The 143479-nt window shown below is 50.9% G+C and overlaps 2 protein-coding genes across 5 annotated transcripts; one reads left to right on the top strand and one right to left on the bottom strand.

Moving 5' to 3' along the window:
- Positions 1-17576: 17576 nt before the first annotated feature.
- Positions 17577-24562, top strand: ECRG4 (ECRG4 augurin precursor). Its single transcript, XM_030845051.2, has 4 exons — positions 17577-18078; positions 19946-19993; positions 21981-22138; positions 24222-24562. Exons 1-4 carry the CDS (start codon positions 17889-17891, stop codon positions 24378-24380), a joined length of 555 nt encoding a protein of 184 aa, XP_030700911.2. The 5' UTR covers positions 17577-17888; the 3' UTR covers positions 24381-24562.
- A 27194-nt stretch (positions 24563-51756) lies between these two features.
- UXS1 (UDP-glucuronate decarboxylase 1) lies at positions 51757-126166 on the bottom strand. Of its 4 annotated transcripts, none has more exons than XM_030845077.3 (15): positions 125996-126166; positions 109708-109735; positions 108394-108457; positions 107306-107349; positions 96654-96714; positions 84558-84738; positions 73210-73314; positions 70462-70521; positions 67571-67692; positions 61756-61875; positions 61307-61350; positions 57786-57846; positions 55696-55753; positions 53446-53549; positions 51757-52593 (listed from the first exon to the last, which is right to left on the bottom strand). In XM_030845077.3, the coding sequence occupies exons 1-15, from the start codon at positions 126087-126089 to the stop codon at positions 52462-52464; spliced, it is 1278 nt and encodes a 425-aa protein (XP_030700937.1). In that variant the 5' UTR covers positions 126090-126166; the 3' UTR covers positions 51757-52461. The 4 variants fall into 4 exon arrangements, with proteins under 4 accessions (XP_030700937.1, XP_030700939.1, XP_060165050.1 ...); XM_030845079.3 differs by having other exon boundaries at positions 51758-52593; positions 108394-108442; XM_060309067.2 differs by lacking the exons at positions 96654-96714; positions 125996-126166 and having other exon boundaries at positions 51758-52593; positions 108394-108442; positions 109708-109724.
- Between the last annotated feature and the right edge of the window lie 17313 nt (positions 126167-143479).

The following is a 143479-nucleotide window of genomic DNA, read 5'->3' as shown; positions in this document are numbered from 1 at the left end:
GTGCGCCACAACTACTGAGCCTGCTCTCTAGAGCCCGCGAGCTGCAACTACTGAGCCCATGCGCCACAACTACTGAAGCCCTCATGCCTAGAGCCCATGCTCTGCAACGAGAGGCCACTGCAATGAGAAGCCCGCATGCGACAACGAAGAGTAGCTCCCGCTTGCCGCAGCTAGAGAAAGCCTGCGTGCAGCAACGAAGACCCAACGCAGCCAAAATAAATAAAAATTTTTTAAAAATGGCTGGGAAAGGTTTTTAAAGACAGGGTGGGGGGGAGTTGCAGGGGTATGTGGTCAGCTCGTGGACACTCTTCTGATTGGCTGGTGGTGAGGTCATCGGGAGTCGGCATCATCAACCTTCTGGTTCCAACCGGTCTGGGGTCTCCGTGCTTGTGAGCAGCAGACAGTAAACTTCTCCCACCTGGAGGGGGTTTCAGTACCTGCAAAACAGCTCAAAGGACGTGGTTCAGAATAGTCTCTATAGCCCTTGAGGAGGAACTAAAAGTCCTTGACTGTGTTTAATGGCTGAAGTATTATTTTGTCTTGCTTGACTGTTTTCCTTTCTTTTTGCGTTTTCTCACTTCTCTGATTAGATTTATTCTTTGGCTAAAATTTTTCTATAGAGAAAATGCAGGCAGAGGACACGGGGTGCAGGGGTCTGCTCTGGGAAGGCCCCATAAGGTCCTGCTCGGTTACAACATGGTATTTTGAGAATTATCCAGATCATTTTTGGTGAACTTTAAAAACTGGATCATCTAGGAACAGAAAAATATTTTTGTTTTTTAAAATAGATACGTGGTGTAGACCAGAGAACAGGGAGATCGTCTAGGTCAGCAGAGGGTCCAGCGACGTCTCCTCAGGGATCTGCGATCTTGGTGTACGTAGCTGCGGGATGTGATGCCAGTGCGATCCCAGACCTCCAAAGATTCTATCAAGGATCCGAGTGAGGAAAGGAGGCGGGGGGCGAGGAAAGGCTGAAGGAGCGCGGCAGGCCGGCTCGAGGCGGAAGTCTGATCTTCCTTCATTTTCTGGCGTGCAGTGTTCCCTTCGAGACGAAGCACAGTTGCATAAACAGATCTGTGCTGGTTGTGAGACAGAGGCGGCCGGAAAACAGGAAGGTCTTGCCTGAAACAGAAGAGTGCACGCCTCCAGTGGGGGGCTCCTGGAGAGCTCGTCAGGAGTAAGTGAGAGTCAGACCCCGTGCAGAGGAAGGTGTGGCCAGGCTGCATGCCCGTTGCACACCAACTGGTCAGGGGCGCTTCTCCTGGTCCTGCATCCAAACAGTTGTGAGCAGTGGGGACACTGAAAATTCCACTCTCCACCACCACCTCCTAAGGTAAAAAATGTTTGCCTCTTTGTAAATATTTTAATGAGGTATTTAAAGCTGTTCTTTTGCCATGACCAAAGCTGCCTGTGTCCCACCCCACTCTCTGGTAACTTTATTTTCCCCTGCTCTCTATCCAAATCCCCCTTAACCAGGCCGATGCTTCTGTTTACACACTAACGAATTCCACCTGTTCAGGGGCAGCTGAAGAGCTGGGTGCTTCCCATTAAGCCCTTTGGTCTTGATGAAATCATATATTTAAAAACTAAAACACAGAATCCAGGGCCAGGGAAGATTTGTTCCATGCTCCAAACTGGCCATGCTCCAGCGTGGATTGGGGAAAAAAATGAAATGAACAATGAGATACCAGTACACACTTTTTTTAAGATGGCTAAAATTCAGAACACTGACAATAGCAGTTTCTGGTGAGGACATGAAACAGCGGGGACTCTCCCTCCTGGCAGGTGGGAACGCAAAGCGCTGCAGCCTCGTTGGAGGACAGTCTGGCAGTTTCTACGGCTAAACAAGCTCTTAGCCCTTGATCCAGCGATCACACTCCTGGGTGTTCGCCCTGCTGATTTGAAAACTTACGTGCACTCAAAACCTGCACACATGTTTATAGCAGCTTTATTCGTAATTGCCCAAACCTGGAGACAAACAAGATGTTCTTCCGTAGGTGATGGATAAGCAAACTGGTCCATCCAGACAGTGGAATAGTATTCAGAGATTAAAAGGGAGTAGACATTCAAACCACTCCACGTGGACGAACCTTAAATGCGTTATGCTCAGTGAAAGAAGCCAGTCTACAAAGGCTGTGTGCCCCCACGACTCCATCTATATGACGCTCTGGTAAAGGAACAACCACAGAGATGGGAGACATCAGTGATTGCCGGGAGCTTGGCTGGGGGAGGAAGGTTGAACAGGGGGAGTACATAGGGCTAAGAATCGCTTTTGGATGAGACTGTAGTGGTGGAGACGTGACGTTCTGCATTTGCCAAAACCCATGGACTCTTTTTTTTTTTTTTTTAGGCCGCGTTGGGTCTTCATTGCTGCACGTGGGGGCTTCTCATTGCGGTAGCTTCTCTTGCTGCAGAGCACGGGCTTCAGTAGTTGTAGCTCGCGGGCTTAGTTGCTCCGCGGCATGTGGGATCTTCCCGGACCGGGGCTCGAACCCACGTCCCCTGCATTGGCAGGCGGACTCCCAACCACTGCGCCACCAGGGAAGCCCCCAAACCCATGGACTCTTACAGCACAAAGAGTAATGTGTGCAGATTATAAACATCAGTTATGAGGTCAGAGATTGCAGGATGGAATGGAGACTGACAAGGGACTCTAACTGGGTCACAGAGTATGACACAGCCTCACTGAAGGTGGCAGGGCAGTGCTGTCCTGAGTACCTCTGGGCACAAGAGGAGCCTGCAAGGCTGAAGACAAGAGACACTGTCCTTGCACACTGTACTCAGGTGATGAAGTTGTATCTTAGAGGTGTGTGCAGTGGGAGGTCACAGGTGACCAAGGGGAAAGCCTAGGATGAACAGTGTGGAATTCTGAGAGTCCATGAGACATCAGTATAGATTCATGTTTAGCTTAACCTAGACACAGATGGACAAATGCAGAAACAACAGTGAGTAGTACACACACAGGTGAATACACACTCCCGTATTTCCAAGTTCTCTGTGCTGAGAGGGTTTAGGAGCAATGACACCCCAGTGGCAGTGAGCACAGCTGGTGCTCAGATCTTGGTTTCTAATACCGTTCTTCAGTAAAAGGGACCAAGGCTCCTTGGAGACATGGCTGAGTCTAGGGATGAGGGAGGGTCTGTACCTGGAGATGAACCTGGAGCATCTTGTAGCTCCAGAAAGTGAAGAAGAGCTGGAAGACCAAAATGATGGGCTTATGTCAAGGACACAGGAGCCAACTGAAAGAACGGCCAAAGCTAGAACAATCTGAGGAAGAAAACTATGTAACATTGTTTCAATCCAAAGTGTGAATGATATCCATGTGTCTGTACTTGCAAAATACATGAATGTAAATAAATAACTGGGGGCGGGGGGAGCGCTTAGTTCAGAATTCCAGATACCGTCTGTAGCCACTCCCCTCTCAAGGAGCTGGAGTGTAACTCCCACCTCAAGTGTGGGCTGTGCTGCGTGACTCCTTCCAGAGAGGACAGTGTGGACAAAGGTGGGTTTGGGTGGGGAGCGTAACCTTACAGTGGGAAGGCCTGACCAACATGACCTCCACCAGTTGGCCAAGGTCAGTGTCATCAGTGATAACTCACTGGTGACATGATGTGACACGAAGGATACGGCACCTCTGTCATCTTCCCAAATCTCATAAGCCCAGTGTAATCATGAGAAAAACACCAGAGAAACCTAGATTGAAGGACCTCCTACAGAGTACCTCAAAGTGGGAAAGGTCATTAAAAACAGGGCAAGTCTGAGAAACTGTCACTTTGCAGAGGAGCTTGGGGAAACACACTCGACATGATGACCGGATGTGACATGGTGTCCTGGATGGGATCCTGGGACAGGAGAGGACTTTAGGGAAGAACTAAGGACATCTGAACACAGCATGGACATAGTAATAATAATGCGTCACTGTTGGTTCACTGATTGTGAAAACTATACCCCAGTAGCGTACGATGTTAACAGGGGGATCGGGTGTGGGGCATACAGCAATTCACCATGCTGGCGTCCCACTGACTTTACATCTGAAGCGATTCTAAAATGGAAAGTTTATTGCAGACGGAATGGATGAATAGAGCTAATATTCCTGCTAAAGCAGAGAACATTACTGTTCACCAGAATTCCTCAAAATGTGATCAGAAATCTAATGATTTGTTTGAAAGAGATGTTTTGATGACGGCTTTTGTAATCGAGGGCGGGTCTCTCTGCTCCAGAGGACCGCAGCTGAATCCTCAGGTGTGAGAGGGGAAGGGGGATGTGTTTGCACAAGGATGTATTCCGCTCATGAGACGATCAAGGCAAGAGGTGGGAGACAAGGCAGGTGAAGGGGCCCGGGGCAGGGGGCGCGGGGAATTGCGATGAGGCACCAGGCAGCTTCCTTGGCCCCCGAGTCTTCCACAGAAAGTCTTGGTGGGAGTGAATTTTAAAAGGTTTAATGGAACACTGGTGAAAGGGCTAAGTTTCCCGTTGGGATGAAAAAAGAAGAATGAAGGAAGTCAAAGGTTTTCAGCCCTTTTCAGCATCTACAATGACTCAAGTTCCCCAGAGACTAACAAGAATCTTCCGGAGGGGCCTGAACTAGCGAGGCCTGGAACTGAGGGTTTGGGGGTGATGGACTTAGATGTCAGGGGAGCAGGCAGGACCCCCAGATGGTGTCTGGACAGATACCGTCTTACGTTTTTGGCCCCAACTGAAAATTATCCCTTCATAATTAGAAGTCGAGAGCTGTCTCTGAACATCGGAGGATTTATTCACCAAATCAGTGCTCTGGCACTGACACACAAACATACACAGACACACACACACACCGCCGTCAGGTGGTGGCCATTTGAAAAGCCGGTTAGGGATTCTTCCTCCATCCCACCTGTTTTTTTGGGGTTTTTTTTTTTTTTTTTTTTTTTTTGCGGTACGCGGGCCTCTCACTGTTGTGGCCTCTCCCGTTGCGCAGCACAGGCTCTGGACGCGCAGGTTCAGCGGCCATGGCTCACGGGCCCAGCCGCTCTGCGGCATGTGGGATCTTCCCGGACCGGGGCACGAACCCGTGTCCCCTGCATCGGCAGGCGGAATCTCAACCACTGCGCCACCAGGGAAGCCCCCACCTGTTTTTAATGTCCTTCTCCCCTCACTTTCCCCTTAAACTCCATTTCCACCCTATTTTTTTCCCCTTCTTTAAGTCACAAACACCATAATTTTGATAGTTAAGTTCCAGTGCCGTCTGCCCTAAAGTAAAAACAGGGAAAAGTATCTCATAAATTAATTTCTAAGGCTTTTAGGCTCAGTGGTCTTAACTTGGTCTGGGACGTGTTTGGGATGGGCTGCTGGTATTAAAGTTACACATTAGTGCATAGGTTCTCCACGTGAGGTCCTGGGCCAGCACGGTCGACATCACCTGGAAACTCGTCAGAAATGCACCATCTCGGGCCTCACCCAGACCTGCTGACTCCGCTCTCGGGGTGCAGAGGGGCGGGAACCTGAGTCTGAGCAAGGCCTCCGGTGATTCTGACCCCCCTCAAGTTTGAGAAGTGCTGACTTAGGAACCCCGACTTCTCCCCACAAGGCCAGGTTGTGCGGTAGGGCCCCTGCACTGGGCGGGGGGCACTTTAGCGTCACCTGGGAACTTAACCCACTGCCAGGGCCTCCCCCCTCAGGTTCTGATTCGAACGTTAGTTTTTTAAAGCTCTGCATGGTTTTGCTGAGCTGAGCACAGCGCTGAGAAGCTGGCCTCACCCCCCTTCCGGGCCCTGCTCAGACCTGAGCCACCGCGAGCCAGCATCTGAATCCTGGGCAGGACTCTCAGCGCCTCAGAGTTTCTGTCTCGGGGGGTCCGGGGTGCGGTCAAAACTGTGCATTCCCAAGTTCCCGGATGCTAGTGCAGCTGGTCTGGGACCACACTCGGAGAACCGCCGGACCCGGGTTCAGACCTGAGCGTGACTCTCGCCCCCCCTCCATCCTTGCCGACCCCCCATGTAGACACAGCGGGACCTCGACCATCAAGCTGGATTTGCCTTGAGACGTGGCTGGCTCCCTCCCCATCCCAGCACCACGCCTCCTCCCCTGCCTGCATCCCACAGAGCACACGTGGTGCGGTCGGTGAATAATTGGTCCCCAAACGCGTCCTTGTCCTGAGCTCTGGATCCTGTGAATGTTCTCTTATCTGGCAAGAGACTTTGCAGTGTGATTAAGTCAGGGATCTTGAGATGGGAGATTGTCCTGGATCCCTGGGGTGGGCCCGGTGTGATTTCAAGGGTCCTTATAAGAGAGACTCAGAGGGAGGTTTGACACAGAAGAGCATAGATGCTATGTTGCTGGATTGGGTGATGGAAACTTGAGCCGGGAGCCAATGAGTTCAAGGAACGCAGCTCAAGATGCTGTGAAAGGCCAGGAAACGGGTCCTCCCCTGAGCCTCTGGAGGGAGCGCGGCCCTGCCCACACTTTGATTTGAACCAGTGAAATGAATTGCAGACTTCTGGCCTGCAGAACTGTAAAAGAATAAGTGTGTGTTGAATTAAGCCACCAGGTTTGCAGTAATTTGTTACAGCAGCACGAGGACACACACACACACACACACACACACACACACACACACACAGAGCAATGAGAGGATCAGAGATCACGGGTAGAGTTTTCCTATAACCCCCTTTCTCTCCACAGCCCTGGGAGTAAGCAGGCATGTGTTAGGAGGGTTCCCACTTTACAGATGAGCAAGGTTTTGGCCGCTCTCCCATTACGAGTAGGCAGGCGATCCAGCACTCAGACTTGGTCTCTGGGGACCTGTCTGTTTTAGCAATTGAGGTGTTCATGCATTTTCCTCTCAGGACAAAGTTGATACACTACTTTATACTGAAGGGTTAGGAATTTAATAATGTGTCCTTTCCGGGAGTACCTAAATTTTAAAAAACAGCCAAACCCTCCCCACCTCCATCTTATTTCTAGGTGTCTCTTTGGATGTGCCCTTAAATGTCGGTTTCCCTATAGGTTCCATCCTAGGCACTCACCTTTCCACTTTGGCCCATTTTCCTGGGTGAATCTCTCCACTTCTGTGGAATCAGAGACGCCCATACACTGACAGCTCCCAAACCATCTGCAGCCCGGCCTCTCACGTGAGCTCCAGACCTGTCGTGGATGTTCAGTTGCCCGCTGGGCACTCCTGCGGGGCGTGTCATGGGTCTTTCAAATTCAACAGATCTGCCAGGTTGCTGAGTCAGAAATGCAGAGACCCTAGTGCCCCTCTCGCCATCCCATCCTCCACAACCCATCACCCAGTCCTGTCCATTCTCCACCCCGAATGTCTTCTGAATTCTGCACACAGCTCTCTGCCCCTTCCAACACCACCTTCGTCCACCTCCATCATCTCTCACCTGGAACAGCTCAGGGCCTCCCGCCCGGCCTCCTGTGTCCTCGCCAGGTGATTCAAAACACGAAAGCCACAGTGACTCTTAAAATTTACTTTCTATTTCTTTATCCCTTTGTACAGCAACGGATAAGTTGTGATGTGCACAACCAACTCAAAAACTGTGCAAACTGACATCTTTGCATGTGACAATAACTTCAAAGACTTATGGGAAGAGCATCTCTAACAGGCAGCGTCCACTTCCCAGCATGAGTCTGTGGTGTTTATTTTCATCTCGTAAAAAGTGTTCTTGTTAAGGTTGTTGTTGTGGGGTTTTTGGTGTGTGTGTGTGTGTGTGTGTGTGTGTGTAGTGGAGTTTTCACTGTGGCAGGCACTACAGTTCCTACACTAAGTCCCCGTAGTAACAAGAGTCGGGCTGAAGCCCACCCCTACCCCTGACCCTCACCACGTTTGGGCTTTGCCCGCAGCAGTGAAAGTCACCGTGTGTTTTGGTTCACACCCCAACTGGGGTTTTGACGATGTGCATCCTGCCACCCAGTGTTTATTTATCGATTATATTCCTGTCCCCATTTTCCTCCCCTTGAGTCTCTGCTTTGGTTGTTTTTGTGGTTTTTTGTCTCTTGGCTCCAGATACTACCTTGTTGACAAGGTCTGAGTTTGGCTGGATTTATTTATCCACCGATCTTCATCACAGGTCCTCTGCGTCTGTCTTCCCTGAGCTGGTCCTGGACAAGAGTATGTGGGGCCACCCTACGCACGCATCCAAGCTGTCCTCCGCCCATGACACCCTTGCTTCTCGACCCTCCAGATACAGAATCAGCTCCCCAGTCCAGCCTGGGTAGGTTCAGCCCTCCCAGTGCAGCTCCTAACCGGGCCTGGGCAAGGTCCTTTCTGGGCAACCTTCCCCAGCCCCTGGCAGCCAAGGTGAGCTAGTCTCCAGCCGGTTATTCCAAGATCTGATCGCACCTTCGACAACCAGTGGTCTTAAAGGGGGATGACCTACAGTGACGGAGGCTGTGGTCCTCCAGCTACCCTGTCATGTGGGAGAGGAAGGGTCAGTGGGCAAGAAGCCTCAGGAAACGACCTCGGTGGGTGTTTCAACACCGGGAGGGGAAGGGTCATGGGGGGACCGCTGTTCCCTGGACCTTCTCCATCTTCTCCATCTTCTCCTGCATTTTTGCCTCTTTCGTCCTGATAGCGGATTCACAGGACAGTCAGACCCACAGCGTTTACCAAAACACAAGCAACTTCTGGGAATGAGCCTGGTCCCTCTGCCAGTACATTTGAGAGCTTGAGAGAGTCCTGGAAAGTGGCTGTTTTACATTCGAAAGATTCTGCCATTCTTGTTTGATCTGGCGTTGATTCTGTCAATGAACAAACTTTAAATTCTCCTATCCCTACAGGCAGGGAGATGGGTTATCTAAAGCATAGCTGGCATGATTTTACTCATTGATGTTTAAATAATCTCCCAACTCTTTGAACATTAAATGCGCTTGGAGGAGGTGAAAGGCATTGTCTTGTCGGTAGTATAATTGGACCTACAGGTCAGATCATGAACAACTGAATCTTCTTTATCAAGCTTCTCACAGGTTTGCCATCATCAGGAATTTTGATGAAGAAACAGAAGCTGACCGAGAAAAAAAATAAGTGCATCTAAGCTTTGTCAAAATAGTTTCACTTGCATCCATAGTCAGTGGTACTTAATTGAAGTCCTTTTCACCAACATGTGTGACAATTAATCTTGGACCAACTAAATATTCAGTTAATCATGTATTAGACTTCCACGGCGTCGAAGCAGATTCTTTTAAACAGAGATGCCTTTAAATTCCACCAAAGGTATTTATTTGAAGTCTCCCTCCAACACCAGAGGCAGGCATGTCCCCCACCCTGAAGGATCTTCGAAACAGTGAGCTTGAAAAATTGTACCGATATATTCTTTGAGCCGCTTGGGATTGTGAGGAAACTTTTAACCTCTGGAATTTTATTTCCTGGCAGAGTATCTGAATACTTCTGGCCTTTTTTCGTGCTGTGCAAAATATGACTTGATCAACTATTATAAGAAACCACAATGCTTGGTATAATCACCATGGGCTGCGTATACATGGGGCCTTAGAGGAGTTGTAACTGCTAATTACATCCAAGTCCAATCTTGACAACCCGGGGCTGGGTGTACGCGAGGGGCAGGAGGACAGATGCTCGAAAGACGCCCCCCCTCCCATGGGCACAAAGTGCTTTAATGTTAAATCACACGAATGCCCCAGCATTCAGGTGAGAGCCTCGTTGCTGCTGCTTCTTTCTTTTTCTTTTTTTAACATCTTTATTGGAGTGCAATTGCTTTACAATGGTGTGTTAGTTTCTGCTGTCTAACAAAGTGAGTCAGCTCTATGTATACATATATCCCCATATCCCCTCCCTCTCGCGTCTCCCTCCCACCCTCCCTATGCCACCCCTCTGGTGGTCACAGAGCACCGAACTTGTTGCTTCTTGTTAATGCTATGGGCTCCCTTCCCTGCCTGGCAGCTTCCAGCACTCCCTGCGAGTCGGGGCATCCGCACCCCGTCCGCTGCCAGCCTGGTGGGAGTAAGAGGGAAGTGCACAGCCGTTTTGGCGCAAGTGCAATGACATGAACCCTAACAGAGAACTCTCTGTGGGACAGGCACTGTCACTTTCACACCATTTCAGGGTCCATGTTGAGTCAGGAGCCGCCTGTCTCTGGAAATTTCTGTGTATCAGGCGACTTTGGGTCTAAAGTGACAAAGTCCTACTGAGCTCACTAAAGCCAGGACTTGGATTCGTTGGGAAGATTGCGGCGCGTCACAGAGGCCTGGGAAGGTGGTGGACCCGGCGGAGCTCTGGGTGCCCATGTCTCATCCCCGTGCTCTCTCCACGGCTGTGGACACGCTCTGCACGTGGCGAACACGGGCCCAGCTGTTACTCCCCATATCCCCCAGCAGAGCCTGGGCCACACTGAGCCGTGCTGCCCCTGACACACGTCCAAGTGTCCCAGGGAAGAGACTGGAATCCACTGTCCACTCCTGGCGTCACCAACCGACACCTGGAGAGCAGGTCACCTCAGAGGAGGCACACGTGTTTGGAGCGGGGCAGGGAGTTGGTAGAGGCAGGTAGAAAGAGAAGCGTCAGTGTCAGACAGGGCAGCGCTTCCCTGCACGTGGCGAGATGAGGTTTCGTCCTGGTCTGGGCTGCAGAGCCAGTTCTGGTTGGTCCAGGCTTTCTGCGGTCTTTTATCCAATATGCCACTGACATGGTCATCAGTTGAAAACCAAAAACAGCAAGGAATATTCCAACCCACATATATATAAATCTCACAAATGAAAAGGAACACAGTCCTGATACACAAAACAACACGGACAAGTTAAAAACACGATGCTTTGTGAAGGGAGCCCGATGCCGTGTGTACTGCAGGCTTCCATTCGCGTGGATTCTAGAAAAGTCAGATGCACGTGTTTTGTGGTGGAAAGCAGGTCAGTGGTGGCCAGAGGGCAGGGGAGGGGGAGGCTGGGGGCGGCGCGGGGACCCCACTGGGTGAGGGGAACATGCTTTACTGGGACTGCGTGCTGCCTACACAGCTGTATACTTTCCTCAGAACTCTTTGAACTGCACACTTGAACTATGGGCTGTTGCTTCTTCCTCAGCTGCACCCCTGTGCAGTCAGGAGGGAATGCAGGTGTTATTAGCCTCCGTTTGTAGGCTTGGGGTAGCTGGGGAAAGTTATGTGTAAGTAACTGAGCAGATACTTGTCTCTGTCTGAGTTAGTTCACTTAGGATGAGATCATCTCTAGGTCCACGCGCGCTGCTGCAGCAGACACAAACTATAGGCTATGAAATAGATGAACAACAAGGACCCACTGTAGAGCACAGGGAGCTCTACTCAAAATCCTGCAATAAACCATAATGAAAAAGAATATATATATATGTATGTGTGTATAACTGAATCACTTTGCTGTACACCAGAAACTAACACCACGTGGTAAATCAAGTGTACTTCAATACAAAAATTAAAATAAAGGTAACTCAGAGGTTGCATGATAGGGAGCGGGGCTCCGATAAATTCCTTACTTCACTGACTGGTGCCCTGGGGCTACCAGATGGAGGCAAGGTCACTGCGCTCACCCACCGTGGTCTGGGATGGGGGTGGGTGTCGTCGTGCGCCCACACCTTTTGACCACTGTCACCTCTGCCTGGGTCAGAGCTCCCCTGCTCCCAGGACCTTTCAAGTAGAGACAAGACTAGTGGAAAAGGGCCACTGGGGCCCCCCTCTGCGACAAAACCCTCCCCCGGAGTCCTGGAGCCGCTCCAGCGCCCAGGGCCACCCCGCCCCTTTCCTGCACCCGCAGGCAGTCCTCCACGGATGAGGTCCTGAGGAGGCTGTAAACAGTGACTCAGGGGTACACATCCCGAGCTGGAGGCTCTGACCGATGCAACACGAAAAATGACTTAAAACTACCTCCCTCCCCGTGTAACACACACACGCACGTGCACGCACGCACACACACACGTGCGCGCACACACGCGGGAGAAAAAATAGAGCAAAGACTAAATGTCGCAAAGGAAATACCTAAAGGATTTGAAACTAGCATGCCAAGATGATCTAAACAAGCATTATACCCCTCAAAGATAAAAGGAAATTTCCTGCATAAATATCTCAGGTGAGACAAGATCTTGAGCAGAATCTGAAGACGAAGAGACAGGTCTTTGGCAGAAGAGAATGACCTCACCTCTGACCCACGAGTTTGAAATGATGAACTGTATGTGAAGGTGTTTATAAACCATCAATCACTTATATAAAGCTGTATCATTCTTGTTTCTAATGATAGGAATCGTGACTGTTTGGGGCCCTTAAAATGCCAGTTCTGAGACAGCTTTCAAACAGCCCAGAATCGGACTTCACACTTCCCCACAGACGGCACCCAGCACGGCCTCTTGTCTCTGGGCCACCTGAGGATGCCAACAGACCAGAGGAACGGAAGTGCGCCGGGCTGAATCGGCAAACTGCTGACTGCCAAGTCACAACCTCTGACGCCCCAGGTTCCTAATCTGTAAAATGTGGGGGCGGGGGGCGCTCCTGCCCGCCTTGCGGGACCTGGGCAGGACTCGGAAATCTGAAAGCACCATTTAGTTGTAGGCTTTGCCTCCCTGGGCCACCCTTTGTACCTAACAGGTGCCTCCGTCCTTGGAGTGGACAGAATGCGGGCCCGTGATGGTACCGTTGCAGCTCTCCGTCTCCGTGAAGGGAGGATCTTTCACTGTTATTACCCCCTCAAACACATTTGTACTTGAGTGGAGAGTCTTGGAAGTATACTGCCCTAGCAGAAGGAGTGAATCTGGGATGCTCTCGTCGGGGCTGGAAGGAGCTAGTTTGAATCACACTTTCACTCCACCCATACCGCTGTCTTAAAATTCTGCACTCAGTAATTCACAACCTCAATGTATAATGAAACGCAACACCACCAGAAACAAAAGGCAATTACAACAGCCCCAGCGATCTGGGGGAGCTCCGTGGACCAAGTGGGTGCTGATGCTTTAATCGGGCAGCCCCGAAGAGACCCCAGCCGGGCTCCGTCACTGATGACCCATGACTGCAGGAACGAGGCCGCGGCAAGACCCCATCCCACCGCTTTGGGATTCAAGGTATCTGTCAAAGTTGAAAGGACGACTTTGAGTCGATCATTAAGGAAGAATCACGGTGGTGCTTGTGGCCCTGTGGGTGCTGTGGCCCCATCTGTGCCAGGCGACGGCAGGCCTCCTCCGGTTCCTGGCCACCCAGCGTGGAGCCAGGACCTGGCTCTGACAGCAGCCCTCTGGCCTTGGCCTTGGCGCCCGAGGCTGGGACCCCTCACGCCTGGAGCAGCACAGCCCCAACTATCACACCATCCTTTGCGTCCGGGTGGTGGAGCCGCTGCTCTGGGTTTTATGCTGAGAATCCGCGTGCTCCCTGCCCCACAGGGCAAAGGACTTCAGGCAGAGTTCACAGGGGCTTGTTCTGCTGCCGGCAGCTACGCTACCTTCAACCGCGGCAGTCCACGCTGAGTCTCTGGGGTCTCCTCAGCTTTCAGGATAGTTTTGGTTAAAATGCTGGAAATTTTAAGGTATGGAGAGACTGGAAACTGGCCCCATTTAACGTGCGGGTCTGTTTTAGTAGCATCATCTCTTTTCACCAGACGCCCCTTAGGGATCCGAAGACCATTGCTTCGAGACATTGGCTGTCTGTACACCCGGGGCTAGGGGTCTGTGCTCACCTGCGCCGAGGACAGCGTCTGCCTGCAGGACACCATCACCAAGGGCCATGTCTGCCTTCAGGGTCACATCCCTAAGACCTCGTTTGCCTGTGGGTCCCTGGCTCCTTCCAGAGCCCTGCTCACCGAGCCTTCCATGAGCAGAGCTATGCATAATAAGGACTTTGTGCCTCTCGTTATTTTTTTAGGTGGAACGGAAACTCCTGCTTTCCCTGTCTTTGGCTTCAGTTAGTTATTTGAAATGGCAGAAGTTATTAAAATTCCAGCGTGGGACTTTGCTTAATAAACAGGAGAGGAGTTTTGAGAACCCACCGCTGAGCGTGAAGATTAACCCTGCAGTTGCCAGTCCTGCAATGTCAGCAGTTTCTACGCTGGCCTTCGGGGAGGGTCTGTACTCAGGGGTCCTTCCTTATCACTATTCTTGGGCTGCTGTGAGTTTTCGTTAGCTAAAACATGTACTTTTCTAATATCAAACTTAAAGACGTATGAAATGATCTCATTTGTACAAGATCTGTGTAACCACAGATTCACTTTTAGATGGCAACATTTATTCATGCAATATTTATTGGGTGTCAGTTTTATGGGGTCGTAAAAAAGGGAACAAACAATTTGAGGAGCTCAAAGAAAAATAAGGTAGAATGGGGAAACCTTCATGGGGAACATAGGCTTGGAGGAATTCAGAGGAAAATATGCTCCTGGCCCAAAGGGGGAAGCAAGAAAGACTTCCTGGAGTAGGCAGCATCTAAGCTTGACCTTGTAAGGTGGCTGAGTGTAGTGGATTAAAGACAGCCACACAACCTTTGACGTCCCCCCCACTGAGAAATGGGACCTTTGGCGTCGCCCTGAAGGCCCCCTGGATGGTGGCCTCTGTGACTGCTTCCATCAAGCGAATATGGTGGCATTAACTCAGGTCAGCTTCCAGGCCAAGACCTTAAGGTGCTGGCAGCTTCGTCTTCTTGTCTGTTGGAACAGCTGATCTTGGGATACTCTTCTGGGAGCCCTGAGCCTCCCTGCAGGACCTACCCCGGGCCCCTCCTGCCAGACAGGCCACATGTAGGCGTGTCAGTGGACAACCTCGGCGGAGTGGAAGCCGAGGGCAGCAGGACGCAGAGCCCCGAGCTTCCCTCAAGATCAAGTGGGTCACAGTTCCAGGGAGTGTGGCCCAGGAACCTGCCTGAACAAGCGCCTTGGGATTTTGAGACCAAGTGTGAGAAACGGTGGAATAAGGAATAAGGACTAGACCAGCATTAGTAGAGGGAGAAAGGGAATGGCGAATTTAAGTAAATAGGAAGAAAAGGACTTTTCATGGTGCCTCATTTTATAAGTAAATACAGGTGAACAAGTAAACAAGTGGAAAGGAAGCTGGACGTGGGAACCCGCACAGCATCTCCAGCCACGCACCTGAGCTCGGCAGCCCCCGGGAAGGCACGGGGCTGCTCCTGCTACTGGCCCCTGTTTTCCTGTGAATAAACATGGGGGGTTTCATCACACCTCGAACCTCTCACCGAAGTGGCAGTAATGGCCCTGGGCCCCACCACAGTCACCTTTCTCCCACGCCCTCCCTGCAAGTGAACCCTCCCATGTTTGTGCAGGAGAGAGAGAGACAGAGAGAAACCCCAGTGAGTAGGACCCAAGCAACCAGAGACCTGGCATGGATGGAAGCGGACAAAAGACTGGGACAGGCGGACACGCTGCTCTGTGTGCCTTTTCCGCGGCAATAAATGTTACTGACACTGTGTAAGGCACACGAACACGGGAGCCAAAGACATTTCACTCTGGAAGATTGTCTACAGGGATGTCCGCTGAGCATTTGAGAAACAGATATTGATACTGAATTAAATTGGATTCAACTGGTAGTCATGAATCTGACCCCTTTAATCCTTTTTATCGTTAGTATCTTCCTACCGGTAATCGAAAGTCTTTGTATTTTGAGTTTTGTTCGTTTTAAGGAAATGAAAATAAAATACCAGTGAAGTGTTTTTAAAAGAGGATTGCCTCAAACTAAACTTATATGTGGGGTGAGGGGCGACTGGAAGGGACACAGGGGCTCCCGGAGGGCTGGTAACATGGTCTCTCCATCATTATGTTGTATATTTGATCTCCACACTTTTTTATATTATGTTACATTTCAATAAAAACTTGACACAAAGGGACTGTCTCTATTAATGGCAGAGATGGCGAATTCAGCCATTATTTAGGGTGTGTAATGTTCCCCTTCCCCGGGAACTGTGATATCTCCTGGAAACCATTCTTGTTTTGTAAAGAGTGTAAACAGACAAGTGGACACCAAAGCCTTATGTGATTACCAGATCGGTCCTTTACCTCAGATGGTCACCAGTTTTGTCTCCTTGGCTGGAGGTGTAAGCTTAGCTCAGGAAGAAGAGTCATCATGGGTCTCCACTTCCGGCAACGTCACCACTGCCCTGCTGGGGCCCAGGCTGCTTCTGCCCGGCCCCAAGGACGTCATTCGCACAGTTCCGGGGGTGCTGCTGAATGACGTCACCTCCACCCCTCCCTGTGGAGCGGAAGCAGGGCCTAGTTCTCAGGATGTGTTCTTCTCACCTTACTGACAATTCTTGTAAAATAATTTTCTGTGGGATCCTTGATTTTTCTAACCAATTCTACATTAAAACAGCAATTGAGGGTTTTTTTTAATATAGGCTAATAAAAAATTAGGATTCAATATTTACTTTACCTTCAAATCCTACAACTGGAGTCTTGGAATTAACAAAAAATAAAATTGCCACGTGCCTTTTAACTGTCAGTGGAAGGGTGTGAAATGAAGGCCTGTTTCCACCAGAGGGAAAAAGAAAACTCAAGGAGATGGGCTGCTGTCCTTACGGGCAACGCTACTGGGTTCAGATCAGACCCTGGTTAAGAGGAGAATTTCAGTGTTACAGGAGAAGCAAATGCTGTTGGAGATTGGATTGCACCGGGAGACCCCCGCAAGATAAGGGAGAGATTACGGTTAATATCTTCCACGCCTGTTCGAAGCCAGTCCTCTGCTTGGGTCTCCCTCCTCGCTGTAAACGTTCTTGTCCTTGGGCAGAGGGACAGGTACTGCTTTGCTTCTTCTCATCCTATCTCAGGTCCCCGGGGTTTATAAGCACTTCCCTGCCAGCACTGCAAGTATGAGGTTACCTTCCGGGTTCTCTCTGGCGCCTCTTGAAGCCCGTGCGCCCAAGGCTGGGGGTTCTCTCAGAGCCCCTCGCCTTCCCTTTGGTCTGCTGGCTCAGCGTAAAGGCGCTTCTTTCTGCAGAGCGCCAACCGCATCACGCGGAGAGCTGGGCCAGGGTGCAAAGGTTTAAAAAGGGAAGCGGCCGCGGTGCAGACAGGCCTAGAGAGGTTAGTTCTCAGCAGCCGCCCTGCCTGCGAGGAGTCCTCGTGTGCGAACAGGCCCGGGGCCCGGGAAGGCACTCTCGGTTCTCGTGGGGCCTAACGGCGGTACCACTTAAGTGTGCGTGGATCCGGGGCGCACGAGGGCGAAATACGCCCTGAGAATACCAAATGGGCTCACCGGCTCCTGGTTACTAAAAGCCTCGTCTGGGCTTCTCTGGTGGCGCAGTGGCTGAGAGTTCGCCTGCCGATGCAGGGTACTCGGGTTCGTGCCCCGGTCCGGGAAGATCCCACGTGCCGCGGAGCGGCTGGGCCCGTGAGCCATGGCCGCTGAGCCTGCGCGTCCGGAGCCTGTGCTCCGCAACGGAAGAGGCCGCAGCAGTGAGAGGCCCGTATACCACAAAAAAAATAAAAATAACAATAAAAGCCTCGTCTATCGGGGTCGTCTGGAGTGAGATATTTTCCTGGAACGCAGCTCTGAGCCCAGAGTGTGGAGACGTTCAAAACAGCACGAAGCACAGAACTGCCAAAGGCATCTGTAATCCAGGACATTCCAAAGCCTGCGCGGGAGGGAGCGGGCTGGGGAGGCCGGGGCGCACGGTGCGGAGGGGCGTGGGACTGCTAACTCGAGGGGGCAGGTAGGCGCGAGACCCGGCGGCCTGAGCGGGGATCCGGCACAGCATCCTTAGCCCTTCCCGGGCGGAGGCCTCCCCTCTCTGGATGCCGCGGCCCCTCCCGGAGCGGCTGGACCTCGCTTGCCCCTCGCCCGCGGTCCTTGGCGGCCCCCGCACCCGGACCTCCCGTGGGCTTGGAGGAGCCGCGGCCAGAGAGAGGGGCGCGGTGTTTTGGCACGGACGCTTGGCCCGGGAGCTCAAGGCACAGCGCCCGCCCGGCGGGTCCCGCCCCGGCAGGGACGCAGGGACCGCCCGCCCAGTACCCCTATGCGCGGTCCTCCCGTGCGCAGTCCCCCACGCCTGGTGCCTCCGCGCCTGACCCTCCCCGCGCAGCGGCAGCCGAGGCGTCCGCATCTCCCTCCAGCGCACTCTGCAGCCATGGCCGCCTCCTCCGCGCGGCCCGCCGCCCTGGTCATGCCAGCGCTGGCTCTGCTCCTGCTGCTGTGCGTGGGCCCAGGTAAGGGGGCGATGCCAGGGCGCCGGGGAGAGGCTCGGTGAGGGCGTGGGGGCTAGGCGCCCATTCTGAGCCCGGGCAAGGGCCGAGGTTTGACAGGGGGTCCTGGGTTCTGCCCTTGCGCGGTGGGAAGTGGCGTGCTTGGGTCAAGGGCAGGGGCTCGGATGTGCGCGGCAAGCTTGGAAAAGGAGGCGGAGAAGCCTCGGGCTGAACGCGAATAGCCGGGCGCGGTGGGCGCTGTAGGCGGATGGTGCGCCCAGGGCTGAGCGGAGCCGAAGGGCCATCCCCAGAGTGCCCACCAGGCGTTCCCTTCCCGGCGCTTTGGCTCGGTCAAGTTCCAGGTCTGCAGAGCAGCGAGCGGGCCTCACCTCCCAGCTGGGGAAAAGTTCTCAAGCGAGAAAGGCTTAACTTTCTCGGCTTCTTGGAGCCCTCCGTGAATGGGTTGAAAATCCCGGTTCCCTACAGAATGCGCGCATTCACACACACGCCGTAAATGCGGCGGGTTCGGGGTGTGGACTTTTGAACCCTGGGGAGCCCACATCCCCACCGCAGAAGGGCGACCTGAAATCAGAGGTTTTGCCCTGACAGTGCACCTCCCCTCCTACCGTCCTTCCCGGCTCATGCCGGCAAGGGACGCCGCTGAGGCTCGGGGCTCTGAGAGGCAGGGGTCATGACCCCAGGTCTACGGCGAAGTTGCTGAGGCTGGAGGGCGGGAGGTGACTTGCCCAGCACCCTGAGGCTGGTGCATCTTCCACCGCAAAGCAGCCGCACGGTGGGGTGGAAAGGCAGGACCCCCTTGGTGCTCAGCTTCGGCGTTTTGGATGTTCAGCGCAGGCTGGGGGGGGGGGGCAGCAGGAGCCCTGGGAGGGGGGTGGGGGGAGGATGACGGCTGTTCTAATCTAGGACCACTGGGGGGCCAGTCCATCACTCCCCATCGCGTGCTTTATCACCTCCCTCTTTGTTCCTCCCATTTTAAGAAGCACATCTGAATACAGCAAGTGGGCATCGGCTATAAGCTAGTCCTTTTCAGAACTTGTATTTTATTTCGTTTATACCGAGAATGCAGCGATAGGAATCAGTTAAAATATTATCATCATTGAGCTGGAATGTGAAAGTTCTTAGGACACCAAATGAAAATCGTTTTGTAGAGTGTAGAAACGCTTTTAGATCTGAATCAAAACAACAATAAATGGTACAAATAATGCCTGATTTTAAGACAATCAGGGCAAGTTACAAAACGGGGCCGAGCTTTTAGAGCACTAAGCCCCATGCCTTGACTTGTGGTGGAGAAGCTCCACTTCTGCCTCCGTCTTCCCACGACTGCCTTCCCTGTGGCCTCACCTCCTCTTATAAGGACACCACCGGTCACTGGATTTAGAGCCCACCCTAAACCCGGCATCATATCACCTCGAGGTCCTTAACTCATTACGTCTGCAAAGATGCTGTTTCCAGATAAGTTCACATTCGGAAGTTCTGGGTGGGTATGAATTTGGAGGGACACTAGTTGATCGACTGTACCATGAAAAGTTAAGTCTGCAGGCAGGTGCATATGACAGGTGGCTGCCCGAATATTATGACAGAAGTGCTCAAAGGACAACGTCACTTTTCCTAGAGAACAGCTCAGATGGTCTCCAGTAGCTCAAAGTGCCCTGCTCGGCCATGGTCCTTGTCACCAGTTTGAGCCACAGGCAGCCTGAATTGCTTTTTCTACACAACAGGAAATGCAACAAGCATTAAATAATATAATGCTACCAAGTTGCTAAAGCAACATAGGGGTATGAAGTGATTTTTTTCCAATGTGGATTTTTGCATGTGAGAAATTTAAGGGCGCAGTGCAACCCTGAAATGATTTCCATTTTCATTCCTTTAGGTGGCGTAAGTGGAAACAAACTCAAGCTGATGCTTCAGAAAGGGGAAGGTAAGTATAGCCCACACAGATAAGGGTTGCGTTCTTAACCAGGCTGCAATGAAACAGCGATGTCGATGTCCTCACCTGAGGCTTGTGTTTGGAAAATCAAAAGTGTTTACTCCGTAGAAGGTTAGCAGATCTGAAGGGCTCGTCCTGTGGGGATGTGGTGCGGTATTTCATCAGGTAAATATTATTGCCAGTTAATGCTTTTCTGACAGCTGTCAGAGTGGACTCAGAAATAAAAGGAACAGAGCTGTAGTGTTAATTGAAGGCTGTTTATTTTAGAATCGTGATACCCCTTAGAGCACATACCTGAATCGAGAGCACACACAGCCTCCGTTCTGAGGCAGCACAGAGTGGTATCATGGGCGTCCTCCGTATCCAACTAGCTCTTGGGGGAGGGTCAAACAGAAAGACCGTTTTGTTACTGACACCTGTTGTGAAGAACCGGCCTCCGATAGATATGGTAACGCAGCAAAATGTCGTAGAAACAGAACTGTCTGGGAGCCACGCAGGTGAGTTCGGGCCCGCTGTAATCAGTTCGATCATTGTGTGGGCTTGTGAAAGCCATTCTCCCGCAGAACTCGTCTTCACCTGGAAATTAGCAAGTTATCTATCTATTAGAATGAAGACTACATTTTTTTCACATCTTTATTGGAATATAATTTCTCTACAATGAGGTGTTAGTTTCTGCTGTATAACAAAGTGAATCAGCTCTGCATATGCCTACATCCCCATATCTCCTCCCAAGACTACCTTTCTGAGGTGAATTTTTAACTACTTATTCTTTCCCCTGGATTAACGGGGGCTCCAGGACGCTGAAGTCTGCTCCCCAATGGGGGGCGCCAGCGCTTATGCACCTGCTTCCCAGGTGGCCCCGCGGGGACACCCCCACACACACACCTGTTGAGCACACACGGCCCCTCTCGGGGGAGGGGCTCCTGGGGGAGCTGCCAGCATCTTCCCCGGCTCTTCCAGCTGCTCCCAAGGCCCAGGTCCACCCCCGACCTCCCAGGCCCCTCAGATGGCCCCTCCCCTCCCTGTGCTGGACAGCCATCTCCCGGGGACACCAGGGCTGACGGGGGCCCTGGAGAGCAACGGCCGAGGTGGTCACGACTCCTCCGTGCGCATCCTCAGCTTTTGTTCAGCTCAAGCCAAGAAACACACATTGAGCACCTGCTGTGTACAGAACAGTGTAACAGGCCCTGAGGGACATGCACAGGTGAACAGGAGGTGAAAACACGAATGTGCTGCCTGATCTTTATCCACGGGACCAAGGGACACAGGGCATTTGCCTGCCTTTTCCTGCGCAGCCTCCATAACGGGAAGCGGGCCCATCAGTCCCGTGTTGCAGATGAGGGCCCAGAGGCTCGGAGCCGGGCAGCACTTCCCCGAGCACGCCTGCCGAAGCGGGGCCTTTTCTGCAGCTGAGTCCGCGATGGAAAGGCGTCCGGGGAAGCCGTGGGAAAGCGAGGGTCACCCCCATCGAGAGGCGGTCGAAGCGTTCATGGTCACCCTGCAGCCTGACTTGAGGACTCGCTGCTCCGCTGGGCTCGCTGGCCGGCCTGCTCAGACCCTTGCTCCAGCTCTTTCTCCCCTGGCCCCCTAAGCAGTCCCAGCTCGTGTTAGTGCAGACAAGGCACACGCAGCCAGCGGAACTGGACACCGGGCGGTTTCCCCGCGGCAGAGCCCAGGGGGAGCACCAGGGCCTGGGGCCCGGGGTCTGGGCCTGGGGAGGGGCTGCAGAGGCGGAGCTGAGTTCGGTTTCCGCCCTGGGCCTGTTACGTGGCTGTGCCTGGACAGGAGGGCTCGCTACCCCGGAGGCCGGGACAGACGGCGGGAGCCCGCACAGTACCCGCGCCCTGCAGGGAGGATGCGCCAGTTAAGGCCGCCTCCTGCCAGGTGGGGGCGGGGAGGGCGATGGAGAAGAGCGATTCACCCCGAGGAGGAAAGGACTCATTCTCTGTACTTGCGGGTGGGGAACCCCTCGTTTCAGCTCCTGCTCCCCCTACGACCCCGGTGGCCGTCCAGGAGAGCAGAGCCAAGGAGTTCCTGAGCAGCCCGGGGCGGCTCAAGCGGCAGCTGTGGGACCGCACGCGGCCCGAGGTGCAGCAGTGGTACCAGCACTTCCTGTACTTGGGCTTCGACGAAGCGGTGGGTGTTCTGGCTGGAGCCTGGCTTCCCGCCGGGCAGGATGGGGGTGGGAAGGCCTGCTTTGGGGAAACGGGCACAGAGAGTTAAGTTCTGTTATCTGCCCTGAAGTCAGAGCCCCCATTCTGTGTCAAGAGCTGCCAGGTATGGGACCACATGATCGTCAGGCACAAGGGTATTAGCTGGAATTTTCCATCCCACTATGCCCAAATGGGAACCTCTCCCATCAGGTTTTGGAAGCAGAGTTCCAGAGACATCCCCGCCCAAAGCAGCTGGGACTTAAATTCATCAAGAATCTGGTTTTCTTAGGGACTCTTTTAATGTATCTGGTCAGTTTTGCCTGGGTGTCCTTAATAATAACTCACCACCTCCTGAAACATTTTCAACTTTGCCTCAAATAAACGTCAGAAACAGCAAGATCGATGCAAAGACCCATGAGGATAATGGAAAGAGATGCAAAGCGACTTTTAAAGAGAGACGGGTCTTTGCAGATGTTTTTGGGAAAATTTGTCAATGCATTTGCAGGAAGTACGGTTCAGTTCATGTGTCCAGGTAGCACGAGTGGAGATATTCACCAGATTAAGGAAAAAGACTGCTTATCATCACCGACTCCCATCCGGGGACCAGGCACAGATCAGCCAGCGGCGGAGTTAAGGTGTGAGATTCTGCTGCCCCGGAGCGAGTCTGCAGGGTGATGGACAGCGCTGTGCCGAGTGAGTCCTGATGTGGAGACCACAGCTCACCGCCCCAGCCAGGGAGTGGATGGAGGGTGGCATCTCCCACGGAGGCAGCTGGAAGGGTTTTTCCAAACGGGCTCGTGGCTCATATTGTGAATGGAGGTGTATACAAAATACTGCAAGAGGCGAACAAAATTGAACTCTTCAGAAACATCATTTTTTTTTTTTTTTTTTTTGCGGTACGCGGGCCTCTCACTGTCGCGGCCTCTCCCGTTGCGGAGCACAGGCTCCGGACGCGCAGGCTCAGCGGCCATGGCTCACGGGCCCAGCCGCTCCGCGGCACGTGGGATCTTCCCGGACCGGGGCGTGAACCCGTGTCCCCTGAATCGGCAGGCGGACTCTCAACCAGTGCGCCACCAGGGAAGCCCTGCATTATTTCTGTTTTCATAAAATATTTTTAAAATTTTTTGGAAAAAAAATATGTTAAGCCGAAACTTCAAACAAGATTAAAAAATGAGAGAAACCAAGGAATGAGCCTGTTCGCTAGGGGAAAAGCTGCAGTATTGTGAGACAACCCAGCTGTTTCCTTTTCAGGGCAGGGCCTGGGGGAGGGTCAGAGGAGGCTGCAGCCCCAGGCCCAGTGAGTAGACGGGGATGAGGGTTGAATCGTGGCCACGTGGTAAGCGTTTGTGGCCTGAATCACTGCATCCAGGCCTGTCTGAGCAACACAACAGGGGTGAGAGTGTCACCACCAGACGTGTCCAAATTCCCTGCCCCGAGGCTGCAATGTGGTTTCATGCACCACGTTTACGAAGCCCCGTAGCCTGCGCAGCAGCCCAGGTGGGACGCGGAGGGGGTCAGCGTCTGCCACATCAGATGCACAGTGCCTGGGGACAGGCCCGGCTGTTACTGTATTGGGCAGATGTCCATTTTCTTTACTGAAACAGAGAAAAATGTTGAAGTCGGGGGTGTATTTAGAACTCGCAGACAGACGTGTTCAAGGGTAGGGGTTGTACTCCTTTGGGGGAAAAAGTTTTCAGCGGTGTTTTCCATCTGGTTAGTATCGACCTCTGGCCCAGGGATGCTGTAGCCAGAAGTTATTTTTTTTTAAAAAATGATTATTTATTGTTTTCTATTGAAGTAGAGTTGATTTACAATGTTGTGTTAGTTTCAGGTGTACAGCAAAGTGATTCAGTTATATTCTTTTCCAGATTCTTTTCCATTATAAGTTATTACAAGATATGGAATATAATTCCTCCCTGGGCTGTACAGTAGGTCCTTGTGGCAGGAGTTACTCTTAGGAGGGGTTGTTCATCGTTGAAGAAAAATCCCAGAGAAACAGCGTCCGTAAGATGTGCTCTGGGAAACGGTGTCCTTGAGTTCATCCCCTCTCATCCTCTTTCCTCCAGAAATTTGAGGATGACATCACCTATTGGCTAAACAGAGGTCGGAATGGGCACGACTACTACGATTACCACCAGCGCCACTACGATGAGGACGCTGCGATCGGTCCCCGGAGCCCCCATGGCTTCAGGCACGGAGCCAGCGTCAACTACGACGACTACTGACCGTCCCTCAGGCGGGCTCGGGGCCGCGGGCTCCGCACCACGCCCGGCCTGTGTCTGCTGCGCCTGGTCCCGGCTCATCTTTCCTACCCGCTTTCTGTGGCCACAAAGGAAGAGTTAAAGCAAAGAACGTAAATGCCTTCCGAGATTTCATGCAAATACCTAACAATGCATTTCATTAAAAAATAGAAATAAAAGCATTCTGTTAAAAGGTCTCAGAGTTCATTTGGATGAAACTTGAGCTGGCGAGAGTTTTCCTTCCCTGCACGTTTCTGAGGTTGAAGCAACTTCTCAGAGGCACCTCCCCTCCAAGAATCCCCACCACCCCAGGCCATGGGACCGAGCAGGTGTATTCAATGTACTAGAATTCAGTCCACACTAAATGCCAAATTAAAAATAAAAATACAGCAAGAAAATTTAGCTGCAAATTATTTAAGGTCACAGAACACAGTTTGGAGGATTGAGGATCCACATGGGTTTGCAAATTTGCTGTGCACATCCCGAGCCGGAGGCGGACCTGTTTAATATTGTCAGGCAGGGAAAAGAGGGTAACAGAAAAAACACTGAAGTTTGGTTGACTTCAGAGCCTCCCTTGTCTTAAAAAAATTAAACCTTGTCTAATGAGCTCAAGAAAGATTTAAGAATATACATTGCATCATGTTTAAACAATCTGAGTGAATGAAAGAGAAAAGTGTCCTGGGGGTGGGTAGGGGGAGGGGGGAAAGTGGGGAGGTGACACATGCAGAGGGGAGGGGCCCGCAGAATGGCTCTTGAACTCGTGTGGGTCACAGACCCTCTGACAGCCTGATGGAAGTTTTCTCAGAAAAATGATACGTGATTTTGCATATAGTCTCTGAAACACATCCTCATTCACAAGCTGCAGATGACAAACCCTTGGGTTTGGTGAGGAGTACCTACCAGCGTCAGGGGACCCGTGTTTGTGGACAATCCTTTGGAATCCTTACAGCTTTTAAAACTTTGTGGTAAAATATACACAACATAAAATCCATCATTTTAAGCATTTTTAGACGCATAGTTCAGTGGGTCTGTAAACATCTCTTCATGTCCCCACGTTCAATTCTTTTGGGGATACACCCAGAAGTGGAATTATTACATCATACGGTAACTCTTTAAGTTTTTGAGAAATCACCACACGTTTTCCACATCAGTTGTACTACTTTACATTTTAATGTAACATAGAGTTGTAATAGGGAAGAACACTTTGCATTCTCTTACAAGTTAATCACTAAAGGGACGTTGCCTATAAACTTAAATTGCACACAATGACCCATCTCGGACCCTTGCCTGCAAGAGATTAAGGTAATGAGCATTCAGCGAAAACACCTGTGTTTAGCTCCCAGGAAACCTCCTGAGCAGGCCCACCTGTGAATGACTGCTTGAGGGAGAAATTAACACCTCCCCTCCGGAGGCTGCCGGGAACCAGGAAGTGCTTGGCTTTAGTCCCGCCCCTTTTAGTATAAAAGGAGCCTGAATGCTGACTCAGCTAGATGCTTCTTTGGGCGTCCGGCCCGCCATCTTGCTCTGCTGGCTTCCCAGGTAAACTCGCTCTTCTTTGCCCCAGCAGCTCGGCTCAGTTTATTAGCCTGTCGCGTGGCGAGCAGTACAAGCTTGGACTTGGTAACGAATTTTGATGAAGGCACCCAGGAGCCTTGCTGCTCGTGGCCTGCCAGCCCTGGCTGGGGAATTCTGGGGTAAGACCCTAGCAGCTGCCGGGACCCCTTGTCCTGGGGATCTGCCTTCAGAGTTCTGTGAAGCAGCACCGGCCGCCCCAGCGCTTGGCAGTGGAAGGAAGGAATCGATGTTTGGGAGCCGACGGGCTGCGTACGGCAGGGTAAGTGGCTCCGGTGTGTACAGCCGGGAACTTGATTCCTCTCCGTTTGGGGCGTTTTGTTTTGGTTTTGCGGCGTTTGGGGCTTTTTCTCTGGAACAAGCCAGTTTGTTTCGTATTGGAGTGGGGTGTACCCTGTTGGAGAGAGGAGAGAGTTGTTGGACTTTGACCCGATTTGTGAACTGGTTCGTTTGCTTCTCTGAAGGCTAGCACTTGTATGTGCTGTTTGTGTTTTATCTTGAATTTCTGTCTCGAAAAATGGGGAATGTTTACTACCAACTAAAGATTCTAAAGAACATCCATCGCCCCCGTTCAGTGGGAAATAGCCCGGGCAGCCTTTGTGCCTCTTCCCACAACTGTGGACTGGACGTTGACAGTGGGTAACGGTAATCGGGAAGAACCTCTGTATCCTGTTACCAGTTAATCTCTAAGGCGAGGCTGCCTATAAGCTTAAATTCTCCATAACGGCCCATCTCTGGGACCCCTGCCTCCCAGGTGTAATGGGCTTTCAGCTAAAATACCTGTGTTTAGCGCCCAGGAAACCTCCTGAGCAGGCCCACCTGTGAATGACTGCGGGAGGGAGAAATTAACACCTCCCCTCCGGAGGCTGCCGGGAACCAGGAAGTGCTTGGCTTTAGTCCCACCCCTTTTAGTATAAAAGGAGCCTGAGTCTAACTCAGCAAGAGGGTTCTTTGGGGCATGAGCCTGCCGTCTTCTGGGTTTGGGGTCTCCCTGAAGGAAGTCGTTATTCATTGTCCAACAACTCGTCTCTCGATTATTGGCCTGTCCCGTGGCGAGCAGTATGAGCTTGAGTAACAGAGTTACATTAAAACTTTTGTTTTGGGCCTCCCTGGTGGCGCAGTGGTTGAGAGTCCGCCTGCCGATGCAGGGGACGCGGGTTCGTGCCCCGGTCCGGGAGGATCCCACATGTCGCGGAGCTGCTGGGCCCGTGAGCCATGGCCGTTGAGCCTGCGCGTCCGGAGCCTGTGCTCCGCAACGGGAGAGGCCGCAGCAGTGGGAGGCCCGCGTACCGGGGGAAAAAAAAAAAAGAAAGAAAACCCTTTTGTTTCTTTTCCTTAACTACTCTGGGGCTGGCGCAAAGCCCAGTGCAGTGTTGAGGGGGAGACGGGGCGGGCGAGCTGGGAAGGACGTCTTCACTCTGTTCCTCATCTTAAATGTTGCCCTGCTTCTCCATAAAGTATGTTTGCTAGATGTTCTTGGTCGATGTCTTTTGTCAAGTTAAGGAAATTACTATTCTTTTAAAAATATGCTAAGAAAACTTTAAATGTCATATATGGATACTGAATTCTAGTTTCTTTGAGATAACACATCCTTTTAAATCTGGTAATTAACAGTTCTAGTAATACATTTAATATTAATCGGTCTCATTCCTGGAATAAAAACTAACTTGATCATGATTTTTTTTTCATTGTTGGATCTGGTTGGATAATATTTGTTCAGAATTTTTGCATCTGTTTTCGTGAGGAAGATTGGGCTGTAGTTTTCTTTCCCATTCCGTTTTGGGCAGTTTGGGTGTCCAGTTTATACTGTCTTCTTAAAATGAATTGTTTACCATTTCTTCATGTAAGAGTGGAATTATCTGTTTCCCGAATGTTTGGGAGCATTCTGATAAAGCCACTTGCATGTGGTGTTTTCTTCATGGTAAAATCTTTGACCGTTGAATGCATTTCTTTTTCTGGTAAATGATGATTCTGGCTTCGTTTCTCTCCTTGAATCTGTTTCGCTAAATTCTATCTTTCTCAATAGTCATCGATTATATGAAAATTTGAAGTGTGTTGAGAGTTGGTCTTAGTATCTTCTTTTCTCTGTAACATCTGTAGTTATTTTTTCACTCCATTTCATTTGTGCCTTTAAAAAAAAATGAACCTTGTCTTTTCAAACATGTAGTTTTTGCCTTGTTGATGTGCTTCTCTATTTCATAAATTTCTGTTCTCTTAATTTCCTTCCTTCTGCATCTGTGGGTCTTTGATTTAGGTTAGATCTTAGCTCAGTTTTGAGCCTTAGTTTTTTCAAAGGCAAATTCTTACCATTCTAAGTTTCCTTTCAAGAATTGTATCCCATGAGTTTGATGTGAAAAGTTAGATGCTGAATTTGTCTAATTTCAATGACAATTTCTCCTTTGACCCATGAGTCGATTACAAGTGTTATTAAATTTCCAAGTGAATGAATTTTTCTAATTATCTTATTGGCTTTGTTTTCTAACTTAATTGCATTGCGGTTTTTAAACAATGTAGTCCGATCGTAATTCTTTGAAGTATACTGAGGCCAGCTTTACATCTGAGCATGTGCCAAACCAGCACGTGTTCAGGTGTGCCTGAAAGAAATGTGTCTTTTCCAGACATCAGATGCATTAGCTCAAGCCCAATTGTGACAGTGTTCATATTCTATTTTCTTACTAATTTTCTTGGTTCATTTGATCTACCTATTACTGATAAGTGTGTTAAAATCCACTATGACAATGGATTTGACAAGTTTTTCCTTTAATGCTGTCAGTCTGGCTTCACTCGAGGCTATACACAAATTCACATGGGACACACATCTAGAATCGATACACTTTCCCAGTGAATGGAATCACTTATTGTTATGCAGCAAATTTCCTTATTTCTAATGATGCTTTTGCCTGATCCTCCTTTGCTATTAATACGACTATATTTCGCCTCCTGTTGGTTACTAATTGCCTGCTCTGTCTTTTCCATAGTTGGGCCTTTTATCTTTCTGCGTGCTTTAGGTGTGTTTTTTGCAAAGAGTACATAGCTGAAATTTGTTTTGTTTTTAAAATAGGGTATAATTCTTAAGGTCTGAACAGGAGAATTTAGTCCACTTACATGTATTGTGATTTATGATTTCGTTTCTTTTTTAAAGATTTTGTTGCTGTTGTGGACCATTTTTAAAGTGTTTTTTGAATTTTCTACAATATTGCTTTTGTTTTATGTTTTGGTTTTTTGGCCATGCGGCATGCGGGAATCTTAGTATCCTGGCCAGGGATTGAACCTGCACCCCCTGCATTGGAAGGCGAAGTCTCAACCACTGGACCTCTAGGGAAGTCCCTTGTGATTTGGTTTTATCTCTAACATTGCATTTTGAATTTTGACTTGTCCCGTTTTACGTATTCCTCTCCCCCTTTTCCTCTTCTCTTGCCTTCATTTGGACCGTTTTCCTTCACTTATTCTTCTCCTTTCACCTCCTTTGAAGGTTACACTGGGTCTGTTCTAGTAGTGTTTGCCCATTTAATCCATATTTAACAAGTTACCAGTCATCAGTAGCCACAGTCTTCTCCTGGACAGTACAAGGACCCCAAAATAGTTGATTCTGCAACCTCCCCTCCCAATTTATAACCTCCAATAACTTGGCATTTAAAATCTAGTCTGCTTTATTTCCCCATAAGTTACCGTTGTTTCATTTATAGTTGCTGGTTTGATTAGATGTCACACATCCACTTGGTTCACTATTTCTCCTTCAGACTCAGACCACACTCTGAGCTCATTTTCCTTTGGCCTTAATTCCATCCTCCAGAATCCGTTTAGTGAGGGTCCTTTGATGGTAAACTCCCAAGTTTCACTTTGCCTTGTTTTACTCGGTATAGAATTCTTGGTTGAGCTAATCAGCACTTTGAAGATACTGTCATATAGCCTTGTGGTTTCCACTGTTGATGTGAAGGCTTTCACTATCACCTGTCTTTCTTGTGGGGAGGGGACACTGTCCTCTCCAGCTGTCTTTTATAACAGACCCACCTTTGTAACTTACATCTGTGTCTATATATTTATACTGCTTGGGGCTTGCTGGGCTTTTCTGAGGGTTGGTGTCTTTCAACAAATTTGGAAAATTCTATTTCTTTGAGTGTTACCTCTTCCCCATCCTGTTATTTCTTGAACTTTATTCAGGTGTATAAATTTCACTCTTTTCCCTTTTTCAAATGTGCTTAGTTATGTCTTGTTATCTGTTCAGATGTTCAAGTTTCCCTTTCATTTCCTTAAAGGTATTAAACTTTATTTCCACCATCTGAAGTCTTTGCGGCTCTATTTCTAGCTGCCACCCACTGCTCTCACTCATGGTGTCTCGCCTGCTTGATGTCGTGTAATTTCTAACCATGATGTACTCATTTTCTTTGGAGCTGTTTTTTGGGTTTTTTAAATTTATTTATTTATATTTTTGGCTGTGTTGGGTCTTCGTTGCTGCACGCAACGCTAAGCCTGAGTTAAGTTGGATTCTTCCAGCCAGCACTTGGATCTCTTGTTGCTAGTGGCCTAAGGTTCAGGGCCCAGGGCTGGGGGGTGGGCGTCTACCCAACAGGGACCCCTCGTGGTCCCTGTTCTCCTGGTGCCCCCACCCAAAGCATCCTAACTGCCCTTTTCACTGTGATGGGTTAGTTTGTCACTTACCCTCATCAAGGTGCAGCCTTCTGGGGGCTCAGTCTGATAGGGGGCATCTGACCCGGGCGTTGTCTCTTTTTCCGAGTGCCGGGCAGCCTTCAGAGAAGCACAGGCTCTACGGGATTCTGCAGACTCCTCCAGGCCATTTTTGCTTCATTCTGGGATTCTGCAGATTCCTTGCTTCTGTATCATCTAAGGGATGCATTTTAAAAAGATTTTTAAAACTCATACTCAGCAGCTCATCTGCTCCCACCGGAGCATTGATGACTCAGGTTATCTATCTAATCTGCCGCCACTACTAGAGGCTCCCATTTGATCATTGATTTAAAATCATACGGTCTTCACCATTTTAGTGTGTTTAGGAAATCTCTTCTAAGAATAATGCTTTTTAATACATAAAATCCACAAGATTACAAATGAAAGCAGCTATATTGAAAAAGGTATCAACACTTTAAAAGACAAATTTGTGACATGGTAATAAATGTTCTTCGTCATGGTACAAATAACGAGATCTGTGACAGGTATACTTGGTGACAAAGTCCCAGGTGAGCCCTGACACTACTGCGGTTTCTTGTCGACATTTATAATTGAAGAAAAGGGTAAATTTGAGTTAAGGGTTATTAGAAACAAATAATGCAATATTTTCCCCCATTCATGAAACTCCCTGTGTGAAGGGCTTCCCAGTGCAATTCCTGTAATATATCCAGGGTGAAAACTTCCAGTTATTCTGAGGTTAAGGTGAAAATGCACGAGTCCTAGGAGGTCTGGCCTCTGCCTCCCTGGCCAGCTTCCTCCCTCCCCCACTCCCCTGGCTCAGACTCCACATGCCCCAGCCTCCCAACCCCTTCAGCCTGCCGTTGCCCTCCCTCCTTCTGGAAAGTTCTGTCTCTTAATTCCCAGACCTCCTTCACAGCTTAGTGTTGTCATTGTCACTTTTCCGCCCCAGCTCTTCCAGGGCACCTCCCTGTCAGGGTGCCTCTTCCAAGGCTCCTCTTTTGGGAAAATTATCAATCGCACAGGGGATTGTGGGACAGATGTTTCTCCAGGTGGACAGTGAACCCAGGATGATGATCGCCACTGTCTGAGCCAGAAAGTCTTCAGAGCCTCGCACAGAGCCTGTCGGGGCAATCGCTCTAGAAAGTGTGCTGGGGAAGCCTGACTGCACCCAGAAAGAAACAGGTGACCTACTCTCAGGTTTACACGTGACGACAATGGACAGAGGGTTACAATGTCACCTCCAAGACGCAACGTGAGTTACGAACAGAACACGAACTAGAGCTCAGATTAGGCGGTGCATCCCACACCCCTTTATCTGTCCTCCCGTCCATGACAGGGTCCACTTCCTCCCATCGCACCTAACCACCTCTATGACAGGGTCCACCTCTTCGCTGCCCCCCTGACCCCCTCTATGATAGGGTCCACCTCCTCCCTGCCCCCCTGACCCCCTCTATGACACGGTCCACATAATCCCTGCCCCCCTGAACTCCTATATGACAAGGTCCACCTCCTACCTGCCCCCCTGAACCCCTCTATGACACGGTCCACCTAATCACTGCCCCCCTGAACCCCTCTATGACAGGGTGGACCTCCTCCCTGACCCCCACTATGACAGGGTCCACTTCCTCCCTGACCCCCTCTATGAGAGGGTCCAGCTCCTCCCTGCCCCCCTGAACCCCTCTATGACAGGGTCCACCTCTTCCCTGCCTCCCCGTCCCTGACAATGACAGGGTCCACCTAATACCTGCACCCCGATCCCCTCTATGACAGGGTCCACCTCCTCCCTGCTCCCCTGAACCCGTCTATGACAGGGTCTACCTCCCCCCTGACCCCTCTATGACAGGGTCCACCTCCTCCCTGCCCCCTGTCGCCCTCTATGACAGAGTCTACCACCTGCCTTCTCCCCAACCCCTCTATGACAGGGTCCACCTGATCTCTGCCTCCCTGAACCCCTCTATGTCAGGGTCCACCTCATCCCTGCTCCCCTGACCCCCTCTATGACACGGTCCACATACTCCCTGCCCTCTGACACACTCTATGAAAGGGTCCACCTCCTCCCTGCCCCCATGAACCCCTGTATGACAGGTTCAACCTCCTCACTGCCCCCTGATCCCCTCCATGACAGCGTCCACCTAATCCCTGCCCCCCTGGCCCCCTCTATGACAGGGTTCACCTCCTCCCTGCCCCCCTGACCCCTTCTGTGACAGAGTCCACCTCCTACCTGGCCCCCTGAACCCCTCTATGACAGGGTCCACCTAATCCATGCCCCCCGACCCCCTCTATGACAGGGTCCACCTCATTCCTGCTCCCCTGACCCCCTCTGTGACAGTGTCCCCTTCCTCCCTGATCACCTGACCCCCTCTATGACAGGGTCCACCTCCTCCCTGCACCCCAGATCCTCTCTATGACAGAATGCACCCAATCCCTGCACCCCGGTCCCCTCTATTACAGGGTCCACCTGTCCCAGCTCCCATAACCCCCTCTATGACAGTGTCCCCTTCCTCCCTGACCACTTGACCCCGTCTATGACAGGGTCCACCTCCTCCCTGCCCTCCTTAGCCCCTCTATAACACGGGCCACATAATCCCTGCCCCCCGAACCCGTCTATGACAGGGTCCACCTCCTCCCTACGCCCTGAACCCCACTTTGACAGAGTACACCTCCTCCCTTCCCCCCTGAACACCTCTATTACCCAAATAATCACTGCCCTGCTGATCCCCTCTGTGACAGGGTCCACCACCTCCCTGCCCCCCTGACCCTTTCTATGACATGGTCGACCTCCTCCCTGCCCCTCTGTGACCCTCTATGACAGGGTCCACCTCCTCCCTGCCACCCTGACCCCCTTATGACAGGATCCACCTCCTCCCTGCCACCCTGACCCCCTTATGACAGGATCCACCTCCTCCCTGCCACCCTGACCCCCTCTATGACAGGGTCCACCTCCTCCCTGCCCCCCTCATTCCCTCTCTGATAGGGTCCACTTAATCCATGCCGCTGTGACCCCTTCTATGACAGGGTCCAACTCCTCCCTGCCACCCTGACCCCCTCTGTGACAGGATCCACCTCCTCCCTGCTCCCCTGAACCCCATTATAACAGGGTCCACCTCCTCCCTGCCCCCTGAACCCCTCTATGACACGGTCCACATAATCCCTGAACCCCTCTATGACTGGGTCCACCTCCTCCCTGCCCCCCTGAACTCCTCTATGACAGGGTACACCTCCTGTCTGCCCCCTGACTCCCTCTATGACAGGGTACACCACCTGTCTGCCCCCCTGACGCCCTCTATGACAGGGTCCACCTCCTACCTGCCCCCCTGAAGCCCTCTATGACAGAGTCCACCTAATCTCTGCCTCCCTGACCCCCTGTATAACAGGGTCCACCTCCTCCCTGCCCCCCTGACACCCGCTATGACAGGGTCCACCTCCTCCGTGCCCCCCGGACGCCCCCTATGACAGCATCCACCTCCTCTCTGCCACCCTGATTCCCTCTATTAGAGGGTCCACCTAATCCATGCCCCCCGACCCCCTCTATTATACGGTCCACCTGCTCCCTGCCCCCCTGAACCCCTCTGTGACAGGGTCCGCCTCCTCCCTGCTCCCCGACCCCGTCTCTGACATGGTCCACTTCCTCCCTGCCCCCCTGACCCCCTGATTGACAGGGTCCACGTCCTCCCTGACCACCTGAACCCCTCTATGACGCAGTCCACCTCCTCCCTGCCCCCCTGAATCCCTCTATGACAGGGTACTCCACCTCCCTGCCCCCGTGACCCCCTCTAAGACAGGGTCCACCTCCTCCCTGCCCCCCTGACGCCCTCTATGACAGGGTACTCCACCTCCCTTCCCCCCTAACCCCCTCTGACAGGGTCAACCTTATCTTGCCTCCGTGACCCCCTCGATGACCGGGTCCACCTCCTCCCTGCCACCCTGACCCTCTTTGTGACAGGGTCCTCCTCTCCCTGCCACTCTGACCCACTTTGTGAAAGGGTCCACGTCTTCCCTGCCCCCCTGACTCCCTCTATGATAGGGTCAGCCTCCTCCCTTCCACCCCTGACCCCCTCTATGACAAAGTCCAACTAATCCCTGCCCCCCTGATCTCTTCTATGACAGGGTCCAACTCCTCCCTCTCCCCTGACCCCGTCCATGACACGGTCCACGTCCTCCCTGCTCCCCTGACCCTCTCTATGACAGGGTCCACGTAATCTCTGCACCCCGATCCCCTCTATGACAGGGTCCACCTCCTTCCCCCCGATTCCCTCTATTAGAGGGTCCACCTAATCCATGCCCCCTTGACCCCCTCTATGACAGGGTCCACTACCTCCCTGCCACCCTGACCCCCAGTATGACAGGGTCCACCTCCTCCCTGGCCGCCTAACCCCCTCTATGACAGGGTACACCTCCTCCCTGCACCCTGAACCCCTCTATGACAGGGTTCACCTCCTCCCTGCCCCCTGACCCCCCCATTAAACGATCCACATATTCCCTGCCCCTCTGAACCCCTCTATGACAGAGTCCACCTCCTCCCTGCCCCCATGAACCCCTGTATAACATGGTCCACCTCCTCCCTGTCCCCCAGACTCCCTTTATGAAAGGGTCCACCTCCTCCCTGCCCCCCGAACCCCTCTATGACAGGGTCCACCTCCTACCTGCCCCCCTGAAGCCCTCTATGACAGAGTCCACCACCTCCCTGCCCCGCTAATCCCCTCTATGACAGGGTCCACCTAATCACTGCCTCCCTGACCCCCTGTATAACAGGGTCCACCTCCTCCCTGCCCCCCTGACACCCGCTATGACAGGGTCCACCTCCTCCGTGCCCCCCGGACGCCATCTATGACAGCATCCACCTCCAACTCCTCTCTGCCACCCTGATTCCTTCTATTAGAAGGTCCACCTAATCTCTGCCTCTCTGACCCCCTCTATGATAGGGTCCACCTCCTCCCAGTCCCCCTGAACCCCTCCATGAAACGGTCCACATAATCTCTGCCCCCCCGACCCCCTCTACGACAGGGTCCACCACCTCCCTGCCCCAATGACACCCTCTATGATGGGGTTCACCTCCTCCCTGCCCACCTGATTCCCCCTATGACAGGGTCCACCTCCTGCCTGCCCCCCTGACCGCCTCTATGACAGGGTCCACCTTATCTCTGCCTACCTGACTCCCTCTATGACAGGGTCCACCTCCTCCCTGCCACCCTGACCCCCTGTATGACAGGGTCCATCTCCTCCCTGCCCCTCTGAACCCCTCTATGACAGGGTCCACCTCCTCCCTACCCCCTGAACTCCTATATGACATGGTCCACCTCCTCCCTGCCCTCAAGAACGCCTCTGTGACAGGGTCCAGCTACCCCCGGCTCCCATGAACCCCTCCATGACAGGGTCCACCTTATCTCTGCCTCCCTGCCCCCGTCTATGACAGGGTCCACCTCCTCCCTGCTCCCAAAAACGCGTCTATGACAGGGTCCACCTCCTCCCTGCCCCCCTGAAACCCTCTATTACGGGGTCTACCTCCTCTCTGCCACCCTGACCCTCTCTGTGACAGGGTCCACCTTATCTCTGCCTACCTGACTCCCTCTATGACGGGGTTCACCTCCTCCCTGCCCACCTGATTCCCCCTATGACAGGGTCTACCTCCTCCCTGCCTCCCTGAACCCGATTATCATAGGGTGTACCTCCTCCCTGCACCCCTGACCCCTCTATGACAGGGTCCACCTCCTCCTTGCCCCCCTGCACCCCTCTGACAGGGTCGACCTCCTCCCTGCCCCCCTGAACCTCTCTATGACAGGGTCGACCTCCTCCCTACCCCCCTGAACCCCTCTATGACAGGGTCCACTTCCTCTCTGCCCCCCGAACCCCTCTATGACAGGGTACACTTCCTCCCTTACCCCATCTATGACAGGGTTCACCTCCTGCATGCCCCCTGACCCCCTCTATGATACGATCCACATACTCCCTGCCCCTCTGAACCCCTCTATGACTGGGTCCACCTCCTCCCTGCCCCCCTGACGCCCTCTATGACAGGGTACACCACCTGTCTGCCCCCCTGAGCCCCTCTGACAGGGTCCACCTCCTCCCTGCCACCCTGACACCTTCTGTGACAGGGTCAGCCTCCTCCCTTCCCCCCCTGATCCCCTCTATGACAGAGTCCACCTAATCCCTGCACCCCTGAACCCCTCTATGACATGGTACACCACCAGACTGCCCCCTTGACGCCCTCTATGACAGGGTCCACCTCCTCCCTGCCCCCCTGAACCGCCCTATGACAGGGTACACCACCTGTCTGCCCCCCTGACGCCCTCTATGACAGGGTCCACCTCCTCCCTGCCCCCCTGAAGCCCTCTATGAGAGTCCACCACCTCCCTGCCCCGCTAACCCCCTCTATGACAGGGTCCACCTAATCTTTGCCTCCCTGACTCCCTCTATTTCAGGGTCCACCTCCCCCCCTGCCCCCTGACACCCGCTATGACAGGGACAACCTCCTCCCTGCCCCCCTGAACCCCTCTATGACAGGGTCCACCTCCTCCCTGCCCCCCTGATCCCCTCTATGACAGGGTACACCTCCTCCGTGCCCCCCGGACGCCCTCTATGACACGGTCCACCTCCTCCCTGCCACCCTGACACCTTCTGTGACAGGGTCAGCCTCCTCCCTTCCCCCCCTGATCCCCTCTATGACAGAGTCCACCTAATCCCTGCCCCCCTGATCCCCTCTATGACAGGGTACACCTCCTCCGTGCCCCCCGGACGCCCTCTATGACACGGTCCACCTCCTCCCTGCCCCCGTTTCCCTCTATTAGTGGGTCCCCCTAATCGATGCCCCCCTGACCCCCTCTATGACAGGGTCCACCTCCACCAAGCCCCCCTAAGACCCCCCGTGACAGGGTCCGCCTCCTCCCTGCCCCCCCGATCCCCTCTATGACAGGGTCCACCTCCTCCGTGCCCCCCGGACGCCATCTATGACAGCATCCACCTCCTCCCTGCCCCCCTGATCCCCTCTATGACAGGGTCCACCTCCGCCAAGTCCCCCTAAGACCCCCCGTGACAGGGTCCACCTCCTCCGTGCCCCCCGGATGCCATCTATGACAGCATCCACCTCCTCTCTGCCACCTGATTCCTTCTATGAGAGGGTCCACCTGTTCCCTGCCACCCGGAACCCCTCTAGGACAGGGTCCACCTCATTCCTGCTCCCCTGACCCCTCTCTGACATGGTCCACTTCCTCTCTGCCCCGCTGAGCCCCTCTATGACAGGGTCCACCTCCTCCCTGCCCCCTGACCTCCTCTATTATACGGTCCACCTGCTCCCTGCCCCCCTGAATCCCTCTATGACACGGTCCACATAATCCCTGAACCCCTCTATGACTGGGTCCACCTCCTCCTTGCCCCCCTGAACCCCTCTATGACAGGGTACACCACCTGTCTGTCCCCCTGACGCCCTCTATGAGAGGGTCCACCTCCTCCCTGCCCCCCTGAACCGCCCTATGACAGGGTACACCACCTGTCTGCCCCCCTGATGCCCTCTATGACTGTGTCCACCTCCTCGCCCCCCTGAACCCCTCTATGACAAGGTACACCACCAGACTGCCCCCTTGACGCCCTCTATGACAGGGTCCACCTCCTCCCTGCCCCCCTGAACCCCTCTATGACAGGGTACACCACCTGTCTGCCCCCCTGACGCCCTCTATGACAGGGTCCACCTCCTCCCTGCCCCCCTGAAGCCCTCTATGACAGAGTCCACCACCTCCCTGCCCCGCTAACCCCCTCTATGACAGGGTCCACCTAATCTCTGCCTCCCTGACCCCCTCTATTTCAGGGTCCACCTCCTCCCTGCTCCCTTGACACCCGCTATGACAGGGACAACCTCCTCCCTGCCCCCCTGAACCCCTCTATGACAGGGTCCACCTCCTCCCTGCCCCCCTGATCCCCTCTATGACAGGGTCCACCTCCGCCAAGTCCCCCTAAGACCCCCCGTGACAGGGTCCACCTCCTCCGTGCCCCCCGGATGCCATCTATGACAGCATCCACCTCCTCTCTGCCACCTGATTCCTTCTATGAGAGGGTCCACCTGTTCCCTGCCACCCGGAACCCCTCTAGGACAGGGTCCACCTCATTCCTGCTCCCCTGACCCCTCTCTGACATGGTCCACTTCCTCTCTGCCCCGCTGAGCCCCTCTATGACAGGGTCCACCTCCTCCCTGCCCCCTGACCTCCTCTATTATACGGTCCACCTGCTCCCTGCCCCCCTGAATCCCTCTATGACACGGTCCACATAATCCCTGAACCCCTCTATGACTGGGTCCACCTCCTCCTTGCCCCCCTGAACCCCTCTATGACAGGGTACACCACCTGTCTGTCCCCCTGATGCCCTCTATGACAGGGTCCACCTCCTCCCTGCCCCCCTGAACCCCTCTATGACAGGGTACACCTCCTGTCTGCCCCCTGACTCCCTCTATGACAGGGTACACCTCCTGTCTGCCCCCCTGACGCCCTCTATGACAGGGTCCACCTCCTACCTGCCCCCCTGAAGCCCTCTATGACAGAGTCCACCTAATCTCTGCCTCCCTACCCCCTGTATAACAGGGTCCACCTCCTCCCTGCCCCCCTGACACCCGCTATGATAGGGTCCACCTCCTCCGTGCCCCCCGGACGCCCCCTATGACAGCATCCACCTCCTCTCTGCCACCCTGATTCCCTCTATTAGAGGGTCCACCTAATCCATGCCGCCCGACACCCTCTATTATCCGGTCCACCTGCTCCCTGCTCCCCTGAACCCCTCTATGGCAGGGTCCGTCTCCTCCCTCCTCCCCGACCCCGTCTCTGACATGGTCCACTTCCTCCCTGCCCCCCTGACCCCCTGATTGACAGGGTCCACGTCCTCCCTGACCACCTGAACCCCTCTATGACACAGTCCACCACCTCCTCCCTGCCCCCCTGACGCCCTCTATGACAGGGTACTCCACCTCCCTTCCCCCCTAACCCCCTCTGACAGGGTCAACCTTATCTTACCTCCGTGACCTCCTCGATGACCGGGTCCACCTCCTCCCTGCCACCCTGACCCTCTTTGTGACAGGGTCCTCCTCCTCCCTGCCACCCTGACCCACTTTGTGAAAGGGTCCACGTCTTCCCTGCCCCCCTGACTCCCTCTATGATAGGGTCAGTCTCCTCCCTTCCACCCCTGACCCCCTCTATGACAAAGTCTAACTAATCCCTGCCCCCCTGATCTCTTCTATGACAGGGTCCAACTCCTCCCTCTCCCCTGACCCCGTCCATGACACGGTCCACGTCCTCCCTGCTCCCCTGACCCTCTCTATGATAGGGTCCACGTAATCTCTGCACCCCGGTCCCCTCTGTGACAGGGTCCAGCTCCTCCCTGCTCCCCTGAGCCCTTCTATGACAGGGTCCACCTCCTTCCCCCCGATTCCCTCTATTAGAGGGTCCACCTAATCCATGCCCCCTTGACCCCCTCTATGACAGGGTCCACTACCTCCCTGCCACCCTGACCCCCAGTATGACAGGGTCCACCTCCTCCCTGGCCGCCTAACCCCCTCTATGACAGGGTACACCTCCTCCCTGCACCCTGAACCCCTCTATGACAGGGTTCACCTCCTCCCTGCCCCCTCACCCCCTCTATTAAACGATCCACATATTCCCTGCCCCTCTGAACCCCTCTATGACAGAGTCCACCTCCTCCCTGCCCCCATGAACCCCTATATAATAACATGGTCCACCTCCTCCCTGTCCCCCAGACTCCCTTTATGAAATGGTCCACCTCCTCCCTGCCCCCCTGAACCCCTCTATGACAGGGTCCACCTCCTGTATGCCCCCCTGACGCCCTCTATGACAGGGTCCACCTCCTCCCTGCCCCCCTGACACCCGCTATGACAGGGTCCACCTCCTCCGTGCCCCCCGGACGCCATCTATGACAGCATCCACCTCCTCTCTGCCATCCTGATTCCTTCTATTAGAGGGTCCACCTAATCTCTGCCTCTCTGACCCCCTCTATGATAGGGTCCACCTCCTCCCTGTCCCCGTTTCCCTCTATTAGTGGGTCCCCCTAATCGATCGAAACGGTCCACATAATCTCTGACCCCCTCTACGACAGGGTCCACCACCTCCCTGCCCCAATGACACCCTCTATGATGGGGTTCACCTCCTCCCTGCCCACCTGATTCCCCCTATGACAGGGTCCACCTCCTCCCTGCCACCCTGACCCCCTGTATGACAGGGTCCACCTCCTCCCTGCCCCTCTGAACCCCTATATGACATGGTCCACCTCCTCCCTGCCCCCTAACTCCCTCTATGACAGGGTCCACCTCCTCGCTGCCCCCAAGAATGCCTCTGTGACAAGGTCCAGCTACTCCCGGCTCCCCTGAACCCCTCCATGACAGGGTCCACCTTATCTCTGCCTCCCTGCCCCCGTCTATGACAGGGTCCACCTCCTCCCTGCACCCAAAAACACGTCTATGACAGGGTCCAACTCCTCCCTGCCCCCTTGACCCACTCTAAGACAGGGTCCACCTCCTCCCTGCCCCTCTGAGGCCCTCTAAGATAGGGTCCAAATAATCCCTGCCCCGCTGAACCCCTCTATAACAGGGTCCACCTTATCTCTTTCTCCCTGACCACTTCTATGAGAGGTTCCACCACCTCACTGCCACCCTGACCCTCTGTGACAGGGTCAGCCTCCTCCCTTCCACCCCGACCCCCTCTATGACAGGGTCCACCTCCTCCCTGCCCCCCTGAAACCCTCTATGACACGGTTCACATAATCCCTGCCCCCCTGGACCCCTCTATGACAGGGTCCACCTAATCCCTGCCCACCTGAACCCCTCCATGACAGGGTCCACCTAATCTCTGCCACCTTGACCCCCTCTATGACAGGGTCCACCTCCTCTGTGCCCCCAGGACGCCCTCTATGACAGCATCCACCTCCTCCCTGCCACCCTGATTCCCTCTATTAGAGGGTCCACCTAATCCATGCCCCCCTGACCCCCTCTATGATAGGGTCCACCTCCTCCCTGTCCCCCTGAACCCCTCTATGAAACGGTCCACATAATCTCTGCCCCCCTGACCCCCTCTACGACAGGGTCCACCACCTGTCTGCCCCCCTGATGCCCTCTATGACTGTGTCCACCTCCTCCCTGTACCCCTGACCCCTCTATGACATGGTACACCACCAGACTGCCCCCTTGACGCCCTCTATGACAGGGTCCACCTCCTCCCTGCCCCCCTGAACCCCTCTATGACAGGGTACACCACCTGTCTGCCCCCCCCGATGCCCTCTATGACAGGGTCCACCTCCTCCCTGCCCCCCTGAAGCCCTCTATGAGAGTCCACCACCTCCCTGCCCCGCTAACCCCCTCTATGACAGGGTCCACCTAATCTTTGCCTCCCTGACCCCCTCTATTTCAGGGTCCACCTCCCCCCCTGCCCCCTGACACCCGCTATGACAGGGACAACCTCCTCCCTGCCCCCCTGAACCCCTCTATGACAGGGTCCACCTCCTCCCTGCCCCCCTGATCCCCTCTATGACAGGGTACACCTCCTCCGTGCCCCCCGGACGCCCTCTATGACACGGTCCACCTCCTCCCTGCCCCCGTTTCCCTCTATTAGTGGGTCCCCCTAATCGATGCCCCCCTGACCCCCTCTATGACAGGGTCCACCTCCACCAAGCCCCCCTAAGACCCCCCGTGACAGGGTCCGCCTCCTCCCTGCCCCCCCGATCCCCTCTATGACAGGGTCCACCTCCTCCGTGCCCCCCGGACGCCATCTATGACAGCATCCACCTCCTCTCTGCCACCCTGATTTCTTGTATGAGAGGGTCCACCTGTTCCCTGCCACCCGGAACCCCTCTAGGACAGGGTCCACCTCATTCCTGTTCCCCTGACCCCCTCTCTGACATGGTCCACTTCCTCCCTGCCCCGCTGAGCCCCTCTATGACAGGGTCCACCTCCTCCCTGCCCCCCCGACCCCCTCTATTATACAGTCCACCTGCTCCCTGCCCCCCTGAACCCCCCTGTGACAGGGTTCGCCTCCTCCCTGCTCCCGGACCCCGTCTCTGACATGGTCCCCTTCATCCCTGCCCCCCTGATCCCCTGTTTGACAGGGTCCACCTCCTCCCTGCCTCCGTTTCCCTCTATTAGTGGGTCCCCCTAGTCGATGCCCCCCTGACCTCCTCTATGACATGGTCCACCTCCTCCCTGCCCCCCTGAGCCCCTCTAAGACAGGGTCCACTTTCTCCTTCCCACCTGCCCCCCTCTGTGACAGGGTCCATCTCCTCCCTGCCACCCTGAATCCCTCTATCACAGAGTCCACCTAATCCATGTCCCCCTGACCCCCTGTGTGACAGGGCCCCCCTCCTCCCCCCCTGCCCCCCTGTCAGGACTTACTTCTCCAGTGTTTGCCTCATGGGCCTGCAGTTTCAGGAACCTGTAGTGCGCCTGGAAATAGCAAACTAGTGTTTTCTCCTGACACTGCATTGACGGCCAGGTGCCTTCTGTTAGGAGCTCCCCATGGCCAGGTGAATACATGTGCTCCCATTAGGTGGAATATTCTCCTAGCTTGGTCAGAGGCCCTGAGCCAAGTGCTTTCCCAATCACACCACCTGGTCCTCCAACCATCCCCTTTAAGTCGAGAAATACTGTCTTCCTCGACGGATCAGAATTACTTTCCAGGATTTGAAAGCAACCATTTTCATATAAAGCTTCAATATGGGAATGAAATTCCCATTGGAAGAAAATGCTGACCAAGAGCTCCATTAATTTTTGTTGGAGTGTATTTGCTGTGCAGTATTGTTTTCTGATGTACAGCAGTGAGCCAGCTATACATACACACGTATCTCCTCTTTTTTGGATTTCCTTCCTATTTTGGTCACCACAGAGCACTGAGTTCCCTCAAGAGCTTTAACTCTTAAATTGGGCATGGGTGGGTGGCATGGTCCAGACACTGCTCTCCTTCCTTCTCCTCCTCTTTTTTTAAAAATTGAAGTCTAGGGGCTTCCCTGGTGGCACAGTGGTTGAGAGTCCACCTGCCGATGCAGGTGACACGGGTTCGTGCCCCGGTCCGGGAAGATCCCACATGCCGCAGAGCGGCTGGGCCCGTGACCCATGGCCGCTGAGCCTGCGCGTCCGGAGCCTGTGCTCTGCAGCGGGAGATGCCACAGCAGTGAGAGGCCTGCGTAGCGCAAAAAAGAAAAAAAAAAAAAAAATTGAAGTCTAGTTGAGTTATAATGTGTTACTTTCAGGTGTACAGCAAAGTGATTCAGTTATACACATATATCTCTATCCTTTTTCAGATTCTTTTCCCTTATAGTTTATTGCAGAATGTTGAGTATAGCTCCCTGGGCTATACAGTAGGTCCTTGTTAGTTATGTATTTTAATATAGTAGTGTGTACCTGTTACCACTAACTTATCGCTCCCCATCCTTTCAGCTTTTCATAACCATGAATGTGTTTTCTGTGAGTCTGTTTCTGTTTGTAAATAAGTTCCTTTGTATCATTTTTTCAGATTGCACATGTAAGTGATATCATGGTATTTGTCTTTCTCTGTCTGACTTCACTTAGTATGATAATCTCTAGGTCCATCCATGTTGCTGCAAATGGCATTATTTCATTCTTTTTTATGGATGAGTAGTATTCCATTGTATATATGTACCACATCCTCTTTATTCATTCATCTGATAGACGTTTAGGTTGTTTCCACGTCTTGGCTGTTGTAAACAGAGCTGCAGTGGACACTGAGGTGCGTGTATCTTTATGAATTAGAGTTTTTATCTTTTCCAGATTTATTTTATGACCAGGAGTGGGATTGCTGGGTCACATGGTAGTTCTATTTTTAGTTTTCTGAGGAACCTCCATACTGTTCTCCATAGTGGCTGCACCAATTTACATTCCCACCAACAGTGCAAGAGGGTTCCCTTTTCTCCACACCCTCTCCAGCATTTATTGTCTGTAGACTTTTTTTTTGTGATATGCGGGCCTCTCACTGTTGTGGCCTCTCCTGTTGCGGAGCACAAGCTCCGGACGAGCAGGCCCAGCGGCCATGGCTCACGGGCCCAGCCGCTCCGCGGCACGTGGGATCCTCCCGGACCGGGGCACGAACCCTTGTCCCCTGCATCGGCAGGCGGACTCTCAACCACTGCGCCACCAGGGAAGCCCCCTGTCTGTAGACTTTTTGATGATGGCCATTCTGACTGGTGTGAGGTGATACCTCATTGCAGTTTTGATTTGCGTTTCTCTAATGATGAGTGATGTTGAGCATTTTTTCATGTGCCTGTTGGATATCCTTTGGCTTCTTTGGAGAAATGTCTATTTAGAACTTCTGCCCATTTTTTAATTGGGTTGTTTATTATTATTTTTGCAATTGAGCTGTATGAGCTCTTGATTTATCAATATTTTGGAAATTAATCCGTTGTTGGTTACATCATTTGCAAATGATGATATTTGCAAATATTTCTCACATTCTGTAGGTTGTTTTTTTTTTGTTCATGGCTTCCTTTGCTGTGCAAAAGCTTTTAAGTTTAATTAGGTCCCATTTGTTTGTTTTTGTTTTCATTACTCTAGCAGGTGGATCCAAAAAGATACTCTGCTCTTTATGTCCTCTATAAAGTATTCAGTCTTACATTTAGGTCTTTAATCTATTTTGAGTTTATTTTTGTATATGGTGTTAGAGAATGTTGTAATTTCATTCGTTTACATGTAGCTGTCCAGTTTTCCCAGCACCATTTATTGAAGCAGCTGTCTTTTCTCCATTGTATGCTCTTGCCTCCTTTGTCATAGATTAGGTGACCATATGTGTGTGGGTTTATCTCTGGGCTTTCTATCCTGTTCCATTGATCTGTATTTCTGTTTTTGTGCCAGTACCATACTGTCTTGATTACTGTAGCTTGGTAGTATAGTCTGAAGTCAGGGAGCCTGATTCCTCCAGCTCCGTTTTTCTTAAGATTGCTTTGGCTCTTCAGGGTCTTTTGTGTCTCCATACAAGCTAAACATTTTTTGTTCTAGTTCTGTGAAAAATGCCATTGGTAATTTGATAGAGACTGCACTGAATCTGTAGATTTCCTTGGACAGTATAGTCATTTTGACAATACTGACAATGTTGACTCTTCCAATCCAAGAACATAGTATATCTTTCCATCTGTTTATGTCGTCTTTGATTTCTTTCATCAGCATCTCACAGTTTTCGGAGTACAGGTCTATTTCCTCCTTAGGTAGGTTTATTCCTAGGTATTTCATTCACTTGGATGCCATGGTAAGTGGGATTGTTTCCTTAATTTCTCCTTCTGATCTTCTGTTTTAAGTGTATAGAAATGCAACAGATTTCTGTGTATTAATTTTGTATCTGCAACTTTACTGAATTCATTGATGAACTCTAGTAGTTTTCTGGTTGCATCTTTAGGATTTTCTATGTGTAGTATCATGTCATCTGCAAACAGTGACAGATTTACTTCTTTTCCAATTTGGATTCCCTTTCTTTCTTTTTCTTCTCTGATTGCCGTGGCTAGGACTTCCAAAACTATGTTGAGAAAAAGTGGTGAGAGTGGACGTCCTTGTCTTGTTCCTGATCTTAGAGGAAATGCTTTCAGCTTTTCACTGTTGACTGTGATGTTTGCTGTGGGTTTGTCATATATGGCCTTTATGATGTTGAGGTAGGTTCCCTCTAAGCCCACTTTCTGGAGAGTTGTTATCATCAATGGGTGTTGAAACTTGTCAAAAGCTTTTTCTGCATCTATTGAAATGATCATATGGTTTTTATTCTTCAGTTTGTTGTGGTGTATCATCCTGAGTTGTGGATAGTGAAAAATCCTGCAGCCTTGGGATAAATCCCACTTGATCATGGTGTATGATCCTTTTAATGTGTTGTTGGATTCCGTTTGCTAGTATTTTGTTGAGTATTTCTGCATCTATGTTCATCAGTGATATTCACCTGTAATTTTCTCTTTTTGTGGTATCTTTGTCTGGTTTTGGTATCAGGGTGATGGTGGCATCATAGAATGAGTTTGAGAGTGTTCCTTCATCTGCAATTTTTGGAAGAGTTTCTGAAGGATACATGTTAGCTCTTCTCTAAATGTCCGATAGAATTTGGCTGTGAAGCCATCTGGGCATGGACTTTTGTTTGGAGTTTTTTAATCAGTTTCAATTTCAGTACTTGTGATTGGTCTGTTCATATTTTCTATTTCTTCCTGATTCAGTCTTCAGAGATTGTACCTAAGAATTTGTCCATTTCTTCTAGGTTGTCCATTTTATTGGCACATAGTTGCCTGTAGTAGTCTCTTATGATCCTTTGTATTTCTGTGGTGTCCATTGTAACTTCTCCCTTTTCATGTCTAATTTTATTGATTTGAGCCCTCTCCCTCTTTTTCTTGATGAGCCTGGCTAAAGGTTTATCAATTTTATCTTCTCAAAGAACCAGCTTTTTAGTTTCATTCATCTTTTCTGTTGTTTTCTTAGTCTCTGTCATTTATTTCTAGTCCGATCTTTATGATTTCTTTCCTTCTACTAACGTTAGGTTTTGTTTGTTCTTCTTTCTCTAGGTGCTTTAGGTGTAAGGTTAGGTTGTTTACGATTTTCCTCTTTCCTGAGGTAAGGCTGTATTGCTGTAAACTTCCCTCTTAGAACCGCGTTTGCTGTGTCTCAGGTTTTGGATCACGGTGTTTTCATTGTCATTTGTCTCCAGGTATTTCTTGATTTTCTCTTTGATTTCTGCAGTGATCCATTGGTAGTTTAGTAATATATTGTTTAGCCTCCATGTGTTTGTGTTCTTTAGTTTTTTTCTTGTAGTAGATTTCTAATGTCATAGTGTTGTGGTCGGAAAAGATGCTTGATATGATTTCAATTTTCTTAAATTTACTGAGGCTCGCTTTGTGGCCCAGCATGTGATCAGTCCTGGAGAATGTTCTGTGCGCACTTGAGAAGAAAGTGTGTTCTGCTTTCAGATGGAAGTTCTGTAAACATCAGTTAAGTACATCTGGTCTAATGTGTCATTTAAGGCCTATGTTTCCTTATTTTCTGTCTGGATGATCTGCCCATTGATGAAAGGGGGTGTTAAAGTCCCCCACTGTCATTGTGTTACTGTCAATTTCTCCTTTTATGGCTGTTAGCATTTGCCTTATATATTAAGGTGCTCCTGTGCTGTGTGCATATGTATTTACAGTTGTTATGTCGTCTTCTTGGATTGATCCCTTGATCATTATGTAGTGTCCTTCCTTGTCTCTGGTAACATTCTTTGTTTTAAAGTCTATTTTATCTGATATGAGTATTGTTCCTCCACCTTTCTTTTGATTTCCATTTGCATGGAATGCCTTTTTCCATCCCCTCACTCTGTCTGTATGTGTCCCTAGATCTGAAGTGGGTCTCTTGTAGGCAGCATATATACGGTCTTGTTTTTGTATCCATTTAGCCAATCTATTTCTTTTGGTTGAAGCATTTACTCTGTTTACTTTTAAGGTGATAATCAATATATATGTTCTTAGTGCCATTTTGTTAATTGTTGTGGCTTTGTTTTTGGAGGTGTTTTTTCTTCCCTTCCTCTTTTGTTCTCTCGTGATTTGATGACAAACTTTAGTGCTGTGTTTGGATTTCTTTTTCTTTTTTTGAGTGTATCTATTATAGATTTTAGGTTTGCAGTTACCATGAGGTTTTGATATAGCGGTCTGTAGATAAACAGGGTTATTTTAAGTTGCTGGTCTTTCAATTTCAGATGCATTTCCAGTATCCTGTATTTGTGGTCTCCTCTTGTCACGACTGCTAGTTTTGATATATTTGTGTGTGGATGATTTCCTACCTGTACTGTATGTTTGCCTTTACCAGTGAACTTTTCCATTCATAGTTTTCTTGTTTCTAGCTGTGTCCTTTTCTTTTATGCCTAGAGAACTTCCTTCAGCATTTGTTGCAAAGCTGGTCTGGTGGTCCTGAATTCTCTTAGCTTTGGCTTGTCTGTAAATCTTTCGATTTCTCTGTTTAATCTGAATGAGAGCCTTGCTGGTAGAGTATTCTTGGTTTAGGTTCTTCCCTTTCATCACTTTAAATGTATCATGCCACTCCTTTCTGGTATGCAGCGTTTCTGCTGAGAAATCAGCTGATAACTGATAATCTTATAGGAATTCCCTTGTATGTTACTTGTTGCTTTTACCTTGTTGCTTTTAATATTTTTACTTTTGTCTTTAATTTTTGTCAATTTGATGACTATGTGTCTCAACGTGTTTTCCTCCTTGGGCTTATCCTGCCTGGGACTCTCTGCGCTTCCTGGACTTGGATGACTGTTTCCTTTCCCATGTTAGAGAATTTTTCAGCTATTATCACTTCAAATATTTTCTCAGGTCCTCTCTCTCTTCTCCTGGGACCCCTAAATGCAAATGTTGGTACATTTAATGTTGTCCCAGAGGTGTCTTAAACTGTCCTCTTTTTCATTCTTTTCTTTATTCTGTTCTGCAGCACTGATTTCCACCATTCTGTCTTCCAGCTCACTTATCCATTCTTCTGCCTCAGTTATTTGCTATTGATTCCTTCTAGTGTATTTTTCGTTTCAGTTATTGTGCTGTTCGTCTGTTTTTTAGTTCTTCTAGGTCTTTGCCATACATTTCTTGTATCTTCTCCATCTGTGCCTCCATTCTTTTTCCGAGATCTTGCATCATCTTTACTGTCATTTCTTTGACTTCTTTTTCAGGTAGATGGCCTGCTTCATCTAGTTGTTCTTCTGGGGTTTTAGCTTGTTCCTTCAGCTGGGACATATTTCTCTGCCATCTCATTTTGTCTAATTTTCTGTGATGGTGGTTTCTGTTCTGCAGGCTGTAGGGTTGTAGTTCTTGCTTCTGCTGTCTGCCCCATGGTGGAGGAGTTTGTCTAAGGCTTCTGCAGGCTTCCTGGTACCTCCATTTGTATTTAATGTATTATGTTAAGGTTTAAATGTGCCATTTTACTTTTTGTTTTCCGCTTGTCTTTTGTTCTATTTTTTCCTCCCTTCACGCAGTTTAAATTAGAGTTCTTTTGTTAGAGTTCTATTTGGGCATCTGTACAGACTTTTAGTGGATGCTCCAGGCACTGCAGTCTGCACACACGTAACTTCTCAAAATCTACTGGTGACAAGTTTTACCAGTTTGGAAACGTTACTTTCTTTTACCCTCCCATATCTATAATATAGTTATTTTATTTCACTTATATGCATTGGAAACCATAAAACTTATATAATTTTTGCTTCAACCATCAAATATAATTTAGAAAACTTTGAGAGGAGAAAGAAAACCCATTATATTTACCCATATTTTTGCTCTTTCCTTGTTCGTTCTTCCTTTCTGATGTCCCAAGTTTCCATATTTTAGTGTTTCCTTTTTGTTTAGAGAATTTTACTTTAGCCATACTTCTAAGGTAGGTCTCCTGGTGAAAACTTTTCAATTTTACTTCATATGAGAATGTCTTAATTTCCCCCCCCCCTTTTTTTTTTTTGCGGTATGTGGGCCTCTCGCTGTTGTGGCCTCTCCCGTTGCGGAGCACAGGCTCTGGACGCGCAGGCTCAGCGGCCATGGCTCACGGGCCCAGCTGCTCTGCAGCATGTGGGATCTTCCTGGACCGGGGCACGAACCCGTGTCCCCTGCATCAGCAGGCGGACCCTCAATCACTGTGCCACCAGGGAAGCCCTCCCCTCCATTTCTGAAGGGTATTCATGGGATATAGAATTCTGGATTGACAGTTCTTTCAGCCCATGAAAAATGTGCCACGTACTTCTGGGGCCCTGTTTCTGAGGAACTTGCTGCCATTCTGATTGTTTTGAACCTGGAGGTAATGTGTCATTTCCCTCTGGCTACTTTTGAGATTCTTTGCTTACGGCTTTAGTTTTGACTATTACGACTTGGTGTGGATTTCTTTGGTTTTATCTCATTTGGGGTTCACTCAGCATTTTGAATCGGAACCTTTATGCTGCTTTGCCAAATTCAGGAAACTGTCAGCCCTTTTCCTAGGAATATTTTTTTCAGCTCCCCCCTCTCGTTCCATGAGTATATTTTATGAAAACCGTGGGGAAGAAAGTCAAAGGAATGAATTTCAGAGGAACTCTAGATACTCCTATATTCTAGATATAGCAAGTAACGAGGTAGGAGAATTCTGGAGCCTGGGGCTTTGGGGCTCTCCCTACCCACACTGCACAGCTGAGCTCCACCAAACTCCCTCCATGCCTCGCTCTTTCCTCAGTGCCTGGATGTCACCGTTAGTGGTTCCCAAACAAGTTTCCGTTCACCCCCTCTCAGTAAATGGTGTCACTTAGTTCAGGCCCAAATAATGACAACTAAATATAAGAAGGCATCCTGAGTCCTCTCCTTCTCACACCATGCCCACTCTAGCATTGACCTTCAGTTCCAGAATCTTAGCACAACAAATAAAATAAAACCACAGCTTCCTTGGTCTGACCCCAGAAATTCTGATTGGAAAAACATGTCCAATTAAAAAAATAGATATCCCTAGGAGATTTGGAAGGACAGACAGGCAAGCCTAGTTTACCCTGGTTCGTATGGAAACGAGCACAGCGCCCCTGCTTGATGCTTTCATCCCCTTGGTGTCCTTGCAGCATTTGTCACTACGCCCTGGGGCCAACTGACTCGAAAGTGTGTAGCCTTAACTTCCTACGTGTCCTTCCGTTTGTTATAAAAGCAATTTAAAAACCCCACCGGGGGCTTCCCTGGTGGCGCAGCGGTTGAGAGTCCGCCTGCCGATGGCAGGGGACACGGGTTCGTGCCCCGGTCCGGGCCTGTGAGCCGTGGTTGCTGAGCCTGCACGTCCGGAGCCTGTGCTCCGTAACGGAAGAGGCCCGCGTACCGCAAAAAAACCCCCAAAACCCTACCAGTAAGCCCTACCACTAAACCTTGAAAGAATTCTTAGTGAAAATGGAAGCTCTCAGTTTCTACTCCACAGGTCACTAATGACACTTCCTTTTCTCCATCTGCTCCGTGCTTCCAGGGAAGGACACACAATGATTCTAACCCTGGGTGAGACCTGAAAATCTCTCCCCACTGCAGTGAACAGCGTTTGCACAGCTTCAGCCCCAGCAGCACAGAAGTGTTTCCACTATCCACTCAAGTTACATACACACCAGCCTCGACAGCTGACAGACTTTCTTTAAAATTCTCTAATATTTTTCTTAGCCATCCGAGGATGCGCCATGCAAAGCAGAAAGCCAACCTTTAAAACTGAGAGTTTCAGTATTTTATTAAAATAGCATATTTAACCACTGTTAACCAAGAATATGTTAGCTTCCCACCCCCACCAGGTGCAGCACAACACAGTAGTGACTGATTTCAAATATCCTGCATTGTGATAACCAACAGAAACATTTCAAAGTCAAGTCTGCAACTAAAAACTAGACCTTGGAAAAATCCTGAATTAGAAGAAACATAAAGCCCTCAAACAGAATTTTATCTGCCCGAGAATGAATGCGGTGCGCCCCCCACCTACCTGACAACACTGCTGGGCTGCTGCTTCTTCTCTGTGCATAGTATAACGTCTCGTTTATTAGTACCCACTTTATAAATAAATCGGCATTTAATCACCCCATTTAATGTTCCTTTTCAGCTTCACAAAGAAACCAGTAAATAAAACTGTCGATGACAGTCACGACATAGGCTCTCACGGCAAGGTAAAAAATTTGAAAATACGCAGAGATGCATCAATGCTATTTTACATAAAAAGATTTAAAAAGTGCAAGGCAAAATCTGCAGTTTTTTAGGGGAGTTTTTAGGCACATCCATTTCTTAAAGCAAGCTTCAGAATGAATTCCAGTTTGTTCTTCATGATACCTGTTTAAGTCTTTCTTTAAAAAAAAGAAAAATACATCTCCTCAAGTGTGAAACAGGGCATCTCCCGTCCCGAAAGGCGAGGTTTTCAGGTATGGCGCGTCCGTCCTTTTTTTATTCTTGCGGGCTTTGGTTTGGGGATGTACTGATTATTCGCCTGGTACTCGAGTTCTTTCCGGAAGTAGTGAATTGCTTTGTTTAACCCTTCCTCCAGCGGGACCTATTTAAAGACAGAGCGAGAATGAGGGGCGCGGCCGGGTCCCCCGAAGCTGTCTGCGCCTGTGCTGTGCACCCTGACAGGCTGCACTTGAAGGAGCTGCAGCCCCAGAGACCCACACTTCCTCCTGCAGGTTGGGAGTCTGTTCCAGTTTGAATCAGTCACAAAAGGCACCCTTAAAATAATGCCCCCACGCACCCTTCCTCTCAGAGGAGGAAGATGCGTGGAAGCATCCGTATCCAATCCACATGCCTGATTCTCTGGGTGACACTTACTCTCTGTACTTTCACCCCTGGGGACCCTCACCCCTGGGGACCCTCATAATTTAGAGCTGCCCTGCAGCAAACAGGAAACGGAAACCGAATCAGCTGCCCATGTCCTCTCTGCGGACATGACCTCTAGACTGAGACCTGTAGGAAAGGATGCACCAGCCACGCCCAGCCTCGGGGCGGGGGGAGGAGGAACTGTCTGCCTGGGGGACAGGCAGCCCAAGCTTGGCGAGGCCACACCACCTAGCCTGATGGACTCCAAGGGCAACAGAAAGGACGGGAGGCCCACCGTTACCCTTCAGCCTCTCACACTCCCACCCTGCTCCACCTGCATAGGAACTGGGGTGGATGGGCTCGCCCACATCATGGGCATCGTGGCCGGCCCTGCACAGCCATGACGCCCTGCCTGAGTGAACAGAGGCAAGGCAGGGCTACCTGGGGCCAAGCCATTCCCTGTTAACAGAGAACAAGGGACACAGGCTACAAGCACCATGTGGCCCCGGAGAGAACACTGCTGGGGCCACCCCACGTGGCAGCACCCCCAGGGAACACAGTGCAGGGGTGGAGCCACCCCCCCCCCACTTACCACTGGCTCCCACCCCAGCATCAGCTTTGCTTTCTTGATGTCTGGTTTCCTTTTCTGGGGGTCATCCTGGGCTTCAGAGAGAAACTGAATTTCACTCCCGCTGCCTGTGTTGTTGAAAAAAGGTGAGAATCAGGAACCACTGGGATGCGACTCTCCACGTACATCGAAGGCAAGGCCCACCATCGCAGGTATACAGGTGCAGATGGAGTGCTGTGTCCTAAGTCACCTCACCCCCCCCAGGAATGTGCTGCTGGCCCACCAGCGCAGGTACACACGGAGGGCTTTGTCCCAAGTCATCTCGCCCCCTCCTACCCCCAGGACAGTGCTGCTGGCCCACCAGTGCAGGTACACAAGTGCAGATGGAGTGTTGTGTCCCAAGTCACGTCGCCCCCACCCCCGCCCGGGGAATGTGCTGCTGGCCCACCCGCACAGGGATACAGGTGCAGATGGAGTGCTGGGTCCCAAGTCACCTTGCCCCCCCCCCCCCGGGGACAGCTGGCCCACCAGCGGAGGTACACAGGTGCAGATAAAGTGCTGTGTCCCAAGTCACGTTGCGCCCCCCCCCCCCCCACGGGACTGTGCTGCTGGCCTACCCGCACAGGGATACAAGTGCAGATAGAGTACTGAGTCCCAAGTCACCTTGCCCCCTCCTACCCCCGGGGACCGTGCTGCTGGCCCACCAGCGCAGGTACACAGGTGCAGATGGAGTGCTGTGTCCCAAGTTACTTGGCCCCCCCGCCCCCCCCCCCGGGGAATGTGCTGCTGGCCCACCCGCACCGGGATACAGGTGCAGATGGAGGGCTGTGTCCCAAGTCAGCTCCCCACCCCCGGGGAATGTGCTGCTGGCCACACAGCACTTGGCAAGGGCAGGACACCAGCCTGCGCCACCCCAAGGGGAAGGAGAGGGCAGGCCCAACGCATACCATCCCCCTCAGCAGCACAGCCGCGTGCCCACTGCCACCGGGGGGGGGGCTGTGACCCTGATGCCCCGACGAGCCCCCCTCAGGTGTTCATGCCCTGCAGCCAGGCTCCCTTCAGCCCGTCTAACGGGCAGAGTGCCAGGGAGTGACCGTCGGCCAGCCCAGGCTGACACCTTACGAGGCCCTGCCACCTACGCCCTGCCAGAGCCACCCTGCTGGACAAACCTCAAGCAGAAGGACAGAAGCCCGGCTGCTCCAGCTTCCTAGGACCAACAGATCGAAGCCAGCCCAGTAACCACTGGCCAGGCCTGCAGAAGAAGTCCCCAGCCCTGGTCCCAGAATCTGGAGCGAATAAAACAGCTGCCGCCTGAAGCCAGGGACCTGGGTCGATGTGTTACACAGCCATCCACCCAGGCTCCGGACAAGCTTCCCAACCTCAACGTGAGCACGAGCGCCTGAGGAGTCGCCAAACGCGGATTCTGACCCGGGAGACGCGGGCAGGGTGTGTGACTCTGCATTTCTAACAAGTGCCTGATGGGGATGAAGATGCTGTGGTTTTCATCTCAGCAGGACCATCCCCTGTCCTGGCCGACTGTCCGGGAAGGACAACTGCAGAGAATCCAGCCTGCTAGGTGCAGGGTCTAGACAGGCCCCCATCACGCTCGCCTGGCCTAGCCAACCCCACTCCAGTCTGGTTGTGTCTGCACACTGATTTCTTGATCAAACCTGGGAAGCAGACACCCCCCCAACCCGAGCCCCAGGAACCTGACCGTGTGACCAAGGGCACAGCCCGTGGACACCGGCAGCCCACAGCTGGCTGAAGACGCAGACTTCTCATGGCTTAAGAGCACACCCTCTCGGGGGGCCACGCCCAGTGTCCACACTGCCTGCAACACCCCGTGGCCAGGTTGGCCAGAACTGCACATGGGACCTAAAACTCGCCACCGGATTCCACCAGAATCACACAAGCCCCAGTGTCGCTCTCCCACTCCCTGAAATCCTGTGCTCGGCCCAGCTGGCATCCGGAACCAGACAGTGGTCACCTGGGCAGAACTGCCGGCCCCAATCACGTCTCGAGCACAGAGGTCAGATGTACCATTTCTGCTCCATACAGACCTTGTTACGAGGGTGAACAAAGCTGGGCCCCTCCCCGCACCCCTTCACCTTTCCGTCACTTAGAATCACAAAACGGTGAGGCCCTCCTGATCAAGTTCTGCTTTTCATCCAATTCGATTAGCGTGTCTTAATTACCCACCGTCCAGGCGGGGCGTTATTAACCGACAGGGTAAGCGCGGTCGGTCACACGTAGGAAGGCCTCTGTCCTACTTACCAACGAGGTTTTTAATTAGCTCAGCGAATTCCAGGATCGTATGTTCTTCCGGGTTCCCCTAAGGAAGAAAGGTCTCTGGTTAGAGGTGTAAACACAACGGCGACTCCACGCCCTCCCGCACCACATGCGCGCCGTCCCCGACGCCGGGGGGCGGGGGCAGGGTCAGCAGACGCCCGCCTGTGTAGCGGCGCATCAGGGCGCTGCGTCCCCTGGCCCAGGCACGGGACGGTTTCCAGACGCAAGGGTACTGTAGGCTCGGTGTCGCTCTACAGGAAAGCCTGGTTCTGCGAGCTCAGCTCTCCCAGGACACTCTTGCCCCTGGGGGCGCCGTGCTCACCCCCTCGGTGATGAAGACGCGTGAGCCTGGACAGGAGTCCCAACAGACGCGAAACGCGCTCGCAGGGGGGCCCTGGGCAGCCGGTGCGAGAGACAGGATGTGGCTCTATGGCGGGCTTACTTTGGGCGCCCCTCCTCCTCTTCCTGCCATGGTACCTTCCAGCAGCCACAGCCCCTCCCCTCCCCGAGCCTGCTCGTCCCGTCCCGTGAGAGCGCACCATGAAGTCTGGCAACCGTACGTCCCACCACTCTTCATCCCCAATCTCCTGGTTTCGTCTGAGACCAAAGGTAAAAGAGGCAGGAAGGGACCCTAGGCCTAATTATGAGCACCCCGGGGCTACCGGCAGACACGCCCCTGAAACAAGACAGGTTTCTACAGGAGTCAGACACTCCAGCACGGCCCTGTGCAAAGAGGCGAGAACGACGCGGCACTAAAGCGGGGAGTGGCTGCTTGGGGCGACCACTAAGACGCACACTTGGAAGGGCGAGAAGTGAAAACACAGGGTAAGGGCGGTGAAGGCTCAAGATGAAGTGAGGATTCACGAGACACGGCTTATGCTGTTTAACTCCCTGTTCCTTTGAAAATGCATGAAAACAGCGCTGGCTGGGTGCTTGCGGCCGCCGGGACCCATAAATTGGTCAAAGGTCCCACAGGGAGTGACCTCTCCTTTGCTGTTGGTAGGAACTCCCGCCCAACCCAGGAGAAATGAACGTTCCAGAGCGTGCTTCAGACTGCCGGTCATGAAGAAAAGTACAAGGAACGGTTTGCAAGTGAAGTGCTTTCAAGAAATTAGCAGGCACGCCCACACCTGTGAGCTTAGCCCCTCCTAGGGAGGGGAGGTGGCCGAGGAGACCGAGGTGGTGAGAGGGGAGGGGCTCCCCCACTGAGCGGGGCGGGGGGTGGGCTCGGGTCAGCTGCCATCGGCAGAAGTGGGCCGTCTAGAATGACGGGCAGTCTACACTGGACACCTCGCATTTTAAACGGGGTGGAATGAAACCATTCAGGAGACAGTGACCAAAAGGGTCCGAGGGCTCTAGCCCAACCTGATCCCTGGAAGAGCTGGAGAGGAGACTGGGGAAGTCCTGGGGAAGCTGTCACATCACAGGGGAATAGACCAGCTCTGGCGGGGGGGGGGGGGGGGGGGGGGGCGGGTGCCCATGGAGAAGGCAGGACAGTGGGCGGGCACACACAGGATGAGGTTTTACCTCTAAACAGAAGGAAAAACGTTCTGCCAGGGAGAACCGGCCGAAGACAGGACAAACTGCTCTGCAGAGAAACACCTCCTCCAGCGCCAAGAGTGAGCGAGGCCGGATCAGAGATCAGGCCGGTTCTGCTCCCTCCCGGGAGTGTCTGCGCTGCAGGAAGTGCGGGAGGAAGCGGCACGAAGGGGGTCTGGGCGCTCGCAGACGTGACAGTGAGGGAAACTGGCTTAGCCACTCCATCTTCTACAGCCCCGGAAAGCAAGCCTTATCGAGCCCAACTGCACATTCAGTGATGGACAAAGGACACCCAGAACGTCACCTCCAGCCACTGAAGGCTTCACGCATTTCTAGACCTGGCCCTTCCGGTGGGTGGAGCGGGGTTAGTTTATCACGTGGCTCAGCCACGTGTCCCAGATCTTCTTTGTGGACTCGTTTTGTTCTATTCCGTGGATCTTCCTCTAGTGTTGGGCAAGCGACACACAGGAACGTGCCCTAAGCGTGCTGCCGGCGAATGAGCCAGGCAGGAAGCCGCCTGCTGGGGAGGGACTCACCAGGTTGACGGGGCTGCTGACGTTGCTGTTCATGAGTGCCACGAGGCCGTTCACCAGGTCGCTGGAAGAGAGGGGAGGCTGCTCAGGTGCCCGCCGAGGCCCGCAGGTGCCGAGCATCGGACACAAGCCGGCCACCTCCCGGAAGGAAACCAAAACCCCCACGGGAGACTGGACGTCAAAATAAAACCCTGCACCTAGAGGGCGCAGAGGATGCTCCAGTGTTTGCAGATGGGATGATGTGGCGTCTGGGATCTGCCTTCTGTGGGAGGGTGGAGGCAGATGGCTGAGCAGGAGATAGGGCTGAGTTCCCTACTTTGTATATTTCTGAAGTCCTTCGGCAATTAAAAAATGAAAATAAAGTAGGCACACACCCCAAAAAAAGATGGCGTTTATGCAAGTTTCTGAGGAAAGTCCATGTTTAACGGGAACCCAGGTAGTCGGCCCATATGGAAAAGCAGATGGTTTTTTTAAAAATAAGGTCTCCTGCAATGGAAGAACTCCAGTATGTAAGTCTCCTACTGGCAAATCACAGAGAAAGCCAGACAGCCCTGAGTGTTGAAACCAGCTCCCTGGACCTCCGGCCCCTCACCTCCCCCCAGGAACCCCCGCACCCGGATGGGACGGGCGGGGGCGTCTGGGTGTTGCAGACGGATGGTGAGCGAGTGGGCCGTGAGGGTGACGGTCAAGAGGCAAATTTTCCGCTTACCAAGGTTTGGTTCTTATTTTCAGAAGCGTTAAAGGGTGGTTCTGTCAAAAAAAAGTGACTTCATAAAAATGACACCTGGCTGCTACGCGAGCGTTTTACTAAAAGTCATAAGTCACTTTCACCAGCTGTGTCTCACGAGGCTGTGAGGGTTCTTTCTGCTCCGGGGATGCAAATGCGGCCGCCTGGAACCCTCTTCCCTCCTCCACCATAACCAGCAAGGAGCAGGTTACTGTGCCAAACTTCCAAAAGAAAACCTCAGGTTTTCCTTTCCTTTTCACTGAGAAACAATCTGGGGGTGGGGGTGGGGTTATTTAGCAAACAAATGATTTTCTGGGTTTTTGCTTACAACCAATGGGCATTTTATAGGAACACGCCTAAAGTCCGCTCTGTCCGCTCTGCTCTCACGGATCAAGCACAGATGCAAAGAACCGCTGACTTGAGATGATTCCTCGCTTCTAGAAACTGGCAAAAATCCCTTCATCACTATAGCCGTTAACGACCACATCCCAACACATCCTCTGACAGCACACGTCTCTGCATATTTGGAAAAGACGTTAAAATGTGCCATTCAGTAGCATCCACAAACATTTTTAATGGGGGGGGTCCATATTAAGCTGGAAGGTGACGGACACTTATGTAATCATCCTGGGGGGGAGGGGCATGCATCTTTCATGCAAAAAAACTGGCAACTTTTAAGGCCAAAAGTGCACAGATCACATCCATTTAACCTGAAGCTCTTTAGAAGTGTCATTCTGACAAAGTGACTTTTTAAGACAACACAGCATGCCTCCGTGATGGGGTGAGGACGTAACCTGGCCACGAGAGCACCAAGCACGGTTATGCCAGGATGTCAGCACACACGCCACCCAGAGACCGCAACGGTCACCCAGAAATGGTGCAACGCTACCGCAGGGCAACCGTGGATTTTGGAAATGGGTAATTTAGTTCAGTAAGTACAGATCCGAACATTGTGCATTTTTAACTGTGAAGTAAAAGAGCCTCAGTTTCTACAAAATAGCTTGTTTAAAACAGCCCAGCGTTGGCAAGTTAACTCTCTGGGCCAAGCCTCGAACAATGGAGCGCGAAAGCCGGGAAAGCGCCTTCCCTGAGTCTGGTGACGTCGGGGAGCCTCAGCACGTCAGAGCCCACTACCTCGAGATGTGAGACCAGACGGCGCAGCCTCACGGAGAAAGGGTTTGCCCGAAGGGCCCCCAACACCACTTCTAGTGACTCCACTGAGGTCCCTTCCAGGCTGCACCCTGGCATCTGGGTGGGTGACGGGGCGCGTGGACCGTGCAGGCCGGCCAGCGAGGCATGTCCTGTCGGGGATGGAATGCAGCCCGCGCATCACTCGATGCTTAAAGGATTTTAATCACCAGCAAAAAGCAAGCACCTGAGAGGCTACTTTAAATGAATTCTGTATCTGATGCCTTTGAAATAGTAAGAACGGGTTGAAACTGATGCCCCTTTCACTGCACGGTCTCTGGAATACTCCACGAGGTGGTAAGGCTGGAGGAGGCTGGGGGCCTTGATGAGGCCATTGGAGGAGATTCAACGCGACTAAGACGTCAAGACCCCCCCCACACCTCGAGAAAGGGCGCACACGGGGGCCGGGTGAGGGCAGGCGGGGTGGACACGTGTCACGATGAGAAGATGGTACCCGAGCGCAGGATCCCAGGAGCACGGTCCCCACACAGACATGGGCCGCAATTGCTTCCTTGCAGCGCACGGCTCCCGAGTGAAGTGCTCTGACATGAGAACAGGCCGGCTAGCTCCTGGCTGAATCCCTTCTTAGACTATTTGGGCAACAAAGTGGGCCAGTGACGTGACGGTCCCAGGCTTTTGCCCTGCTGGGCAAGATACTAACCGATGGGGGGAGAAAAACCACTGTTCATTTTAAGACACTTACTCAGCTTTCTTTTGGGCTAAATGTGAAAATCCACAAACACTTGCAGGAAAAAAAAAATCTACAGTGGTTGTGTTTAATTTTTTTTTTTCTTTTAAACCAGGAAAAAATTGGTGTGTTGCTCGGGCCGAGGTGGGGTGGGAGCCCCCCAAGACCTGCCACCACTTCGCCCGACAGCATCCCTGGGGTGGCCGCAGGCCCCAGGGACAGCATTTTCTGATGGACAGGCACTCCAGGGTATTTGTACTGAAAAGTGCAAATATACAGTCCCAAAACACACAACTAGATTTTCCAATGATTCAGGACACCACAGACCTATGCAGAATTCACCACTGTGCCACGTGGGACGTATTTTGGTAGATGTAACTGCTCATGTAATAACTCTTCTCTCAGAACCAAACCGCACTTTAAAACTTGCCACCAACCGAACTGGCCGACGACAGACTAGACTGAGGAGGGCTACCAAGAAATCAGTGAATGTGACCCTGTGAGACCGTTCAACCAAGATCTTAAAATACCTTTATCTACATTTAGTTCGGGCACAAAATTTGTCAGCATTAGGCCACCTGACCTTCTTAATGATGACAACCTTGTCCACCCCAGAAGGCACATCTGAAGGGTCTGATTTCGGCATCTGCAGGTGTGCTGCAAGCCTGAGGCCGTCACCTCACTGGCCTGAACTGGAGGCCCTGGGTGACCCTCGGGGCCGGCAGCTTGGCCGACAAGACACTAGGTGGCAGCAGGAGACCAGCACATCCGACCTCTATTGGCAGAGAACCGGGATAGGGGGGCGCCCACGGGATGAGCAGAACTAACCGTCAACCCAGCTGCTTCACCGGAATGAAAACAGCAAAACGAACAAGTGACCCAGATGGGACTGGACGGCCCTCGCCCGCCTGGGGGTCTTACCTGACGTACTGGAAGGCCCTTGTCTGCGACCCGGATCCGTACACCTGCGGGGAGACCACACGGAGGGTCCCGGAACCGCGGACTGCACGGGAGCCTTCAACCACCAGGGGCGTAGCCTGACCTCAGCCCTGACAACCCCAGGGTCCAGCTGCGCCAGGCCCTCCACCAGGCCCGGGGCCTCACCCAGGGGCACCCTGAGGCGCCCTGTGGACAGAGACGCCCCCGGGCACAGTCATGGGCCAAGAGCACGGCGGGAGAGGCCTCTGCAGGCAGGCCCTGAGCCCGAGGCACCAGAGTGTCTGCAGCTCAGGGAGCAGGGTGACCTGGGCCCCGTGCAGGGTCACGGCTCCCATGTGTTCCCTCCACGCACCGCCCCCTCCCTCCCTCCAAGGGCAGCGGGGACTTCTGACTTCAGGGCAGCCCCCCCACCACGCCCACCCGCCACCCACCGTGAGCGGCTCCCCCTGCAGCGCCTGCAGGATGAAGTTGCTGACCACCCGGCCGTCGTTCATGTGCATTCGGGGTCCGAAAGTGTTGAAGATCCTGGCCACGCGCACCTCCACGCCTTCCTGCAACACAGAAGAGGGTGAGCCCGGCGCCCCACAGGTACCTCTGCTCTTCCTTCCAGACACAGGTGCTTTTCCGTCCTGATGAGATGCTCTGTTCTCTGTAATCAAATCTGGAGGCTGCAAGTTACACCAAACTCACGTGAGCCCCGATTCCCACCACCTTGAGGCCCACAGCGTGAAACGTGCTGCAGAAACCTGAGAGACAGTTAAACAGTGCAAGGGGTTAATGATGGGTGTACATTTTCCCCCAGGAAATAAATTCTACTTTCTTAACTAGGACCGTGCTATGCGTCTCTTTCACATAATATTTTGTATAAATTTATCACTCAACAGAGATGTAAATGTTAGTGAATGTTTAATAGCTGATTTGAAGAAAAACAAGAGAGCACTTTGTCCTGGGAAAGGAGGGGCAGGTGAGGGTTCCGAAAAGGCTACACTGTACCTACTACATTCCCCAGTCTGTTCTGCTGGAAAACTCATCCGTTCAGTGAAAAACCAAAGGCAATCTGGCACCTGACACAGGCTACGTACAGCTAAACAGCCCGGGAAGACGCCAACGTACATTGTTCACAAAAAGGGGCGTTCCAGACCTTCCCAGACTTGCCCTCTTGTACTTTTAATGTTTCTATTGTTATTACAATAAACATCTCTTACTTTTGTAATTGGGGAAAGCATATTTTCAAACATGTAGTCAAGGAAAGTATATTTTATTAAACCCCAAAAGCCTTCTGCAAACTATCTTGCTTAATTATCAATTTCACAGACTGCTTTGTCAGTGATAAAAAGTTAAATGTTTCCATCACACTCTGAATCAGCGGACTCTTACAGCAATCCATCACCCATCAGGCAACAGACGCGCATCTCCGGGTGTCAGAGGGCTGGTGGGGTGGGCTGTGAGCCCCAGGGCTCAGTGGCCAGGCCATGCCGTGGGTCTCTCCTCACCAGGAGAGCGGGAGCGGGCGGGGCTCACGTACAAGTCAGCCTCAGCACAGGCCCGGTGATGACAGCTTAGCTGCTGCCGGGGTCCTGCTAGTCGGTACGGTTCTTTCCTGACTCTACGTACCGGAGCCGGGGCAGGCTGGGAACCTGAGGGACCCGTAGCTGATGGGGCTGATTTAGCACAGAATTTCTCCACTGTAAGTACGGCGAGTGGACGGCCATGGGCTGCGGCATCCCTAGGGCCCCAGCAGGCCTCCCAGTGGCTGGAGCTGCCAGCCGCCTCCGCCCCCAGCGGCCTCATCTAGGCCTCCACGTGTGCCAGCGTGCAGTGGCTGGCAGGTGTGGACCCAGCGCAGTTAGCTTTCAGAAACCGGAGCTGCCACATTTCTGCCAAGCCCCAGCAATGCACCATCGAGCCTTCCCAAGGGCATTCAGACTCCTAGGCCTACGATGTGAGCTGTAATTCCAGGTCCGGGCATAAACCAACCCTGCTCTCTACTGAACTGACCAGGGAGCATTTCAGCGACGGGGGGTGGGGCAGGGACGAGCAGAGATGCTGCTCTCACTAGAAAACAGCTCCCAAGTGTCCGCCTGCATTTACTTGTCAAGATGAGAAAATCCAAAGTGGGTGAAGGTGGCTTTATTCCAAGAGAGGAAAAGCTCAGCACATTCACAGCGGTCAGGCCACGTGCCGGCAGGGCGCTTGGGGGGCTGTGCTTTGCTCCCTCCCCCGCCCCCAGGAACGCTGGGCTCTGCACACGTGAACTGCAGCACAGAGGGACCTGGCTATGTGACCTGTCCGCCTGGGTCCGGGGCCTCAGGGGACGGGCAGCTCCTCCCGACTATCAGGTGCGCTGACGCGTGCTTCCCAGGAGCCCCAGCTCTCAAACTCATTCACACCCTCTCCGCTGTGCCAGGCCTGCCCTGAGGGAGGCGCCCAGGACACGTTCGCCTGCAGGGAGCAGGACACACAGGGCGGGAAGCCCCCAGAGACGGCAGGCCCCCAGGAGAAGGACATGCCATCCCTAAAGGAAGGGGGTCACGCAGCCCCGAAGGCTGAACCACACGATTCCCCCCGGCCTCTCATAAACATACCTTCGTGGGGTCCGCTCCCCGCCTGGGGATGAGACCGAGGCCATTACAACAGGCAGAGCTCAGCTGCTGAGTAAGATGCCCGAAGGTGCGGGAAGTGTCCGTTCACGATGGGTGGCGGCAGAGGGAGGCCACACAGGTTTGGGGACGGGGGATGCCTGCCTGGTAACTGCCCTCAACAGTCCCGCCAGACCCTTAACATTCAGACCAGAGTGGTCACTAGGCCCAGGCCACGCCCAGGCTCAGCGCACGGCCAGCGGGGAGGGGGCACCAGAAACAGGCCTGCACTGGGGGTTCCAGGCCATGGGCTTGATCAGCCCCTTGGGGTGAACCCCGCTCACTGGACATTTGACGTCCTTCAGCCGGTTGCTGAACACTTTGTTAACTAAGGTATAATACGCATCCCAGGCATTTAATTTTAAGCATTCTGATGCCAGAAAATAAAACAAAACCACACCCTCAAGGCCCTGGACTAGACGGTTTCTGAGTTTCCTGTCTTTCTGCTCTGCGGTCTGTGTTTTTAGGAACGGCGGCCTGGTTCGCAGACCCAGCCCCGTGGGGGAGGCTCAGACGCAGGCGGGGCCGTGAGCTCCGAAGCGCACAAGCGCCGCCCGCAGCCTTCTGGACAAGTCTGCACGTTTACAAAACCACCACGTCCAAGGGCACGGACCAGCCCAATGTAACTTCTTCTCTGACAAGTTCAAAGTGTTCCTGAAAGATGCGATGCCCTTTGATCCCGACTGCCAGCTCAATCCACCCCCTGGAAGAAGAGTCCAGGGAGCCCCTCTTTATGTAAGAAACGTGCCCTGCAATGTACCTGCGATAGATTTTCCTGGGAAATCAAATTCTATTTTGAATACATTTTAGGATATTTAATTCACTACAACAAACCCAGAAGAGAATCCTTTAAAATCTTTTATAAAATGTGTCTTCATCCCTGGATTTATCTTGTTTATATTCTCTATCCTTATATATTAGATTTATTCAGAGAAAGATATATCCACATACCATCTACGGTCTTTTCAATAAAATGATGATTTATACTTAAGAGGGGACATGCCTTTATGTATTAAAAAAAATTAAATTAACTAAAAATACACCAAAGGCATTCTATTCCACCTGGTTCATCATTTTACTGGCCATTATTTTTTCATTTGCCTCCAGATAGCAAAAACTAACACCCAAAGTTTTGAAGCAGGAGAGCTGGAATACTGAACATCAGTTGCTTTGCTGTTTGAACTCCAAAGATGGTCTGATCTGCCCCAGACCGGGCTGTGCCCACAGGGGCCAGCCCAGCGTGGCAGGAGGGGCTCTGACTCACCCCTGCCGCAGCTAATATAAAATCCCAAGTGAAAGAACTGCTCTATTTTTCCCTTCCGTTTATCTCTGAATGGGACCGTGGGTGGTAATATTTTTTCCTTCTTGCTTATCTGTGTTTTCTTATTTTCTATCCTGGCAAAGCAACCTGCAGTACGAGAATCCCGACACCCCTCAACTGTGTGGTGTCTGCCCTGTGGACAGAGAGAGAAGATGCCCATGGCTCCCTCCCCTCAGCACAGCTCGGACAGCAAGCACAGGTACACTGTGTAGACCCAGCCGCGGTCACAGTCTCGGACCACAGCTCTCCCTGGAAGGGAGCACAGCACGTGTAACATGAATAACAAGGCATGCGAGCTTTGAAGCTCACGCTGGGCCTTCTTCAAGGCCACTCAGAACCAGGCGAGACCACAGGGACCTCCACCCAGGCCCAGGCGCCCAGCCCTGCTGTCCTGCATCAGCCCACTGGCCTTGCAGCCACCAGAACCAGAGAGGACGCCGCCAGCCACAGGGCCAGAGGCACGGTCACTCCTGGACCTAAGGGCCAGCCAGCAGGAGTGCATGAGGGACTGTGGGGAGAACAGGACCCACACCTGCCTCCAAGGCCACAGGGGCAGGCCTTCCACGGTGCATTTCCAGATGCCCGACGGCACTGCTCACCTGGGCAGACGGGATTCGTGGGGCAGGTGTGCTGAGCAGAACCCACAGGTTACACAGTGCTGCTGGCCTAGACCCGAGCTTCTCAAAAGGTGCTGAGCCTGTATCCGAAAGCAACCCTCGGACGTGACACTGTGACAGGGAGCAGTCTGTGCACTGTCCCCCGTGAGAAGCCCACTGTCACCCTAACCACCAGGTGACTTTTGCACACAGGTGACATCATCTGCTGGGGTCCCTGGTGGGAAGCCCAGGCAGACGGCCCCCGCAGCAGAGGCATTCTGCAGCAGGCGACACCCTCCCGACGGCCACAGCCGGCCAGCCGCACACAGGGCTCCTAGAGGATACATTATGGGGAGCACCATCCATGCGTGCCTCTCCCAGACCTGTGTGAGCAGAAATGCCAACGCTGACATCCCCCAGGTGTGGAGGGAGCTGTGATCCTGCGCTCACGAGCTGGACGGCACTTACGGATCCCGGGTCAGCACATGCGCAGTGGAACCCACACCCTGGGTCCTGGCATCCAGTCAGCGCTCAATAAATGTTGGCCACACTGTTACTAAACACCATAGTTATCATGAGCTCATACCTTAGGTAATATGAATACTCACAACATTATTAAGTTATACTGCTCATCACTTAGTAAGAACTAGAAGTTCAATAAAAAACGTCCTACTTGCCCGCCAGCTTTAACTACACAAAAACTCACTAAGAAATACACCCAGAGACTGAGAGCAGACAGCCGAGAACCCTACTGATTTCTGTCCCCTCACACACTCGAGTTAGTTTTCTTAGGCACCAACATACACAGAGGCTGTTCTGTGTACCTGGGAGACCATCTCATTCAACTTTTAGGTCAAGATATTCCCGGCTCCAAAATGATATAGTTTGTCTTTTCTAGAACTGATTAAAATAAATGGATACTACAAGCCAACTGCCCAAAGTGGCTTAGAAAACAACCAGTTCTGCTCCTGGCCGAGAGCTAAGGCAGAGAAACCTAAACACCAATACCTACCTCAGCACAGGGTTATTCTGTGGTCGTCATACTGGTATTTCATTAAAAATATAAGAGAAAAAAGTCTCTGCCGGCTGCCCTCCAAAAAACAAACAAGGCGCTCAGTGCCCCCAGCCCAGCCGTGAGCTCTCAGCACTGGGTGCCCAGGCAGGGTTCCCCATCACACAGAGCCCGTGGCCAGCTGACCTCTGAGCTGGCCGGCAGGAGGAACCCTCGGCCTGAGAGGGCTGCTCCAGGATATGGACGCTTGCTCGTCTCTGAGTCCCAGAGTGTGGCCACCACGCCTCTGTCAGCAGCCTGTCGTGGAACCACCCCCGTCCACGGTTATTCACTTACACATCCCTCCAAGGGCGTGTCTGTGAGGGTCTCAGAGCCGGTCAAGCACAGTGGATGGCCTGGCTGGGCCCCATCTGGACGTCTGACTGGCCCCTGCACAGCCCTCAGGCAGGCAGGACAGGGCCCTGTGACCGATGGGTCACGTCTCCGGAGTAGACAGTGGGGAGCTCTCGGCTGTCGGCTCCACCTGCCCCAGCGTGGGGGTGAGCCAATCTGTAACCTGGAGAGATCCACAGGCAGGCGCCAAACGGGGGCAACGCCCACCCCCGGGCAGGGCCGGTCACGGCGCTTCATTCCAGCGCAGGCCTGTCTACACCGCCAGCCCCGCAGCGGGTTGCATACCTGCTTCATGTAGGCATAGCACATGGTCTCGGCGACGCGCTTGCCTTCGTCGTAGCAGGCTCGGGGTCCTATGGGATTCACGTGGCCCCAGTAATCCTCGGTTTGAGGGTGGACTTCAGGGTCTGCGGGGGGGGGGGAACAAGAAGGAAGTGCTGTCAGAGTCTCCCTTTGTTCACGTTCATACACTTTACGAACAGTGGATACTGATGGTGCAAAAGGGAGCTTGGGAAAGACCAAGGTGAACATCTCACCTGGAGAGATACCTATCAGAGGAGCACCTTCAGCGCCCCTCGGTCCACCTCTAGTCTAGCAGGACACGCTATTCTGACCACTCGTATCAGTGATGACAGTTTTTACAGGAAAAAAAATTAATTAAAAGAGCAAAGTCTCTCGATTTTAAGTCTCCCCCCTCCTGTAAACTGTTCTTAACTTTTAGATTACTATACAGACTAAATTAAACATCTATGTGAAAAGACATAGGGTCCAATTTCACGTTTATAAAATATAGAATTTTATAAAGCATGGATTTATTGAAAACATTTTAAGAGCCTCTCTCTGGAACAGAATGGCTTTCACCTGTGCTGTCACCAGAACCACCTGACAGCCTCAGTGACACACCTGAGGGCCTGGTCGGCCCTGGTCCTCTAAGCAGGAGAATGCAATGCAAAGAGCCCTTTCCCCAGCACACACTGTATGCGTCCCAACGCCTGCTTTTTTGGTGTGTAAATCAGTCACACTTTAAGATGTACCAGAGGAATGGACTATCTAAAGACACCTAGTCACAGATTATTATTTTTAAAAATATTATCTTGACTTTTTTTTTGGCTGCGTTGGGTCTTCGTTGCTGTGCACGGGCTTTCTCTAGTTGCGGCGAGCGGGGGCTACTCTTCCTTGTGGTGCACAGGCTTCTCATTGCAGTGGCTTCTCTTGTTGCAGAGCACGGGCTCTAGGCACACGGGCTTCAGTAGTTGTGGCACGTGAGCTCAGTAGTTGTGGCTCATGGGCTCTAGAGCACAGGCTCAGTAGTTGTGGCTCACGGGCTTAGTTGCTCTGCAGAGTGTGGGATCTTCCCGGACCAGGGCTGGAACCCCCGTCCCCTGCACTGGCAGGCAGATTCCTAACCACTGCACCACCAGGGAAGTTCCTAGTTACAAATTCTTTTTTTTTTTTTTTTTTTTAACACAAGTGCATTTTTGGAATCAATTAATACCTGATTTATCCGGTACAGCAGGAATTTTACACAACTATGCTATAAAATGCATAAATCTTTGCCAAGAAACCTGGATAAGGTTCACCAGCCCCAAGTTACAATTCCTTTCTGCTTATGTCAGAGCTGAAGCTCGTGGGCATGACGGGACGTGAGCCGGGACAGGACAGGACCCAGACTTCTGCAGCTGCCGCTGTGCTTAAAGTTCCCTGAGAAGCAGAACAGCTCAGAGACAAATAGGCCCCGAGAGAAGAAAACCAGTGACGGGACTTCATGTGGATGTGCTGGTGACGCGAGACCTCTTCAGGGATTTCTGCCAAGGGCTGGGCAAGCTGGACTCCCAGAGGGAGACCCTGAACGTGGCAAAGGACCAGAAAGAGAAGGGTGGGCACAGGCACCACCCCTCGACTGGTACTGTCCGGGCGGACAAGCGCGAGGTTCACGACACACAAAACCACCTTGCTACGACAGAAGCGAGGGTGCAGAGGGACACCTCGTCTGGACCCTGTGTCCCCTGTTCAGCATCGGGGAGGCCGGCAGACCAGGCACGGAACCCACAGGAGGTGGGTGCCTGCAGACCGGGGCTGGCGGGGCCTCCGTGAGTTACCCCGACGTCACAAGCCCTGAAGACCGCGAGCTGCCGTCAGAGATGCAATGCTGAGTCGGGGGGGGGGGGGCGGGGGAAAGACGTCAGGGGCCTGGATGGGTGCCGCCAGCGCTCTGAGGCGGCGACAAGGACGCAGCCCCGACAGCGTCGGCACCGATGCTGCTGGGACATGTGACAATGGGCCGCCCAGTGCCGCTCGGGGACCCGCTGGGCCTCTGCAGAGGCTGGAAGCAGGGAGCAGGGGGACGGGGAATAAAGGTCCCCCTGCGTGCCCCACTCCCAGAGCCGAGGGGGAGCAGGTGGGAGGGGGTGGTGGGTGCTCTGCCTTCCCACGGGGGTGGCAAAGAGCAGAACTGCCGCCTCTATAGGTTTTTTCCAGCTGGTTCCCTTATTATTTTTTATTTTTATTTTTTAAAAGGCATCTCTTCCCACACTGCCTTCTCACTTCCTTTCCGCGACAGTAACGCAAGGAGAAAATCGCATCGCAGTAGCATCTGGCTTCTGCCGCGTCAACTAAGCATTTCTCCAGAACCCTGCGCCCAGCAGGCGGGGCTGAGCTGGAAGCCCCATGAGTGGACACGTGGTCCTCAGCCCTCTCCGGACGCTCACTTCCTCAAGGCCTGCGTTTTCTGGCTCCACCTACTTAAGACTCTTCCAGAACCCATCCTCCTACAGGTGAGGCAACCGGCACACGTCTCCCCAGCGAGCAGGCTCTGAAGCCGACCCCTGAGCTCCCAGCGGGGTTGGGGGACCCTGCTCTCACTGGAGCAAATGCTCCAGCTAAACTGGCAGAGTCCCCAAGGATCTGACTTCTGGGGCACCTGTGGAGCAGACACTTTTGTGGATTGGTAAGTGGCGGGTGCTCTTGGGCAAAGTGACACGACACCGTCCTCAGGGGGTGGTCCTTCAGCAGGAGAGAAAGGCTCGCCCCAGCCGGAGGAGGGAGCCCCTTGCTGCCATCTGCTGGAGAGCAAGAGCCAGCCGGGCCTTCCTGGAAATGGAGTCCAGACTCACTGGTCCCTTCTGCGCCCGAGATGGGATGCAACCGTCCAGGGCGCCGGAGCGACACCCACTCACCTCCGTACACCTCCGAGGTGGAGGCCAGGAGCAGACGGGCTCCGACTCGCTTTGCCAGCCCTGCAGAGAGACAGGACACCGTCACCTTCGGGGAACAGGGAAAACACGTGTGCACACGCTCATTTCTGTAGCCACTTTAAGCATTTTTTAGCGTTAACTGCATCTGATCACCCGTGCACCTTCAGTTACCCACTCTTACTGCATCTACTTTGGAACCAAAATGAAAATAGTAAGGAAAGCACGAACGGGCCTCCAGAAGCACAGCATTTAGCTGGACACTTGTAACTATAAGCAGGGCCAGATGCAGAGTCTGGGTTTATTCTAAGTCATGACTTGAGGAGTTTCATAAAGATCCCTCCGCCCGAACGTACCACCCAGCATTTGGTCAGGTAACTCCGCCCCACCCCCGCAGGGAGAAGGCAAGGCCCCTCGGACCTTAGCGCCCCCCTCACTGTCCCCCTCAATGGCCGGCCTCCTGCCCCCACTCCCCACACGCCCCAGGCATCTCCAACTGCCCCCGAGCCCATCTCCTGTCCGGGCACCTCCGCCCCGCACCCTCCCTCCCTCCTTTGAAGTCCAGCTTCCAGAGCATCTTTTCCAGAGCAACTGGCCACATCCTCGTCCTGCTCTGAACCGTTCCCGGGTTCACACCCCTCCATGCAGAGCAGACTAGAGCATCGTCACCTGCAGTGCTCAGGTAAGTCCTCCAGATGCTCTCACAGTCCCGACACAGCAGGCCCTGCCCCAGGGAAACCCACTGCCTGCACTCAACCCCCTGCTTCCCAAACAACTCCCCCACGGAGCCTCTGTGCACAGACGCCACAGGGCCGGCCGTGCCACTCGCCGGGCACTGCTCAGGGCAGAGGGCCAACTCGGGCTGTCAGGTGCACCGGAGGGAGAGCTCAGGGCGCACGCCAGCTGTGGGCATCCCGGGGGTGTCGGGGGGCGAGACAGAAGGGTCCCAGCGTGAGTGCATAGGAGCATCTGGCGGGGAGCCCTGAGGATGCACAGCAAGAACAGAGAAGAGTGCTGGTGAAGGTGCAGACGCCACGACGAGCTCGAGGACAACGGCAAAGGGGCTGCAGCTGAAGTGGAATCTGCAGGCTCACGGCACTGCAGGCCCATCTCCCGTGTTCCCACCCCACAGGCGCCGGCCAGACGGACCCCGCCAGACCCACTGCTGCACAGAGACAGTGGGAGTCCCGAAGGATCCGGAGATCTTTTTTTTTTTTTTTAATTAAACTTCCAATGTGAGAAAAGCGTAGATTCAAATGCAGTTGTTACAAGTAATCCAGACAGATGCCCTTCGCCCGGTTTCCCAACGGTAACAATGCGTAAGAGCAGCACATCATCACAGCCAGGATACTGACAGGGATACAGTCACAGAACACCCCTCACCACGAGGCCCCCTCCTGCGGCGAGGCCGGTGTTTGCACTGAAACTGGACAAGGTTTCACCAAGACGCAGCCACGCTCAGGGCCGGCAGGGGGTGACGCCGCAGAGGGAGGGCCCCCCAGGCTCAGAGGACCCGCTCCAAGTGCGGAAGAGCTAGTGACACTGCACAGAAAACCGAGTCCCACTGGGTCTCCTTCCAGCCTGGCCATTGTCCCCCTGCAGCCTTTGTCCACGTCGCCCCTGGAAGACCCCTTCAGTCCTCCAGGCCGCCTTCACTCGTGCTTCCAGCCCCAGCCCGAGCCTCCGCCCTGGAGCTCTAAGGGCACTTCAGGGCGCCTGCTCTGGGAACCTGTCCGTCCTCCATGGTCGCCAAGCCCCTGAGTGTAATCCTCATCTGAGCGCCCCCAGTGGACGGGACGGGTGGGAGGCAAGTCGTCTTTCTAAAGAACTCCGTGCACACGAGGCTGTTCCCGCACTGCGGCTGGCTCTGTGGAGGAGGGGCTGGGCGGCTGGAGGGGGGGGCAGGCGCTTGCAGTGCCAAGAACGGGGCATCTCCACCAGGCGCACCTGTGAGCACAATCGGGCTCTGTCCGTCCGCAGGCCGCCGCCGCCTCTGGATCAGAGGAATCACCCTTCCCTTCCTGCACAGCCCGCTGCCCCGAGGGCTTAGTGTAAGAGACAGAGCTCGCATCCCACCGCCCTTCACGTCTGTCTCCCAGCTTCGCTCCAACTAAAACGCAGCGGAACCTGTCGTAAATGTTCCTTATTAAATCCACTTTTTACTTGATATTTAAACAAGTGGTTCCTCTCTTCCACTTTGCACTTAACCCAAACCCCTGGTTTTCTAAACCTGTGGGAACTGAAGCCCACGTGTACACGGCCCAGACTCTGGGCCTCAGGCCAGCTGTCTGTGGACTTGCACGTGCGGCACCTGGGACGGTGCTCACGCCCTCACCTCCCACTTCCAGGGCGAGTCCTGCGGTCAGTCCAGAGCCAAGAGCTCAGTCTCCACCACCCCATGAGGGGCGCTCTCCCCATCCCCCCGGGGGCAGCACCCGAACTGCGTGGGCTCAGTCCACCCGCCCCGTCTCGGATCAGAGCCGCCGAGGCTCACATGCCACGAGTCCCGGGAAGCGCAGGAGGGGAGGGCGGCCGCTCGGGGCCAGGGGATGTCACTACCGCCCCCATGACAAGTTCCGATGGCAAAGCAAGTCACACCGAGGGCCCGGACGGAGACGGGGGGTGGGGGGCGCCGGCCGAAGACCAAGCTCAAACTGGAACACAACAGTCAGTGACCGACGCTGGACCGAGACACCCCGACAGCAGATGCAAGATGAGGGGGCCACAACTCACCCAGCATGTTGAGCGTCCCGATGGTGTTGGTCTTCAGCGTCTTGATGGGGTTGTACATGTAGCTGGGCGGCGAGGCTGGAGACGCCAGGTGGTAGATCTGGTCCACTGTGGGGGCAAAACCACACCTGTTACGTCCACGGAAAACACTGACCGACTGAACTCCTAAGAATCAGACCATGTAACACAGGTGTTCGTGTCTTCCGCTGAAATTCTAGTTGTCACGTTTCCTTCTTCTTACAAACTAGTTTATGTGTACGATGGGAAGAACTTTAAACAAAAATAGAAAGTCTCATTAATCTGGAACAGAAACGTGCCGGCCCCTGACGTGGCCTGTTCTCCTCTAATCAGAAACGGTCTGATTACCAAGCTGATTGCTTTCTGAGACGATCTGTCCCAGATAAAGCACTCAAATCAGAAGGCAGACTGATTCTTCAGACAGAGTTAAGCATGAATATTTAATAAACAACATTTAAAATTTATAAAACAAAGCTAACACGAAGTGCACAAAAGTCTGGGAGAAGAGGGCCTTTTGCTCTGTTTTTATTTGTCCTGCTATTATAAACAACAGACCCAGAGGTGACAGTCAGAGGGTGGTTTTTAAGGCCACGAATGGTGAAATGTTTGGATTCTGCACGACTCCCCTGGTGCACACGTAACCGCTCTAATGTCATCGCCTGCGACCCTCACTCCCCAGGGTCAGGCGACCCCTGCCCCACAGCAGAGGCCGGCACAGCCGTGTCCCCTGGGGGAGCCGTCCCTGCAGACACAGTGTCTGTGATGCCACCCACTGCGCTACAGTCAAGGAAAACCACCCCCGCTGAGGCCAGCCGGGGGACGGGGTCCGAGACACCACTGCCAGTGGGACCCTCCCTCCCACATGGCTCGGCCCCGATATGAGCGCCTGCAGGGACCCTGCCCCTCCACCCTTTGTCCCCTTGCCCCCGCATCCTCTTCCCAGCCAGGACCACTGCTGTCCTTTGAGGTCAGGGCACCTCAGGAGCCAGGTTTCAGAGATGATGGGTGGAACAGGCAAACTTGGAAAAAAAAAAAAAAAAGTCCCCATGATGAATTCTGCAGAGACCAGCCCCCGACCAAACACTGCCCAACCTCCCCACATCACACACCCTTGGCCCCCTGAAAGTCTTCTGTCACCCCCGGGGTGGCGTGGGCATCACTGCAGTACCATCCAGGACCCGGGGCTGTTTCCCGACACATCCACCCCAGGGTGAGCAGCGGACGATGCTTTCTCATCCTCAGACTAGGAGAGGCTAGTATTCCAGGCAGGGGGCTTGGTCTCCACTCAACTCACCCCAACGATCACGGTCTTTCAAGCCTTAGGGTGTCTGGGGGACAGAGGACACGTGAGCCACCAGGACCTGGATGGTTCTGTGCACACGGCATCTTTGGGAAGGGGTTCTAGGTGAAGACAGACTCATGGTATAACCTGGTAACTACAGTTTTTCCTACACCAGGACCATACACCACAGGAGGCAAGAATACATGTGCAAGGCTGCAGGTCCCGTCTTCTGGGTGTTTACTGACGTGGCTTCTTGCTTTGCTAAGAGCTTTCCAGCAAACTCCTGATGGGATTTTTATTTTTTTAAGTCTTCTTATTTTAAAAACAATACTCTGCAACATCATCTCCAACAAAATCTCAACAGCCTTTTTTTTGCAGGAACAGAAAAAAATTCATCCTAAAATTCATATGGAATCTCAAGAGTCTAAATAATCAAAACAATTTTGAAAAAAAAAGTTGGACTCCCATTTCCTGATTTCAAAACATAGTACAAAGCTACAGTAACAAAACAGTGTGTTACTGGCATCAAGACATAAAGACCAATGGAACAGAATAGACAGCCCACAAACAAACCCTTCTGTGTATGATCACACAATCTCTGACAAGGGTGCTGAACCCACTCAATGGAGAAAGGACAGTCTCTAGCAAATGATGTTAGGAAAACTAGATATCCACATGCAAAAGAATAAGACTGGACCCTTATCTTACACCACACACAAAAATCAACTCAAAATGGATTAAGTACCTAAGTATAAGACCTAAAGTAATAAAACTCCTAGAAGAAAACATAGTGGGAAAGCTGCATGACACTGAATTTGGCAAAGATTTCTTGGATGTGACACCAAAAGCAAAGGCAACAAACGCAAAAACAGACAAATGAGACTACATCAAACTTAACTTTTCTGCCAAGATCAAAGGGCACAATCAACAAAGCAAAAAGGCAACCTATAGAATGGGAGAAAATACTTGCAAATCACACATGTGATAAGCTAATATCCAGAATATATGAAGAACTCCTACAAATGAACAAAAAATAAATAACAAATTTAAAAATGGCAAAGCACTAAACATACAGTTCTCCAAAGATGATATACAAATGGCCAACAAGCGTATGAAAAAATGCTCAATGTCACTTATCAGAAACATGCAAATCAAAACCACAATGGGTATTACCTCACACCCATCAGATGACTACTTCAAAAAAACAAAACAGGAACAGAACGTAACAAACGTTGTTGTCAAGGATGTGGAGAAGTTGGAACCCTTGTACGCTGCCGGTGGGAATGTAAGTGCTGCAGCCACTGTGGAAGACAGTATGACATTTCCTCAAAATGTTAAAAATAGAATTAACATATGATAAGACATTTCGCTTCTGGGTATACAGCCAAAGGAATTAAAAAGCAGAGTCTCAAAGAGATATTTGCACACCCATGTTCACGACAGCATCATTCACGACAGCCAAGACATGGAAGCCGCCCAAGTGTTCACAGGCAGATGGACCAATAAACAACATGAGGTAAATCCAAACAGTGGAATACTATCGTCTTAAAGTGGAAGAAAATTCTGACACGTTACAAGACAGATGAACTTTAAGGACATTACTCCAAGGGAAATAAGCCGGTCACGTGACAAATGCTCTACGACTCTATTAGGCACACGAGGTCCCTAGAGCCGTCAGGTTCACAGACAGCGAGTACCGACAGTTCGCCGGGGCTGGGGGACGGGCTTACTGTTTGGTGGGTACAGGGTTTCAGTTCTGCAGGATGAAAAAGTTCTGGGGCTCTAGTTCACAACAACGTACTTCACACTGCTGGTTAGTGCACTTAAACATGGTGACGAAGGTAAAAACAGAAAAAGAGGCTTAGGAGCGGTGAAAGCAAGCGCAGAAAGGGGATCAGTGCCTCTACCAAAGCGGAGGTGGAGATGAGTAGTTCTGGTGTGTGCATTTGTTCCCCCACTTTCTACCCCCGACCCTGCCAGCCGGTAGAGGATTCTCCTCAGTCCTCACTCTGCAATCAGAGCCCCCCAGGGAAGCTTCTGAATGAAAGGTGCCCAGACCCCTGGCATCCTGCCGCAGACGCTCCAGGCGGGGAGACCCTGGACCTTTACTTACATGTGTATTATTTATGTATTTTGTAAAACCACGTTTTAAAACTACTGGGTTGATTTAAAAACGGAACCCATGCTGTTCAAAGAATAATCCTTTTTCAAGAAACTAAAAAAACACAAAACCTTTTAAAATGGTTTACAGTCTGTCCATATGGGAATTTATTGAAGGGGTTGATCTAATTAAGAGGAAAATCCTGTGACTGCTTTCTGACCCCCAGAAGTTTTTCGGAGCTGACACACAGATTTAAAAAAAACCAAACAAACAGAAGTTCTATGCAAATTGTAAATTAACAAGATAGTTCTCACAGAATCCCGTCAACCTCAGCTGACAGCTATCTTTTCCAGCTGACAGCTCTGTAGGTAAGGGGCTGGATCAGTTCCCGCCCACCTGCTAAAAGGCCCAGGGGCTGCAGGGCGTCCCAGCAGCCAGGGACACCTCGTCACTCCCCACCACTGCCGAGCAAGTGGGGCTGCGCTGGGCTCCAGATGGGCCTGCAGAGCGAGGGCCACGGCGTGGAGCCTGCCCAGCACCCCTCCCGGTTCACAGACCCCCGGCAGGGCTGCAGACGGCGTCAGTCAAGGCGTGTGGGCTGTGACCTCCTGGCACAAAGGATTCACCACTGGTTTCACACTTGAGGCGACAACACATACAGTGGGGAAAAAAAGGAAACGGCATCAAAGACAGAGGAAGAAGGGCAACTTCAGAGAGCGCAGTTCAAACACGAGCAACCTCGCGTGCACCCTCACCCCCGCCAGTGCGATCCGGGTCAGGACCTCACGCGGTCGCCGCTCGCGGCCCGGACCTCGGGGTCCCAATCCCTCCTCCTGACTCAGCGAGGGCTCCACACGCGTCCTTCCTCACGCTTTATCCGCACACGGCCCCGCTCTCTGCAGGACGGCAGCCTAGAGCACGTGCAAATGTAGACTCCCGGGCAGACCCAGGAAACCTGCAACTGGAAACAGCCCCTGCACGGCAAGGCTGACGTGAGAGCAGTGCTCAGTGGGGTCAGCCGGTGTCGAGGGGGGCTGCACACTGGGGGCTTATTTCAGCCGAAGGCCGTTCCATCTGGTGTGTCGTGTTTTCCATCATTTGACAGCTTAGCCCAGCGGCTGTCCCCACCCACCGCAGCTGGAAGGACCAAGACACTCCCTGTAAGACCATTCCTTACATTGATTTAAGCAGCGCCTCTTTCCTATGAGGCTGTCCTGCCTACAACAGTAAGGACAGCAGCTCCAGTGCCCGTCCCAGGAGGACACAGCGCCAGTCCCTGACAGAGTCTTCTGGAAGGAATTACGACGAGGAGAGAGGGGCAACTTCAGAACAAGCGTAGACGATCAGCCACAAGAGGTGCTCGGAAACTACGAAGAAACTTAACAGAGCAGCAGGTGAGCCCTCCAGCCCAGGAGAAGAGCCCTCAGAGCCTGCCAGCTGCAAGCACGAACTGCACCAAAAATGAGCAGGACGTTCAAGCATCCCAGCTGCGGGACGAAGGACGGCACGGCCGTTCGTGCTGGCCGTCGGCCGCCAAGTGACCCTCCGGAGGCCCTGTCCCAGTTACAAGGCTGAGTGCAGGAGCCACAGCTGGGAAGAGAGGAACCTCGAGAAATGAGCCTGAAAAGAGCGCAAATTAATGAGACTAACCAGTAAAGCAAACACGTGTTCTCCGTTTTCACATAATTTCCTTAAATAGGTTCAAAGCAGCATCCTGGCAGGTCTCGGCGTGTAATTTTTATGTTGGGGAGAGGATGGGCCCAGGGTGGGGTGGCCGCAGCACGCTGGCCCCCGTGAATTCTGATACAGAAGGATCACCGGGATACAGAAAGCAGAAAATCAAGATTCAGAGCAATATAGAAAATGCTACTTTCTCTACCCACAGGGGAGAATTATGAGTACCTAGATGTGTTAACTGGGTCACATAAAGAGACTGCAGATGGGGCTTCCCTGGTGGCGCAGTGGCTGAGAGTCCGCCTGCCGATGCAGGGGACGTGGGTTCGTGCCCCGGTCCGGGAAGATCCCACATGCCGCGGAGCGGCTGGGAACATGAGCCATGGCCGCTGAGCCTGCGCGTCCGGAGCCTGTGCTCCGCAACGGGAGAGGCCGCAACAGTGAGAGGCCCGCGTACCACAAAGAAAAAAAAAAACTGCAGATGAACAAAGAAATGCTAAGAGCAGTTTCCTGAAGGTGAGTTGGGACCTGGGAAGACTGGAGACGGAGGCAAGAGAAAGACCTTTTACGGAATATCTTTTTAATTAAAAAAAAATTGAACCATATAATTATACTGCCTATTAAGCATATGTTTAATCTAAAAAAGATCACATTTAAAGAAATGATTGGATGTTAGTGAGAACAGAGTATTTCTGGGTATTCCTCCTCTAAAATTCTCTTCTTTTTTTTGTTTTCCAAATTTTCTGTAGCATGCATGTATTACTTTTATCATCAGGAAACAATTGTCTTTTGAAATGAGAGAAAAAAATTAAGATTCTCTTCCATGTTATTCTTTTTCAAATACATAAACACGAAACCCAGTTCTTTCATTTAGTTCACAATATTTTTAAATTTCTGAGATTTCTTCTTTGACTTGTGTTATTTAGAAGTATGTTGTTTAACCTCCAAATACTTTGTGGTTTTCCATCTATCTTTCTGTTATTGATTTCTAGTTTAATTCCACTGTGATCTGAAAGTACATTTATATAATTTCTACTCAATTGTTTTCCACTCTAGTAACAAACGTAAAAGGCTGTCAAGGTGTCCTTTCTGGGCCAGAATGTGGTCAGTCTTGGTAGGTGCTCCGTGTAGCTTGAGAAGAATGTGTTCTCTGTTGTTGGACGAACTAGTCTGTACACGTCCATCACATGCCGCTGATCAACGGTGTCGCGAGCATGTCCTCACTGATCTTCTGCCTGCGGGACCCGTCCATTCTGGCGGGCGCGTCGAAGTCCCCAGCTATGACGGTGGTTCATCCCCTCCTCCGTTCATTCCATCAGTTCTGAGCTCTGTGAAGCGCACACACAGGCAGGACCGTGACGTCCTCCTGGAGAACTGACCCTAGTCAGGATGCGCTGGCTTTACCGTGGTAGCTTGCCTCGCTCTGTGCTCTAGTTGGTCTGAAGTGAAGACGCGACCCCAGCTTTCTTCTGATGCGTGTCAGCACGCTTCACCTCTCTCCATCCCTTCCATCTATCTGTATCTTTATATACAGTGTAGGTTTCCTGCAGAAAACAGTTGGGTCCTGTTGCTTTTTAACCTCTATGACGATCTGTTTTTCAACTGGCGTATTTAGAGCATTCATATTTAAAGTGATTATCAATAGACTCGGATTAATATCTACTATATTTCTAGCTATTTTCTACTCATTTCCTTGTTCTTGTCTTCCACTCTTCTGCCCTCTCTCATTTTATCTGAGCATTGCAGATGATCGCGTTTTCTCTCATCTTTTGGCATATCAATTATACCTTTTAAAAAATCCCTTTAGTGGTTGTCCTATAATTTACCATATACGACTGACCTACAGGCAATGAGGTGCCTCATATAACAGAGTATTCCCAACTCCTCCTCTATCTCTGGTGACACTGCTGTCATTCTTTCATTTATCATGAGCAGTAATCACCCAAGAGCTGCTACTATTATTCTGAACTGTTACCTGTTAGATTAAGTGGACATTTTAATTTTGCCATCACTTACTGCTCCCTCTAAAATTCCTTCTTTCTTTACGCAGATCCGAGTTTCAGACCTGCATCACCTACCTTCTCTAAAGGACTTCTTGGAACGCTTCCTGCAAAGCAGGTCTACAGGGGACAGATTCCTCAAAGTCTTTATTTCTCCTTCACACTCGAAGGATAAGTTCACAGGATGGTGAATTCTAGGTTGGCGGGTTTTTTCCTTCAATTACTTAAATATCTCCCTCCACTCTTCTCTGCACGGCTCCTGAAGGTAAGTCTGTGTGATCACCATCCTTGTTCTTCTGTGGGTGAGGCGTGACCCGTAGCCGTCTCAGCTTCCTTCAAGGTTTTCTGTTCATCAGTAATTCTCTACAAGTTGAATGCATAGATTTTGGGGGCATATCCTGCCTAGTGTTCTCCAAGCTCCCTCGGCCTCTGGTGTAGTCCGTGTCACTAACTTTGGAAGATTCTCAGCCATCCTTACGTCACACGTTTCTCCCGTTCCCGCCTTTCTTCTCCTTTGGGAATCTCCCTGTGTGTGCGTTACACCTTCTGTAATCTGCCCCCACTTCTTGGATATTCTGCTCTAGATTTTTTTTTTTTTTCGGTACACGGGCCTCTCGCTGTTGTGGCCTCTCCCGTTGCAGAGCACAGGCTCCGGACGCGCAGGCTCAGCGGCCATGGCTCACGGGCCCAGCCGCTCCGCAGCACGTGGGATCTTCCCAGACCGGGGCACGAACCCGTGTCCCCTGCATCGGCAGGCGGACTCTCAACCACTGCGCCACCAGGGAAGCCCCCGGCTCTGGATTTTTATGTTTTCTCTTTGTTCTCGACTTTGGGAAGTTTTCACTGACACACCTTCAAGCTCCCTGTCCTTCTCCTCGGCTGAGACAAGCCCATCGAAGGCCCTCTTCGTTTCTCGCACAATGCTTTCTATTTTGGGCATTTCCCTTTGATTCTGAGAGTTTCCACCTCTCAGCTTCCATTACCCACCTATCCCTGCAGTCTGCTTTTCCCACCAGCATTCTTTGCACGTTGACCATATGACCATAGTTACTGAAACGGCCCTCGTGGTAACTCCAAGTCTCTGCCACGTCCGACCGGGTCTGGTGTTTGCTCCGCCTCTGCAGACTGTGTTCGTGCCCTGGAACACGCCTGCAGTGCTTCGCTGAAAGGCACACATGCTGCACCAGGGGTGGGAGATAACGGGCCTCCGGCACGAGGTTCGAGCTCACTGGCTGGACGCAGGCTGCCCTGAAGCCCTCGGGGCAGAGGCTGTACCTCCACCCCGTGCCCCTGCTTGGTGTCCCCAGCTGTCCCCGAGTTTCCCTAGAGACCCCTCCTTACCGGGGCCTGGGCCCATGCTTCCTCTGCTTCTTGTCACCCTCGGGGTCTCCACTGAAGGCCGGGGAGCCCCCCGGTCCCAGGCCCGCGTCTCCTCTTTGTCGGTCAGGCCCTGGGGGAAGTCCCCCTGACAGGCCTTTGGGGGAAAACAGGGTGCTCTGGGCAGATTTCAGGAAGGCTCGTTTCCCCTCCCCCTGCTGGAAAGCTGATCGTCACTGAGAACCTCGTGGGGCTCCTGGAGGTGAAGCTCACTACAGGGCCCCCAACCCCCAGAACCAGGGCCCGGACTCAAGGCCCATCCACGCTGTCCCTGCCCGCGGGCAGCTCCCACCCGCCCGCAGCTGCTTCCACCCCAGTCAGGGTTCTGTGTCCACCACCATCTCCAGCTCCCAGGTGGCCGTTTGCCCCGCGACCTCCGCCCCCTGCTGGGGCCGAGAAGGGCCGCGGGTCATCCGCTTGCTCATCCTCCCCGTTGTGAGGACGGGAGGGACTGTTCCGGGGTCCCGACAGGTCAGAACAGAGACCTGAAGTCCATCCAGCCCCCCGTGAAAACGAAGACGGCTCCTCCCCACTACGCGGTGCTCCGTGCTCCCTTCTGCTCTGAGAGCCCAGTCACTGCCCTCTCTCCTGTGCTTCCCCGGGGCCCCCTCCCCAGACTGACGCCCGCCCGTGTCCACGGAGCCGTCCTGGGCCGCAGCTCAGCGATCACCACCGTCCCTATGGCCTGGCGTCTACCCCACAGACTACACACACCCTCTACCCGACCCCGGCTTCTCAGAAACCTCCCAGTGTCCTGAATGGGTGGGTGGGAAGAATAGGTAAATTTACCCCTTCCAGAGCCAGTTCGCAGGATGGGTTCAACATCTGAAACTTAAACGCTGTGGTGGGCAAAATCCAGAGTTCTTTTAAAGCAACATGAAATCCGATTAACTTATCTCAATAATTACTTATGATTCCTTCCAAAGCAACGATTTTCTCCCCCAAACATCTAACCCAGACAACACAGAGGCCTCCGTCGTAAGCCCCGTGACAACAATGCTTCCTGTCTGATCGTTTCATAATTAATTACACGAGGGGGCCCCTGGGGTCACAGTGCCATCTCAGCCCCGACGTGAGTTACCGCGCCCACAGCTAATCTTCCACATCGACCACCACGTCCTGAGCCCAGACAACGGTCACTTTCCCATTGGAAATACGGAAAGAGAATAAACCATGATGGCTACACTTTGAAAATAACAAGAGGAGGAAGCGTGTGCTTAGTGAAACTCTGCTGGGATGCTGCCAGGTCAGGTGACACCTCTGCTGCCATGTTAAAACCCACACCTGTCAGCCCGGGAAACAAACAGATCAACACAATCCCGCAAAACACTTGCCAAAGCAGAAAGACATTCCTGCTGTGCTGTAAATATCAGATCCACTAAGGCTGCTTCTATTAGGAAAAGGCACCCAGAGAGTAAACACCGGGTGTTTGTACTTTGTTACACGCTCTCACCACGCAAAGCAGGGGGGCGGGGAGTGAGTAATTCACGCCATCGAGCTAAGTTCAGCTGTGACTGGGACCTCAGTGGGTAGGACGGATCACCACCTTTGAAAAGCACAACTGTCCCCGAACCATGGCCCTTCCACGCGAGGGGCTCAGAGTCCGGCGGGCATTGTGGGACAGAGCGAGGAGGCCGGGACAGGCAGGAGCAATCTGGCACTTGGAAGAAGCCCGCGCACTACAGGGGGCGGGGGAGTGAGGGGCAGGGAGAGTGGTGTGTGCGTGTGCGCGCGCGCCCTCTACGTGGAGTCCAGCGCCAGAAGCGGCAGAAGCGGCCTAGAACAGCTGTGGCGTCAGAGCTCAAAGCACACAGCTGAGCTGCCTCTGCGGCTCAGTTTGGTCGTCTACCTAAAAGGCAAAAGCCAGGAGGGGCCGGCGGTTTACTAAACAGGCACCAGAGGAGTTAACATCCTTACGATGAAGAACTGCTTGGATTTCCTCTGGGAATTAGCATGTTAGAAAATATGTACACCAAACCATGGGTTTTCTACCAAATTAACAAACTATTTTTGTTAGTAGTTTTTTAAGGTAGCGCTCAAGGCTACTAACGTATTAGTGAAACAGACACCACCAAACAACGAAGGAGACGTCTCAGTGTTTAGCACAATTCACGTCTGGGCTCTCTACCAAGGACGTAAAGCTCGAAGATATTTATAATGAAGCACTGGAGCCTGTAAATACGGGGAAATTTACATAAGCTGCGGCGTAGGCACCAGAGCACGGCTCAGTCAGTACACGAGCTCTGCAAGGCTCCTTTCATGCGTAGGGAGGAGGCCCATGATGCGGGGCCGTGGGAAAAGCAGCGCCAGCCACCCCTGCAGTGTGTGTGCGGCCCCACCAGCCCCACCGCTGGGCAGCCGCCTGGCTCCAGGCTGCACGCGCCACGTGCAGGCGGGTGTAGCCTCCCACCTCAGGGCTGCAGCCAGAGCCAGTGAGGATGCACGTCTTTTGGGGACCACCATGCAACCCACCACCGCCCCCCAAACCTGATTCCTTTAGGGTGGCAGAGTTACCGGAGGGCTCTGAACTCTGACACGGAGCGTTTCGGTATGAGCCCAGCATCCTCCATCAGCCAGCTGCCTGGAGGCTAGAAGTGACTCCCCCCAGCCGGCAGGCATCAGACTGTGAGGCCACCGGGACCGGGGGGCCCTGATCGAGCCCCCCCAACAGCCCTAGAGGCTCGAATGCGGGGCTGCCACGTGACAGCGAATCCAGACTCCCCCGTCCTGGCTGTTCTCCATCACAGGGGCCAGGGCGCCTGGGACGCGGTGAGACCATTTCCAAAACAAGACAGGGCCTCCGCATGGCCGAGGCAGCCGGCGTCCCGGGGCCGCCGCCCCGTCGAGCCTGCCCACCTGCCCACCTGGCACCAACCGGCACGGGGCGGCCCTCACTCACCTTCGATGTACAGAGGCTCCACCACGTCGTGGTTGATGAGCTCGAAGTTCTCGTGGCCGATCCAGTGCTCCACGTTCCTCTTCCTGCCCGTGAAGAAGTTGTCCACCACGGTCACCTCGTGCCCGTCCATCATGAGCTTGTCTGTGAGGTGGGAACCCACGAAGCCCGCGCCTCCGGTGACCTGTGTGCGGACAGCAGGGGAGGGTGCGGTGAGCACCCGTGCGAGCGAGGGGTCCCGGTGCGGCCTCCACTGAACACAGGAGGGGGCGGGAAGGGGGACCGGGAAGGTTTCAAAGCGCATCTCTTCTCACTCCAGAGCAGGGAGTCGAACCTTCCGGAACTTCTAAGCAGCCTGCAAATCTAAACTGCCGCCACTAGACAACACAGGAGAATAGTAGTCACGAGTTTCAAAATCTGACGTTATTAAAAGGTCCCTGTTTCACAGTGCATCATGGGATACTGAGCATCACCTACGTGGCTCTAATACTTTTAGAATCACTTTCTAAACAAATGATCAGCAACATGCATCTATCAGTGAACTACCAAAAACAAAGGATGTGATACTGAAGCTGGACTCAAAAACCTCATGAAGGCGAGGGAGGGAGACGCAAGAGGGAAGAGATAGAGGGATATATGTATAGCTGATTCACTTTGTTATAAAGCAGAAACTAACACACCATTGGAAAGCAATTATACTCCAATAAAGATGTTAAAAACTAAAAAGAAATTTTTTAAAAACTAAAATAAAATGGGGAAATGATGAGTAAAACAGAAAAAAAAACCTCCTGAAGAACTAGTATCTTCCAAATTGTTTATAAGAACAAATTAAGCCATAGACACTGTGTGCAGACCAAGGCCCTGAATGATTAAGTTCCACTCTTTGGTTTCCTAGTGTCGGCAACCCAGCCAAACAGAAGTAAGGCAGCTCGGGGGCGGCGGGGGGGCCCACGAGGGGAAGATCACCACTCACGTGCTTCTAAAACTTAAACCCACCAAATGTGTAAAGGCAGTTATGACTGGAAAAAATTTAAACTAATAAAAAGACTTTATTCAAATTAAATAGTGTCAGTGGAGGGGTCTAGATAAAGCGTATTTTGTTTTTGGAGGATAGGAGCGAAAAGAAGAAACCCAGAAGACAGACGTGGGATGGGAAACCACATTCTCTGCCTTTCCTGCTCTCCCCTCCCCTCTGCCTTCTGCTCCTTCAAAATTCACATTCACGTCACCCTCCTGTTCCAAACAGAAAGAATTAACAGTAGAGAAAACACCCACTCCTTTTAACCTAAACAAAAAGCACCTTAACATCTAGGTCTATGGTTTTAAAACATTTAATCTGCCATAAAGTCCTCTGTTCACATAAAATCTGACATGTAATTCCCATGTTTATTGCAGGCAGGAGCAGAGCAGCCTGAGGGAGAAAAGGCAGATTGGGGGAGGGGGTGGGTAAGACCAGCCCAAGAAGAGTCATCCATCCACCACCGCCGAGAGATGTGTGAGCTCGGATGGAAACACAAATACAAACACTTAGAACATGCATGGCTGAGAAGCCCTGATGCCCGACGGTTTCCTATCAGCTGCGTCCATTCTTTATCGGGGCCTCATTTGCTAAACCCCTCTGCTTTAGGGATGCGAACTGACATCTGGGGGGGTGGAGTTTGGGGCCAAGATCCCCAGATCACCAGAATGACGCAATCAGCCCAGTCGTCCTAATTTCATATTCTCTCCGCCACCTGTCGACTCGTCTGGTGTGTGTTTTATCTTAGCGCTCTTACGCTTTACCTGTACACCTGAAGGATGATTTGAAAAAATAATTTTCTGGAAAAATAACTGGATTTCCAATCTGGCTCACCACTGGTGATTACCTCACGGGGCAAGATTGCATTTTATCTCACCTTTGTTTTATTGCGTTTTCCCAGTTTTTAAATCAGAAAAATTACATCTTTTTTTTCCTTACAAATTTTATTTTGTATGTCTCAAATTGTGGAAGTTATATGAATATTTCTGCAAAAAAAATACATCTTTTCAGAAGAAATTTAACCCCTCTTAATGTAGCTCTATTATCTATATGCAAACGTTTCCTAAAATAAGATGTTCTGTAGCTTGCTAACTTTATCTCTGCACCTAAAATAACTGGTGAGGCCTGGAGCCAGCAGAAACGCAGGGCATTAAATCATACACGATGGCTGCCAACACTTCACTAGTCTCTGGTGACAAAATTGCTGGAAGCACCTTAGCCTTTCTTAAAATAGATTAAAAAAATTTTTTTTCTTGAATAATTCCTTTCTATCTAAAATACTTAAGATTTATGTAACCTAGCTGGGTGGTTATAAAATGTTTCTCGGGCTTCCCTGGTGGCGCAGTGGTTAAGAACCTGCCTGCCTATGCAGGGGACACGGGTTCGAGCCCTGGTCTGGGAAGATCCCACATGCCGCAGAGCAACTGAGCCCGTGCACCACAACTACTGAGCCTGCGCTCTAGAGCCCGCGAGCCACAACTACTGAGCCCACGTGCCACAACTACTGAAGCCTGCGCGCCTAGAGCCCAAGCTCCGCAACAAGAGAAGCCACCGCAATGAGAAGCCCGCGCACCGCAATGAACAGTTGCCCCCGCTCGCCGCAACTAGACAAAGCCTGCACACAGCAATGAAGACCCAACGCAGCCAAAAATGAAAAGATAAGCAAATAAATTTTAAAAAAATAAAACCAAAATAAAATAAAATGTTTCTCCTAATCAATTTCACCCCTTTAGGAAAGCATTTCAAAAAGAAACAAAACGGGCAGAAGCTTAGCACTCAGGCAGCCTCCTCAGGAAAATAACCGCTGAACGCAGGCCTTTGAGTAACAGGGAGCGGACGGTGGGAAGAGAACAGACCAGGCCGCGCACAGCTTTGCTTGGCTCTGCAGTTCGTGACCTCTGCCCCGTGTGCTGCTTGTTCTTGTCGGGGCCAACAGGCAGCTGGCGGGTCCAGCTCAGGGCAGCACACAATCTCATGCCGCCCCGTCCATCAGCAAAAAAAAAAAGAAAAAAGGATGTCTTTCAGAACAAAACTCTTCTCTGTGCGAAGGCGTCAACAATTACTGAAGAGGCTTTAAGTTGCAGCAACCATATGCCAGCCTTGGGCCCCAAATGACTCGGGATGTGACTTAACCTATGAGGCGGCAGATGAGTCAGACACTGGGCTCGTGGACTGTGGTTATGCGTGAAGCTAAAAGAATTCGACAGTGCCCAGCATCACAGGAAAACCATCTCACGTGGAAATGACAAGAACTCTAGCAAGGCCGTGCAGGGTTTGTACATCTGCGCACAGCTTCAGATTTTCTGATCACTCTGACGTGTGGCCGCAGGGAGATTAGGAAAATCAGCTTTTCTTTTCACTGATGTATTTCTCAATTCATGCCTAAATACTTACACATTTTTGATGTGATGGAAATCACCCAAAAGATGGGTGTACAACTGGCTTTAGCGTCTACTCAGGGTGAGGTTTAGTAGCCACCCCAAAAGGCAAGAGACTTCCTGTAACTTCTGGAAGAAAAGGGAGATTTTGGGGGGGAAACAGTTTAACAGATTCACAAGTGTTATTCTGGTGTTTGGGACGCACGATCCTACACTGGACATGATGGCCAAGAACAGACACCTCTGGGTCCTAACCACTGATACGCCAAGGTCACAGATATACCAGGAGCGCCACAGACCTGGTGAAACGGGACAACCACAACAGGAGAAAATTAATTCAAAAGCCAATATTTAAGTGTCTGGATTTTGTCCTAAGGGCATACAGCAGATACGGAAACATGTATCCATGAAAATCTGCCAAAATTTAATAAGAACCGTGAGAGTCTGGACACGGGAGCCCCGGCTCACTCTGTCCTTCCACCCTCCACCCAGTGCAGAGCCGGTGAGTGTCAGGTGTGGCCAAAAATAGGGGCTCCCAGTGAAAGACGTAGCATCTCCCTAGGAAGGGCAGGGCCCCCGCATTCCACATTTCTCGTCCCCTTCGGCCTGGACTCCTGACCCCCGAGCCTGCTGGTCGAGCGCTCCCTTCCCCCAACCAGCTCCCACCCCCGACTCGGAGCAGAAGCTCCGCCCCAGGCATGGAAGTCTGTAACTGATGAGGCGCTACTGATCTCCCTAAAGGAACTGACTTTACTTGAAAGAGACAGTGGGGAAATTCAAGCATAAGGGAGATCAGGGTGGCAAGCAGTCAGGAGGAGGCTGGCAGCTCTATGATAACAGCTGGTTTAGAAGACGGAACCGGGGAGAGACCCAAGAGCCTTCCCGGGTCAGAACAAACCTCCAAGACTGAGCTCAAATCTCCCTCTGCAAAGGGGCCAGAATTTAATTAGGTAAAAGGGAGGAGCAATTTATAATGCAAAGCCCTGACGAAGGACAGATCACCCCACCGGCCAGTTATCAGAGCCTACCACACAAGGCCGACAGCTCAACAGAGCGATCGGGGAAGGAGACCGTGACAAGGGCCCTGCTGGAGCCACCGCCCTCCAGGTGACCGTGTCCACTCCCGAGGCTGCAGCCTCTGAGCAGCGGCCACCAGGCCTTCGCACTCCAGGGGAAACAGACGTCACCAAAGTAGACCAGCCAGGCCACCGAACAAATAAATAAGCAAACCAAAATAAAACAGGCCTCGGGGAAGGGGGCAGTCAGGATCCAGAGCTGCTGCAATGAACTACCCAGAATGTCTAGTTTTCTACCAAAAATGTCGAGACGTGCAAAGCAACAGTTGCATGTGACTCACGCACAGGAAAGCAACCCGGCAACAAAACTGCCTGCGGGACCCAGGTGATGGATTCGACAGTCTCCGAAGCAGCCACCACAAATACACTCAAAGAGCTGGAGGAAACCAGACTAAGGAAGGAAGAGACAAAAAGAGAAGTTAGAAGACAGACAGATGGGAATTCTACGCTGACAAGCACAGAAACCAAAAAGAAACGTGGGCCAGAGAGATTCGACAATCTTCTGGATCTGGAGAAGCACAAATCGGCCAACTTGACGCTGGACCAAAGGGGCTCATGCTCCGTGAAGAACAGAGAGAAAGGGCTTCCCTGGTGGCACAGTGGTTGAGAGTCCGCCTGCCAATGCAGGGGACACGGGTTTGAGCCCTGGTCCGGGAAGATCCCACATGCTGTGGAGCAACTAAGCCCGTGAGCCATAACTACTGAGCCTGTGCGCCTAGAGCCTGCGAGCCACAACGAAGAGAAGCCACCACAGTGAGAAGCCCACACACTGCAATGAAGAGCAGCCCCCGCTCGCCACAGCTAGAGAAAGCCCACATGCAGCAACGAAGACCCAACGCAGCCAAAACTAAATAAATTATTAAAAAAAAAAAAAAAACAGAAAATGAGGAGAGTGAATAGAGCCTCTGGCAAACATGAGACGCCAATAACCACCCCAACATGTAACGGGAAAAAGGAAGAAAGAGGAACAGAGAAATGCTCAAGGAAATAATGGCTGAAACTCCCCAAGCTGACGAAACACAGTAACCTACACTTCAAGAAGCTCCACTAACTCCACGTAGGAAAATGTAAACACAGGTAGACGCACGCAGACACGTCACACTAAAAATGATGAAAACCAGAGACAAAGATGAAATCTGAAAGCAGGTGCACTGGGTTGAACACTGTCCTGCAAAATGTATGTCCTTCTGGGAACCTCAGAACGTGACCTTATTTGGAAGCGGGGCTACTGCAGGTGTAATTAGTTCAGGTGAGGTCAGAGTGGATCAGGGTGGACCGTGAGTCCAGCGTGAGACATGGGGAGAGGAGCGCTTGGTGATGGAGGCAAAGGCTGGGGTGATGCCCCACAAGGCAGGGCTTCAGGGACTACTGGCCGCAACAGAGTGCAGAGAAAGGCTGGGAACGACTCCAGACAGAGCACAGCCCTGCCGACAACTTGGATTTACACTTCCAGCGTCCAGAGCTGGGAGCTCCTGTTGTTCTGAGCTACGGGGTTGGTGGAATTATTACAGCAGCCGCAGGAAACTGAACAACAGGAAAAGAGAATGACCCCTGAAGCGCAGGGAACCCCAGTGTGACTCACAGCTGACGTTTCATAACAAATGATGGAGAAGGCAGTAGAGAGACACTACAGCCGAGAATCTTACAGACACCAAAGGTAACTTAGAGAGATAAAAAACAGAGAGGTAAGAAGTGAGAGAATTCATTGCTATCAGACCTGCCATACAAGAAATACTGAAGTCTTCAGGCACAAGGCAGACGATACTGGGGGGTGGGGGGAGAATAAAGTAATTGAGTAACTATAAAAGGCAATATCATTGCATTTTTCCCCTTTTCCTCTTAACTGCTTTAAATTTAAAGACCAAACTACTTAGCACAACAATGTGGACACATTTAAAGCCAAAGAACTATACACTTAACAATGATTAATAAATTTTATGTTATATACATTTTACCACAACAAAAAAGAAAAAGCCACTTGAACAAAATAATATATATAATTATATTATTTATCCTTTTAAAATACAGAAATATATTTGGCAACAATAGTGCAAAGAAGGTAGGTGAGAGCTAAGTTGTTTGCAGTAAGGAAATGACACCAAAGTTAACTCAAACCCACAGGAACAAATGAAGGTTGATAAAAACGTTATAAAAAGGTTAATGTAACAAATTCCATAAATATATCCTTTCTCTGCTTTATTCACTCAGCTTATTTAAAAGATAAACTTGTATAAAGTAATAATCGTAACAGTGTGTTGGGTTTGTAACATGGATAGAAGTAATACACAGAACTAATGTGGGGGGCATTTCTACACCTCACTGGACCACAGTATAAACCTGGAGCAGAGTCATGAGTTAGGGCGTATGTGGTGAGCACTAGAGCAACCAGGAACAAAACAAATTTTTGGAATACAGTTTAAAAAAAACTAAAGGAATTCGAATGTTATACAAGAGAAGATTTACTTAATGCAAAAGAAAACAGTAATGGAGAACAGAGGAACAAAGATGTGAGGCAAACAGAAAACAAAATGAAGTGGCAGAAATAAAAATTAACTATGTCGAAAATAACATTAAATGTGAATGGATTAAACAATTACTCAAAAGGCAGAACACTAGAAAAAATAAGATCCAACCACACACTGTCTAACGAGGACACTGTCGACTCGAAGATATAACGCGCTGAATGTGAAAATATAAAACACAGCATAGAAACAACAATAAGAAAGACGGAGTGGCTACAATGCTATCAGACAAAATAAACTTTAAAACAAAAAATGTTCACAGATAAAGAGGGGGCATTTTATAAGGATAAAAGGGTCGATCCATCAGGTGGATATAACAGTTACAAACATTTACGCACCTACAACAGAGACCCAAAATACATGAGGTGAAGTTGAAAGAATCAGAGGGGGAAACAGAATTCAACAACAAAAACGGCAAACATCAATACCTCATCCTCGATACTGGACAGAGCTATGCAGCAGATTAACAAGGGAATAAAACACTTGGAAAGCACGATAAGCCACCTGGACCGAACAGATACCTATGGAGCACTCCACTCAGCAGCAGCATGGGACACAGTCCTTTTAGGAGCACATGAAGTATTCTCCAGGAGAGACGATACCCTAGGCCATAAAACAAGCCTCAACCAATTTAAAAGGATCCAGATCGCACAAGGTATGTTCTCTGATACAAGGGAATGAAGTTAGGTATCAGTAACAGAGACAGCTGAGAAATTCACAAGTATGTGGGAATTAAATGACACACTCCCAAGTAACTAATGGATCAAAGAATAAATTATAAAGGAAATTAGAAAAGACTTTGAAATGAATGACAATGAAGAAACAGCATTCCCAAAACTTAGGACATGCAGCTAAAGCAGTGAAATTCCTAGAAAGATACAAACTACCAAAAGTAACTCAAGAAGAAACAGAAAACTGCATAGGTTTGTAACAAGACATTGAATTAAGCCTAAGTGCAGATGGCTTCTCTGGTGAACTTCACCAAACATTTAAAGAAGACTTACAGTTGACCTTCAAACAACTCAGGGGTCAGGGGTGCCAAACAACCACATGGTGGGAAATCCAAGATAACTTTACAGTCAGTCCTCCACATCTGTGGTTCCACATCTGCAGATTCAACCAACCACAGATCGTGTAGTATGGACTGCAGTGTGTCTTTTTTAAATAAATTTATGTATTTATTTATTTATTTTTCTTGGTTGCACTGGGTCTTCGTCACTGTGTGTTGGCTTTCTCTAGTTGTGGCGAGCAGGGGCTACTCTTCATTGCGGTGCACAGGCTTCTCATTGGGTGGCTTCTCTTGTTGTGGAGCACAGGCTCCAGGTGTGTGGGCTTCAGCAGCTGTGGCACGCGGGCTCAGCAGTTGTGTCTTGTGGCCTCTAGAGTGCAGGCTCAGTAGTTGTGGTGCACGGGCTTAGTTGCTCCATGGCATGTGGGATCTTCCCAGACCAGGGCTCGAACCCGTGTCCCCTGCATTGGCAGGTGGACTCTTAACCACTGCACCACAAGGGAAGTCCCTGTAGTGTATCTTTACTGAAAAAAATCCACATATAAGTGCACTGGCACTGTTCAAACCCAGTTGTTCAAGGGTCAACTGTAATGCCAGATCTTCAAAGTCTTCCCAAAGAGTAGAAGAGGAAAAAACACTGCCCCACTTATCTTACGAGGCCATTATTACTCTGATACAAAAACCAGAAGAAGACCTCATAAGAAAGGTAAATTCTAGACCAATATCTCTTATAAACATAGGCATAAAAATCCTCAACAAAATATTAGCAAATCAAATCCAGCAATATACAAAAAAGGATTATACACGGTAATCAGCTAGGACTTATCACAGGTATGCAAGGTTGGTTGCAAAATGAACAAACTAGGAAGAGAAGGGAACTTCCTCAACCTGATGAAAGGCATCTCTGAAAACCCACAGCTAACACGGCCCTTGATGGTGAAAGGCTGAAACCTTTCCCCTGAGATCAGGAACAAGACAAGGACGTCTGCTCCTCCCACTTTTCTTCAACACTGTATCAGAGGTTCCAGCCAAGACAATTAGGCAAGAAGGCGAAATACAAAGCATCCACATTGCAAAGGCAAAGCCTAAACCACCTATAATTACAGATAACATGACCTGCATGAAAATCCTACGGAATCCACTTAAAACTATTAGAACTGACCAACAAGTTGAGCAAGGTTGCAGGACATTAAGACAAAAATCAATTGTGTTTCTAATTACCAAGAGAATATGCAATATAAAAATGAAACTGGCAAAACTCGATTTATACTAGCATCAAAAAGGATAAGACACTTTAGAATAAATTTAACAAAGAAAGTACAAAATTTGCATTCTGAAAACCACACACAAAAAAAGTTAAAAAACTACTGAAGACCTAAATAAATGGAAAGACACTCCATGTTCAAGAACCAGAAGACAATACTGTTAAGATGGCAATACTGCCCAAACTGACCTCAGATTCCATGTGTCTCTGTAAGAACCTCAGCTGGCTTCTTTGGAGAAACTGACGGGCTGGTCTTAACATTCACAAGGAACTGTAATGGGTCCAGAACAGTCAAAATGATCTTGAAGAACCAAGGTGGAGGACCCACAATTCCCAGTTTCAAAACTTACTGCAAAGCTACAGTAATCAAGGCAGTGTGGTCCTGGCACAAGGATAGGCATATAGATCGACAGACAGAACTGAGAGTCCAGAAATAAACATTCACACTTATGGTCAGTTCATTTTTGACAAGGGTGGCAAGACAATTCAACAGGCCACGATTAGTCTTGTCAGCCAACAGTGCTGGACCACTAGGCAGCCACATGCAAAAGGACGGGAGACCCTTATCCAAATCCACGTATAAAAATGAACACAAAATGGATCAGAGACCTAAATGTAAGATACTAGAGCTGTAAAAGTCTTAGAAAAGAACATGGCAAATCTTTGTGACCTTGGATTAGGCTATGACTTCTTCCTCTTTTTTTTTAAATAAGTTTATTTATTTTGGGCTGTTTTGGGTCTTCATTGCTGCCTGCGGGCTTTCTCTAGTTGTGGCGAGTGGGGGCTACTCTTTGTTGCGGTGCATGGGCTTCTCGTTGCGGTGGCTTCTCTTGTTGCAGAGCACGGGCTCTAGGTGCGTGGGCTTCAGGAGCGGTGGCACGCGGGCTCAGTAGTTATGGCTCACGGCCTCTAGAGCACAGGCTCAGTAGTTGTGGTGCACGGGCTTCTCACTGCGGTGGCTTATCTTGTTGCGGAGCACGGGCCCTAGGTGCGCGGGCTTCAGTAGCTGTGGCGCACAGGCTTAGTTGCTCCGTGGCATGTGGGTTCTTCCCAGACCAGGGCTCGAATCCATGTCCCCTGCATCGGCAAGTGGATTCTTAACCACTGCACCACCAGGGAAGACCCTAGGCTATGACTTCTTAAATGTGACACCAAAGCGCTTCATTGATATTTAAATCTTCAAAGAATACCATCAAGAAAGCAAAAAGACAACCCACAGAACGGGGAAAAAATACTTGCAAATCAAGTATCTGATAAGAAACTTAGATCTGGGATAAAGAACTCGATAATGAAAAGAAAAAGAACCCAATTTTAAAACGGGCTAAGTGTCTGAGTAGACATTTCTCTATGGAAGATACAGAAATGGCCAATAAACCCATGAAAAGATCCTCAACGTCGTCAGCCATCAGGAAACTCAAATCAGAACCACAACTAGAGCGCACTTCACACCTACGAGCAGGGCTACGCACAAAGACCTATCGTGACAAGTGTTGACAAGGACGTAGAGAAATCGGACTCCTCATACACTGCTGCGTCACGGGATGTGAAACGGTGCAGCCGATGTGGGAAACAGTCTGGCAGTCCCTCCGAAGTTTAAAGAGCTGCCACATGGCTCAGAGGATAAATGGATAAATAAAGTGTGTCCTATCCATACAACGGAATATTATCGGTAATGAAAAGATGTGAAGTACAGATAAGTGCTGCAACAGGAATAAATCTTACAAACATGCTAGCTGGTCACAAAAGGCCAAACAGTGCATTACTGCACCTGTATGAACACCCAGAATTGGCTCACGTCCACAGACAGTCAATTCCTGGTTGCCGAGGGGTGGAGGGGCTGCGGAAATGGGGAGTGACTGCTCACAGGCTCAGGGCTTCTTTGGGGACGAAACGTTCTGAAATCGATGAAGGTTGCACAACCCTGTGAACGTACTAAAAACGACTGAGTTGTGCACTTTAGGGGGTGAGTTGCACAGTACATGAACTATATCTCAACAAAGCTGGCACTCCTACAAATGCAAAGGTGCCGATCTCTTTGGACACACTCTGCTGCACAGCCCGCACGTGGGGTTCTTTCACCGGTGAATTTGTATTCGCATTTAACAAGCAGACACTAGCCGAGGAAGCCCCCAGTGTATTTATATTTATCAAGGTGGTGTGTGAACCAGCAAAGGGTTTAAAAACCACTGCTCCGGGAAGTCTCACATTTCCTCAGAAAGTTACACACAGGGTCACCATACGACCTGGTAATTCCTCTCCTAGGTGTACACATACCCAAAAGGAGAGGAAACCTATGTCCACAGAACCTTGTACCCACCGGTTATGTTCACAACAGCATTATTCACAATAACCTCAAAGGAGAAACAACCAACCCCAAACGCCCAGCAACTGATAACTGGATAACCGAAGTGTGGTACCACCACGCAATGGAATATTATTCAGCTCTAAAAAGGAATGAGGTCCAGATTTGTCTACAGCACAGACGAACCTTGGAAACGTTGAAGTTTAAGAGAAAGAGCACACATTGTATCATTTGAAATGCCCCAAACAGGCAAATCCAGAGACGGAAAGTCGTTCTCGTGGTTGCCAGGAGCTGGGGGGCAGGGGGGTGGGATGGGAAATGACTGCTGATGGCTATGGGGTTTCTTTGGGTGATAAAATGTTCTGGCATTAGGATGTGGAGCTGGTGCAGGACTTTGTGAACAAACCATAAACCACTGTATACGCTGAGCTGTATACACTGTACCGGTGACTTTTATGCGCTGTGAATCACACTTCCATTTAAAAAGCAAATTCCTCGATTACAAATATGAATCAGATGTGTAAACTTACCAAAATTCTTTTACGGTCCTTTTCTGATAAAAATTTTACAGGCGGGTATTTCTGGGTGAAGCTGTATAACATAAAGAGATTATAAAAGAAAGAGTCAAACATCTCATGTGAGTATTTTCTCTACTTGCCACCAAAACAAATGCCGGATTTGAGAACTGTTACTATCTGCTCCCCTCTCTTCTCCGAAAGGGGGCTGCGGCAACCAAGCAAGCACTGGTTAACCCTGAGCTCACGATCAACCTGCTCCTTGTTGACAATCACACAGGCGTGACATGCGATGCTACCCCTGGACAGGGAAAACGTCAGGGAGTACCAGCCACCGGCAGCCAGGGCTGAACACAAAACACGGGAGGGGTGGCGTTCTCGAGATGCCGTGCCCCGGCCTGGGAGGAAGAAATCGGCTGTGTGGGGTCACAGACCCAGCCCTGCCGGCTGTACCCCCAGGAGGAAGAGAAGGTGTTAGGTGAGACTCTTCCCCTCTTTGAGCGGTTTCACAATTCCAGCCTCCCCTACCCAGCTGGGGGTCCTGGACAAAGCGACTGGGCATCAGCCCTTTCTGCCCACCATGGTCCGTCTGAACCCGTCTGGGGTCTCACCTTATCTTTCAATGCCTCTTGCCCCCATCAAGGTGCCACCAGTCCCCAACCCACACGGATGTTCCAGGACTGGGGCAACATAAAAGACATATAAAGTTTCAAAAGAGAGTTGATAAATATAGACTTGAAATATCCACTCTTAAAGTGATTCGGTCAGAAACAAAAGGGCTTTTTAAAAACTGTGGAGAAAGCAGCTCTGGAGTTATTATTTTAACTGCAGATGTGCTGGGCGGGGGCCCTGTCTCCATCCGCTCCACACCCGCAGCCAGGACGTGGAACGCATCTCCTCAGGGGCTGAGCTGAACGGCGCAGGACAGGTGCTCAGACACAAGACCTTGAAGCAGGTGCTTCTCGTCTCCTGAAGGAGTGAAGCTCGCTGACAACAGAGCTGGGCGGGTTGGCAGTGCACGTGATCCCCCTGTAGGAGCTTCCAGACTCTCAAAAGGTCAAGTTCGCCATGCAGACGCCAAACACAGGCAGGCAGCTGGGAGACGCCCAGGGGATGGTGAGAATGCCAGCCTTCCCATGTCAGTTCTGTGACCCCGTCCACACCCCTGGGCAAGACCCCCAGGAGCTCTGGGCACCTCGGGTTTCCTGCTCCCTCGAGCCAGAGGGCTGCCCGCAAGCTGTCCTGGGACCCAGCCACCACAGCAAGCGCTTGATGAAGCGGGGCCGGGGAGGATGACAAAGCAAGCCCCAGCACTGGCCGGGGCAGCCCTCCCACCTGCCCGGTACCCCGTTCTCCGAGGGCCCGACACCCCTGCTCCAGCCTCAGTCTGAGCTCCCAGCAACCACGGGCCCAGCTGACTCAGCTCCATCCCACCCTCCCCGCGCTGCCCACCAGCCCGCTTCTCCTCCAGGCCGTCCTGACGCCTCCCTTCCCTCACCCACCCACGGAGGGTTCATCCCCTCCAGGCTGAAGGCTTTTAGAGAGAGTCACGGAGAGGGGGGGGCCAGGGCTGCACCCTGGGAATGAAGTGGGCGGAGGGAACACAGGACAAGACTTGTGCATCCAGGAAGAGGTGGCCAATTTGTCCACTGAAACCGATTTTCATCCAAGTGGTGAGCTTGGAACAGTGCCTGCATGAAAGCTTAACATGAAACCAGATATGCTATTTACACTAGGCAGGAAGAGCAAACTGTTTTCTTATAGGAAATATCCTTAAAAGAAATAAAACTGAAGCAGACAGAGCCGCCTGACACAGTCACTGGTGCAGGATGACTAAGAAAACCGCTCTAAACAGTGTGTGCTAAGAAGCCCTTGATCTAAGAAACGCAACGCTGGCTGCTTTCGTGCCCCGTTTTTCTCCGACGTGTAACAACCAAGTTTCAGATTCCACGTGGGTGATCATGTTACTGAACGTTTAAAAAACAATCCCACGGCCCTCGTTCCTCGCTTTGAGGACTCAGGGCACAAAGCTCTAGGCGGGAGCCAGGGTCCTCCTGGGTGTGCACCGCCCCAGGTGGTGACAGCCGGGTGACCGAGCTGGCCGTGCGAAGGGGTGGTGGCTCAGCCCCGAGCCCCAAGCTGGGTGAACAGGGCAAGGGCGAGGTGTGGGCTTCTCTAAGGCCAGGGCCCCTTTAAAATCCTACCCAGGTGTCGCTCACCCACGTATTCGTGTGTTAGGCACCTTTTCTGGAGCACCTGTTCCAGGCCACGCCCTGCGCTGGGGACACAGCAGCCATGGGGCAGGGTCAGGAGGCCGCCCACCTGAAGCCTGCATTTCTGAGTGAGAAGCAGCAGGAAGGCAGAACGAAGCGTGAATTCAGTAACGGACCTTTCCTTACCCCCCAGATGGAGCCTACAGTCACTAGTTATCCCATTCCACACTCTAACCTTCCTCTTTGTTAGGAGAGCCTAGGTACTTTTACTTAGAATTTTAATTAGCATTATTACCTGCTATCTATTCAAAGAATGTTTAAAGATGTGGAGATGGAATGAAACAGCATGCAATCCAACTATTAGGAACTGGAGCGTGAGGTCAGGAGGACCAAAAGACCAGAGAGTCACAACACTGTCAATCCACTGTACGTCAATTAAAAAGAAAGAAAGAAAGAAAGAAAAGAAATCAAACTTGCCTGTACATCAGAATGACTTGGGGAGATGTGCCAACTCCCAAAGCCCAGTCTGCATGCTAGGCCAATGAGAGCATCATTGCAGGGAGTGGGGCCCACGTGTCAGTACTCTCTAAAAACAAAACAAAACACGGCAGAGTCCACGACCCAGGCTGCTCGCACGGCACTGACCCCTGTGCCTCCCTGTGTAAATTGGTGCTGACCTGTCAACTGTGTCCTTATTTCTTGGCGCCCCTCTGCCCCCAAGTGACGATCATGTATTTCCTCCCAGTGACATTCTTATGCTGCCGGGGTCAGGATGGCTGTGTGAACATTCCTATCACACACAGTCAGGAGGAACGAAACTAGACCGAGCTCCTCCAACTTCCACAAGGTCACGTCCGCACCCGACCTTCTGACTCGCCCAGTAACCAGGGCCCAGCTGTCACCTGACTGGCTCGCCCACTGGAGGGACAGAACCCTTTCAGGCTGAGTCACGGCAAAGCAGCCCCGCGGGGCGGGCACTCACCCTCGGTGCCCAGCTTACTGGGAACTCTCACGGTTTCACAGGAATGAGTTACCGGAAAACTATTTCAGATTACAGTCATACGTGTGCGTCTCTTCCCGAGTTAAAAGGAACAACAACATCACAGAAGTATCAAAGGGAGTTTGTATAATTCTCATAATTCAAGAGATCCTGCGTGTAAAGCCACTGCCTTAGAAGAGTTACCTAAATGATTCACGTTCTTTTCGTAAGAAAGTTAATGCTATTCTCTAAAGAAAATAATCACTGGTGGGCAGATTTTTTCTTTCTTTTTCAGCCAAGGTAAAACTTGTGGTGGGTTACTTCTTACTGTAAACTATTTATTTTTTAAACAGCTTCAATTAACAGTCCTCAAATTACAGCAGTCCTATCGAAGGCAGGATTTCTGGTTCCCATCCAATGAAATGTTACAGGCAGTGTCATTTCAGCTCCGGACAGTGGCAAGAAAGATAAAAGCACAAATAACAGCCTTCTATTAGTGATGGAATCAGTTAAAAAAACAAGTAACAACGTTTGCTCCAGGTAAGAGTTAAAATTGATAGCTTGGTGACTGCATATAACCATCAGCTGAGGGCAAGAAGAGAGTGAACGAACACATTCAGTCTGATGAATTTTCTCCATCCTCCTTTCTCCTTGATCATTTAATGAAAACACCGAGATCAAAAAATATTGCTCTCCATTTCTACCTTCTTATTCTAGACTTGATAACAGGCTCACATAAGGCTAAGCACATCGTCCAAACACATCCCAGGGGGAAAAAATATATACAAACTTTAATGAATGAATGTCTTCCTTTTTCTTTTTTAAAGCTCTTAAGACCCAACTGTTACTCCAGACACTTGGGAGTTTTCTCCACTCTCTCAAGGGAGAGGTCCCCGTGTCCGAGGCCAAGACACAGATGGAGCCCAGACAGAGCATGAGCAGGACCCAGGACCTTCCTCTGGAAACCGATTCACGTAAGAGTGTCCACGACCTAATACCATTCTTCCCTGCCAGCCACTTCGCCTGGACTCAGTTTTGGAAGCTTCCCGATGTATTGGCAGTATGGGGACAAAAGCAAACAAATGACTGAATGGGACGAATTACAGGCTCCCCGTCCCTAACGTCCCATGGTGCTTCCAAGTGGCCCTGGGTTCCAGGCCCAACAAATGGCATTCCTACTTCGGAATCCTCTGAGATGGTCAGCAGGTGCTAGAAACCATCTGACCGCCTGCTGGAGCCAAAAGAGGGCAGGCGCGGCCTCAAACTGTGTGCCGCGAGTTTGCAGGAACTGAGAAATCTGCAGGGCTTGGGAAAGGAAGGTTTCAACACCCCTAGATCCTTCCTTCTACCAACATTCAGACTATTTGGGAATTTTACTGGCGGGGGGACCAATGACACTGATGCGGACATGTGTCTGCATCGTCACAGGTTGCAGAAATCAAACTGACAGAGGGCCTTAGAGGAAAGGCTTTCCCACAGGATCTGGGGTCGGGCTTCAGGAAGACTCCTGAAAAAAATCAATTAACTTTGTGTCTCCACACAACTAGGGCACCTACCAGGCACCGCTGGGGGACCACGGACACCTAAGGGGCGGGAGGAATCCCCAGCGACTGGCTTGCGGGATCTCAGTTCCCAGGCCAGAAGCTGGGCCCAAGCTCCTGGGGTGGGAGCTCCGAGTCCAAACCACTGGACTAACACAGAACCTCAGACCCCAGGGAACATCAATCAGAGCAAGGCCTGCCAGAGGATCTCATCTCAGCACCAAGACCCAGCTCTATCCAACTGCCTGCAAACTCCAGTGCTGGACACCTCAGGCCAAACAACCAGTAAGACAGGAATACAGTCCCACCCATCAAAAAAAAAAAAAAGAAAAAATGAAATGACAAAAAAATACGTCACAGACGAAGGAGCAAGGTAAAAACCTACAAGACCAAATGAATGAAGACAAAATAGGCAACCTACCTGAAAAAGAATTCAGAGTAATGATAGTAAAGATGATCCAAAATCTCAAACAGAATGAGGAAAATACAAGAAACATTTTACAAGGATCTAGAAGAACTAAAGAGCAAACAAACAGTGATGAACAACACAATAACTGAAATTAAAAATACTCTAGGGCTTCCCTGGTGGCGCAGTGGTTGAGAGTCTGCCTGCCGATGCAGGGGACGGGGGTTCACACCCCAATCTGGGAGGATCCCACATGCCATGGAGCAGCTGGGCCCGTGAGCCATGGCCACTGAGCCTACACGTCCAGAGCCTGTGCTCCACAGCGGGAGGGGCCACAACAGTGAGAGGCCCGTGTACCGGGAGAAAAAAAAATACTCTAGAAGAAATCAATAGCAGAATAACTGAGGCAGAAGAACGGATAAGTGAGCTGGAAGATAAAATAGTGGAAATAACTACCGTAGAGCACTATAAAGACAAAAGAATGAAAAGAATTCAGGACAGTCTCAGAGACCTCTAGGACAATGTTAAACGCACCAACATCCGAATTACAGGGGTCCCAGAAGAAGAAGAGAAAAGGAAAGGGTCTGAGAAAATATCTGAAGAGATTATAGTTGAAAACTTCCCTAACATGGGAAAGGAAATAGTCAATCAAGTACAGGAAGCACAGAGAGTCCCACACAGGATAAACCCAAAGAGAAACACGCCAAGACACATATTAATCAAACTATCAACAGTTAAACACAAAGAAAAAATATTAAAAGCAGCAAGGGAAAAGCAACAAATAACATACAAGGGAATCTCCATAAGGTTAATAGCTGATCTTTCAGCAGAAACTCTGCAAGCCAAAAGGGAGTGGCAGGACATATTTAAAGTGATGAAAGGGAAAAACCTACAACCAAGATCACTCTACCCAGCAAGGATGCCATTCAGATTTTCAAGAGAAACTAAAACCTTTACAGACAAGGAAAAGTTAAGAGACTTCAGCACCACCAAACAAGCTTTACAACAAATGCTAAAGGAACTTCTCTACACAGGAAACAAAAGAGAAGTAAAAGACCTACAAAACCAAAACAATTAAGAAAATGGTAATAGGAACATACATATCAATAATTACCTTTAATGTAAATGGATTAAATGCTCCAACCAAAAGACACAGACTGGCTAAATGGATACAAAAATAAGACCCGTATATATGCTGTTTACAAGAGACCCACTTCAGACCTAGGGACACATACAGACTGAAAGTGAGGGGATGGAAAAAGATATTCCATGCAAATAGAAATTAAAAGAAAGCTGGAGTAGCAATACTCATATCAGACAAAATAGACTTTAAAATAAAGACTATTACAAGAGACAAAGAAGGACACTACATAATGTTCAAGGAATCAATCCAAGAAGATATAACAATTGTAAATATTTATGCACCCAACACAGGAGCACCTCAATACATAAGGCAAATGTTAACAGCCATAAAAGGGGAAATCAACACTAACACAATCATAGTAGGGGACTTTAACACCCCACTTTCACCAATGGACAGATCATCCAAAATGAAAATAAATAAGGAAACATAAGCTTCAATTAATTGATATTTATAGGACATTCCATTCAAAAACAACACAATACACTTTCTTCTCAAGTGCTCATGAAACATTCCCCAGGACAGACCATATCTTGGGTCACAAATCAAGCCTTGGTAAATTTAAGAAAACTGAAATCATATCAAGTATCTTTTCTGACCACAATGCTATGAGACTAGATATCAATTACAGGAAAAAGAACTGTAAAAAATACAAACACATGGAGGCTAAACACTACGCTACTAAATAACCAAGCAATCACTGAGGAGGAAATCAAAAAAATACCTGGAGACAAATGACAATGAAAACATGATGATGCAAAACCTATGGGATGCAGCAAAAGCAGTTCTAAGAGGGAAGTTTATAGCAAACAATCCTACCGCAATAAGAAAAATCTCAAATAAACAACCTAACCTTACACCTAAAGCAATTAAAAGAAAAACAAAAAAAAAAACCCAAAAAAGTTAGCAGAAGGAAAGAAATCATAAAGATCAGATCAGAAATAAAAAGAAATGAGGGAAACAATAGCAAAGATCAATAAAAACTAAAAGCTGGTTCTCTAAGATAAACAAAATTGATAAACTATTAGCCAGACTCATCAAGAAAAAAAGGGAGAAAACTCAAATCAATAGAATTAGAAATGAAAAAGGAGAAGTAACAACTGACACTGCAGAAATACCAAGAATCATGAGAGATTACTACAAGCAACTATATGCTGATAAAATGGACAACCTGGAAGAAATGGACAAATTCTTAGAAAAACACAACCTCCTGAGACAGAACCAGGAAGAAATACAAAATATAAACAGACCAATCACAGCACTGAAACAGAAACTGTGATTAAAAATCTGCCAACAAACAAAAGCCCAGGACCAGATGGCTTCACAGGCGAATTCTATCAAACATTTAGAGAAAAGCTAACGCCTATCCTTCTCAAACTCTTCCAAAATATAGCAGAGGGAGGAACACTCCCAAACTCATTCTATGAGGCCACCATCACCCTGATACCAAAACCAGACAAAGATGTCAGAAAGAAAACTACAGGCCAATATCACTGATGAACATAGATGCAAAAATCCTCAACAAAATACTAGCAAACAGAATTTAACAGCACATTAAAAGGATCATACACCATGATCAAGTGGGGTTTATCCCAGGAATGCAAGGATTCTTTAATATACGCAAAACAATGTGTTACACCATATTAACAAATTGAAGGATAAAAACCATATGATCATCTCAACAGATGCAGAAAAAGCTTGACAAAATTCAACACTCATTTATGATAAAAACCCTCCAGAAAGTGGGCATAGAGGGAACTTACTTCAACATAATAAAGGCCATATACGACAAACCCACAGCCAACATCATCCTCAATGGTGAAAAACTGAAACCATTTCCTCTAAGATCAGGAACAATGCAAGGCTGTCCACTCTCACCACTCTTATTCAACATAGTTTTGGAAGTTTTAGCCACAGCAATCAAAGAAAAGGAAATAAAAGGAATACAAATCGGAAAAGAAGTAAAACTGTCACTGTTTGCAGATGACATCATACTATACACAGAGAATCCTAAAGATGCTACCAGAAAAGTACTAGAGCTAATCAATGAATTTGGTAAAGTAGCAGGATACAAAATTAATGCACAGAAATCTCTTGCATTCCTATACACTAATGATGAAAAATCTGAAAGAGAAATTAAGGAAACACTCCCATTTACCACTGCAACAAAAAGAATAAAATATCTAGGAATAAACCTACCTAAGGAGACAAAAGATCTGTATGCAGAAAAGTATAAGACACTGATGAAAGAAATGAAAGATGATACCAACAGGTAGAGAGGTATACCATGTTCTTGGATTGGAAGAATCAACATTGTGAAAATGACTCTACTACCCAAAGCAATCTACAGATTCAATGCAATCCCTATCAAACTACCACTGGCATTTTTCACAGAACTAGAACAAAAAATTTCGCAATTTGTATGGAAACACAAAAGACCCCGAATAGCCAAAGCAATCCTGAGAAAGAAAAATGGAGCTGGAGGAATCAGTCTCCCAGAATTCAGACTATACTACAAAGCTACAGTAATCAAGACAGTATGGTACTGGCACAAAAACATAAATACAGCTCAATGGAACAGGACAGAAAGGCCAGAGATAAACTCATGCACATATGGTCACCTTATCTTTGATAAAGGAGGCAAGACTATATAACAGAGAAAAGACAGACACTTCAACAAATGGTGCTGGGAAAACTGGACAGCTACATGCAAAAGAATGAAATTAGAACAATTCCTAACACCATACACAAAAATAAACTCAAAATGGATTAAAGACCTAAATGTAAGGGGAGACACTATAAAACTCTTAGAGGAAAACATAGGCAGAACACTCTATGACATAAATAACAGCAAGATCTTTTTTGATCCACCTCCTAGGATAATGTAAATAAAAACAACAATAAACAAATGGGACCTAATGAAACTTAAAAGCTTTTGCACAGGGGCTTCCCTGGTGGCGCAGTGATTGAGAGTCCGCCTGCCGATGCAGGGGACACAGGTTCGTGCCCCGGTCCGGGAAGATCCCACATGCCGCGGAGCGGCTAGGCCCGTGAGCCATGGCTGCTGAGCCTGCATGTCTGGAGCCTGTGCTCTGCAACGGTAGAGGCCACGACAGGAGAGGCCCGTGTACTACCAAAAAAAAAAAAACAACCCAATCCAAAAATGGGCAGAAGACCTAAATAGACATTTCTCCAAAGAAGACATACAGATGGCCAACAAACACATGAAAGGATGCTCAACATCACTAATCATTAGAGAAATGCAAATCAAAAGTACAGTGTGGTATCACCTCACACCTGTCAGAATGGCCATCATCAAAAAATCTACAAATAATAAATGCAGGAGAGAGCGTGGAGAAAAGGGAACCCTCCTGCACTGTTGATGAGAATGTAAATTGATACAGCCACTATAGAGAACAGTATGGAGGTTCCTTAAAAAACTAAAAATAGAACTACCATGTGACCCAGCAATCCCAAAACTGAGCACATAGCCTGAGAAAACCATCAAAGAGTCACATACCACAATGTTCACTGCAGCACTATTAACAGTAGCCAAGACATGCAAGCAACCTAACTGTCCATCAACAGATGAATGGATAAAGAAGATGTGGCACGTATATACAATGGAATATTACTCAGCCATAAAAAGAAACGAAATTGAGTTATTTGTAGTGAGGAGGATGGACCTAGAGTCTGTCATACAGAGTGAAGTAATTCAGAAAGAGAAAAACAAATACCGAACACTAACACATATATATGGAATCTAAAAAAAAAAAAATGGTTCTGATGAACCTAGGGGCAGGACAGGAATAAAGGACAAAGGCAAGGGGAAGGGTAAGCTGGGACGAAGTGAGAGAGTGGCATGGACATATATATACTACCAAATGTGAAATAGATAGCTAGTGGGAAGCAGCCGCATAGCACAGGGAGGTCAGCTCAGTGCTTTGCGACCACCTAGAAGGGATAGGGATAGGGATAGGGATAGGGAGGGTGGCAGGGAGACACAAGAGGGAGGAGATATGGGGATATACGTATGCATGTAGCTAATTCACTCTGTTATACAGCAAAAACACAACATTGTAAAGCAATTATACTCCAATAAAGATGTTAAAAAAATCATTTAAATATTTTTTTTCTTGAGAGAGCCCATAGCTTTCATCAGAAATACTTTTTAATGAGCAAAGGAAAAAAAGATTTAAAAACACTGCATTCGAATTTTAGAGTAAAAATTGACGTTCTCGTGGAAAAGTCCCTGTCTTGAAAGTGCCTTGTATCTTTGAAATTACAGAGTTAATTACTCAGCTAAGATGAACTGACATTAGATATTGACCTTCTAAGGTCAGTAAGATATAAGTATTTTCTTAGACAAAAGAAAAAGTACACATACCTTTTTTCCAAATCTCTGATTTTCTCTCTTAGTGGTTCAACAATCTAAAACGAAAATAACCAGTATCAGTTTTCAAGCAGAAACCCAGTCCTCCGCCACGTTCACCCACTCTGATGTTCCAGAGGGACAGGACGTGATGTGAAACAGATTTTAATTCCTTCTACGATTCACCTCCAACTTGAGGTTAAGTAAGACCCCGTGACTCACAATCCTAGAATCGAGATACTGAACTGCGTGTTGGAATCTCTCGCTCCAGAGATGCCTAAGCCCTCAGGAAATTCACCTTTTTCCTTCCCGACCTCACGGGCAAAGTCAGAGGTGGTTCAGGCTCGTGAAAACAGGTGATCACCACCCCCACTTCTCTTCAGGTGAGAGAGAGGACCCCCGGGGGCTGCCCCCCGTGTGTCGCCTGCCATCAGCACAGCGCCTGCGTCGCAGGCCGTGTGTCCACTGCATTCGTGGGCCAGGGCCGGGGCTGCACAGGACGGCCGGTATGTGCCTCCAAGTCACCGTGAGCAGCTCCCAGCGCTCCCACAGCCCAGATTACAACAGTCAGTCTGCACCGACGCTGGACTAAAACCCGAGCAATTATTTTAACCAGAAGGTGTGAAGTGGGCTAGAGTTGCCGGCTTTCAGTGAGGCAGGCCGCAGCCTCCCCTCCGCTCGTGCGCCCGCCCTGCTCTGCGTGTCCCCGGGTCCTCGCAAAGGAGTCGGGCCGTGTTTCCTGTTGGCACCTGCTCAGGTGAGTGGAGGGTGGCCCCTGCCCCCATCCCTGGTGAAGGTCCTCACTGCCGTTCCTCTAAGGAAGCCTGGAAAGGCTCCCCTGAAAAGTCACAGAAGAGCTTAAATCCATCTTGCCTGGAGGGCAGATTTAACACACTGCACCTTAACAAATGGACAAATGCTGACAGAGGTGCGGCCACAGCCTAACAAAGTCCTTCTTAAATGAGGGAATGATTTCCGCGAGACGGTTTCAGAATCACAGGTCAGCATCAAGCGGCCACGATAAAGATACCAGCGCAAGCAAAGGGACTGAAGTGGACCAATTAGCAGGAAAAGGAGGGGCAAAGCTTGGAAAAGAGACTAACCTCTTCAATCCTGCTTTCAATCTTGAGTTCACCATTTTCCTGGATGGACCTGTTGAGTAGAAAACTACAAAACTGAGACCAGGAAAGACTCTGTGACTCCCAGGTGTACTTCTGAACAAATCACCGCAACAGGCCAAAGGGTGCAGGTCGCCCCCTCCTCCCCAAGAACCCGACCCGGGCACCAACCCCCCAGGATGGCGGGGGAGGAGGGGGCTGGGGGTAGCCCCTCAGCGCCGTACCCCAGGCTCACCACCACCTGACGGGGCGCTTCTGTTAAACTAAGACCATCTCACTTTCACATTCCACCCAACACGGGATTGTAAATTAGAGGCAGGAAGCGTGTCTATAGGGAGTACAAGTTTCTCTGCTGGGCTTTCCTGGGATTTAATGCAAAATGGAGTTTTTCCAAGTGCAAAGACAGAGCTCCTTTAATGGGGCCTGAGCAGCCCTCCAGCCACACACAGGGGCCTCTGTCAGGAGACACACACCAGCCCCGGCGGGAGGAATTGGGTCAACACGGCCCCAGCCGCCCTGCAAACCCCACTGGACGTGAAGAGCCCGGTGGGGGCAGAGCGACCCTCCCCGGCTGCCCACAGCTGCACTGACTTCCCAAGCCTGCTGCCGCCGCAGTGCGACTGCTGCTCTTTGACAGTCACACCAAGAAGTACAAAGTGGAGGGGGTTTTTCTTTAAATGTAAAACTGTACTCACGGCACCAAATCTGTTTTTACAATGAATGCTTATGACTTTCCCTGTTTTTTTTTTTAAGAATACTGACACAAGGATTTGACTTTTACAAGTGTCCCTCAAGCTCTGCTGAGCAACACAAATAATGCTCACTCAGGCCAGAAGGTCCCCGGGTCCTCCCTCCCCTGGGACGGACAGTGGGCTCAAGCATCCACCGGTCTGCTCCTGGGGGTGAGGGCAGCCTCGGTTTCCCTAAGAGGCTTTGGAAAGGTGCCCCTGAGTGCTTTGCTCAAGCCGCCCAGAAATGCCATTTACATTTCAGGAGCCTGAAAGCTCAGGTCCACCCTCTTCTGTCTACAAGGCCAGGCAGGCCTGAGGCGGGCATCAAGGAGCCGCCACGGCTGCCTCGAGATTCACCGTCACATCCGAGCTGGACTTGGGTCAGCGTGATAACCAGCTGCGTCCTCCGGAACACCCCAGGACAGAAGACGTGTTGGACGTGTGAACACCAAGCTCAGTTCCGTTTTTACATCGTCCTCAATCAGCCCATGACGTCATGGTGTATATGTAACAATGAAATGTATCCTCTCAACCCAAACGTAACAGCCGAGTTATTAAAAACAATTACCTCATATTAACCAAGTTGCCCCAAATAGCTGTAAGAGAAAGAGAAAGGAGCAGTCAATATTTAAGTTCACAACATTCAAGGACTCCAAGTAATACAATATTAATTTTTAACCAATATCTTAAAGTTGCCTATGAAAACTATAGCTCACGAAGACAATAAAATGCACACTTTCAAAATAATAAGTCCTGGGACTTCCCTGGCGGTCCAACGGTTAGGACTCCGTGCTTCCACTGCAGGGGGTGCAGGTTCGATCCCTGGTCGGGGCACTAAGACCCTGCATGCTGCACAGTGCAGCCGGTAATACATACATACGTTCCTACATAAATAAAATAGTAAGTGCGACTAAACATCAGCGAAAAGGTGACCCTATATACCCCTGACGCTGGCATAACCTTCTGGGGCCTGGAGTGCCACGGTGCACGTGCTTTGATACGCAGTACGTCCCCAGCCTTTGAGGAAGAGCCGGTCACGGGAATCAAAGACCTGCAAGAATCAAAGAGATCCCAGGGCTCAGTCCAACCCCTCCCCTCCAACGTCGATGAGACCGAGACTCAGAGAAGCAGAGGATGGCCTGACCCTGTGGCCGTCCTCTCCCTCAGCCCTCACCCAGCTCCCCTACATCACAGCCTCGTCTGCTGGGCCACCTCCCTGACGGCAGACAGCTGAGTAACCGCGTCTAAACCAGTCCGGCTGCCGCAGTGGATTTTACCAGGGGTGACTTTACAGACACACTAGACCATGACACGCACTTGAAGTTACTGACCAGAGGGTACCTCACAGAGAGACGTCCACAGAGAACGGTGTCGCTAAGGCTCTGTCCACATGCCGACACGGCCCCCACGTGCCCACTCCCCCAGTGATGCGCACCTCCCGAGGCCAGGAGCACTCAGGTGCTGCCAGATGCTGGGGAAAGCAGGGAGCAAACACACACACACCCTGGAGTCCGGGGCTGCCAATCCTGGGAGCTTGGGAAGGCCCTGAGGTGAGGGGCGACACTAGGCATGTTCTCACTGCATCTGCCGATACCCAGCAGGGGGGCTGATAAACGTTCACTGCAGAGTTCTCAGTGTCCAAAATCATGCTCCTTGCAAGAGAGCCCCGTTGTGAACAAGGGGCATGATGAAATCATAAAAGCACAGCCCTCTTCCAACACAAGAGGAAACTATGATCGAAAAGATAAGCAATAAATAAGTAGAAAGTGGCAAGTAAGCAAGAAATGGGAGAAATTAAAATGGAGCTGTACTATTTTCATTACTCATTATAAAACAAAGAATGTTTATGCCTTTGGACCATGGGATCCTACTTTTGAGGATCATCCTCAGGAAATGAGTATACACACAAGAAAGCAGCCTTCACGAGGCACAGCCTTATTTATAATTAAGAAAAAAAGTAAACCAAAATACATTACAATTGGGGAACTATTATATAAATTATGATATAGCCATTCACGTGATGAAATCATAAAGTCATTAAATATGACTGTAACAATTATCAAAAAAGATAAGCGATAACAGGTGTTGGTGAGGGTGCGGAGAAAAGGGAACCCTGGTTCACTCACTGTTGGTGGGAATGTAAACTGGTGCAGCCGCTACGGAAAATGGTGCAGAGGTTCCTCAAAAAATTAAAAACAGAACTACCACCCGATCCAGCAATTCCACTCCAGGCTATTCATCCAAAGGCAATGAGAACACTAATTCCGAAGGATACATGTACCTCTATGGTCACTGCGGCACTATTCACAACAGCCAGGATACAGACGTCAGGTGAGCGTCCACTGACGGATGAATGGGTAAAGAAGATACGGTGTATATACACAATGGAATATGATTCAGCCACAAAAAGATGGAGATCCTGCCATGCGCGGCAACACTGCTGGATCCTCAAGGCATTACACCAAGTGAATGTCAGAGAAAAACAAATACCGTAGGATCTCACTTACACATAGACTCTAAAAACAAACAACAAAAACCCAAGCTCACAGGTACAGAGAACAGATCAGCGGTTGCCAGACGTGGGAGGTGGGAGGTGAGGGATGGGTGGTGTGAAATGGGGTTAAAATAAGTCCTGGGGATGTCGTGTACAGCATGTGACTGTAGTTAACAACACTGTCCTAAGTATTTGAAGGAAGCTGCTAAGACAGTGAGTCTTCCAGGATCTCATGACACACGCACAGAAATCTGTAACTGTGGGGCTTCCCTGGTGGCGCAGTGGTTGAGAGTCCGCCTGCCGATGCAGGGGACACAGGTTCGTGCCCCGGTCTGGGAAGATCCCACATGCCGCGAAGCGGCTGCGCCCGTGAGCCATGGCCGCTGAGCCTGCGCGTCCGGAGCCTGTGCTCCATAACCCGAGAGGCCGCAGCGGTGAGAGGCCCGCGTACCGCAAAAAAAAAAAAAAATCTAACTGTGTGGTGACGGATGTTAAGTAAACTTATGGTGATCATTTCCCAACACACACGCACATTGAATCATCACATGTACACCTGAAACTAATAAAACGTTATATATCAATTACATCTCAATAAAAATATGGCAACGAAACCATGCTGCAACCTGATAATGCAGGTGTGACGGCCCCAGACGAGAAAATATATCTGCTACTAAAAATTACACAGAAAAAAAAAAAGACTGTCTGAAGACGCCAAAATACTGAGTTCAAATGCTGACTATTTTTTCCTTGTATCTATGTGCTTACCTTGCTTTGTAAAAAGGAGAGAAAAGGTTCTTGAGTCCCTGCTAAGCTGCATGCCCCCTGTCCCCGGTCTCTATCTGGGTCACTGCTCACCTGGGATGCCAGGTACCCGTGAACCAGGAGGTGCAGACCCTGTGACACTTGTCCTCACTGTGGACCTGAAATGAGTACCTTGTCTCATTCTGGCTTTAGGATTAGCTCCTCATCAAAACAGCCCGGAAGCGTCCCCCTCTCTCTGTGCCAGGGAACTAACTGCGCCTGAGATGACCCAGGCCCTAAGGTGCCTTCCGAGTGGTGACAGCCTTTTGATCGTCTTCCCAAATCATCCCGCGGTTATTAGTTTATTCCGTTTTCTCCTTCTCAACCTCTTCCTGAATCTCTTTAAAATGTCTATTTTGGAGACATTTCTCGGTCCTCCTGCAGTCACCTAGACCACCTGAGAGCAGGTAAGGCTGCCCTCCCTGTCCCGGGAAGTAGACACACAGGTCTCCCGAGTCATCCCCCCGGCCCCAGCAGGGCTCTGCTTCTTCGTCTCCCTCAGGAAGCGCGGGCTGCCCGGGATCTGCCGGGGAAGACGCGCACCTCAGGAGCTTCGCCGCCCTTTACAGACGGATAATGCGGACCGTGGGCGGGAAATGCCCCTTCGCGGCACCTGGACACGTGCCCTCCTCCCCAGCTGCTCTTCCCCGCCCACCCCAGGGCTTCGTGACCCACCCCCCCACCATCAGACCCCCTTGCAGCCCCTGCTCCCGCAGGACTCCGCACCTCCTCACCACTTCAGCTGCCTTTACAGGGTCTCCGGGCACCTCGCCAGGGCACTCCATTCTCGGGACAGCGCCCCCCCCCCCCGCAGGGTACGCTGTGGCCCCCCGTGTGGCCATGGTGACCACGGCACACCTCTTTTTAACTGGCGGCTTAGGGCGGGTCTCCCTGCAAGAGCAGGAGTGTCCTTATTCACTCAAAACACCAAGCACGGGCAGGCCAGGCACCAAAACCAGCCAAACGGAGGTCAGGGAATGCTTTTCCTTTCTCACAAACATCACTTGCTTAGTCCTTTTTATCTTCAGAAGCAGAGCCGCCTTCTGGGCTCAGCAGGAGATGGATGCCCTGGGAGGAGAAGGGCAGCAGAGGTCCCCGGGGAGGGAAGACGAGGCTGCAGCTCAGGGTGGGCCTCGGGGGCTGTGTTCCTGACAAGCTCCCCCAAGGATTCTGCCCATGAACTGAAGGCGAGCACCACTGCTTCCCCTTAGGTAGCTGGGCCCTGGTTAGCAGGTGACCAGCATCACTCAGCGTGGTGAAGGCAGCAGGGTTTCAGCACCAGAGGAAGCAGGGGTGTGAGGGGCAGACGGGCAGGGGAGAAGCGAGCTGAAAGCAGAGGACAGGGCGTCAGGATGGGCCGGGAGGTCAGGGCGGGTGTGACACGGGTTTGTCACAGGCTAAGAGCTGGGGGGCGGCTGCGGGAGGGATAACGGCTGGGACAAACGCACTCTCGCCTCCCTCTCCATCCCACAGTGACGGGGAGAGGTGTCTAATGGGGGGCAGGAACAGACCCTGAACAGACCCGGCCTGGGTCTCAGGACAAGGACAAGGTGGCTCAGGGACTCGGTGGCACTGGAATGACGCCAGGGCCCTTGCAGGGGCCTTCCGGGCTCACCGTTTCCAAGCCCAAGGTCACGCTGTCACTCCCACGTCACAGCTGAAGACCAGAGCCAAGAGGAGCACCTGTGACTTGTCAGGTCACCCCACAGCCGTGTGACAGGGCCATGCGGGGGCCTCCTTCCCAGGCCTGCATAGCCCGTCTAGGGCCCGGGCTCATCCCCACTCCCACGGAGACAGGCGCCTTGTTTTCCCCAAACCGGCTGCTAAGCTCATTCCCCCCAGACGCCCGTGGGACACGTGATCAAACCCAAACTGAGCACGGAGACCTCGTGAAACCCTCAGGGCCACGCAGCCCACTGACCGAGAAAGATGCTCCACCTGCGCAGGTAAGAAACGCTTCATCCAGAGGCGGATTCACAATGGAAACCCGTACCGCCCAGGCTCCTGGGCTCATCCGAACCACGCACCGTCTGTGGAGAAAGTTCCAGGACGCTGCAGTGCGGGCGCCTTCCCCCGGCCGCCCCTGCTCCTCTCGGGTCCCGAGACAGGGCTCAGCAGAGGCCAGGCCCAGCCCGTCTGCTGCACTCCGCAGCGTCAGCGTGATGTTCAGAGAGCGAGACCCTCCCTGGTGCCACAGGTGACACATCCCATCAGAGGAGGGGTCCTGGCCCTCCCCGCAGTCTGGGCAGCCGGTCAGAACCAGCGTGCATGTGGGCCTCGGTTGCTGGAAACACCGGATCCTGCAGCCCAGGGCCAGCCGGCAGGACCGCGACCACCCGAGGGCAGACAGGTCACCCACGGGGGCTCCAACAACCACGCCGGCCGAGCTGTCCTCAGGGGCAGACTTGCCAGCCGAGTCTCCGGGAAGGGGACCCTCCAGCCCCGCTGTGTGAGTCCCAACCGTCAGGCTAGACGCCACCAGAGAACAGACTCTGCTTTTCAAATTCCCACCCCACAGACCCATGAGGGTGGTGAAACAGCCGCTGCTCTGTGCAAGTCCTGAAGGGGTCGGTCACGCAGCGGAACAACCAGAACCAGAGCACAGGCAGGTGCTTTAATCTCCCATCGACCCAGGATCCGGGCAAAGTTCCTCCCGCCTGGGCAGAAAGGGTGGCTGAGGTCCCAGGGGCCCCCATCCCTGCCACGCAGGCTGCCTGCCTTGTGTGATCACAGCATCAAACGCGCCCAGGGAAGAGGAGCCCTGCTCACCTCCCACGAACCCTCACAACTCCGGCCCCCGAGGAACAGATATAGACCCTGCGGTGGCTCAACTGAAGGCCTTCAAAGCAGACAAGGACACGCATCCTAAACCGATCAGAGGATTCAAATCACAAGATACTATTCTGTTTAAAATTCTCCAGATAAGGCAGGGGCTGTCAGAGGAGGGAGCTTCCCCGCCTCCAGGTCTCCCTAAAACCATCAGGTGGCTAAGGGTCAGGCAGCATCACACACGAAGGGCAGCAGCCACGGAATGGGGAGCCCTCCTGCCCCCCGACCCGAGGGGAGCTGGCCTGGAACCCTGCCCACCCGGCCCCCCGACCCGAGGAGAGCTGGCCCGGAACCCTGCCCCGCCAGCCGGACCTGCGTTCATGCCAGCGGTTACACAGAATGGAAGCTGCCCGGATGAGGCGGTCTGGGGAGCCCCGGCAGGCTGGCGACTGGCGTCCTTCCCAGGCCACGCGCAGAGGCCCTGCGCCAGCCCTGCTTCCCTCCCGAGACACCTCCTCCAGGACGGCCTCCGGGACGAGCCCCAGCACAAGCCCTCCAGCTCCCCACCCCGCAGCCTCCAGAGTCCCAGCTGGCGGGTCCCCAAATGCGGCACAGAACACCTAAGTGACTCACACCTCCCCAGAGACTTTCCTAAAAGCTGCCCCAACATTTCCATGGGAAAAATCTTATGCCCCAAAGTGGTTAAAAACGCAAGAACCTATGGGCGTTATAGGTAACATCAGTCCCTTTAGAAAGTCTTTACATGTAAAAAGGGCACTTATTAACTGAGATGAGAGACTTAGTAGAATCCATTTCTGCTTGTTCACACTAGACACACGTTTAAAACTTCATGCAGGTGTATTTACGCATAAGACAGTCTGAGAAACACAAGGAAGGCCTTTCTAGGCTCTGGTATCACTGCAATTTCCACAGCCCGCAGGGAGAAAGTCTGAAATAAGTTCCCTAAGGTCTGCAGGGGAGCCGAAGTGTTAGGTCCGTCCAGGTAGGGCAGCACCACACTTGCAAAGTGCAGGCTGACCCATGAGATCCCCAAGCCGGTCAGGCAGTAGAGACCCCAAACTCAACTGTCATCTCGAGGACTCCCGCTGTTGGAGGAGCCCGGAGAGGGGACAGCGCCCAGCCCCCGGGACCCTCGAGGTAGACAGGGCAGAGGCTCATTCGGACCGGAGCTACACAGCGTTTCCCCGGAAGCCTGTCGGAAATGCAGATTCTCAGGCCCCGGCAGGGCTCCCCAATCAGAAACTCAGGGGGTGGGGAGCCACCGGGGTTTAACAAGTGCTCCGGCCGATCTCCCCGCAAGCTGAGAGCCCACCTCTGTTCCCCTCCCTGCTCAAGGCCTCCAAGGCTCCGCGTTCTAAGACAACCGTTAAACAACTTCTTTACAAAACAGAAACAGACTCTCAGACATACAAAATAAACTTAGTTACCAAAGGGGGAAGAGGGGAGGGATAAATTAGGAGTTTGGGATGAACATATACACGCTACTGTATACAAAATCGGTAACCAACAAGGACCTACCACATAGCACAGGGGACTATATTCGATACCTTGTAATAACCTACAATGGAAAAGAATCTGAAAAGGATATATGTATACGTATAACTGAATCACTTTGCTGTACACCTGAAACTAACACAATACTGTAAATCAACTGTACTTCAATATAAAATGAAAATTAAACTAAAATAAAAACCAAACCGATGTCACAAGAGCCCTGCCGCCTCTCCCTCTGTGATGGGCACAGCTCTGGGCGCCCCTCCCCCCAGGTGGCCGGCAGACCCTCGCGCTCCTGCCCCAGCGAGTCCCTCGAGCCCACGACCCCGGTCCGGCCCCCTCGTCAGGCTCCGGCCAGCGCAGGCCCCGCGTGGCTGCGCTTCCGTGTCTGCCCTCCCACGTGACACTCCTACCTTCTCTCCAGGTGACTCGTCCCCGTCCTGCCCCTGCTCCGGATTCCAAGTCTCCACATCACTCCCATCGCCCCCTCCGGTGATCGCGCCCCACGCGTATTACACGTACTGTATTATGTTCATCCCACACAAAGGCAGGAAACGGAAGACGAGGAAGGGAGACGTGCATGCACACACGGGAGTTCCAGCGTGCGGGGTTCTGCGGGGTGCCCCCCTCAAAGCCAGTCCCACGGGACACCCCGCCCGCCTCCCGCCCCCCAGGGCTCCGTCCCCGCAGCAGGGCTCCCCCCGCCCCACCAGGCTCACACCTGCCAGCCCACGCCCGGCAGGCAGGAGTCCAGGGAGGGTGCAGAGCTGCGAGCGACACCCAGCCACAGGCCCGGGGGGCAACACAGGCGGCGCTTAGCCCCGAGTCTGAACATCTGGGGCAGGTGGATCACATCCTGGCTCCTCAGCTGCACGGCTCTCCTCCAACAGCAGCTCCTCTCGCTGAAGGGTTCCCACCTGGGCAGATCTCCAGCCTTGCCTCCTGGCCCCGAGGGCCCCCAGTCCCTGCACCTGTCACCTCCGCCCTGGGCTCCGGGGTCCAACCCCGTGCACCTCTCCACCCGCTGACCCCCGGGCCTCCAGGGCGCCGCGCCCCTCACAGCCCAGGCCCCTCACCTCCCTCCCAACACCTGGACCACGTTCTTAAGAACCACATGGGGAAACGGAAAAATCGTCCTAAGATCTGTTTCCACCCCCAGAACACAGCTGACCCCAGGGTGCGGGGTTTCCACACCACCAACCAGCGCTCCGGCCCCCTGGACGCCAACGAGCTGCCCTGAGCGCAGACCCCGCAGGTGAGGGGCTCAGGCCCACAGGACGGCACACTTCACCACCACCAGGCCCGGGGCCACCTGTGCTTCTCACAACCAACTGGCTGCAAGTCAGGGCTCCACAACCCCCTCCTTGGGTTTGATAATTTGCTAGAAAGACTCACAGGACTCAGAGAGACAGTCTCCTTACGACAGCCGGTTTATCAGGAAGGACGCAGCTCAGGAACAGACGAATGGATACTCTCAGAGGGACCAGAGCCTCCACGGCCTCTCCAGGCAGCACCCTCCCAGCTCCTCACCCACCGAGGAGCACGCCACACCTCACTGTTGACGACTTTTTACAAAGCTTCCGGAGGTGGCGGGGTGAGGCTGACAGTGACCTGCCCCGTTCCAAGCCAATCTAGGGCCCACCCTGAGTCACCCCCAAGCAAAAACTCAGGGTGATCAAAAGGGGCATCTTAGGAACAACAGAAGACACCCCTATGGCTCAGGAAACCCCAACAGTTTTAGGAGCTCTGCGCCAGGAACGGGGACCAAGACCACAGATATCTTCCTGGGAACCACTCGAGGCACGAGAAAACAGCTGCAGCTTACCTCACAGAGGACAATTAACACCCCCGATGTGTTAAGAGCTCTTAAAAATGAGGGGAAAGATGACCAAAAACTCAACAGAAAAATGGGCAAAAGCTGAACAGTTCTCGGAAAAAGATACATTAGCATCCTTTAACCCTTGGAAAGATGCTTGACGTCACTCCTAGGAAGAGGATGCACACTAAAGGAGACACCACTTCTGCCTGGTGAGCTGTCCACAAGCTCTGACGGGGGTGTTCTGGGGCATGGCTCGGGGGACCACACGCACAAGCTTACTCGCGGCAGCAGTGTTTCCAAGAGCAGAGTGTCTGAAACAAGGAAAACGCCTTGCTCAGGAGCCTGGCCACGGAGAATGCAGGGCACACACACAGGAGAGATACACAGAGCAAAGGTGAGCTCCGCACGCCGATACCAGAGCCTTCCAGGGAATACTGTGCAGGAAAGGAAAAGAGGGCGAACCATCCATGTGATTCACTACCTCCTGGTAACGATGAGTAGCAGGTGTGTATATACACACAGCCTAATGCCTGGATTTGCAGAAAGAAACCAACGATGCATAAAATGGACTAATGACAGCGGGAAGAGGGTGGAGGCCATGGATTGCAGCAAGACACGTCTGCACATAGCTTTTTATTCAGCTTGACTTCTGAACCATGGAAATGGCTTACACACTTCAACCATCAGAAAGAAAAGAGAAATCCTAAAATAAACGGAGCACAAACAGAAAAATAAACCTGACTTGTATCAGGCATAGAAAAACATGTTTCATGGAGCTTTTCAACACAATAACTGTACACTCTGAGTGAGACAGATTCTAAGGACAAAAAGAACTACAGAGAAATTCTGAATTTTCTTAAGCTTGTCGTTGGTACTGGAAACGAGGCAATGATTCTGAAACCGGCATGGCTGGCAGTAGAGAGCAAATGAGTTTTTCCTGATGTCAGAAACTATTTTCATAGTGGGAGGGAGGAAAGAGCAACATGGGAAGTGGGCAGGGGAGGAAGAACCCCGTTATGATTTAAACTGGGGGCATCGGCATCAACTCACAACTGGAAAGAATTCGCACCTGTCCTGGCTCTGTCCACTGCGAACGCTGGAAGGACACCTCGGTGAGTGCTCAGACCCTGAGTTCTAACCCATACTCTCCACTGAGAGGAAGCAGGGCTCCTTGTAGAAATGGCTGATTCCAGGTTTGGGGCACAGAAAACACAAGATGAGCCTGGAGCATCTGGAGATCAAGGAAGTGCTCAAAGATAGAGCCTCTAGTCCATAGTGACTTTAAAAAAAAAAAAAGAGGGGCATAAATTGATGGTGGTCCTCAAAATATGTTCACATCCTAATTCCAAGAACCTGGGAAACTGACCTTACTTGGAGAAAGGGTCTTAGCAGGTGTAATCAAGGATCTTGAGACCAAAAGACCACCTTAGATTATCCAGCTGAGCCCTCGAACCCGTGACCAGTGACCTTATAAGGACGGAGGGACCTGACAGACAGCAGGGAAGGGGCCACGGGACCAGCACCGGGAATGAAGCACCCACAGCCTGAAGGCGCCTTGAGGGGACCACGGCGGCCCTGCCGACACCTCGACTTCTGACTCCAGCCCCCAGAATCGTGGGAGAATCAATTTCCCTTGTTTTAAAGCCGCCTAGTTCCTAGCAATTTATTACAGCAGCCCCCAGAAAGCTAACAGAGGGAGGGAGGGAGGGAGGGAGGGAGGGAGGGAGGGAGGGAGGGAGGGAAGGAGGGAAGGAGGGAAGGAGGGAAGGAGGGAAGGAGGGAAGGAGGGAAGGAGGGAAGGAGGGAAGGAGGGAAGGAGGGAAGGAGGGAAGGAGGGAAGGAGGGAAGGAGGGAAGGAGGGAAGGAGGGAAGGAGGGAAGGAGCAGGCCTCGGTCCCTCTGTCCGCAAGAACGCCAGTTAATAAACAGAGGAGGATTTACAGGATTAGGAAGTTGCCGCTTTTGTGATCCCAACATAAAACCGATCCAGACGAGGACTGGTAATGGATGCTGAGCGCGCTGGCTTGCAAGTCTCCGAGATCCCCTGGCTGGGTCCTGGGAACGTGGATCCCGGCAGTCAAGTGGCCGGCAGCCAGCCCCTCCCGGCATCAAACTCAGCACTGGTAGTGGACAAGCCTGATGTGATGCAAATCGACCAGCGTTATCATAAAAATATTTACCTGAATTTAATCCTGAGGAAACAATCAGGTAAGTCCAGAAGGTTGGACGTTTCTAAAGGACAACCAGCCTGTGCTTTTAAAAGGTAAATGTCATGAAAAAACAAGAGTTAGAGGCATAACAGCGATGTGTAAACCCTGACGGGATCCTAGATTAAAAAAAAAGCAGAAAAGGCTGTAAGGACATTTATGGTACCATGGGGGCAGGCGGAGGGAATTCAAATATGGACTGCATATCAGATGATACTATTTATTGTTAATTTTTAGACTATGATACTGGTGATCAGATTACATAGAAAATGCAGATCTTAGGAGACACGTGAAGTATTTCAACACGAAGTATTACTATGTCTACAACTTTCAAATATTTCAACAAAGAAACATATGTAAAAATGAAAAGAATGAGCAAATGAGGGGGAAAAAAGAACTGGCATATGTAGGCCGAGGGTTATTTAGGTGCTTGCTGAATTATTTTTTCAATACGATAGAAATCAGGTGTGGAAATTCTTACAGTAGATGTCGAGGGTCAAAACAATTTCCAGGTTGCCCCTCCCGGCCACCAAGAAGGTGGGGGGAGATTCTAGGCTCCTATTTCTGGGCCTGGGGGGACCCTGGGAACTTGCGGTAACAAGCGTAGTGACCCCTGGGCTCAGGGGAATCTGGAAGCACCACTTACACAAGTTCACCTGTTTTCCCCTTTTTTCCCCCTCTTTTCCCCCAGGAGTCCACTGGCATCACCAGCACCTGTCTGCATAGTGACTTAACGATCGCCAATTATGCAGGGCTAATCAGACCAAGGGGAAAACTGCTCTCACAGAAGTCCCAGCTCAGAGAAGCTTGACGTCTGTTATCACACGTGCAGAGCTAACACATGTAAAACATGCTCGCATGTGGTTTTCAGGGGTGATTTAGCATCTTTTTGGTGGAATAACAGGGACAGGATAGGAAAGCACCACAAATACGGTGTCCTCCCAACAAAACCCAGGGCACACCCAAACCTAAGTGAGCGCTGTTACTGTCACAACTCGCGTTTTCCAGAGCTGAAGGAGTGCCTCTGAAATGTCAGAAAGCAAGCTTCACCTTTGTTCTGCTGTTTCGGGTATAAACCAAGGTGCACAGGGGGATGGGGACAAGCGCTTTCGGGAGGGGAAGAAGAATGAAGCGGGCAGAGGAACCAAGAGACGGGGAGCGGGGGCGGGTCGCGCGGAGGAGGCTGGAGAAGGGCCCTGCCCGCTGCACCCCGCCGGCTCCAGCCCCGCCCGGTCCGTCTCTGCAGAGGGGAGGGCAGAGGGTCTGCGGCACGGGGCCCCGTCAGCCGGGGGACGATCAAGGTACGACTCAGCCCCGCAGCCCTGCCCCGGGTCCCTGGGATGCCCGGGAGAGCCAGCACCGCCGCCCGGAGGATGCTGAACGCTCCACCAACCAGTGAGGCAGCTGAGGTCCATGGGGCAGCCGGGGGGGCCCCCACCTGCCCAGGATCGATCGTGCAAACAGAGCAGACGGCCCAGCGTCCCGGGAAAGCCTCCAAGGAGAAAGGAAGCCACCGGGGCAAGAGACTCTCCAGGGGAAGAAAAGTGAGCAAACGACCACCGTGCAGAGGAGACCCTGACACAAAGACCACACTCTGGTTTTTTAAATTCGGGGAGAAAGAGAACGCTCCTAAACAAAAAATGATAGCAAACATAAATGTTCTCACTAAAAGAGTTAGACGACAAAATTTCCAAAAAGTAGGACCAAAGTCTACAATGACAGAAGAGACGAAAGGAAGAGGAGCAGACCAGGCCACCGCACCCCCGCAGGGTACCGCTCCAAAGGACAGTTCGGAAGGTTCCCAGAACCGCAGAGCGAGGCTCCTGGGCGGCCAGGCTTGGAAGCACCCGGCACATGCGCACACGTCACCAGCCGGGCGCGCATCCCTGGGCGGGCGGGTACGCAGGTGCCCCGACCCCCCTGCGGCACGGAGGCCTCACTCTGGGAGGGGCTCCACATGCCGAGCACGGCGGTCCTGAAGGAGGCCAGTTATCAACCGCACGTCCACAATTGCACACTCGGGGCACACCCGAGTGCGGAAGGGCCGAGCCGAGGTGTGCCGTGGAGGATGGCGCCAGGGGCAGGAAAAGGGCAGGGCCTGGGATCTCCCGGGAGAAACCAAGTCACAGAGAGACGGGAGCCGGCTTGAGCCTCGGCACCAGGACCCGGAAGGGATGGAGCCTCACCACCCACCTGTCAATTAAATGTGAAGACAAAGACACGGCCAACGCCTGCCAATGCTCCTCCCGTGACCTCCAGCTGAAATGAGGCGGTGGCCGTCGGGGGACAGGATCTCCAGGCCAACGGGGCTGAGGGGCTGAGGCCAGGGGCACGAGGTCCGAAGGCCCCTCCTCAGGGAGCTCGGGAGGCTGCTCAGCGTCTTGGGGGAGAAAGACATGAGCGACAAAGCTTGCAGTCCAACAAGTATAGGGCCTGAGAGTGGAGTCATTAGCTCCGGGAAAAAAAAAAGCGGAGTTCACAGGGCTCAGGTGAACAACATTTAGTCATGCGCGTAAACACTAAGTGCTCAGGTGAACAACATGTAGTCATGCGCGTAAACACTAAGTGCTGAGCTACTTAAAATCACACCGCACCTGCGTGGGTCGGTGGGGGAAAGGAGAATAAACAATCTTCCAAAGAAGAAAGCCACTAGGTAGTATCTAGAATTCTACGCACAAGGACAAACACCAAAATCCTCCGCTCAAAGAAGTGAAGTGCTTGCCTCTGGGTAGAGGAAAACAGTGCCTGGGGACACCAACAAACCCGGCAAAGGCTATTTGACTTTTTAAACTCTAGCCTGTCAAAAACACTAAAGGTAATTCCAGCTGAGTCTCTGCCTAGGGATCTACCTAGCAGGTTGGCATGACTTTCAGACCTCTAGGCTCTTCTGAGGGGCTAACAGCACTGATCTAAATGCTACAAGGGCTGAAATCCCCATTACCGAAAAGAAAACACATGCATGGAGAAGAACCTCAGTGCAGTGCAAGCTGGCCCACACTCAGCCCCTGGGCCTGAAGAATTATGTGCGAGCAAGGAGGCTGGGCCCGCACGGGCACAAGAGCATTTCCAGAAGGCGCTGTGTGTCACCTGGGAGCAGGGGCGTTTTCTCAAACAAAAGGGAAAGATTATTAACAAGGAGAGCAGAGACTGGACGTCACAGGCATCATGGCTCACGGACACCTTCAACGTCCTCGGACGCCGTCAGTCGGGAGCCACAATGTCATGCTTTTCCCTGCGAAGTGCCCGGGACTTACCAACCCGGCTTGTTACCAGCACTGCCTCCACCCTAGTCTAAAACCTCACAGCTAAATTCCCCCGCGTCGGGAGCTGGCACGAGGCCTCCGCCAGGCCTGCCTGCTCCAACCCGCCTGCCAGGGCAGCCTCATAGCTGCTTCGTGTCCATACTCCAGCCACACCGCAGTTCTCCACATTCTGAGGACACGCCCTGCTCTTGGCTGCCACAGGACCTCTGCACATGCTGCTCCTGGGGAACCCACCCCCCCCCCGCCGCCTGCCTAGTCACTCCTACACACACTTCACTTACTAGCACAAGCCCCTGTGCATTCCCTCCCTTCCTTCCTACCTGTTCCTAATTTAACCCTCATTTGGGTGAGCATCTAATTCGTGGCCAACTCAACTCACCTGCTTAGGCCACAGGTTCTAAAGTGGCGTCCCCGGACCACACCAACAGCATCTGAGGTGAAGCTATTAGAAATGCAAATGCTGGGCCACACCCCAGACCTACTGAATGAGAAACTTGAGGGGGGAGGTGGCAACCTGTGTTCTGAAAACCCTCCAGGTGATTCTGACACAGAGGAGTCTGAGAAACACTGCCCAGGTGTTTTGCACTCCTTGGGGTCCCCTGGGACTAAGCAGAGACAAGCAGCAATTAAGGGCTGGACAGGCAAAGGTACGGGCTCAGGAGAATTTCCTGGTCTACAGAACTGTGAATGACATCCCACAACCCCCTACCTTCAGAAGACCCAAAATCCACAGGGAGCTTCCTGCACACCTGGGTTCTCGCCCCAGCTCCCCGGCAAGCCGGGCTCTGGTCTTGGTCTCCATAGGTTATCATCTGTGTGGTCATCAGTAAATCTGCCTGATATTTCTTAGCCTTAACAGACTCACCTCTAGAATGGGAATAACGATAGTACCTATTTCCTAGGATTGTTGAGATAGTTACAGGAGACAATGAAACAGGCTCACGCACCTATGGGGAAGCTCGCAGCCAATTTAGATATAATTACTGTCCTAACCACAGTCAGACAACTTCAAGCGGTCTTTCCCCTGGGTTCTCGGCTGTCTCACTCAAGACTGACACACGCTTCAGACTAGCTCTTCCTCCTTCGAAGACTACTCCCAACTAACTGCCCCCAGCTGGGCTGCAGCAGACAGGCTGGGTCTCAATCACCCGCATCGTCCTGGAGCTCAACTGAAATCACTTTGCCGAGCCTCCCTCACCTCGGGAGTCAGATCTTGGTAACTCAACCGGTGAGCAGGTGTTTCGTTTCAGCGTGTATCACTCCCGTGGCTAGGATTCAAACGAGCTCACCTGGTCCAATTTTGGTACTTGGGGAAGTATTAATAACAGCAATGAAAATACATTCCCATCGAAATTTTTTTTTAAAGGGACAGCTTCTGCCTCTAAGAAGCCACAGGGTCTACCCTCTGCCTGAAAAGTGCCCCTCCTGCCCTAGGTCCGGCAGCCGCGGTGAGTGATAACGGGAGAACCACACGAGAAGCGGCGCCGGGATCCCCAGCGCTGCGCCTCCGTGCTGGGCCGACCGGCACCCGCACCCTCCTTTCCTGGGCGAAGAGACCCCTGGGCATCCGAACACCTAGGCGCCAGGACCCCGGGCGCGGACACCTGGGCGGGGGCACCCCCGGGCGTCCAGAAACCTGGGCGCCAAGACCCCGGGCGCGGGGACCCCCGGGCGTCGGACCCCTGGGCTCGGCCGCGGGCCGGCGGGGTCCGGCGACACTGGGCTCCCCTGCAGCCAAACGCGGAGTAATTTTCCGAAGAGCAGGCAGCCGGCGCGGGGTCTCTGCCGGGCGACAGCATTCGCACCCCGTAGTCCAGCCCGGCGACGCGGCACGCCCGGGAACCGCTGCCCGCAGCCCCGCGGGCGGCGGGGCAGCCGGGCCGAGGGTCCGCGCCTCCTGTCCGGCCGGCGGCCGCGCGCGCAGAGCGGGAGGGAGGGAGGGAGAGAGAGAGCAGGCCGCGGGCGGGAAGGAATAGCCGGCGCACTCACAGGCCACGTAGGCGAGCAGCGCGATGCCCAGCAGCAGCTTCATCCTCCTGCGGCTGACGGCGGACGCGAGGCGCAGGAGCGCCTGGCTCAGCATCCCGGGCCGCGCGCTGCGGCCGCTGGGCTACTTGAGCGGCTGAGGCGGGGGCGGCCCGAAGGCCCCGCCCCGCGCCCGCTTCCTGCCGGCGGGGCCCGCGCGCATGCGCCACGCCCGCCCCGCCCCGCCCCGCAGGCGCAGTGCGGCGGCCCCGGCGGGCGGCGAGTGCGCGTGCGCGGTCCCAAGCGCTACTCGTGGGCCGCCGTGGGTGGCGTGCTTCAGACCCCAATCCGAGCGCTCGGGGCGGACTCTGGGATGGGCAGGTGTTTGGAGTTCTTTACCGCTTCCCTCTGAAAGCTGACTGTTCTCTCGGCTTCTGTAGCTGGAATAGTGGCAGCGACAACGATTAGTCCCCTAAACACCGATGAAGTCCAGACCCCGTGCCTTTTTCCTTCTGATCAGCTGGAACATCTTTCTTTTAAAATTAAGGAGTTTACATGCAGCTCAATATGAAAAAAACAACTCAATCCAAAAATGGGCAGAACACCTAAACAAACATTTCTCCAAAGAAGACGTGCAAATGGCCAACAAACACATGGAAGGATGCTCAACATCACTAATCATTAGAGAAATGCAAATCCAAACTACAGTGAGGTATCACCTCACACCGGTCAGAATGGCCATCAACAAAAAATCTACAAACAATAAATGCTGGAGAGGGTGTGGAGGAAAGGGAACCCTCTTGCACTGTGGGTGGGAATGTAAATTGATACAGCCACTATGGAGAGCAGTATGGAGGTTCCTTAAAAAACTAAAAGTAGAGCTACCATATCACCCAGCAATCCCACTACTGGGCATATACCCTGGGCATATCATATACCATAATTCAAAAAGAGTCATGTACCCCAACGTTCATTGCAGCTCTATTTACAATAGTCAGGACATGGAAGCGACCTAAGTGTCCATCGACAGATGAATGGATAAAGAAGATGTGGCCCGTATAAACAGTGGAATATTACTCAGCCACAAAAAGAAACGAAATTGAGTTATTTGTAGTGAGGTGGATGGACCTAGAGTCTGTCATACAGAGTGAAGTAAGTCAGAAAGAGAAAAACAAATACCGTATGCTAACACATATATATGGAATCTAAAAAAAAAGGTTCTGAAGAACCTAGGGACAGGACAGGAATAAAGATGCAGACGTAGAGCATGGACTTGAGGACACGGGGAGGGGGAAGGGTAAGCTGGGACGAAGTGAGCGAGTGGCATGGACATATATACACTACCAAACGTAAAATAGGTAGCTAGTGGGAAGCAGCCGCCCGGGAGAAACAGAGCGGCCGGCAGCGCCTCTCGCCTCTGGGAATGTCAGGTTCTTTTGCTAAACTTAATCGAATACCCTTCTTCAGCCTTGTTGTAAACCTCCAAGAAGAACAACACAACGAGCAATAAGGCAGTAATTGGTTACAGCTTTCGAACCACTCAGCACAAATGCTGTGACTTTGTGATTCTAATGCAACCTTCCCAATCCCAGGTCTGCCCATTAGCTGTGGAGCGTCATTGAGTCGCAGGAAACTTGTTAAGCCCCTCCCTGAGGATGGTGCCGCCACCTGGACCGGCCACCAGGCAGGACGCCCAGCCCTCCCCCCTCCCCAAACTCCAGCCCCACCCCAGCAGTATCCAAGGAGAATGCCAGGTGACACTACCTTTGGAGGCAGAGAGAGACCCCTGGGTAGACGGCCAGAGCACACCAGCCTGGGACAAATTGCTCTTTGTCTGGGAGTCTTAGTTTCCTCATCATTAACGTCTTGAGTTTGGGTTAAATCTATGATTTCTGCAAAGAAGTGTCTAGAGCAGGGAGTGTCCTGAGCTCCTCGGACCCTATGATTCCATGATTTTTATTTTTTAATTTAATTTATTTATTTTGTGGCCACACCACAAGGCCTGTGAGATCTTAGTTGCCCAACCAGGGATGGAACCTGGGCCCTAGGCAGTGAAACCAAGGAGTCCTAACCACTGGACTGCCAGGAGATTCCCCCATGATTTTGATTTTGATTTTATTTATTTTTATTTATGATGATCACTTTAATTTTTTATTTAATCCTGGAGTACAGTGGATTCACAAGGTTGTGTTAGTCTCAGGCATATGGCAAAGTGCTTTACTTGTACGTATTCATGTATCTATTCTTTTTCAGATTCTTTTCCCATATAGGTTATTACAGGGTATTGAGTATAGTTCCCTGTGCTGTACAGTAGGAATTTCATGATTTTTACATAAAAGGTGAGTAGCAGAGATGTGAGAAAAGATTTTGACACTTGCCCTAAGGCAAAATCTGACAGAAGCTCTACGTGGGTTCCAAGCATGTTGGGTTGTAGGTGAGATTTTGTTGGTAGGTAGGTATTAGTTCAAGCAGCCCAGAAAAATGAATGATCTACTTAAAAACGCTTAAAATGGTAAATTTCGTGTTATATTTTACCATAAAGAAAGAGGATCACTCCTACTTTCCATCCTCGCTCTACAGTGATGTGGTCGAACTTCTTCAGCTTGTAACTACATAACAGAAACGTTAATCTTCTGATGTGGTATTCTCTCCTGCTTCATTGAATGTATGCTTATGGTAAAAAGCAATAAAGTCACTCGCCCGCATTTCCTAGAATTTTATATAAAATGATATCCTGTGGTATATTCCCTGCTTTGTCTGGCTGTATTTAGCCGAGTTCTTTTGAGATTAATCCGTGAGGCTACCTGGCAGGTCCTTGGCCGTGGAGGGGCGGGTGTGAGACATTTCGTGGCGGGCAGAAGGGAGTGATCAGAGAAAAGTTTTGGGGGCCACAGATATGTTCCTTATTTGGACTGTGGTGATGATTTCATGTGTCTATATCTCTCACATTGTCTTTAAATATATGCGGTTTATTGTATGTCAATTATACCTCAATAAAGCTGCTGAACATTGGGGGGGAGGTAATAAAGTAACACTAAAATGTCCACCGAAGTCTCTTCAAAGGCGTCCGTCAAAATCTCCCAAGGGAAAATTTTCTGAATTATTTTATCAAGAGGAGGTGGTCATTTATTTTTGATTTGTGGAAATGAAAGCAATGTTATAACTATAAAGAAACAAGGGCCTTGTATAACAGGCCATAAGACTACAGCACCCCGTACACAGTTTGTGCGGGCTGCTTCTTAGAAGTTTGATTTAATTGGCTTCATGATGGTTATGAAGCTCCACAGAGTGTAAAGGTCTGTGTGCGTCTGATTAAACTGTGGTCCCTTTCATGGAGGTTCCCCCTGCCATCCTTACCACAGCATCTTTTTTTTTTTGAAAATAAGAGACAGGCGTATTATTGTGACTTATGTCCCAAAATACAGTAAGTCACAAGTATGAAGCGTGACTACATGATGGCAGCGGTAACACCCAGGATTTTTATGATCTGCGTACTCCTGTGTCCTCTTCTGCTGAGGAGGAAGATGTGACCCAGCAGGTAAGCGTGTTTTATATAACAGAGACCTCGGCAGCCCCAGGCCAAGGACGGCCATAGCCACACTGCGGGCGTGGCGGGAAGGGCCTGATACTGTATTTAGGACTGGAGGTCAGATGACCCCAGGTACCAGTTCTGGCCTCACCACTGATGAGACGCTGGATGTATTACTTCACCTCCTTGAACCTCCGTCTGTACGATGGGTTGAATAACACACACACTTCAGGGTTGCTGTCAGGATTTGGGATAATATATGTAAAATAGAACAGTGCCTGTAATAGCTGTTACACCAATACATAGGCACTGGCAAAACGCATGCTTTTTCAAAACTTTTAGATTGATGCTAGATTGAGAGTAGCCATAACTAGCCATTAACATTATTGGTTGATTTCAATACATTCCTTCACATCTGGATTTGTTAACTCTTTGAACTTTTCTGATAATTGTCTCCCAATTTTTAGCATTTTCAGAGACAGGAATATCATACAGAAAATGTCACGTGAAGGCCTCTGCTGACAGCTGCCTTCACTAGTGAAGCAAAGGGGAGCTCTGATTTTAAAATGTGTTATGTCACTTTATAAGGACCATCACAAAAGTGCGGGTTGTGACGGAGTCGTGGGTGCCCCAGAAAAGTCAGTCGCGTGATGTAGGCTCTGGTCACCCCGTCAGGTTTAGGAAGCCCTCAGGGCGGTGTCACTAAAGACGTGCCTCTCTCAGCATTTGAGAGACAGAGGTTTTCACACCATCTGAGGATGCTGACAATTGATGAACGCAGTTTATTGTTAGGAAAGTTGTGTTGCAAATGATGAAAATCAACGCAGTCTGTCCCCAAGAGAAGGATGCTGGAATCGTTCACAAAATCAAAGGGAAGACAATAAAACTGGGGCCTCGCTAACTGTCTCTCGCGCGCACACACACACACACACACACACACACACACACACGTTCTAATTCTCTCTTGTGCTGAACAGAACTCCCCCTGAAGGTGGGTCATGTGGTCCCAGCAGTTCCAGGATTAAAGGACAGGCTCAACCAGCGGCAGCCTGCTGAGCTGCTTTTGTGTGGCCTACAAGTGGAGACCGGTTTCACATTTGAAGGGGTTAAAAAAAATCAATACTCCCAATCCACAGGAAAGCAAGGGGCAGAAGACTTAGAACATGTAAAACAAAATGTCTCATCAATCAGAATTTCTGCACAAATATGCAATAGGCCGCCAGGTAAGTTTCCTAATAGCTAGCTAAGCAAGGACAACTATTTACCAAGGATGAGTTAATTAAATCATATTTTATTGCAGCAGCTAAAGAAATGTGTCCAGAGAAAATAAACATATTTAAAGCTATTCACCTGTTGGTGAGAAATGATTCCTCACAGAGCTGGGGACGTTGGAGGTAACATCAGTAGCTAATTTGTCAAAAAGACAAATGATGTCAAGTGGTTTTCTTTTGCTCTTAAGGAATCAACACATGTTACTGGTATGGCTCAGCTGTCGTTTATTAGGAAAATCAATGGTGAGTTTGGGGTAAATGAAGAATCGGCTTCTGTGAATCGTCTGTGTGGAAGAGCCAGGGGTGAGAATATTTCCAAAGAAGTTGAGAAAACACTGACTCAGTAGAACCCAAACGGGAATCTGTTAAGATGTGTTACATCTGATGGTGGTGTAAACGTGTGGAGCAGAAAAACAGCTCAGTTGGACAAATTCAAAAAGCTTGTGAAAATGTAACGTGTTTAAAGCCTATGGTTACGCACTGTAGTATTCATTAGTAGGTACTTGGTGGAAAATTTTGGAACATGTGTGTGCTATTGAAGCAATGGTGTCAGCAGAGGACTTCAATCACTCTGTTGATCTTAAGCATGATCGGTTTCATGAATTTTTGTCTGAAGTAGAAGCTAAACATCCCGAATGGCCCTACTAAACAGTAGTTCAGTGGCTTGGCAGTGGCGAAGTTCTACTGCAATGTTTTGAGCTCAGGGCTAAGATTGAATTTCTGAACAAAAAACCCTACACTTAATCCCTATTATCGAACATTGACTATCAGCAGAAAATTAACTTCTGCTGTAGACTTGATTGTGTTATTAATGAATTCATCCTAAAATTAGAAGGCAAAACAACACTTAATGACAAGCAAACCACGGTAAAGCCATTCCGGTAGCCAATAATGTTTAAATCACACGTACCATCAAGCTGCTTTGTACACTTCTCATGCTGTCAAAAGTTAAACTAAGAAATGAGACATGAGATCTCTGTTCTCATGTGAATTTGCAGTTCATATATATATTTGAACTCAAATTACACTTTTAGCCCTGTTTAGCAGACCTTCCAGAGAGGATAGAGAGAAACGGGTGGAAGTAGTGCTTAAAGAAATCATGTCTCCCTGAAGCTCACCCCTCAGGAGTCACCTTATATTTAAGGCAGTACAAAGATTCATAAAATGGGATGCAATCCCAGTTTATTTTGAACACTATTTAAGCTTGAAAGGGCCTGAAAGTATCCTAGTTTGGGATGCTTATAGAGGTCACCTGAGGAATCATTTATTTAAAGAAAAAAGAAGAGACCCCCCCAGCAGACTGATATTAGCGTAAAGGCAAGACCTGCCCTTGCAGCTACTAAACGTCGCTGCACACAGGCTTTTTACAGATCAATTAAGAAAGGAATAGCGTAATTATTCAAATTACAGAGATCATGTACAGGATGAACGAAAAAACAAGCAACTATCTTAGTTAATGATGAGAACGGATACTTGTGAAGGGGGCTGATTTTTCCGCTGGCAGTGTATATACCGTTCAGAAACTTCTAGATCTCAGTTGAGTCAAGAACCGAAAGTTATGGGCTCTGGGAAATTGTTTTAGAGGCTCAGAATTGACGCTGGTGGTGATAGAGACAGGTGTGTCGAATACCACATGAAGAGTTTGGATAGAACTGAAGAAACGAAAGGCTGGAAAAGTTGTTATCTCTAAAGTTATGTATTATTGAATGTGTTTTATAACACGTATTACAGCTAAATTAATAAGTTCACTATTACGAGTAGACATTTGATCAAATCTACATTTACATCCCTAAAAGTTTCTATACTCAGGTTGCCTACAGGATAAACAAAAGATACTGGGTAAATATGAAGAGAATTGAGCTCAGGACCTGGTTCTTAGCCAGTGGCAATAAACGTTTCTTTGTTTTGAATAGAAATCTTGCATCCTCAGACCCACGTACACCCTGGTCTTTGAAGAAGAGAAGAAGAAACAGCAGCTCCTGCTTTTTCAGGTGGGCATTACAGTGGCTGCCCCCGGAGCCGTGGTCTTTGACCCTGTGAGCGATGCTTAGTTACTGTTGGCAGATCAGGAGTGGGGAATTGGGACTTGCAAAACCAGCGTGAAGCCAGGGGCCTGTGAGATGCGCCTCCCCCCGCACCGCAGACGTCCAGGGAAAGAACCGGAGGAAAAAACAAGAACACAAAGCAAAGAAGAGGGTTTTGGCTTCTGGATTTCTGCCTTCTCGTTCCCAGGGCCTGTTCCCTGCAGGGCCTTCCCTCCAAGCAGAGACCTGGCCTGGATCTGAGGTCAGGGGCACGAGGCCGGGGGCCTGGGGGAGCCCTGACCCTGTGTGCCCCTCTCCATCTGACCACACAAGGACCAGACTGGCACTCATGGCCTTCCTCCAGTCTCTTCTCACCGTGGCCTTAACTGGTGCACAAGGGAGTGGACCATACTATCACCGTTTTACATTTGGAACTTGCTGAGGAGGCGACAACACTGTGAACATACTCAGGGGGTGCAGCGCCCCTCCCCCATGCCTACAAGTCCATTATTGAAGGAACATGGAGCTGGGGCTGGGGCTGGGTTTCCTGGGAGTCAGCGTGGGCTGTGAAGCGGTCTGTTCACTCAAGACAACAGGGAGCACCAAACACCCTAGGGATTGGGCAGGGCTGAGAGCCCCAGAGCATAGCTGGGGCCACCCCACCAAGCCAGACAAGGATCCAGCGGATGGTCCCAGCCACAGGGGATAAGTGGGGAAGCTGGTGACAGGGCCAGGAGGGGCCAGAGAGGGCCAGAATGTGAGCGTGTGTCAGGGGATGTAGGATCGAGTTCTGGGGTGCTTGCCTCGTTCCCTGCTGGTGTCTGAGGTTGGCTTTCATGGGCAAGCAGGGTCCCTGGAGACTGTGGGCAGAGGCAGACAAAGGGGCCAAGGACCTTGAAGGTTATGGTAGATCTCAGCTTGTTACTGAGTCCAACCTCGTCCTGCTCACCACACAACACGCTGATACGTCAAGAGACAAGCTATTGGGGCATTGAATGATGACTTTATTCAGAAAGCCAGCGGACTGAGAAGATGGTGGACTAGCGTCCCGAAGAACCATCTTCTCTGAGTTAGAATTCAGGCTTCTTTTATATCAAAAGGGGAGGGGTGTAGCTGGCTGTTGCAGACTTCTTGGTGTTGGAATCCTTTGTTCTTGCAGCTGTCCATGTAGGTCAGGTCACGATGTTCCTGTAAACCTCCAGCAGGACAAATGTTATTCTCTGTTCTGCAACTTTTTATCTCTCTATGAATGGAAAAGTGTTGTAGCTTTTTAAAGTCAGAGCCTTGAGAATGGGCTATGCTGTATATTTCAGGCTACAGGCAACGTTCTTAACTTGTAGCAAAAGCAACAGAATACGAAGGTTAAAGTAAAAGAAACAGATCCAACATGAGGTCAGATTTGTTCTTCCCTGTTACAATGTGACAGCTTTTCTGGTCGGCACCTCCCTGGTCCACCTGGCTGACTGCCCGGGAGCATCTGAACAGAGGGTTTCACTGGCAATCAGCTAAGACCAGGTTGAGAAGTAGATCACCCTGCTGCGACTAGTAATTTCTGGAGTGCTTAATTCCAGGCTTCTGTAGAACTTGAAGGATCTGCAAGGAGAAAATACAAGGACCTGTGCGTTGAGCTATTTTTGGTGAGCAGTGGAGGAGAGAGGGAAAGAAGCTGCCTTCCGTTACTCCTTAAGGCTCTCCCTCTGCATCCTTTTGCTTCACGGAAGCATAAACTGTGATTCGTATATCTGACCGGTGACGTCGTCTCTCTGCTAGGGCCACATTTCTGATGAGCAGGTGATAAATTCCAGTTGTTAATGTGGGTGCCAGCTGGAGTGTGAATGCCCAGTGAATACTTACGGACCAACTGACTCCGGCGAAGTGGGTGATACAGGCAAATTACGTTTTCAATTTGTTATTTTGTGAAGTTTGCATTAGCCGTTAAAGAGGTTGATTTCTCTGGGGTGTGTTGAGTAATTAACTTCCCATCAGCGAAGAAAAAAGTAGCTGTCAGATGTACAAGATCACGATTCACCAAGTCTGCTTTTGACAATGGTTATTAACTGAGAGGCAGACGCCTTGCCTTTTAAATAGGCCCCTTATCTACTATAAATCTGTTCATTATTAGAAGTCCAATTAATTTTTAATCACTCTAACTACACGATTACATAGTGATACCAGATGATTTTAAGAGTGAAACCTCAACAGCCTTGCAAAAAAAAAAAAAAGTTAAAAGCCCGTCTTTGGTTCTTCCTTTCCCAGGAGGAGAAGCGAAACCTATTTGAAATGGAAAGATTTCTGTAGCTGTTTGGAAAAGATGTTGGAAAAGATGGTGCATTACCTAGCCACTTATTCAGTACCTAAACTGCAAATCAGTATCACATATCACCCTTTATTTGGGGGGGGGGACAGCCTTGTAAACTATGCTTGGCCAAGTGGATTTGCATAATATCTACCTCTCTTCTTTCCTTTAGCCAGATACCAATTATGTTTGGAGTGGGCTGCTGAAAACGTGCTTCAGGACGTCACTTCGGCTCACCTAGACACAATTTTGCTTTTTAAATTAAAAACAATTTTTAAAAAAGAAAAGCTGTTGGGAAATTTACTGTGCACAGGGCAATACTTTCAATACTTTCCTCAGGATACGTAGAAACAATACTGCCGTTTTCTTTAGTGATCGCCTCAGTGTTTTAAAGCAAGATAGAGCACTTTGATGAGCAGAGGTGGCACACCTGTTGGTGGACTGTCTAAAGTGGCGGAGGAATGGTCCCCACTTGTCCACGATCGTGCAGGAACTGGCATCAGAATCACCTTCCTGCTGCGTCCTACTTAATCAGTCCTGGTCACCGAGGGATGATGCAGAGAAAACAGCCTCCTCTCCAGGAAAACCTCAGCTCCTTGGACAGGCTGAGCTGGAACAAGCACAAAACCTCAACAAGGGGCAATGAGTTCATGGAAACCAGGCATTTGAGAGCCGGAGGGGGTCATCCTGAGTCATCCAAGAGAAGGGATTAACCTGGAAGGACCGGTCGTAAAAGGATTCTTCAAGAGATGAGTTTTGAGTTGGAATTTTAAAAAAATTCAGGACATAGTATGACTGAAAGGACAGGGGGAAGGAGGAGGCACTTGAACTTTTTTTTTTTTTTTTTGGCCGCGCAGCGTGGCTTGTGGGATCCCAGCTCCCCAACCAGGGATTAAACCCTGGCCCTCGATAGTGAAAGCATGGAGTCCTAAGCGCTGGATCGCCAGGGAATTCCCCAGAGGCACTTTCGAATGTGATACAAAGCTCTGCAGAGCTGGAATGTACGCTGACTCTTCTTTCCCTAGGATCTCTGCTAAAAAAAATTGCAAATAATTTTAGACCTTTAAATCAAAACCTTTAAAAGAATTCCAGTCAAGAGTCATCCATCATCTCCCAGGAGGAACCGTTCGCATGCTCTGTCAGCTTCCCTCTCTGTTCTCCTACACAGATGCTGCAAGCACGGGCGTGTTCCATGATGCTGATGGCTTGTTCCTACCTGTTTGTATTTTGGGGAACACAGGGATACCTTGTCCCCTAGTTTTGCTGTGAATGTTTTCTATGGGTTTCTCATTTTGATATCTAGTTGCTCTGTGTCTATGATCACCGTCCTTCTCCCACCCTCACCCCATTTAAGGAACTAGCTCACCACCCCCCTCAGGGGGCAAGTAAGGGCACCTGTTACTTGTTTTCTCTCCCTGGTGCTGCAGCTCGAGTCCCAGTAAAGCCTTGCCTGCGTTACTCATCTGGCCTCAATTTCTCTTGATTAAAGGGTCAAGGACCCAGGCTGGTAACACTTTGTAGTGAGTGTTGAAATTGAGCAGTGTAAGTCCTCCTACTTTGTTCTTTTAAAAGATTATTTTGGCTATACTGGATCCATTGCCATTCCATAAGAATTTTAGAATCAGTTTATCCATTCTACAAGAAGTCAGCCAAGATTCTGACAGGACTTGCATTTAACCTGTAAATCAGTTTGCGGAATATTGCCATCTTAACAAGTCTTTGGATCCAAGAACAGGGGATGTTTCCCCAATTATTTAGATAACGTTACTTAATTTGTTTCATAGCTTTTAGCATATACGTTTGTACTTCTTTTTAAAAATTTATTTCTAAGTATTCTTTCTGTTATTCTCTTTGATGCTATTGTAAATGAAAGTTTTTTTTTTTCAATTTCATTTTTGGATTGTCCTGAAAGTTTTTCAAAAATGCTTTTTGTTATTGCAAATTTCAAACGTGTGCAAAAGTTCATCTAAAGCTTCAGCAATAGAGGCCACAGCAGTGAGAGGCCCGCGTACCGCAAAAAAAAAAAAAAAAGGTTTAAAAAAAAAAAAGCTTCAGCAATGATCAAGTCATGGTTGATCTCCTTTCATTTTTATCCCACACGCTCTTTCCACCCTTAATTTCAGAGCATATTCTAGACATGGTAGCGTTTCATTTATAAATATTTCAGACTGTATCTTTAAAAGGTAAAGATCTTTGAAAAATCACTACAATATTATTATAACACTTAAAATATTAACATTAATCTCTGTATATCATCATACGTCTAAGCAGTTAATTCTCTCTTTTTCTCTCTAAGAGCACCTTCATCCTTATATATGTATTTTTTTCTGTTTCACTACATAATTAACTGAAAACTGCTTAAGGAAAAGTATTGTGTGATTAAATGTCTGTTGAAAGAATGCTTCACAGAGTTTTCATTCACTTTTGAAATTTGCTTAGAATTTACCAACCAACCCATCAATCAACCGCCTCAGGAGTAAAAAGAGTGAAAGAAGACAATGACCTGAGGCCACATCTATTTTAACCCCACACATTTTGTTAGAAATTCCATCAGATTAACTGCCCAAAATATACAGGAAAACCACCAGGCTGTTTAGGGAGCGGGGGTGGCCTATATGATTTTAAATTAAAGAAATACTTTCCCCCTAAGTTGTCCTATAAGATGATTTAGCCCAGGAGAAAATATAGCTGCATCTTGGTACAATTTCTATAGATTTGGATCATACATTACTTCTCGGGTCTTCTGAAGTCAAGCACTTTCATAAGTGACTTGTTTTTGTTTTGAGAATGAATCAGAATCGCTATTACAAGGTTGTTTGTAAGTTTCCATTTCCTCCACTTTGTGCCTCGTTCCTGCATCCTACACAATCAAATTATGTCTAGACAAAATATTAAATTATGTCTGACTCGGCTTCCTTTGGCCCGAGTTCTGTCTAAGGTTTGAGTGCATTGTGGTGGCGAGATTACACGGAAGATTGTATAAACTCAACCCAGAGGTGTGGATCCCTTCTAAACATTTTCATGGGAGCGTCAAAACTGTAGTGATGATCTGAGGGTCCCGTTGGTGATGCCGCTGCTGAGATATTAACAGATCTTCCTGCAAACCTCCAATCTTACGAACGCTGGGAACATTTCTTGGCTACCAAGTATATATCATCTTTGAAGTATGAGAAAAGAACTGATTTCACCATTCCTCTGGGAGTCAGAATTTGGGGTGTTCTTATCTTTCTCTTGTATAGAAAACTCAGGAAGAATTTCGACCTGAGGTGAGGGGGCGACAGTTCACAGTGGGGAGAGGAGATTCTGCCTTCCTAGGGATGGGTCACCTTATTCTTCATGAAGCGCCTACTGTGAACCCCCCGGGACTTGCGGAATACGGAAGAGGGCAGAACTCAGCAATCTGTGCTTTCTGTTCGTCTCTGTAATTATTTTTACTTGATTGCTCAGTTGTCCCTTGCAGCTCCTCGGCTTCTGGTTCTGCCGTAACTCGCGCTAGCCTCATGTTGTATTTACTGTGACAGTCTGTATGTCAAAACCCCAACAGTTTCTGCGAGAAAATCCCCAGTTGACAGGCGCGTACTTTCCTTTTCTTCCAGCTTTTCTGTGGCGTAATTGACATCACATGTGGGTTCCTCAACCGAGGGGCGGGAATTCGGAGCACTGCAGACTCCCGACCAGTCCCCTCTGGGGTCTCCCCACCTCAGCCAGGCGGCCCAGGACCCGGAAGCACGGTGGACAGACCGCTCCCCCCACTGGTCCCCACCCCAGAGTGGGTTCCAGGCCCACCGGGTAAAGGAGAGGAGGTCAGCAGAGGGCAGAGGCCGAGGAAGGAAGAAGGAATCAGAGCCGCTGGGCAGACGGGCTGGTGAGCTCTCTCGGCCCTTCCCTCTCGGTGGGGAGGGCTAAGCGCCCCAAATCCAACCCCATGAGCAGGGTCCCCTTGGTCCTTTCTGTCTCTGGGAGGCCCTCTCCCCGATGGTACGAGACTCTAAGAGGAAAGTGTGGACTTGGACACAGAAGGCCTGGGGTCCAATCCTGACCCACTGTTTGGAGCAGCCTGGCCTCGGGCAACGTACTGCACATCCCCGAGCTTCAGTGACAGCTCCACAAGGGAATGCGGAGAAGATTACGGGGCCCAGTGCCCAGCGCCCTGGTGCAGGCCCAGGGGCTTCTCAGGACAGCAAAAAGCAGCAGGAGTCTCTGCCCGACGTCTAGACCCCCTGAGCTCTGTGGATCAGACACGCAGACAAAAATTTGTGACCCTCGGACTGCCTGGCACACAAGGGGACCCCCACGGTCGGTGCTGAAGGGACACAGTTGTCAAACCAGAAGCGAAGGCGATGTGACCAGCCAGCCGTGCGCCCGTGCTGGGACTCCAGCCGCTGTGGTCGCTCTGTGCCAGCACGGCTGGTCCATCGACCCTCTGCCCCGGGCACAGCAGCTGTGGCTTCTGTTTGTACGAGGAGCATAGAGAACACGCTCACTGACAGTGTCGTGGACTGAATTGTGTCCCCCGTCACACTCAGATGTGGAAGCCCTAGCCCCGTGCACCTCAGAATGTGACTGTATTTGGTTATAAGGCCTCTAAGGGGCGATTACGTTAAAATGAGGTCATTAGTGACTACGGTTAACGACACTATATTTTATACCCGGAAGTTGCTAACAGAGTAGATTTTTCTTTTAAGGATTTAAATTTTTTTAATTTTTATTTTTTAAAATTAATGTATTAATTAATTAATTAATTTTGGGCTGCGTTGGGTCTTAGTTGCGGTGCGCGGGCTTCTCACTGAGGTGGCTTCTCTTGTCGCGGAGCACGGGCTCTAGGCATGTGGGCTTCAGTAGTTGTGGTTCACGGGTTCAGTAGTTGTGGCTCGTGGGCTCTAGAGCGCAGGCTCAGTAGCTGTGGCGCACGGGCTTAGTTGCTCCGCGGCATGTGTGATCTTCCCGGACCAGGGCTCGAACCCATGTCCCCTGCATTGGCAGGTGGATTCTCAACCACTGTGCCACCAGGGAAGCTCAATTTCTTGCTCTGGATCTGGCAACAGTAACACCCTAACGTGCTAATTCCATCTCCAAAGTCTGCAAAGTGTCCTAAACTGCCCAGTCACCGAATCACCCCGATCACGTCATGTGTTCAAATACAGGGAAAAGCTAAATACAATATTTTGTTCACTCTTCTCAAAATAGCAGCAGAATAAGCCCACTCCCCTAGATAAGTGCCTTTAATAATGCCTTAAAGAGACTACAGGATTAAACATCTAGCTGCTACTCTCTGGCCAACTCTTAAAACAAAACACACACACACTGTGCGGGATTTCATTTCCTCCCATTTCCCCACGTCTGATTCTATCCCACTGCAAGCATCAGGTGGGTGATGTCAGATGGATGAATAGTTCCAGGCAGTTATGGGGGCGGCGGCGATGAGTGAGGCTGGAGCTGGGCACAGTGGTTGAGCTCTTCCAAGAAAATCAGCATAAAATATAAGGCAGTGAGTTGCTCGGCAACCAGAGATCACAGGAGCGTCTGACAGCTTTTCCTGCTCAGAAATTGTTGCGCAGCTGGGGCGACTGGCGCCGAGCCCCTCGGGGGTCTCCTGGGATCATGCTTGCCTCCCACCCTGGTCTGGGGAGATTTTCCCAAGTTCAATGTGTGCAGCATTTCAGGACTGGTTCCAACAACTAGAGGGATTTAAGACAACCTGAAATCAGCAGAGTAAATCAGCATTCCTCATAAATGGAGTCGCTTAGCTAAGCCCCACGTCACCAGACTGAGACCTCATTACAGTTTCCACTCTCCCAGAAATGGAATCTTAACCCAGTGGGTCAGGAACCGCCTGACCAGCACTGGTCAGCTGCCTGGTAGACTCCTGCCGTCCTTCCCCTACAGGAAAGTGACCCTGTAATCACCAACCCTCTGTGTGCAGGGTCACTTCCTTGTCCCTGCTCCCTTCTGACGATGAAAGTCCTTCATCCGTCCATCTCCTCGAGGCTCCTCTCTATCTGCAGATGGGACGCTGCCCAATTCATGAACCGTTGAATAAAGCCAATAAGATCATTAACACTTAGTTGAATTTTTAACACTCAGTATAGACAGACATGTAGACAGGTAGAGAGGATGGATGGATGGAGGGAGGGAGAGATGATAGACCGATAGACAGACAGACAGGACGGACTGTACGTGTAAACCTTCAGATCACCATGGGCTGGGGAGGAGAAAGGAAGGGAGTGGAAGACATTAGAGAAGCATGAGGAGGAGGTGGGAAAACGACTGGGTGTGAAGCAGGTCCTGTGAACTGCTGAGCTGCCGTGGGATTTAGTAAAAACACTGAGGTCTACTTCAATCATCAGACGTTACGTTTTACTCAACAACGTAGCTTTCTCTAGTTAATAGTAAATATCTCGATTCCACAAGACATACAGACTTGGAGGACCGATAGAATAAACATCCATCCTGAGATTATGAAACAAAACGGCACAAAGACAGTGGGCTCTGGATCCCACCGCGTTGCGCTCCTCCGAGCTGCGTGGCGCTCGTCCCCCGGCCCCTCTGAGCTCCCCTGGCTGCTCTCTGGAATCCAGTGTTTATAACTGCACACCCTTACTCCTCAGTACTTTTCTACGTGTCCATATACAATGTAGAGTGTTCTCCTGCATGTTTTCAGGCTTTGGCATGAATAATATACTTCATGCCTTCTTCTGCAACATTTCATCTTATTTCAGCATGTAATTGGGATTCACTCCTGCTTCTTCTGTCTCGCTGTAGCTCATTATTTTCACGGATGTGTACGTAGCATCACACAAGATGAGTGAACCACAGTTATTTATTCTCCTGCTGATGGCAACTGGGGTCGTTTCCACATTTTAAGCTCTTGTAAACACTGTTGACATAAACATTCCTCCATGTAGTTCTGTTAGCATATGCGTGAACATTTCTCCAGGGTAGGAAAGCAGGACTGGAATTTCTGGGTCGAATAACAACATGATTTTTCGATTCTCTCCTTGTGATAATTCTCTCGATTGATCTGTATATCAAGCAAAAAAAGATTGTTATGGAACAGAGATAAAAAATGTCTAATTCAACAGTTCATTTAATTCATCATAGAGACTACCCATCCTTGTTTCCATGTGAAGAACTGTGAGATTGGAAATCCTTTGACTTATAAAGTCTACTAGGACTCGATTGAACTATACTGTGTTTTTTGGGATACAAGGTAAAACATGAAATCCTCCTATTATTGTCTGACACGTCAAAGCCAATCATTTTATTCCCGGCCAAGCTGTCATTCAAGTATAAAGTTTACGTGACAAACTCAGAATTCACGCACCAGCTTTCATGCACTGGAGGCCAGAGCTAGGACCCTGCAGTTCACTGCTGGGTGACTAAGTTCAACTTACATTAACTTTCAAGTCACTTTGTCTGTAAAAGTAAGAAATGCTTAATTTAGTGCCGAATGATCAGAGACCTGACATACAATAACTTCCCTGACAGAAAAAAAATAAATAAGGAAAAAAGAAACAGGAGAATTAAGTCCAATGATGATAACACTTCTCTAAGTATGTAACTCCCAGTCTTTTTTTTTTTTTTTTCTGGCGGGGTTTGATCGTCATTGCTGTGCGTGGGCTTTCTCTAGTTGCAGTGAGCGGGCTTCTCATTTTGGTGGCCTCTCTTGTTGCAGAGCACAGGCTCTAAGCGCACGGGCTTCCATAGTTGTGACACATGGGCTCAGTAGTTGTGGCTCACGGGATCTAGAGCACAGGCTCAGTAGCTGTGGTGCACAGGCTTAGTTGCTCCGCAGCATGTGGGATCTTCCTGGACCAGGGCTCGAACCCGTGTCCCCTGCATTGGCAGGCGGATTCTTAACCACTGCGCCACCAGGGAAGCCCGCTGCTGCTGTTTCTAACCAAAGCCCCAGTGTCCTTTGGAAGCATCTGCAAGTATCTTTTCTTTCCATACGAAATCGTTTTTATCCAAGGAGACTCCCCCCAACACAATCACTGGATTCCAAACAAATGAATGTACCCCTCGCTGTAACACTCCTCCATGGGATCTGCACTTCTCTGTTTTCTCCTCTTATCTCATGTACTTTTCTTGTCTTTTTTAGGTTTAACGTATGCTTTGAATCTTGTAGTCCATTTTGATCTCTTCTATATAAAAGAAGGTGTTTTATAATTCTTAATAACTAATACATTGAGTCAAATAAGATGAGATGGGGCTTCCCTGGTGGCGCAGTGGTTGAGAGTCCGCCTGCTGATGCAGGGGACGCGGGTTCGTGCCCCGGTCCGGGAAGATCCCATGTGCCGCGGAGCGGCTGGGCCCGTGAGCCATGGCCGCTGAGCCTGCGCGTCCGGAGCCTGTGCTCCGCAATGGGAGAGGCCACAACAGTGAGAG

This window comes from Globicephala melas, chromosome 12, assembly GCF_963455315.2.
Source record: "Globicephala melas chromosome 12, mGloMel1.2, whole genome shotgun sequence".
Taxonomy (NCBI): Eukaryota; Metazoa; Chordata; class Mammalia; order Artiodactyla; family Delphinidae; genus Globicephala; species Globicephala melas.
Note: the sequence above shows the minus strand (reverse complement) of the source record. Positions and strands in the feature narration are given on the sequence as shown.

Coding starts and splice junctions, on each gene's coding strand:
- ECRG4 (XM_030845051.2), top strand. CDS start 17,889: ATGCGCGGTCCTCCCGTGCGCAGTCCCCCACGCCTGGTGCCTCCGCGC. Junction 19,994..21,980: donor GATGCTTCAGAAAGGGGAAG/GTAAGTATAGCC, acceptor CCCTCGTTTCAG/CTCCTGCTCCCCCTACGACC. Junction 22,139..24,221: donor ACTTGGGCTTCGACGAAGCG/GTGGGTGTTCTG, acceptor TCTTTCCTCCAG/AAATTTGAGGATGACATCAC.
- UXS1 (XM_030845077.3), bottom strand. CDS start 126,089: ATGCTGAGCCAGGCGCTCCTGCGCCTCGCGTCCGCCGTCAGCCGCAGG. Junction 107,350..108,393: donor TTGAAAGCAGGATTGAAGAG/GTTAGTCTCTTT, acceptor TTTTCGTTTTAG/ATTGTTGAACCACTAAGAGA. Junction 57,847..61,306: donor AGGGCCTTCCAGTACGTCAG/GTAAGACCCCCA, acceptor CCTCTCTTCCAG/CGACCTGGTGAACGGCCTCG.